The 144,179-nt window shown below is 45.3% G+C and overlaps 2 protein-coding genes across 4 annotated transcripts in view; one reads left to right on the forward strand and one right to left on the reverse strand.

The window, feature by feature from the left end:
* Window positions 1–290: 290 nt before the first annotated feature.
* On the reverse strand, window positions 291–89,500 carry LOC144495584 (ras-related protein Rab-31-like). 3 transcript variants are annotated; one of them, XM_078215719.1, is made up of 7 exons: window positions 89,337–89,500; window positions 71,127–71,206; window positions 70,945–71,026; window positions 39,701–39,772; window positions 30,061–30,167; window positions 28,677–28,786; window positions 291–3,559 (listed from the first exon to the last, which is right to left on the reverse strand). In XM_078215719.1, the coding sequence occupies exons 1-7, from the start codon at window positions 89,370–89,372 to the stop codon at window positions 3,462–3,464; spliced, it is 585 nt and encodes a 194-aa protein (XP_078071845.1). In that variant the 5' UTR covers window positions 89,373–89,500; the 3' UTR covers window positions 291–3,461. The 3 variants fall into 3 exon arrangements, with proteins under 3 accessions (XP_078071845.1, XP_078071847.1, XP_078071846.1); XM_078215721.1 differs by lacking the exon at window positions 89,337–89,500 and adding an exon at window positions 76,975–76,995; XM_078215720.1 differs by lacking the exon at window positions 89,337–89,500 and adding an exon at window positions 73,410–73,686.
* Window positions 89,501–137,678: 48,178 nt separating this feature from the next.
* LOC144496012 (serine/threonine-protein phosphatase 4 regulatory subunit 1-like) overlaps window positions 137,679–144,179 on the forward strand; it is a 53,125-nt gene continuing 46,624 nt past the window's right edge. Inside the window, exons 1-2 of the mRNA XM_078216973.1 lie at window positions 137,679–137,690; window positions 138,021–138,065. Of these exons, the coding sequence (XP_078073099.1) occupies window positions 137,684–137,690; window positions 138,021–138,065 (52 nt within the window). The 5' untranslated portion in view covers window positions 137,679–137,683. The remainder of the gene's footprint in view (window positions 137,691–138,020; window positions 138,066–144,179) is intronic.

The following is a 144,179-nucleotide window of genomic DNA, read 5'->3' on the forward strand; positions in this document are numbered from 1 at the left end:
CCAAATTCAAATGTAAAATATAAAACTTAAGGTCTAGGCTAACTTCACAAAATACTTTTGTTTCTGCCCTGGGTCCTGACAGTATAACTCTTTAGGCATCCCCTAACTCTCCTGGATTTAAAATGCTGTCAAGCTTATGCAGTGAGTAAAAACAAGTTGCAAGTAAAAACCATCACAACGAATAGAACCATTCTAGAATTTCAGAAACTGTGTGCAACCCATACTTGTCTGCCCGTGTAATAAATATCTGAGGATCTGAGACAGCACTCACTGTTCACAAGCTAATTGTTATGAAAGGTTGTTTATTGAATGTACATTGAAACGGCTTACCTTCAGCAACACTGCAATGTTAATAGTATTACTATACAGTATTAGTGATTAGAATAACACAAGACATTGTACCCATTTAATTGACATGTACTACATGGGACCAGCCCAATCTAAAAAATAACACACATTTTAATTGAAAATACACTGAGCATTAAAATGAGTTACAATTGATTGACAGAATACCCAAATTGGTGCCAACGAGTCTGGTGATGAAAAGCCCTGTGGTTATGATGGGGTAGATTTTATACAGGTATGAATCCTTTAACTTGCATATTGACGGATTTCTTCAGAATGGCAGACCCTTTCAACAGTAAATGTCATACAAAAAAAAGAGATTAATTTGGAGCTTTTCCATAATTATGCTTAAACCAAAAACAAAATCCAGTTGGGATGCTGTTGTACTGCAAGTTACACCAAAGAACCAAAAGGTATGATTATTCAGTAATCACAGTTAAGTTCTGCATGGCTGATCACAGGACTATTAACCTGGAGAAAGATAACAATGGTAGCAGATGTTCAATTATTCCAAAACAAAGCAGTTCAACAATTGTGTTAATTGTTGGTTCATATCAGTGATCTGCGGTTCACAGACCACCTCTCTCATTTCTGCAGCATCAAGATTGTGGAATGCAGAGCTATCCTTGTTTTGCCGCACCATGGAGTGAGGAGGTGCAGGAGTGAGTCCATGTCCCCCTGTAAGACCAGTTCCCCATCTGAGCCAGCTTTCACGGCAAGGTGCTGAGCAGCAGCCAGGTAATTCTCCACAGAGACATAAGGAGTGGCACTGAATGTAGCGGCACCCTGTGCTATCATTGTAAAGGCCAACAACAGAAGGCTTTTGCAGAAACCGAGAAGCAGGGCACTCCCCTGCCTCTTGTGGGGAATGATGCATAGCCCGTGGAATTGAAATAATTGGCAGCAGTAACCAAAAACATAAATGTCACATATAACATGACCAAGCCTTTCATTTGTATTGTGTGTTCATTTGAACACTGCACTGGAGTGTTTACCATTTTACCATTTTCCGCCTGGTGGCACCAAAATGGCAGCTCACCTTCGCAATGAAAATTAGGATGGGTAATAAATCCTGGCCTTGCCAGCGATACTCACATCCCCGGGGATGAATTTAGAAAAAAGCGCAATTTAGTGGTGCATTGTGACATAAAGTTTGACCGTTGCAAACGGATAACTGATCATTTAATTGCATTGATTTCTGATATACTTTTGTGCGGATCCTGGAGTTGAATCTGTTTAACATGAATCTGTTTAACATCACACAGCACTGGGACTTCAAGATTGTCGCTCAGACAATGGAACCAAATCCTTGAAAGGTGGGAAATGTCAACGAGACTGGCAACTTACAATTATTCTGCATGTTTCCTTTTGAAAAGAGTTTAAAGTAATAAAGATGGGTTGTCACCATGAATACCTAGCACCAAATGATATTGTAGACATCCCAAAGATTGGGAACACACAAAAGCTACATGAATACAGTATCCAACCCCTCCATAGCAATGTGCCAGATGCGATAAGCGCTGCCGCAGTCGGAATGAATTTTTAACAAAAAATGGAACCTGTTCTCAATTTCAATCCATAGTGGCGGAAAGTAAAAAGTCAGAGCTAGGAACGCAAGAATGTTTTCTCAATGCCACGGACGAGAGGAAAAAGAAAAACAATGGGCGGAATGTTACCATCCCGCTGAAGTCGATGGACCTTTGAGCGGCTGACCGCACTTTCACAGCGACGCCGCTCCCCTACAGCGAAGGGGCTGTAAAATTCCACCAAATGAGGGAAAATCCCGCACACAGCTCCAATCACTGCTGACTTCATTTGAGCTTTAGATATAAAGTCTTCACAAACATTGCTCCATTATGATAATTTCTCAAACACTGTCAGCCAAATATAAGGTGTTGCGACGGTCAAAGAGAATGGGCTGCGGGAAGTGGATGAAAAGTCCTTTCCAATAGAGGCTGGTAGAAATACCCCCACCCTCCCAGATGAACAACTCTACAATATGATCGGTTAAGGAGATACAGTTATTTGCCCTGTTCCCACACAGATCCCAGATTCTCCGTAGGAAATGCTGTTTCAATCTTCCTCTTGCAGGAACTTGCCATGCAAAGATGTCGCTCCTGTTCCTTCCATGGGTGAGTCACTGGCTTGTGAGCAGAAGTGAGAATCTTGACTGATCTTTCCCTGATTCAAGGTGATGGTGTCAACTGCTCCCCATGCCCCCTCCCCACTCACTTACTCCACGCCTCTCTGAGACCAGCTAAGAGTGCTGGCTAAGGGCAAGGGTTATGGAAGCATAGAGCAATACAGCACCGAAACAGGCCCTTCGGCCCAACCGGTCCATGCTGACCATGGTGCTCTCACAGCTAGTCCCAATTGCCCATGTTTGAACCAGACCCCTCTAATTCTTTCCCATCCAGGTACTTATCCAAAATCCGGGATCTTCTTGCTCTTCATAGCACACAAGGCAACTCATTTTCCCTCCAAACTCATACACTTACTAAAGGACTAATTTTCACCTTGATATGAGCCCATGTGAATTAATACTTCTAAATATGGAGCATGGAAGAAATAGTGAAGAGTTCTTAACCAGCATTTAGTTTTTACTGAGTTTCGCAGCCAGTCAGTAAGGTTTGGCTTGGTTATTATTAATCAGCTCGGAATAAATAAACAGACCATTTCGCGATGTGTAACTGGGAGTATAAATTAGGTTTACGCTGAAGAGGTTCAATTTGCTTCTGGCCGCTTGAAACCAAGAATGGGCACAAAAAAGGGGAAGGGACCTCAGCCACATTGCTCTGAAAAGAAAGAGGAAAGGGTGGGAACGAAACAAGTCAGAAGGACGGAGAACAGCAAAAAGGCTAACTGGCATTTCATTGATAGTGCAGGTATTCTCTCTGTAAATTCTTACAGTAACGTCATGAAATCAGGACAACAGTGTGTTAGGATGAAAGAGTCAGCAGCCCAAGCACTGACACACAACCTCAGGACTGCTAAATAATTCAAACAATAACACAACAACAATGGTTCTTTTCTCTTTGTTGTTCCTGTGTGGCTGCTTGGTGTGAGGAAGCTGGTTCAACGTTGCTGGGCTTTGGTCTCCCAACACAGCTGCCTGCTCAGCAGCAGCGCCTGCCCGACCGTACCTGGTGTCTTCCAACTTTGAAAGCCCCGTTGCTATGAATCTGAGAAGGATCCAAAGGCGGGATTTGCTGACCTGTAAGAGCACAGTAGGAAACATTCATCATCAGTGCAGTTATCTCCGGGGACAATCAGTTTGCCAAAGTCCCAGACTCTGGGTTCACTGCAATGGCACATAAGTGATTCGTGTGCTCCGATATATGGCACGCAGTCAAAATGTCACACTGTTTTTATCTGTCTCTTCACAAGTCTTTCAGATCCAACTAAACTGGGCCATAGTATAACGTCTCAAAGACACCAATGCATTGACATGTTTGTCAAGGTGGTCTTGAACTCATGGCTTTCTGACTCAAAGCGGGAATCAGAGAATCCTATAGTGCAAAAGGAGGCCATTCAGCCCTTCAAATCTGCACCAACTATCTGACAGAGCATCTTGTGGCACAGTGGTTAGCACTGCTGCCTCACAGTTCCAGGGACCCGGGTTCGACTCCCGGCTTGGGTCACTGTCTGTGTGGAGTCTGCACGTTCTCCCCGTGTCTGTGTGAGTTTCCTCCATGTGCTCCGATTTCCTCCCACAGTCCGAGAGACGTGTTGGTTAGGTGCATTGACCCGAACAGGCAACTAGGGAAATGTCACAGTAACTTCATTGCAGTGTCAATGTAAGCTTACTTGTGATTAATAAATAAACTTTACTTTACCCAGGCCCTATGCCCATAACCCCACATTTTTATCCCGCTAATTCTCCTAACCTGCACATCTTGGAACACCAAGGGGCAATTGAGCACGGCCAATCAACCTAATCCAGACATCTTTTTGACTGTGGGTAGAAACCCAAGCACACGAAGCTGGAATCGAACCCGGGTCCCTAAGGCTGTGAAGTAGCAGCGCTAACCACTGTGCCACCGTGCCAACCACTGTGCCACCGTGCCAACCACTGTGCCACCGTACCATCCTGTTGTACCATTGAGCCAAACGAACACTCAAGTTAGGCAAAATAAAAGCAAATTCCTGTGGATGCTGGAATAAAACATAGAACAGTACAGCACAGAACAGGCCCTTCGGCCCTCAATGTTGTGCCGAGCTTTGTCCAAAACCAAGATCAAGCCATCCCACTCCCTATCATTCTGGTGTGCTCCATGTGCCTATCCAATAACCGCTTGAAAGTTCCTAAAGTGTCTGACTCCACTATCACTGCAGGCAGTCCATTTCACACCCCAACCACTCTCTGCGTAAAGAACCTACCTCTGATATCCTTCCTATATCTCCCACCATGAACCCTATAGTTATGCCCCCTTGTAATAGCTCCATCCACCCGAGGAAATAGTCTTGGGTGAAACAATCTGAAACAAAAACAGAAAATGCTGGAAAATCTCAGTAGGTCTGACAGCATCTGTGTGGAGAAAATGGAGCTAACGTTTCAAGTCTGGATACGTTGGGTCTATACTCTCTTGCCACAGGTTTGATTTGATTTATTGTCACATGTATTAACATACAGTGAAAAGTATTGTTTCTTGCGCACTATACAAAGAAAACATACCGTTCATAGAGAAGGAAAGGAGAGAGTGCAGAATGTAGTATTACAGTCATAGTCAACGTGTAGAGAAAGATCAGCTTAATACAAGGTAGGTCCATTCAAAAGTCTGACAGCAGCAGGGAAGAAGCTGTTCTTGAGTCGGTTAGTACATGAGCTCAGACTTAATAATAATTATCTTTTTCCCGATGGAAGAAGGTGGAAGAGTGTGTGTCTGGGATGCATGGGGTCCTTCCTTATGCTGTCTAAAGTATAAATATACTTACAGTATAAAGATACCGTCAGACTGGCTGCGTTTGATCCAGCATTGTTTGTTTTTGACTCGAGTTAGCTAACCTCATCTGGCTTAGTGAGTGAGGGAGTCAGAGCTGGTATTGTGTAACCATATTGGCCTCTCTCACCTCATCACTCACCCAACAACTCTCCTGGAGAAAATGGCTCCCACACTGGTGTCGACTCAGAATCAAATCGGGCTTGTCCCTGAACTGCTTGATTAAACAGCTTGCTGTAAATTACTCCATTCCTCATATTACCGGAACCTGGAACTTGGCCAAGAGAATCCCTGATAGCACAATGCAGAACGGTGATCTTTTCAGTGTTTAATTGTCTCTTGAGAGAAATGAATGTCAGGACAGCTCTGTGTTTTTTTTCTAAGCCTTTCCATTATGTGTAAGCTTATACTCCACAGAGCGAAAATACGCATCTGGCCTGCAATGCAGAGAAGTCTGCAGCATCTTCACACTGCCAGGTGATTCCCCCTGGCCTGTATCTCTCCGCTTCACAATTCAGCAAACAGTTAGTGAATTCCACGGGTGAGTGAGCAATTTAAAACCAGGGAGTTAAAAACCGGGCTGACAAACACTTTGCTGCCATGATTGGGTACCTTCTCCTGACGTAAAACAAATCTTTCCTGTTCAAATACATCTCACAAGAGAGACACAACGCTGCTGCTTTCCTTGTTACCAAAATCATGAGATTCAAAAAAAGCCACATCGATGGCATTCCAGTGGGGGGGGATTTTGATTTTCTGCATAATGTATGATGCAGTTTAGTTTCTACACCTCTTTATTTTTGATGCATACATGAGAGCTCTGATTGATCCCCTGAGTCACAAAGCGACATCAACAATTGTCGGCCATTCTTAACAAACAATCCACATCTTGTTTTTTTTTAAAAAAAAAGACTCCAAACAAATGCTCATGATGATTTCCCAGTTAAATTCAGGAATAAACAAGCAGATACGATTGCTGGGAACGAGCCTGCCAGCCTCTGATTCAAAGCACAATTCTCTGAGTGAAGACACTGCCCCTATTACACAGACTGAGCATTATCTGAGCAGCGACTCCACAGATTACATCAAATTGAAAGAAAATCCAACTATTCCACTGACCACAAATTATGGGACTATTGAAAGATTGTGGCTGTTCCTGTTCCCAAGGCATATAAGTACCCTATGTTTTGGTCTATAAGACAAAATCTTTTTCTCCAAATCAGGCCTCGTCTTATCACCTGCTTAGACTTATCTACTGTTTAAGTGGATTTTGGACACCAACCTCATCCAAGCCGGGGCGGGGAGAGTGGTGTGGGTGGGGAGAGGGGGGGTGGGGAGAGGGGGGGTGGGGGGCATGTGACGCAAGTGCGGGAGCGGCTGCGTTTTCACAAGCTCTGATGCGACTCATCTTTTAATCCTGATGCACAACTCATCGTTTATTTGGATCTGATTGTATAATCTGTGCTGTGTTCCTGGAAGACCTTCGCTAAACTTTGTTGACAGAGTTAAGTCAAGCGCATCCTCATTTGATGGAGGCAGTCGCAGACGGCTGGGGTGGGGCTCGGTTTGCCCAGTTCACAGTGATGGTTGCGCGGGTGAGCAACCTACGCTTCAGCGGTGCCCAAGGCATCGAGCTGGTGGCTGCCATTGTGAGTGAAGTTGTGGACGATGGCCTTAGCTCCCTGGCAGACTATTGGTGCTTGCATTGATTTGATTTGATTTATTATTGTCACATGTATTAACATAAGTAAGTATTGTTTCTTGTGCACTATACAGACAGAGTATACCGTTCATAGAGAAGGAAAGGAGAGAGTACAGAATGTAGTGTTACAGTCATAGCTAGGGTGTAGAGAAAGATCAACTTAATGCTAGGCAAGTCCATTCAAAAGTCTGACAGCAGCAGGGAGGAAGCTGTTCTTGAGTCGGTTGGTACGTGACCTCAGACTTTTGTATCTTTTTCCCAATGGAAGAAGGTGGAAGAGAGAATGTCCGGGGTGGGATGCGTGGGGTCCTTAATTATGCTGGCTGCTTTTCCTAGGCAGTGGGAAATGTAGGCAGAGTCAATGGATGGGAGGTTGGTTTGCGTGATGGATTGGGCTATATATACGACCTTTTGTAGTTCCTTGCGATCTTGGGCAGAGCAGGATCCATACCAATCTGTGATAAAACCAGAAAGAATGCTTTCTATGGTGCATCTGTAAAAGTTGGTGAGAGTTGTAGCTGACATGCCAAGTTTCCTTAATCTTCTGAGAAAGTAGAGGCATTGGTGGGCTTTCTTAACAATAGTATCAGCATGGGGGGACCAGGACAGGTTGTTGATGATCTGGACACCTAAAAACTTGAAGCTCTCGACCATTTCTACTTCATCCCCATTGATGTAGACAGGGGCATGTTCTCCCCTACATAATGAACAAGATATCCTGAAGAGAATGGATGAAGCGGAGAAGAGAATCCGGTCAGTCGAGGGGACAGTTTCCTCAGTGGGGGCTCACCTTCAATCCTTGGAAATTCTGCTGCATGTCGGACACCTGGTTGATTCGGGGAGATGGGGCTGGAGAAGGAGTACCCATGCACCCAGTCTCTTGAGGGGTGCTGGGGGATCAATTCCCAGCCGAATTTGAGAATTGGCTGCCATGCTTTCACAATCTTGACTCGAAGGTTGGGCGTTTCGAGCTCGTTAGAGTTGTATCTGGTCTTGGAGGCCTGGGGAAGACTCCAATCACTGGCCTTACGTTGTCTGTCATCAATGTTCACTGAGAAGGGCTGGAGGCAGCCAGACCCGATAACTCTTCGCCACTCGCCTGGGCCTAGGTTTCCCTTTGGGACAACGGCATGGCGGAGGTGCACGGTGAAATTCTGGATGTTGCTTGATGTGGTTGGTTATATTATCCTGCAGTTCATCATTAATCCTAAATGTTGTGCCCTTGTGATTATGCTCTTGATTTTGTGACCTTGCCCAGGATTCTCATTTCTTATTCACCCGCCACCGCTGCCAGCAAGGATGGAGAATTTGGTGCTCAGCCAAAACTACATTCGCTGCAGCGGGACTGGAGAATCCCAGCCAGTGGGAAGGTCAGAGAATTCTGGCCATTGTCTTTTATCCTGCTGCTTATCCTGTTACACTGTGAAAATCAGGATTTATTAATCCTGAACTATACCCCCTGTAAATATATCCTTGTGTTGATCCTAGACTGTGCTTTATTCATACAGATGGGGGCAATCCTGTAACTGACCCTGAGGCATATAGTGCTGATTATCCTGTATAGAGTCATATACTGCAGTTCCCCATTCATCCTTGTTAATCCTGGAATATATCCCCTGTAATTTCATCTCTTAATTGATTCTGCAATCTGATTTGTTACTGACGGGACAATTCAGTAGAGTAGCAAATTTCTGATTGTTATCCTGGTGAATCCAGGGACATCCATTTATCCTCAGGGGAATGCATCCCACAATGTCCTCCTGACTTCTGAGGAGTGTTGTGTAGGTTGGATGGTACTGGAGCTGTGCAACTTTTAACCATCTTCTCATTTTTAATCCTGGCATAGAATAATCCTGCCAAGAAGTCATCCATTAGTGTCAACCGGGTCAATATATGGGGTTACAGTGGTGGACAATTTCACCTGATATTCTTTATTACAATTTTGGGGCGGCCCGGTGACACAGTAGTTTAGCACTGCTGCCTCACAGCGCCAGGGTTACAGGTTCAATTCCAGCCTCGGGTCACTGTCTGTGTACATTTGTACATTCTCTGGTTTCCTCCAGGTGCTCTGGTTTCCTCTCACAGTAAGGAGTCTAACAACACCAGGTTAAAGTCCAACAGGTTTCATTGGTAGCAAACGGCACTAGCTTTCAGAGCGCTGCTCCTTCGTCAGATGGAGTGGAAATCTGCTCTCAAACAGTGCCCAGAGACACCCACATCATTCCTCTCTCAGTCCAGAGATGTGCGGGTTAGGTTGATTGGCCATGCTAAATTGACCCTCGTGTCAGGGGGATTAGCAGGGTAAACGTATGGGTTGCAGGAATAGGACCGAGGGGGGCTCTGAAATCCCCTGATGTCCACTCCTTCCTATCTCTTCAACAACTTGGTCTATCTCCCAGTGCATTATGGCAGTGGGGCAGATTGAGGCCCTGAACTGCTGGTTAATTGAGCAGGAAAGTTCCTCCATAGGCCTAGCCTAGTGGGTACCTTATTAACTGATCATATTGTTTGGAGCAGGGCGAGGGTCAGAATTTTGGGCGAAACCGTCGTATTTCACCCCTTCCCCCCGCAAACCTCTTTTGGTCCAGAAAAAGTCACATGTTCGGATGTAGGTTAACATGTAGGCGGCACAGTGGCTAGCACTGCTGCCTCACAGCGCCAGGGATCCAGGTTTGATTCCCAGCTTGGAGTCATTGTCTGTCTAGAGTTTGCACGTTCTCCTCGTGTCTGCGCGGGTTTCCTCTGGGTGCTCCGGTTTCCTCCCACAGTCCAGAGATGTGTGGGTTAGGTTGATTGGCCATGTTAAATGGGCGGCATGGTGGCACAGTGGTTAGCACTGCTACCTCACAGCGCCAGGGACCCGGGTTCAATTCCAGCCTCAGTCACTGTCTGTGTGGAGTTTGTACATTCTCCCCGTGTCTGTGTGGGTTTCCTCCGGGTGCTCCGGTTTCCTCCCACAGTCCAGAGATGTGTGGGTTAGGTTGATTGGCTGTGCTAAATTGAACCTTAGTGTCAGGGGGATTAGCAGGATAATAATCGAAAAGAAGTCATCCATTAGTGTCAACCGGGTCAATATATGGGGTTACAGAGATAGGGACCCGGGTGGGATTGTCGTCGGTGCAGGCTTGATGGGCTCAATGGCCTCCTTCTGCACTGTAGGGATGCTACGACTCTATGATTTGACTGATTTTAAATGCTGACCAGTCAATACTGTCTGCAAATTGTGACTTACTGTCAGAGCCTCTGGCCTCAGCAGATCTGTCTGATTACTTTAATGAAAGAAAAGATATGTAGCAACACATCTTGCCAGGGATGGAATGCAGGTTCAGGAAGGTGGGGGTTGGAGGTTGTGGGACAGGTGTAGATTAAAGAACAAAGAAAATTACAGCAGGGGAACAGGCCCTTCAGCCCTCCAAGCCTGCACCGACCATGCTGCCCGACTGAACTAAACCCTCCTACCCTTCCGGAGACCGTATCCCTCTATTCCCATCCTATTCATGTATTTGTCAAGACGCCCCTTAAAACTCACTATTGTATCCGCTTCCATTACCTTCCCTGGCAGCCAGTTCCAGGCACCCACCACCCTCTGTGTAAAAAATCTGCCTCGTACATCTCCTTTAAATCTTGCCCCTCGCACCTTAAACCTGTGCCCCCTAGTAATTGACTCTTCCACCCTGGGAAAAAGCTTCTGACTATCCACTCTGTCCATGCCCCTCATAATCTTGTAGACTTCTATCAGGTCGTCCCTCAACCTCCATCGTTCCAGTGAGAACAAACCAAGTTTCTCCAACCTCTCCTAATAGCTATTGCCCTACATGCCAGGCAACATCCTGGTAAATCTTTTCTGTACCCTCTCCAAAGCCTCCACATCCTTCTGGTAGTGTGGCGACCAGAATTGAACACTATATTCCAAGTGCAGCCTAACTAAGGTTCTATAAAGCTGCAACATGACTTTGCCAGTTTTTAAACTCAATGCCCCAGCCGATGAAGGCAAGCATGCCGTATGCCTTCTTGACTATCTTCTCCACCTGCGTTGCCACTTTCAGTGACTTGTGTACCTGTACACCCAGATCCCTCTGCCTATCAATATTCTTAAGGATTCTGCCATTTAATGTATATTTCCTATGTGTATTAGACTTTCCAAAATGCATTACCTCACATTTGTCCAGATTAAACTCCATCTGCCATCTCTCCGCCCAAGTCTCCAACCTATCTATATCCTGCTGTATCCTCTGATGGTCCTCATCGCTATCCGCAAATCCACCTACCTTTGTGCAAACTTACTAATCAAACCAGGTACATTTTCCTCCAAATCATTTATATATATTACAAACAGCAAAGGTTCCAGCACTGATCCCTGAGGAACGCCACTTGTCGCCACACTACCAGAAGGAGGCTTTGGAGAGGGTACAGAAAAGATTTACCAGGATGTTGCCTGGTATGGAGGGGATTAGCTATGAGGAGAGGTTGGAGAAACTTGGTTTGTTCTCACTGGAACGACGGAGGTTGAGGGGCGACCTGATAGAAGTCTACAAGATTATGAGAGGCATGGACAGAGTGGATAGTCAGAAGCTTTTTCCCAGGGTGGAAGAGTCAATTACTAGGGGGCACAGGTTTAAAGTGGAAGGGTGCATTTCCACTGCTACCCTCTGTCTTCTATGATCGAGCCAGTTCTGTATCCACCTTGCCAGCTCACCTCTGATCCCATGTGACTTCACCTTCGCGAATGATTAGGTCTATCAGATTATGCATAGGCTGGGGACATCCAGAAAAACAGACAACCTCTGGCTCAAAATATCCTGACCTTTAAAAAAATCATTCATGAGATGCACACATCACGAGCAAAGCCAGCATTTTTATTGTCCGTCCCTAATTGTCGAGAAGGTGAGTAGCCAAGTCTGTGTGGTACAGATACTCCGACCCTCTGACCTTGAGTATAACGCAGTACTGAGTGAATGTTGCACGGTTCAAGGTGCTCTTTTTCAGAAAGCCCTGGCTATCTGCTTCTGTGGATGTAAACAATCTCATAGATTCCCTACAGTGCAGAAGGAGGCCATTCAGCCCATCGAGTCTGCACCGACTCTTACCCAGGCTTACCCCTGATATCTACCCCGCTAATCCTCTTGATCTATTTATCCTGGGACATTAAGGACAAATTTAGCATGGCTAATCCATCTAACCTGCTCATCTTTGGAATGTGGGAGGAAACCGGAGTACCCAGAGGAAACCCACGCAGACACAGGGAGAATGTACAAATTCCACACAGTCAGCCAAGGACACAATTGAACCCAGGTCTCTGGTGCTGTGAGGCGGCAGTGCGACTCTTATGGCACTACCTTACATCACAGCACCAACATCACAGTGATTTCATTGCGGTGTTAATGTAAGCCGACTTGTGACTAATAAACTTCAAACTTCATAATCATGTGATTGGAAGTACTGAGTTTATAGATTGACTCTCCGTTTCAGCAGTGATATACAGTACTCACATTAACTGTCAGCCCAATGTTTCACCCACCCTCCAAATGTTTTGTTTGTCAGTACCTTATAACTGGGCTCAATTGGAATCAAGCAGGCTGCGTTGCTAAGATTTACACACGCACTGTTAGCATTGGACAGCGATGACATTTCAGAATGGCAACCACCCATGCCAGCAGTTCACTTCTTTACTCAATGTATGAATCCATCCCTGGTTCTGGAGGGATTTTTTGAGACTTCAAAGGTCGACCTTTGTAGCAACGTCGACAGTTTTTCGAAGAACAGCAGGAGAGCTACCCCTCAAGCAATATCACAAAACCAATCTATCTGCACATTGTCACTTTGCTGCTTGTGGGAGTTTGCTCTGTGCATTTCTGTGACTGTGTTTCAAAAATCATCATCGGCACTCCCTCGAGTTGAAGATGATGCTCTCTCGTCGTCGGTTGGGCAGCAATGAGACTTCAGTGTTGGTTGTGGGATCATAGATGGCTCTTGAGTCCATTCTTAGCTTTCCAGCCTCTCCCATAGTGAGGACATCGGTCATCAATTGGTAGAGGCGGATTGTTAACTCAAGCAGCTTCCATCTCTTTCTAACCCTCTTGCTGTTCTCTCCATGGCTGTTCTTGTTGATCACTATTTTTGATGATGCATCATAATTTTGGCTACAGTTGGATATCTGCTTCCTGGAAGCTTGGAGGTTGTCATTGAAATGTTTCCCTTTGTACCCCCAGGGTCAGGTTTGCTGACAGAGCCATGAGCTGAGCAGCTGGTTGGGTAACCTTGAGTCGGACATTCTGACAACGGATCCCGGCCATCTCAGCTGATGTAAGATGAATACCATCTCTACACTTGGCATGTCTGTGTCTTGGAGGGCTTCAAAAGTACTTTAGTTTAGTTTATTTATTAGTGTCACAAGTAGGCTAACATCAACACTGCAATGAAGTTACTGTGAAAATCCCCTAGTTGCCACACCCCGGCGTTTGTTCGGGTACACTGAGGGAGAATTTAGCATGTCCAATGCACCTAACCTGCATGTCTTTCGGACTGTGGGAGGAAACCAGAGCACTCGGAGGAAAGCATTTTGGGATATCATGAGGTCACCGAAGGTGATCTCTAAGTGCAAATCTTTCTTTCTTTCACACAGCTATCAGGGAGGGAGTTTGAGAATTTTGACCCAGCGCTGATGAAGGACCTGCTTTATATTTTCAAGTCACGATGGTGCGTGACTCGGAGGGAATTTTCAGGTGGTGGTGTGCTCAGTAAAGATACTGCTAGTCCAAAGATGTGCAGGTTAGGTGGATTGGCTATTAAAATTTACCATTCGCGTCAGGGGGATTAGCAGGGTAAATGTGTGGAGTTATGGGAATAGGGCCTGGGTGGGATTGTGGTCAGTGCAGACTCAATGGGCCAAATGGCCTCCTTTTGTACTGTAGGGATTCTATGGAAATTCCAGGTTTAACATCAGGTTTATCATTCCTATCATTTTATGTCAGCTTCCTTCAAACCTTTGAAAAACAATTAGAAAAGCTCATTGCTGGCAGAGTATCCGGATTTGTATTTACATTCGGCTGATTGTAATGCACTTCAGCAGCTTGTCATTTACCACATTGTTGGCCCATCTTACTCATGGAAACAGAAGCAATGAAAGACTGGATGCTTCAGAGCTCCCTCCGTTTATATTCCAAAGGTTCCTGATAGCTGCCAGCTCAGCTAGCTTCCCAATATCAGCTTGCAGATGTGACTGGACAAAACACTTCTCCATTGCTGTACTTCATCCCAATTGTTCGCAAACTCATCCATCTTTCCAATAGGTCGCCATCTCCATTCTTTCAGCAGAAATTTTAAAAGGTGTTTTGGTCTGCTGAATCTAATGCAATCTTTCTCTCTGAGGATTGGTACTTTAGCAACAATCACCTGCTGCGTACATGCTCTTGGTCAAAGAATGGATGCTTGGTCAATTTCTCCAACAAAACCAATCAATCCCAGTCAAACCATTCCAAATGGACAGGCTGATGAATACCGCACGCACTATATCCACACCCAGATACTTATCAAGTTTGTCTCGTGTTACATAGAAACATAGAAGATAGGAGCAGGAGGAGGCTATTTGGCCCTTCGAGCCTGCTCCGCCATTCATTACGATCGTGGCTAATCATCCAACTCAATTGTCTAATCCTGCTTTTGCCCATAACCTTTGATCCCATTCGCCCCAAATGCTATATCCAGCCGTGTGGACAGTGCCCACAATCCATTATGAGGAAACTCAAATCGTGTGTTAAAGTTAATTTATTAATCACAAGTAAGGTTTACATTAACACTGCAGTGAAGTTACTGTGAAATTCCCCTAGTCGCCACACTCCGGCATCTGTTCGGGTCAATGCACCCTAACCAGCACGTCTTTCAGCATGTGGGAGGAAACCCGAGCACCCGGAGGAAACCCACGCAGACACGGGAAGAACGTGCAAACTCCACACAGACAGTGGCCCAAGCCGGGAATCGAACCCGGGTCCCTGGCACTGTGAAGCAACAGTGCTAATCACTGTGCCAGCCATACCTGACTTCATCCAAACTGTGCCACAGTACGCTGGAATTGATACAACTAAAACTTAAAAAAGAAAATTGACAATCGGCTCCAGAATGAATTTGCTGTTAAATTGACTCTGACTGAAATTCAACCGCGTCTAGTCAATGATACTCTGGCCATCCAGAGGAGATTTAGACTTATTGGAGCAGTCGTTTTTTTTTCCTGTAAATCTAGAAACCTATCGAGGAGAATATCACCTCTCCTTTATGGCACTTTTAACCACACTGGAAAGATCTTTTATATTTATGAACTGTAGGGTCCTCTGGTTTTCCAAAGGACAATCAGTAGAAACCTCAAAGAATAAGTGGCATCTAGTAATTAATGCCACTTTTCCCAATCCTCCGCCAAAGTTACAATGGGAGATCTGTGAGAAAATCTCCATGGACATTACAGGCGTGCATGATTAGAATCCCTACAGTGCAGAGGGAGGCCATTTGGCCCATTGAGTCTACACCAACCATCCGACACAGCATCCCACCCACATATTTATCCCACTAATTCCCCTAACCTACAAATCTTGAGACACTAAGGGACAATTTAGCATGGCCAATCCACCTAACCAGCACATCTTTCGGACTGAGAGAGGAAACCGGAGCACCCGGAGGGGGGAATGTGCAAACTCCACACAGACACCCAAGGCTGGAATTGAACCAGGTCCCTAGAGCTGTGAGACAGCAGCGCTAACCACTGTGCCACCCAATACCACAAGTACTATGATTAAGATGGAATATAAATGTGATAGCTAGTTATCTGTACATTATTGAAATTTTGCACAGAGCACACACTTCCTCTCCATTATCATTACTTCCCTTTCTCATGAATTTTGGTTGCATTTTTGAATCTATATTTACCGTTTATAACTAGTAACATTTCCCAGTTAATTTTGCTTTGTCACCTGATATAATCACAAACTTTGCCACTAGATGTCACCACGCAAAGAGCTTCCGAAGTCTGTAAACAATATTGCCACTTTAAATACAAAAAGATATGTATTTCCATCAACTAACCGGATTGTACCACCAGTATTAGTGAATGGTTCTGCTATTCCAGAATATTTGATGACCATTATTGTTGCTTGACACAATAGCTTCACAGTTTCAGTACTTCCAAATCAATGGCTGTTTTAAATTTTACTTTCCAAAATTATGCTAAAACCTCATGAGACTACACTTGGAATATAGCTTGCAATTCTAGTCATCTTATTATTAAAATAAGATAGAAGCACTGTAGAGGGTGCAGAGAAGATTCATAACGGCAATATTAGAAATGCATGGGTATATATATCAGGAAAGGATGAACAGAATGAGTCTCTTTTCTCTTGAGAAATGAAAAGTGGAATGCTGCATTAGACCAAAAGATCAATGAGATCTGGACGATTCTTAAACTTGCAATAAAATCGACCAAGGAACAATTTTTCTCCTTTAAGAATAGGGACAAGCTTGTTGAATCGGAGAAGCTAAGCAATTCCATGCACTGCAGCAGCGCAGAGATTGTTAGGTGGCAGGATGGTGAGAATGTGGATCTATGGCATGCTGTGCCTAACAACATTTTTTGTACAAAAGCTGTGCTATTGACGTGCACGGGCCTCAAAGTACCTACCAGTTATTTAAACACAATGATTACTTAAACATGATCCCCTGTGGGATTTAATCCCTCCTGCACAGAAGGCCATTCAGCCCTTTGAGTGTGCACCAACTCTCCAACAGAGCATCCCACCCAGGCCCCATCCCTGTCACATTTACCCTACTAATCCTCCTAACCTATACATTTTTGGACGCTAAGGGGCAATTTAGCAAGGCCAATCCACCTAACCTAACTTCGTTGCATAGTCTGCATGCACATCAGCTGGATAGGGCAGAGGTTCAGTCAAGGTGTTTCAGATAACATCCCAAGCAGACATCAGTGTACCAAATTAATTGCCAATATGCGAATAAAGGTCCTATACTTAGCCAAATAGTAGCTGGACACTGAAATACTGTACATAATATTATGATCAGTATACAGCCATGATGCCATGAGTAAATGGCAGTCCACAGTGGCAGCAATTCTATAAGAGGAAACACTGGATGGGAACAGTGGCTCTGTGGAGGTAGTTGCTAAATTTTACCCCCATTGAGAAATCTCCCAACAGCCCTTTGAGGGCTGCTATCGCACTGGATTTTTCCATTCTTCAGTCAGGTTTGTAAACAGATCAAGCTCTCTCTCTGTTCAAGCTGCATCCCTAGCCTGTTCAAATTAAGAGGGGGTGAGGTGGGGGGAAAGAATCTAAAAAAAAATCCAGTGCCATTGGTGCTAAAGGCCTCGACAAGCCAACTCAATCCCATCATCAGAAACTGGCACCCAGAACAACACAGGCAGGTTAGCTTCATGCAGAAGAGTGAACAAAATGAACATAAGAAATTTGTATTTAAAAAGGAGATTGAAGATTTTCAATGGCCTTATCCTGGATGTAAGGCAACGTTGGTGCGGACCTTTCCATTGTATTTGTTACAAAGGTGCACAGCATTTCATTTGGCTTGGAAAAGAGTGCTTGGTTTAGCAGGACACCCCAGCCACAACAAACACCTGGGCAAGTTCAAAATATAGACAGTGAGACCTCACATGACCAATAGATGGCGGTGTAGCATAGTTCCAGCTCACGTGTATGCATAAACTGCAGCAACATTTCTGGCTTTAAAGATAAATTCCAAACAAGGATATTTCTCCAATCCGAGGATATCAGACTTTGGGAAATGGTGGCATGCCTTGGAACAGCCATTTGGGATGTGTTTCATCCCCTGTCTGTCCTGTCAAGACTGCTTGTCTTGGATTTTGGTGCCAGACAGAAGCATAAAGCTCCCAATGAGGACACCAGTAGTGTATTTTACACCCTGCCTGAGTAAGAGCATGGGCACTGTGTAAAATGGACAAATGATCTGATCCCATCAGTTTCCAGCTGCGTAGGTGGATTAAAACCAAAAGGTTTTTGTTCAAAGTTTTTATTAGTGTCACAAGTAGGCTTACATTAACACTGCAATGAAGTTACTGTGAAAATCCCCTAGTTGCCACACGCGCCTGTTCGGGTACACCAAGGAAGAATTTAGCATGGCCAATGCACCTAACCAGTACGTCTTTCGGACTGTGGGAAGAAACAGTCCAAAGATGTGCGGGTTAGGTGAATTGGCCATTGGGATTAGCGGGTAAATATGTGGGGGTAGGGCCTGGGTGGGATTGTGGTCGGTGCAGACTCGATGGGCCGAATGGCCTCCTTCTGCACTGTAGGGTTTCTATGATTCTATGATTTCTATAAATTGACCTTCGTGTCAGGGGGATTAGGTAAATAGGTAGGGTTACGGAAATAGGGCCTGGGTGGGATTGTGGTCGGTGCAGACCCGATGGGCTGAATGGCCTCCTTCTGCACTGTAGGGATTCTAGATTCTATGAAACTGGAGCACCCGGAGGAAACCCGTGCAGACACGGGGAGAATGTGCAGACTCGGGGAGAATGTGCAGACTCGGGGAGAACGTGCAGACTCGGGGAGAATGTGCAGACTCGGGGAGAATGTGCAGACTCTGCACAGACAGTGACCCAAGCCAGGAATCGAACCCGGGTCCCCAGCACTGTGAGGCAGCAGTGCTAACCACTGTGCCACCGAGGTTCACACCACTCCACCAACCCAGCAATGACTTTGTTGCCTTACCCTATCTTGGATAATGAGCAAGAAAAGGTTAATTAATTCACTCAGTAAGTGCCTTTTTTGTGCAAATTCTAACGGGAGATCGGGATCCAATGATGTAAGATCGCTGGGCGAGCCAAATCTAGGCATCATTAACTCCAATAAATCTCAGTCAGCTTCTTGATGAGGAGTTAAGATCACGAGGTTAAGAGATTTCTGTTGTCCTTAATCAATATTCTTGTTACGGTATTAATCCCAGTGTTTTTTTTTATAATATAGGCACACTGTGCAAAGGTGTGCATGTCGGGCACTTCACATTTTAACACAATCATGCTCCCACAGAACCCACAGTGCTCACCATTGTTAAATTCCATTGTTAAGGAAGTAGTAACAGGACATTTGGAAAGGCAAAGCACAATCCACCAGAGTCAGTGTGTTTTTATCAAGGGTAAAGTTGTGTTTGACTGATTTGCTGGAGTTCTTCAAAGATGTAAACGTGGTCCTGTAGAGGAGGTTTGTCAGGAGTTCCAGAAGGTATTTTTTTAAGCTGCTGCACAAAATGTTAACACACAAGGTAAGATCCCACGGGGTTGGGGGTAACATGTCAGCTTGGATAGAGGATTGGCCAACCAACAGAAAGCGAAGACCAAGAATAAATGGGTCTTTTTCTGGCTGGCAAGCTAGTGGTGTGCCACAGGGTTCAGTCCTCGGGCCCCAACTATTTACAATTTATATTAATGACTTGGACACAGGGATAGAATATACTGTAGCCAAATTTACAGATGACACCAAAATAGGTGGGAAAGCAAGTTGCAATGAGGAAATAAGAAATCCACAAATGGATATGGATAGGTTAGGTGAGTGGTTTAGATGATCTGGTAGATGGAATTTAACCTGGATAAGTGTGAAGTCATCCATTTTGGCTGGAGGAATTAAAATACAACTCATTATTTAAATGGTGAGAAACTTCAAACTGCTTTGGTGCAAAGGGATCTGGGTGTCCTCGTGCATGAATCGCAATAAGTTAGTATGCAGGTGCAGCAGGTTAATAAGGAAGGCAAATGGAATTTTGACATTCATTGCGAATGGAATAGAATATAAAAGTAGGGAGGTGCTGTTGCAACTGTATAGGGCATTAGTGAGATTGCATCTGGAGTATTGCGCACAGTTTTGGTCCCCTTACTTGAGGAAGGATGTAAATGTATCGGAGGCAATTCAGGGAAGGTTCATTAGATTGATTCCAGGAATGAAGGACTTGTCTTATGAAGAGAGATGGGGCAGTTTAGGCCTATAGTTGTTGGAGTTTAAAGGAATGAGAGGAGATCTAAGTGAGATACATAAGATGCTGAAGGGCATTGACAGGGTAGACGTAGAGTGGATGTTTCCCATTGTCGGACATTCTAGAACGAGAGGCAATAGTTTTAGGTGAAGGGGTTGGCAGATTTAAAACAGAAATGAGGAGGGATTCACTCAAAAGGTCGTGAATCTGTGGAATTCACTCCCCCAGAATGCAGTGGACGCCAGAACACAAAACACATGTAAGAAGATAGATAGGTTTTTAATTAGTAGAGGGATGATAGGTTATGGGGAGTGGCCAGGAAGGTGATGAGGACGAGATGAGATCAAAAATGATCACATCGAATGGTAGGTAAGGCTCGAGGGGATGAACTGCCTACTCCTGCTTCTAGTTCTTATGTTTCATGTATCCACATCCATGGTGATCCGATCAATGCAATGGAGCCACAGAATAGGAAATCCAAGCCTCAGGAGCAGAAACTGTCACTTTAACTGAAATGTACTCCAAGCTTAATGATTTTAAGAAAACATTTCTTCAACAAAATCAAATCATTTCCATAATTTTCCTGGTCTGAATTTTTAACTTATTGAAGCCTCAGGTTACCAAGTAGCGATATTATTCGTTCCCAAATCAGGGAAAAGGTGGCTAAAGCTCCCTCAACTAACAATATATTTCTGCTCCATCCACAGCAAAGAAAGAAACCAGATCCTGACCAAACCGACTGGCTTAATGCATCGGATCGGATCTCTTTTCCCTTGTTTGACCTAAAAACCTGATTTTGTGACAAGCTTTACAATTTTTAACTGCCATCAAACACTAGGATTGTGTTTCCTCCTTCAAATCACTTCTGGTGTTCGTGCAGGTTGGCTCCTGACATCAAGAAAGAATTCATTCTGTGAAACTCTTTGAGACAGTTGGGGCATGATAAAGGAGTTTACAAATGCAGGCATTGAGTCATGATCTCCAAACCCTGGCAGCGACAGTGAGTTGGCAATCTGCTCCTTCAATTCCTCAGTCTAAGAACCATCCATAGGAGCTGCAGTAGAACTGACCTGAGCTCCCTCCGCACATGATGGCCTGAATTTTCAGGATAATGAGCGGTCGACACCTGTCATCTGGAGAGTCATCGGGGCACACACCCCTCCGACTCCCGCAGGCCCACTGCCAAATCAGACTCAAACAGAGGTTGACTGGCAACAGGCGGGACCTCCCTCTGCACTGAGACAGAAGTCCCACCTTGAAGATCTGTTGGCCAAACAGATTGGCTACAGCTCTCCAGCCCATCCAGACATAGTGCTGCAGTGGCTGGAAGAGGTACTTCAGCTTTCCTCTTGTTGAAACCCACAACCCCTAACATAGTTAGGACATTACAACACTATACATGCTGGCTTGGGTCACTGTGTGTATGGAGTTTGCACATTCTCCCCGTGTCTGCGTGGGTTTCCTCCAGGTACTCAGGTTTTCTCCCACACTCCAAAGATGTGCTGGTTCGGTGCATTGACCATGCTAAGTTCTCCCTCAGTGTACCCAAACAGGGACCAGAGTGTGACGACTAGGGGATTTTCACAGTAATTTCACTGCAGTGTGAATGTAAGCCAACTTTTACCAATGTGATGTATATTATGGTTTTACAAGAGCCACCAATAAAGTAAAGTAACTAAAGTTTATTTATTAGGCACAAGTAGGCTTACATTCACACTGCAATGAAGTTACTGTGAAAATCCCCTAGTCGCCACACTCTGCCGCCTGTTCAAGTTCACGGAGGGAGAATTTAGCATGGCCAATGCACCTAACCTGCACATCTTTGGTTTGTGGGAAGAAACCAGAGCATCCGGGGAGATGTGCAAACTCCACACAGACAATGACCCAAGGCCGGAATTGAACCCGGGTCCTTGGTGCTGTGAGGCAGCAGTGCTAACCACTGTGCCACCGTACTGCCCTAGAAAAACAGTAAAGAAAGAAGAGAACATGGAGAGACCAAAAAGGATCTCAGGATGGTCACCACGTCTTGTGGGGACTACAGTGATCTGTATCTCTTGCCTCTCATTCTTACAGCTGGAATTTAATAACTTCATGGCACATTTTAAATCCATTGTGATCTGTGTTCCTCATCTCTTAGGGAACGCTGTCCCAATTTTCAATTTTCGCAAAACACAAACTCCTCATCTAAACCCACACACTCTTCATATCTGATTACATTCATCATCTTTCTTCTAAAATTATAAACCTTAGCAGCAGCTCTGGCAGGGACTGAAGATTCCTTTTCAACTGTTATTTTCAGAGTGCACAAACAACTAACTTTTGAAATGTCCATCTCAAAATGTTAAACTGAGATTGCTTGCGAAGACTTTCGATCGTTCGTATCTTGGGACTCTCTGCAGGCAGCAGGTAGGGGCGGCACGGTGGCACAGTGGTTAGTACTGCTGCCTCACAGCGCCAGGGACCCGGGTTCAATTCCTGGCTTGGGTCACAGTGTGTATGGAGTTTGCACATTCTCCCCGTGTCTGCGTGGGTTTCCTCCAGGTACTCAGGTTTTCTCCCACACTCCAAAGATGTGCTGGTTCGGTGCATTGACCATGCTCAGTTCTCCCTCAGTGTACCCAAACAGGGACCAGAGTGTGACGACTAGGGGATTTTCACAGTAATTTCACTGCAGTGTGAATGTAAGCCAACTTGTGACTAATAAATAAACTTTACTTTATGCTGCAATATTCCAACCATTTTTCTCACCAGCAGAATTAAAGGTCATGTTTTTGCTCAGTTTACAAGCCTGCAATTCGATTGCTAACATCTTAAATCTGTGACTTTCGATTAGCGAGTCTTCTGCCATCAAAAGCAATTTCTCTGTATTTATCTCATCAATATCCATGAGTTTGAACACCTCTACTCTTACCTTCCTCTGCCCAAAGACCACCAGTCCCAGCTTCTCTCACCTGCCCACTTAACTGCAGTTCTGCTACCAATATAAATGTGGCTGTTCATAATTTAAAAATATGACACAAGTGCAATATAGTGGGCAAAGGCATTCTTCTGTGTATTACGATGCTAATACTGTGCTATTACCATGTTTGACTCGGAACTGAGGAGCAACAGGAGACTCCCAGGAGGAAATACTTTAGAGATGTTCTCAAAGCATCCCTGAAGAGGTTAAGCGTCCCTGCTGGGAGTCCCTAGCTTGTGACCGAACAAAATGGAGAAGGCTCATTTGGGAAGGCACCAAACACAATAAGAGGCTGTATTGGGAATGTGCAGAGGCACAATGCTCCAAACAACTTATCTACCCAACCCTTCTCGCACCATTTTGTCCCACACATGACAGAGTCTTCAAATTGGACTTATCAGCCAGCTCAGACACCATTGGATAGGAGCGGAAGCAAGGCATCCTAGATCCCAAGCAACTGCAGTAGCAGGGGGGTGGGGGGGGGGGGGGGGGGGGGGGAAAGAGACGCTGGCAATCAAGAGGTCATCTGACCTCTCTTTTCCCGATGCAGAAACTTCTTGTAGACAAACAACATTTACCAATTCCACTGCAGCAGATAACTCCAATAAATGACCAATATCGTCATGCAGTTTTGGTCCCAGTGTTGTCCATGTCAGAGTCTGTGAACCTGTGGGTGGTTCCATTGGATATTCAGCGCTACAGAATCCAGTTGGATTTATTGCAGCAATATTATGTTCCCCATCTCCTCGGAGGAAACTTAGTCATAGCTGGGCTATAGTTCCTATGGTATCATTTTCCATTGAGTAATTTTGTATCTCACCTACATATCTAATCTATGAGCTTTAACAGTTAATACTGGCGGTTATTTTACTGATGGTGACATCTGGTCACCTCATTATGGAAAGAAGGTCATTGCATTAGAGAGGATACATGAAGAGATTTACAAGGACGCTGCCAGGACTGAAAGATCGCAGACTGGAGGCAAGATCGATTAGGTTGGGATTGTTCTCAGTGGAACAGAGGAGGCTGAGGGAAGATTTGATTGAGGTGTGCAAAATTGTGAGGGATCTGGATAGGGTGAATTAGAAGGGCCTATTTACTTCAGCAAAGAGGTCAGTTATGAGGGAGTGCAGATTTAAAGTGATTGGTAGAATGATTAGAGGCGGGGTGATGAGGAAAAATATTTTCAGCCAGGGAGTTGAGGGGGAACTCGCTGCCTGAAAGGGTGGCAGAGGCAGAAAACCTCAACTCATTTAAAACGTGTTTGGATATGCACCTCAAGTGCTGTAACCTGCAGGGATACAGATCAAATGCTGGAACGTGGGATTAGGCTGGGTGGCTCACTTTTCAACCAGTGCAGACACGAAGGGACAAGTGGCCTCTTTCTGTGCAGAGAACTTACTGTGATTATACGTCACAGCCAGGGCTGACTTTGTCCTCAATCAAGTACGGCACAAATTTATAGCAATCTGGAATGGGGACCCTTTCCCCCTTCCTAACCCACATGGGTCAGAACCACCTTAGTGCCCCTAGTGCCATCTCAGTTGAGAACAGTTAGTTTAGTTGGGATCTATCATGGATTTTTTTTAAAAAGGAATTTTTCTCCATTCATCCATGGGACATGGGTGTCGCTGGTTGGCCAATGTTTATTGTCCATCTCTGGTGGCCCGAGGACAGTTAAGAGTCAACGACCTTGCTGTGGCTCTGGAGTCACATGTAGACCAGACCAGGTAAGGATGGCAGATTTCCTTCCCTAAAGGAAGGAAATCTGCCATTTAGTGAACCAGATGGGGTTTTCCGACAATCGACAGTGATTCCATGGTTATCCGACGAATCTTAATTTCAGACATCTTTCATTGAATTTAAATTCCACCATCTGCCGTGGCAGGATTTGAACCCGGTTCCCCAGAACATGAGCCGAGTTTCTGGATTAACAGTCTAGCGATAATACCACTAGACCATGGCCTCCCAATTGGAAAAGAAACAAGGCAACTCCTTTTCAACATGTGGCAGGAATATGCAATAAGTTCATAGCTCTTTTCTCCAAAAACATAGGAGCCTGAGGAGATCTGCCCCAGAGAGTGTCTGCGGTTTCATTGTCTGTTATACATATCTCTTTCTCTACCTTTCAGTGTGTCTCAATGGGTTTAGTTGTGTTTAGATGAGAGATTTCAGTGTTGCAAAATGACCCAATAGATTTTGATTTTCTTTGCAGTCAGTGACTGTACTCAGCACCAGCCACTCAGTCGGCAGCTTGGTACAACTATCTGTCCACAATCCAACTTCCAGAGCTCTCTCCAAATCAACATGCGTGACTTTTCAATTTCCTGCACCATCTGGATTCTTGAGCTCAGCGAAGGTGAATCACTTTCAGACCCATTGGGATTCTGCAGCAAGAAAAGTGTTGAAATACCAAATTCTACCGCATGCAACAGTTGCTAGTTAAAGGGAAACTTTGTTCCAAACAGTGATTCATAGGGCCCGATTTTACCGAAGATTCGCGCCCAAACATCGCAGTAAATTCGGGCATCGGGCCTTTAACGCGATCTGCACCCGAATCCGAGCAGATCGCAGCTTTTACCGACATCCAATTCGGGCGCGGATCCGGTCCACACCCGAATCCGGTCCGCACCCGAATCCGGTCCGCACCCGAATCCGGTCCGCACCCGAATCCGGTCCGCACCCGAATCGGGCGGCCCGATTATGTAATTTAAATCGATTTAATGAACTGCCCGCCCAAATCCCACTTTACCACCGCGCAGCCCAATTCGGATCCATGCTTTTAGCGACCTGCTAAATAAAAGTCGGAAGCCGGCGCTTCCTCAGTGAGAGTTGGCGAGGAGGTAGAGTCCAAAAGCTCTCCGGTACTTATGGGTGTCTTGTAGTCGCAGCCATTCCGCCGTCCCGGGTCGGTGGCAGCTCTGCGATTGTGTGGGGGAGAGGGCGGGGGGGGAGGGGGGGGGAGGATGGATCTCTGGTTGGGGGGAGGGGAAGGATGGATCTCTGGTTTGGGGGGGGAGGAGGGGGGGGGGGGAGAGGATAGATCTCTGGTTTGGGGGGGGGAGAGAGGATGGATCTCTGGTTGGGGGGGAGGATGGATCTCTGGTTGGGGGGAGGGGAAGGATGGATCTCTGGTTTGGGGGGGGAGGAGGGGGGGGAGAGAGGATGGATCTTTGGTTGGGGGGGGGGGAAGGATGGATCTCTGGTTTGGGGGGGGAGGAGGGGGGGGAGAGAGGATGGATCTCTGGTTGGGGGGAGGGGAAGGATGGATCTCTGGTTTGGGGGGGGAGGAGGGGGGGGAGAGAGGATGGATCTCTGGTTGGGGGGGAGGAGGATGGATCTCTGGTTGGGGGGGGGGAGGAGGGGGGGAGGATGGATCTCTGGTTGGGGGGAGGAGGATGGATCTCTGGTTTGGGGGGGGGGGAGGAGGGGGGGAGGATGGATCTCTGGTTGGGGGAGGGGTGGGGGAGGATGTAAACCATTCCAGGCACGTAAACCATTCATTATCTTTACTGTTAAAGGATAGGAATTGAAACATTTGAATGTTTTAATTCCTATCCTTTAACAGTAAAAAGCATCTCTTTTCAAAATATTGTTAGACTTTAGAAAGTTAATAAACTAATTTTTCTGCATAAACTACCATTACATTCATTTGATCTAAAATATTAAACTTCTGACACTGTTTAAGTATATCCTAGATGTTCCTGGGACTAGAAATTTCTTCTAAAGAACTGTTGCTTCAGGATATATGCTACAAGTGCTGGGTTTGTTATATATTTATTTTACAATATGTTGATGGGGAGACGTCTCTGTTACAACAGGAATGGTAAGAAGTCTCACAACACCAGGTTAAAGTCCAACAGGTTTATTTGGTAGCAAATACCATAAGCTTTCGGAGCGCTGCTCCTTCGTCAGATGGAGTGGACGAAGGGGCAGCGCTCCGAAAGCTTATGGTATTTGCTACCAAATAAACCTGTTGGACTTTAACCTGGTGTTGTGAGACTTCTTACTGTGCTTAACCCAGTCCAACGCCGGCATCTCCACATCACAACAGGAATGAACAGACACTCAAAATGACATGGATGTACTTGGTTCTGTGTGGTCGAAGATTCTCAGAAATGCACATTTTATTTTTCACTTGAGCCCTCTGGAGATTTTGCAAGCCCAGGCAAGTCGTGGGGGTTACAGATAGTGTGACAGATAGCGTTCTCCAAGGCGGCCTTCACGACACACGACAATGCAGAGTCGCTGAGCAGAGACTGAGAGCCAAGTTCCGCACACATGAGGACGGCCTCAACCGGGATCTTGGGTTCATGTCACACTATCTGTAACCCCCACGACTTGCCTGGGCTTGCAAAATCTCACTAACTGTCCTGGCTGGAGACAACACACATCTCTTTGACCTGTGCTTAACGCTCTCTCCACTCACATTGTCTGTACTTTTAAGACTTGATTACCTGTAAATCAAGTCTAATTTAAGTCAAATTAAATTACCTTGCATTCCAACCATTATTTTGTAAATTGAGATTGTGTCTTTATATGCCCTGTTTGTGAACACAACTCCCACTCACCTGATGAAGGAGCAGCGCTCTGAAAGCTTGTGGCTTGTCCTACCAAATAAACCTGTTGGACTTTAACCTGGTGTTGAGAGACTTCTTGGCAGCATGCAAGGCAGAGAATACTTCTTTTATTCATTTGTGGGATGTGGACATCGCTGGCTGGGCCAGCGTTTATTGCCCATCCCTATTTGCCCTTTAACTGAGTGGCTTGTTCGGCCATTTCAGAGGGCAGTTAAGAGACAGCCACATTGTTGTGGCTCTGGAGTCACATGGAGGCCAGACCAGGTAAGGACGGCAGACTTCCTTCCCTTAAAGGACATTAGTGAACCAGATGGGTTTTTCTGACAATCAACAATGGTTTCATGGCCATCGGTAGATTCTTAATTCCAGATACTTTTTATTGAATTCAAATTCCACCATCTTCCGTGACAGGATTCGAACTCGGGTCCCCAGAACATTAGTTGAGCTTCTGGATTAATAGTCTAGCGATAATACCACTGGGCCATCGCCTCCCCTTATTAGTAAGTTGGCACTTCTCAAATTGTCTCTTTATTACAATTCTTCTGGATTGCTAATATTAACTTTCCTAAATTCCTCTTTCGAAACTTTAAAGATGTTATTCTCCCAACAACCCTGCTGCGTTGAAATTAAAAATCAAATTCATTCCTTCCAAGGACCTCAGAATTTCTTTCTCCTACATTCTTTTTTTTGAAGTTTATTTATTAGTGTCACAAATAGGCTTACATTAACACTGCAGTGAAGTAACTGAAAATTCCCTAGTTGCCACACTCTGGGCCTGTTTGGGCACAGTGAGGGAGATTTCAGCATGGCCAATGCACCTAACCAGCACATCGTTTGGACTGTGGGAGGAAACCGGAGCACCCGGAGGAAACCCACGCAGACACAGGGAGAAAGTGCAAACTCCACAGTCACCCAAGCTGAGAATTGAACCTGGGTCCCTGGCGCTGTGAGGCGGCAGAGCCACCATGCCACCCTTCTGAAGCTTCCAGGTTGGCATCACCTGTCCACTGTCATGGTTCACCTGATATTCTTTTTAAATCATGTCCTCTTGGATTCTCAATAGTTTAATCTACAAAGCTTAGTGATCGGACCACATTCCCCATGATAACTTCATTAACCGGCGATCTAATTTTCAAAGAGTAAGCATTACTTACTGATCCTTTCAAAGAGCTCTCCAACGTTAATGGCATTTTTTGCACTTGTTTCAACAAAGATCGCATTGATGAACTTAACGTATTCCTGGGCATCCTTTACTGTAACCTCTCTGGAACAGCAAACAAAGGTCGATTAGTCAAACCCGGATCAATCAGGGATAGAGAGATTACAGAAAATATCTTCAGCTGTTTGAGGTTTGTGCATGCAGAAGTGGTTCATCCAATTAGCGGCGATGCATCATAAAATTCAAATATTTTCTAGTGAGCTATTATTCATTCACATACATTGGGCGGGATTTTCCACACCCACCTGCCTCCGGGATCATCCAGTCTCGCAGAAAGTCAATGGATTTTTTGGCTGGGCCTTGGAGTCTCTCAAAGCGGTGATCTTTCCGGCCTTTTTTTACAATGGTGAGCAACGGATGACTTTTTTATCGACATTATATTAAATGGTAAAATCTAACAGTGTAAACTGTTCATGGCATCAATAATCTGCTATCAATCTGATGAAAGGATTGACATATGAGAGACGTATGAGGCCGGGGTGGCACAGTGGTTAGCACTGCTGCTTCACAGCGCCAGGGACCCGGGTTCGATTCCCGGCTTGGGTCACTGTCTGTGTGGAGTCTGCATGTTCTCCCAGTGTCTGTGTGGATTTCCTCCGGGTGCTCCGGTTTCCTCCCACATTCTGAAAGACGTGCTGGTTAGGGTGCATTGACCCGAACAGGTGCCGGACTGTGGCGACGAGGGGAATTTCACACTAACTTCATTGTGGTGTTAATGTAAGCCTTACTTGTGACTAAATAAATAAACTTGAACTTTAAACAGTTTGGGCCTATATTCGCTGGAGTTTAGGAGGAGGAGAGGGGATCTGATTGAGGTATATAAGATACTAAAAGGAATTGGAAAGGTAAACGTAGACCAAATGTTTCCTCTTGTGCAGCAATCTAGAACAAGTAGTCACAGGTATAGGTTGAGAGGTGGTGGATTTAAAACTGAGATGAGGAGGAACTACTTCTCGCAGAGGGTGATGAATCTGTGGAACTTGCTGCCCCATAGTGCGGTGGTTAAATGGTTTCAGGAAGGAGATAGATATATTTCTGACAAAAAGAAATGGGCTAAGGAGATGCGGGGAGGTGGATTTGAGACCACGGAGAGATCAGCCATGATCTGATTGAGCCTGCTCCGCCATTCAAAGGGCTGAATTTGTCTACTCCTGCTCCCAATTCCTACGTTTCCAACGTGGATGCATTGCATTGCAACACGGTTTTGAGGGAAGTGGCAAAAGCCTTTAATATAGACGCAATCCTTGCTTCCTAAAAGGGCAGCGATGACCTGCTGCTTCTGTACAAAGCAACCTAGATAATGTTGTGCAAATACCAACCTCATATCAGCAAGGTCACATTTGTTGCCAGCAATTGCGACCACAATATTTTCAGGCCCATGTTCTTTTAATTCCTTTACCCATTTCTTCAAAGTGTAGAAGGATTCCTGAGCGGAAACACACGGTGAACACAATCACAGCTCCAATTAAAACAAGCATTATTTTTTTTCTCGCAGTACAAAAGTTTAGCCTTAGTGATAAATCTGTTAAAACAAGTGTCTATTGTTTTCTATTCAAGTATCCATTCGTGTCTTATTTCCTCTTTCAGTTTTCTTTTACCATGCGTCATCTCAAAGTGAGGCAGTGCTGTTGATATTTCCAGCAATGAATGCTTACCATGCAATCATTCATCCTTCAGATTACTGTAAGCAACATGCTTCTTTTTAAAAAAAACATCCTGGAATTTTTACAAGTGTCATCTTTCCAAAACTTGGCTAAATGGCGACATTGGCTCGTCATCAGCGGTCCTCCACGACCGCTGAACAATTGGTCTTCATGCGGGAGAATGAATCACCTCTTTTGTCCCCAGCATTTCCTCTCAGTTCAAACCTTTCACCATAGCGGCTTCACATCTGGAGCTGACACATTCCCAAACAGCGACAGACAGCCCTTTGATGGCATGGTGGTCCTGATCTGACGGTGTACCCGGCTGCCTGGAGCTGTGCTTTCGCATCAGCTCGACCTCAGGAATGTTGCATGTGAACGTTGAGGCAAAAATATTCTCTTAGCCCCGTGCAGAGTGCATCAGAAATGGAAACTGTAAAGATTGCTGTTAGACGTTTTGGGTTAGCTTGTTCCTATAAATACTTTCACGGGATGCTGAGTAATAGTTTTTCCAACAGGCCTGTCTGAGAATTATCTGGGGAGTTGTTTTTTTTTAAATCAGGCTGTACTGCTCGTCGAATTGAACCTTTAACTGTGCGCAAGAAATACATTTCAAAACACTCGTTAAAAATCCTTCTTTTCAAGAATGCCTTCCAGCCCTAACTGCCTCCACTTTCCCTTTTTATCTGGGTTCAATGCCCACCATTTCTTCCTTACTGCTACTTTTCAGCACTGAGCTACTTTATAGCCTTCTGGATCGAGTTTAGACCATGAACTTTGTCCTCCATTTTGATCCATTTATTTGCCAAGTGCCAGTCTCTGTACCTTGCTTTTGCTTCTAGAGCTGTGCTCTGCCAAAAAATACTTCTTCTGCTTACAACGCTTTACTCCCACCATTAACGCTCCCTTTGCCTTTTGTTCCATGACATCTTTGTAATTTAGTTTCCCCCACCCTCTAAACTTATGGTATGGCTCCTGCTCTGCCCAAGACTGTAAGAAATTACAAGGGGGTCATGAACGAAGCCCAGTCCATCACGCAAACCAGCCTCCCATCCATTGACTCTGTCTACACTTCCCACTGCCTCGGCAAAGCAGCCAGCATAATTAAAGACCCCACGCTCCACCCCCCCGGACATTCTCTCTTCCACCTTCTTCCGTCAGGAAAAAGATATAAAAGTCTGAGGACATGTACGAACCAACTCAAGAACAGCTTCTTCCCTACAGCCATCAGACTTTTGAATGGACCTACCCCGCACTGAGTCGATCTTTCTCTACACCCTAGCTATGATGGTAACACGACATTCGCACTCTCTCATTCCCTTCTCTATGAACGGTATGCTTTGTCTGTATAGCATGCAAGAAACAATACTTTTCACTATATCCTCATATATGCGACAATAATAAATCAAATCAAATATTCCAACCATCCCCATCACCTTTCTACTTCCCTTCAGGAAGAATCTTCGAAAATTAAGTCTTCACAGATGCTACCAGACCTGCTGAGTTTTTCCAGCACTTTCTGTTTTTGTTCACACAAATCTGCCTGTTGGAATGTCAGTAATACAGACAATGGAGTGAACACACACTAACGTACAATGCAAATGAGGCCCCAGGATGTAACCTTGTAAAATTGGCGCCACTCTGTATTTTAAGGAAACGCCATTTTTATTTCAGGTTTGGCATTTCTTTATTTTCTTCAAGGATGGTGACCGTGATCGATTACTTTCTGCTCCTTTTCTGATACCAATTTACAGGAGCGGCGCAAGATGAATTACTTCAGCTCAGATCCTGGATCGAACTGGTGTGGTCTGTGCAGCTCAAACCCTCTGCCGAATCACTGCACTTAGTAACTGAGTGTTCAGGGAGCTGTGGGATTACTCACTGCATCTTGGTCGACGCATCTGCATTTCATGGAAACCTTGTGTCTCTTACACTCCATTAGGAGGTAGCAGAGTCAGCAGAGAGCCTGAAATATTGTACAAGTAGCCAGAAAAACAATCAATGCAAATGGATGAATATTGACTGCAGTTTGTTGGAAGTTCTCCAGTGCAGGTTCGTAAGGTTACATGAGAACCATGCCCCATTCATTTGCATTTACTGATGACTTGCAGTCAGTAATGTGATCATTTCAAGAAGGTCCTTTATGATTTAAGAAAAATGTATTTGTTGTGAATTGATTCGGGATGAGTAATGGTTCTAAAGTTACCCACAGAAACATCCGACTAGCGTCTGGGACTACCACAGGCTCCAAATATTCAGTAACTGAAAGGTAACATTTTACAATGCAGAATACTGTTAAAGTTCTTCCCTGTACTGACAACAGTTAAAAATGACTTATAAAATTTGCCTCCTCAACCTGTACAGCAGCAGCTGCAGGGCTGAGACAGTGGCAGAGCAGTGGCAAATGGAATTTAACCCTGAAAGGCGTGAGGTGATGCATTTTGGAGGGACCAACAAGATGAGGGAATACACAATTCATGAAAGGATGCGAGGAAGTACAGAGGACCAGAGGGATCTTGGGGTGCATGACCATAGGTCCCTGAAAGCAACAAAAGAGATAGATAAGGTGGTTAAGGCCGCATATGGGATACTTCCCTTTATTAGCTGAGGCACAGACTATATGAACATAGAGGTTATGATGGATGAAGGCAAAATGCTGCAGATGCTGGAATCTGAAACAAAGGGGGGGGGTGGAATCTGAGGTGTACAAAATTATGAGGGACATAGATACGGTAGATAGGAAGAAAATTTTCCCCTAACTTAGACGACAGGGTCAATAACCAAGAGGATAGATTTAAGGCAAATAGCAGGAGATTTAAAGGGAATTTGAGGAAAAACATTTTCACCCAGAGGGAGGTGGGAATCTGGAACTCGCTGCCTGAAAGGGTGGTCGAGGTAAAGACCCTCACAACATTTAAGAAGCATTTGCACCCAAGCTATGGACCAAGTGCTGGAAAGTGGGATTAGAATAGATAGGTGCTTAATGGCTGGCACAGGAGAAACAAGTGATTGGGAAAAATTTAAGAAACAACAAAGAGAGACTAAGAGAGCGATAAAGAAAGGAAGGATAGACTATGAAGCTAGGCTAGCAATTAATATAAAAAATGATAGTAAAAGTTTTTATAAATATATAAAAAGGAATAGAGTGGCTAGAGTGAATGTTGGACCCTTGGAGGACGAGAGGGGGGAGTTAATAGTGGGAAATGAGGATATGGCTGAGTCTTTAAATAAGTTTTTTATGTCGGTCTTCACGGTGGAGGACACAAATAGTTTGCCAAATATTAACGATAGAGGGTTGGCAGCAGGAGAAATACTTAATACAATTAATGTTACCAGAGAGGCAGTGCTGGGTAGACTAATGGGACTGAAGGTGGACAAGTCCCCGGGTCCGGATGGAATGCATCCCAGGGTATTGAAAGAAATGTCAGCGGTAATAGTGGATGCGTTAGTGATTATTTATCAAAACTCGTTGCATTCTGGGGTAGTGCCGGTTGATTGGAAAACGGCTAATGTTACGCCGCTGTTTAAAAAAGGAAGGAGACAAAAGGCGGGTAACTATAGGCCGGTCAGCTTAACGTCTGTAGTAGGGAAAATGCTGGAATCCATTATTAAAGAGGAGATAGCAGGGCATCTGGATAGAAATGGTTCGATCAATCAGACGCAGCATGGATTCATGAGGGGAAAGTCGTGCTTGACGAACATGTTGGATTTTTATGAAGATGTGACTAGGGCGGTTGATGGAGGAGAACCGGTGGATGCGGTGTTTTTGGATTTCCAAAAGGCGTTTGATAAGGTGCCCCATAAAAGGCTGCTGAAGAAGATTAGGGCACACGGAGTTGGGGGTAGTGTGTTAAAGTGGATTGGGGACTGGCTATCCGACAGGAAGCAAAGAGTCGGAATAAATGGGTGTTTTTCCGGTTGGAGGAAGGTAACTAGTGGCGTGCCGCAGGGATCGGTACTCGGGCCGCAACTATTTACCATTTATATAGATGATCTGGAGGAGGGGACGGAGTGTAGGGTAACAAAGTTTGCAGACGACACAAAGATAAGTGGAAAAGTGAATCGTGTGGAGGACGGAGAAGATCTGCAGAGAGATTTGGACAGGCTGAGTGAGTGGGCGAGGATATGGCAAATGTAGTATAACGTTGATAAATGCGAGGTTATACACTTTGGAGGAAATAATAACAAATGGGATTACTATCTCAATGGAAACAAATTAAAACATGCTACCATGCAAAGGGACCTGGGGGTCCTTGTGCATGAGACGCAAAAGCCCAGTCTGCAGGTACAACAGGTGATCAAGAAGGCAAATGGGATGTTGGCCTATATCGCGAGGGGGATAGAATATAAAAGCAGGGATGTCTTGATGCACCTGTACAGGGCATTGGTGAGGCCGCAGCTGGAATACTGTGTGCAGTATTGGTCCCCTTATATGAGGAAGGATATGTTGGCATTGGAGGGAGTGCAGAGAAGGTTCACCAGGTTGATACTGGAGATGAGGGGTTTGGATTATGAGGAGAGGCTGAGGAGATTGGGTTTGTACTCGTTGGAGTTTAGAAGGATGAGGGGGGATCTTATGGAGACTTATAAGATAATGCGGGGGCTGGATAGGGTGGAGGCGGAGAGATTCTTTCCACTGAGTAAGGAAGTTAAAACTAGAGGACACAGCCTCAAAATAAAGGGGGGTCGGTTTAAGACAGAGTTGAGGAGGAACTTCTTCTCCCAGAGGGTGGTGAATCTCTGGAATTCTCTGCCCACTGAGGTGGTGGAGGCTACCTCGCTGAATATGTTTAAAGCGCGGATGGATGGATTCCTGATCGGTAAGGGAATTAAGGGTTATGGGGATCAGGCGGGTAAGTGGTACTGATCCACGTCAGATCAGCCATGATCTTATTGAATGGCGGGGCAGGCTCGAGGGGCTAGATGGCCTACTCCTGCTCCTATTTCTTATGTTCTTAATGGGCCAGAGGGCCTCTTTCTGTGCTGTAAAACTCTGTGACATTACTTAAGGTATATCTCAGACACACTCAGTCTTGTTATTGTTACAGGATTAATGGCTGACCTATCAGTGCGCTAGTGATTCAGGTACATGGGGTGAAGGTAGCAACGTGACAATGTCACTGAACTTGTAATGCAGAGAATCAGGTTAATGCTCTGGGGACACAGGTTCAAATCAGATAATGACATTTGAATTCAATTTTGGATTTACAAAGAAATTTAGCAATTGAAAGTGAATCTCAATAATAATGACAATGAAAACCATCTTCAATTGTTGTTAAAACCCGTCTGGTTCCCTTTAGGGAAGGAAATCTGTTGTCCTTATCCGTAGGCGTGGCCTACATGTGATTTTAGACTCAAAACTTACCAATTGCAGGAAGTGCAATAAGATTCAACTTGTCTCCTTCCAGCATGTTCCACATTGAGGAGCCTCAATACAATTATCATTTCTATTTTAAGTAAAGATAGCCTTTCTAACACCTCCTCCTACTCAATTATAAATTCTTCCAGTGTACCAGTTACCTCCCCTCTCTCCTCCGCGTGGGTACGTTATCTTCCTTTGCAAAGACAGATGAAAAGTATTTGTTTAATAGAATCAAAGAAAAGAATCCCTACAGTGCAGAAAGAGGCCATTTGGCCCATCAAGTCTGCATCAACAACAATCCTACCCAGGCCTTATCCCCGTTACCCCACATATTTACCCCACTAATCCCTCTAACCGACACATCTCGGGACATGAAGGGGCGATTTAGCTGGGCCAATGCACCTAACCCGCACATCTTTGGACTCCACTATTTCTCCTGCCTCCATGTATGAGTCCACTTTTTTATCCCCAATTGGCAACACTCTTTCTTTTACCACCCTGTTAGGATTTATGCGCTTGTAGAAAACCTTGGGATTTCTTTTGTTAGCTGCCAGTCTCTTCTCCTGCTCCCATTTTGCTTTTATTCGTTTTTTCACTTCCCCTCTGGTCCATTCAGCCTGATTCTCCACTAAATTTTCTACCTGACATCTGTCATACGCGCACTTCTTTCTTTTCACCTTCATTTCTCTCATCATCTAAGGTGCCCTGGATTTATTTATCCTACCTTTTCCCTTCAAGGGAGTACATCTTGACATTTCCTGCAATACATTTTCTTTGAAGGTGACTCATTGTTTAGCCACTGCCTTTTCCGCCAGCATTTGATTCCAACTCATTCACTCAGATACAGTCTCATCCCTTCAAAGTTGGCTTTCCCCCAATTAATTGTCCCTGCTCTATATTCTTTGTCCTTTTCCATGGCCAGCCTAAACTTTATGATATAATGGTTACTGTCCCCTTAAAGCTGCCTCATTGACATTTGATCCACTTGGGCCGACTCATTCCCCAGAACCAGGTCCAGCATCGCCTGCCTTTTCATTGGACCAGAAACATACTGCTGTAGAAAATAACCTGCAACACACTCCAGGAGCTCTCGCTCCTCTTGTCCCTTTACTCTATTCCTATTCCACTCTGTTTGGATAATTGAAGTCTCCCATTACACTTACTCTATAATTCTGGTACCTCTCTGTAATTTCTTTGCAAATTTGTTTCTCTACATTCTTTCCACTAGTTGGTGGTCTATATATTACTACACCGATCAATGTTATTGCACCTTTTTCCTTCCTTATCTCTAGCCAGAGAGATTCTGTTCTTGGCCACTCTGGCACATTCTCTCTCTCTCTCGCCAGTACTGCAATGCTATCTCTAATCAACACTGCCACTACCCTCCACCTTTTCCTCATTGTTACCAGTAATAAGCCTTGCCAAACAGAGAGAAGACAAGCATTGTAAAAATGTCTGCAACTTGCATAAGAGTTAAAAGGTTTCCTTTATACAACTGATTGAATGCAAGGCCTTCTGTGCCGTTCGATTTGCACACTTTCAGCTTAAACTATCAGGAAGAAAAGTACTACAGGTATGTGAAGTGTCTGGGAGCCAGGTTCCACCACTTCTAACTCTGGGCCAGTGAAAACCTCCAGGTGTCTTCTCCAGTTGAGCACCAGTTGTACTCAAACTATTGTGTCATTGCCCACTCTATACTAGATTTACAACGCCCTCCCAATCGCTCCAATTCTGCACACAGAAAAAACCCAGGGAATGTTGCCAAAAGCAGAACTGATATCAGCTCACACCTGGGCAAGGTGCTCTTTCAGAGAGTTGTTGCAGACTCGATGGGCTGAATTGCCTCTTTCTGCACTGTAGGGATTCCCTGGATCATAGAGTCATAGAGGTTTACAGCATGGAAACAGGCCCTTCGGCCCAACTTGTCCATGCCGCCCTTTTTTTTTAAAATCCCTAAGCTAGTCCCAATTGCCCGCATTTGGCCCATATCCCTCTATACTCTTCTTACTCAAGTAACTGTCGAAATGCTTTTTAAATGACAAAATTGTACCCACCTCTACTACTACCTCTGGCAGCTTGTTCCAGACACTCACCACCCTCTGTGTGAAACAATTTCCCCTCTGGATACTTTTGTATCTCTCCCCTCTCACCTTAAACCTATGCCCTCTAGTTTTAGACTCCCCTACCTTTGGGAAAAGATATTGACTTTCGAGCTGATCTATGCCCCTCATTATTTTATAGACCTCTATAAGATCACCCCTCAGCCTTGTACGCTCCAGAGAAAAAAGTCCCAGTCTGTCAAGCCTCTCCTTATAACTCAAACTATCAAGTCCGGGTAGCATCCTAGTAAAGATTTTCTGCACTCTTTCTAGTTTAATAATATCCTTTCTATAATATGGTGACCAGAACTATACACAGAATTCCAAGTGCGGCCTTACCAATGTCTTGTACAACTTTAACAAGACGTCCCAACTCCTGTATTCAATATTCTGACCAATGAAACTAAGCATGCCGAATGCCTTTTTCACCACTCTGTCCACCTGTGACTCCACTTTCAAGGAGCTATGAACATGTACCCCTAGATCTCTTTGTTCTGGAACTCTCCCCAACGCCCTACCATTAACTGAGTAAGTCCTGCCCTGGTTCAATCTACCAAAGTGCATCACCTTGCATTTATCTAAATTAAACTCCATTTGCCATTCGTCAACCCACTGGCCCAATTGATCAAGGTCCCACTGCAATCAGAGATAACCTTCTTCACTGTCCACTATGCCACCAATCTTGGTGTCATCTGCAAACTTACTAACCATGCCTCCTATATTTTCATCCAAATCGTTAATATAAATGACAAATAACAGTGCACCCAGCACCGATCCCTCAGGCACACCGCTGGTCACAGGCCTCCAGTTTGAAAAATAACCCTCTACAACCACTTCTGTCAAGAAGCCAATTTTGTATCCATTTAGATACCTCACCCTGGATCCCGTGAGATTTAACTTTATGCAATAATCCTACCATGCGGTACCTTGTCAAAGGCCTTGCTAAAGTCCATGTAGACAACATCAACTGCACTGCCCTCATCTACCTTCTTTGTTACCCCTTCAAAAAATTCAATCAAATTTGTAAGACATGATTTTTCACTCACAAAGCCATGCTGACTGTCCCTAATCAGTCCTTGCGTCTCTAAATGCCCGTAAATCCTGTCTCTCAAAATACCTTCCAACAACTTACCCTCCACAGATGTGGGGCTCACTGGCCTGTAGTTCCCAGGCATTTCCCTGCAGCCCTTTTTAAACAAAGGCACAACCTCCAATCTTCGGGCACCTCACCTATGACTATCAATGATTCAAATATCATTCACTCCAGGTGAAGACAAAGGAAACATTTCGAAGACGTTCTGAAGAGCTCCTTGAAGTGCAGCAGCATTGACATTAATGACAGGGAGGGACTTGCTCGTAATCGTTTAGTCTGGGGCCACCATGTCCATCGGGCTGCGTCGCACTGTTATTCCCAAAATCTTAATGATGAGGCAGAGCAGCAGCAGAGAAGAGTAAGCAAGTCCTGCACTCTGGACCCCACAGGCTCATGGGGCATCCTGCCCACAGGCTCAAAGATTTTCAAAGAGAATCGGCCTATTCAGTCACACAACGACCCATGGGGAAACTCTCAACCCTGAATGGACATCCAATCAGGGGGAGAACTCAGGATGGCTATGTGCTATCCTATATCTATTCTCGCAGGAAGCACACATGGTAAAACGATGCTTCTCCATACATCTGCTATGAATTGAGAGAAAATTGTAACTCAATTGCACACGCTCTTCAATAATAACTCAGAAGATTAAAGTTTGTAGCTGTCATGTATAAACGACCTTATGCTACGGATGGAATTCCTGCCACTTCTCATACAAACATCAATGTGTAACAGAGGAACGAGACTGTACAGCAACTTTACCTCATTTGTAATGTCGTAAACTATAACAGCTGCGGCAGATCCACGGTAATACATCGGAGCCAGCGAGTGGAACTAATAGGAACAAAAGACAAAACAAATTAAATAAAATGACGCATCCATTTTCAAAACAAATTCTTAGTTATTTTAGAACAGAAGCCCTTCAGCCCATTAGCTTGTATGCAGACAATTTATATTATTAAAAATCACACTGAACTTTTCACAGCTCTTTAACTTGTTTATTTCTTCAGTTCAATTTTAAGTTTATTTATTAGTGTCACAAGTAGGCTTACATTAACACTGCAACGAAGTTACTGTGAAAATCCCCGAGTCGCCACACTCTAGCACCTGATCGGGTACACTGAGGGGGAATTTAGCATGACCAATGCACCTAACCAGCCCGTCTTTCCAGGAAACCGGAACACCCGGAGGAAACCCACGCAGCCACGGGAAGAACGTGCGCACTCCGCACAGACAGTGACCCAAGCCGGGAATCAAACCCGGGTCCCTGGCGCTGTAAGGCAGCAGTGCTAACCACTGTGCTGCATTGAGTTAAAGCAAGATTGCATTTATATAGTGCCTTTTATGACCATAGGACCCCAGAAGTGCTTTACAGCCAACTTTTTAAGATGCAGTTTCTGTTGTAATGTAAGAAACGCAGCAGCTAATCTGTCCACCATTCACAAACAGCTGTTCAGATATGAACATTAGCTGGAACAATGGGGATAACTCCCCTGCTCTTCTTCCAATAGGGCCATGGGATCTTTTACATTCACCTGAGAGGATGAGCCAGGGCAGGGTAGGGGAGTTAGAGGTGGGGCGGGGGAGTGGGAGAAGCGGGCTTTCCGTTTAATTTCTCCCAAGTGTCAACCTTTATTTGTGTGCTCAAACCCCTTAGTGGGATCTAAACACTGAACCTTGTTCCTCAAGGAGTGCGACCAGCAGCATCCAAAGTAGATCACTTCTGTCAGTCTTGGCTGGTATTGTCACTTTTAAGGATGGTTCATTTTTAAGAGAAATGGGTGTGCTGAGACTTCATCATGCGATGGCGTAGTGGCATTATTGCTAGACCAGTAACCCAGAAACTCAGCTTATGTTCTGGGGATCCGAGTTCAAATCCCGCTGCGGCAGATAGTGGAATTTGAATTCAATAAAAAATATCTGGAATTAAGATGACCATGAAACCATTGGTGATTGTCGGAAAAACCCATCTGGTTCACTAATGTCCTTCAGGGAAGGAAATCTGCCACCCTTATCTGGTCTGGCCTACATGTGACTCCAGAGCCACAGCAATGTGGTTGACTCTCAACTGCCCGCTAAACAAGTGCAACTAAGGATGGGCAATAAATGCTGGCCAGCCAGTGGCGCCCATGTCCTATGAATGAATTAAAAATAAATGCTCTACCATTTAGATGTATTGGAAGTCATTAACGACAGAATTATCAGGGCAATGATCAGGGTCAGGTCAGATCATAGATTGAAAAGCCAGAGCCAGAAGAAAGGTGTTCCATCTTAGATTCCAGCTGGGAAAATGGCAGTGCCATTGAACTGGCCCTCAGAATCACAAGTAAAAACAACTATTCTTGGAGCCCTTCACTTTGCCTGGAGACCATCGTGGATTGAGAGAAATCCCAGTTTCCTCCCCTAGGAATCTGCTGAATTGACAGCAAGGCTGCAGCGTGTTGTGTTTAGCACAGCGCTCAGCAAGTTATTCCACAACAGAAAAACTCTTCCAAGTGGATGAAATCATAAAACAGCAACTCCAGCCAAACAAAATCCCAGATAGACAGCGAGAGGACAAAAAAAAATCAAACTATCCGTTTCCATAGTTCACTGCTGAGACAGATTTCCCCATTTCTCTCCTAAACAGTCCAACACATTTTTTAAAAAACTGATTAAACCCATGTGGCCACCCATTTAAAAATCAGGTCAAAATTCCAATTGTTTTTAAGAGGTTCTTTTTGGCAGAGAATCAAATGCCTCTGATATTTGAAAATCCATGTCGTGAAAGACATAAAATCTGACATTACTGAGATATGTCTTTCCATTAGTTATGACTTTTTTTAAAAAAACAGAACCCAGAGAAAACATAATCACCACAAGATGACTGGGAATGCTCCGCTATTGCACATATTTGACTTAAAAGGTAAAAGGATAACAAAAATATTCATAATTGATAGCAGTTGATTTGAAGTTGACAGTGCTCTGGTTTCCATTAAGTGAATGAATGAACGTCACCAAAGTCCCCGAGGACCATCGGCTGCTGTTCTGAGAGAGGGCAGACCAGCTAGTGAGTGTCACCACGCCTCAGGCGAGGGGGCAAGGGTGAGAAGGCGGGGTCTTCATGGATGACCTCAGCCGATACGGGAATTGAACCCACGCTGCTGGCGTCGCTCTACATCACGAACCAGCCGTCCAGCCAACTGAGCTGTTTACAGTTCAGAGTCTGACACTATTCTAAGACTGTACATATGTCTTGAATCCAACCTCATATGAATCCAATTACAAACATCAGCTTGCAGTTTTAAATACTAACATAGTAAAATGTTGACAGAGGCAACAGAACTCAGGATAATGATGAAGATGGTGTGGTGCATTAACCCCTGTGAATTTGGTTGGCATTTTGTTTATGTATTATGTTGACTCATCATTATTCTTTATCTGTGCTTGAATGAGCCTGAAAATTAATTCAACCACTTAATTTAACCCTATACACTTGGGCCTGTTTCCCTGTTGGCCATAAGTTTGAAAGATACGAGAATAGAGGGTGGGCTTCGTGTTAGCCAGTGAATAATGTCTGATTAGGTACCAGTCATTAAAGTTGGGTAATCAAGTCCATACAGAAAGGATTTGGGTACAAGTCTATGGGGGACAATAATTTTGGAACCCATCTTTTGCCATGAATACCGTACAAAAGTGTTAATAAAGAATCTGGAGTTTATCTTTCTTTTCTACTGATCCCTTCAGTTTTCATTCCAAGCCCATTGATGCCCATTAGTTGACTGGAAAGATGAATAAAGTACAATTAAACTTCTCGGGCAGACTCTTGTGGTAGTGACAGAGGTCTAGGCCGCTGACGGGCTTCCCACTGGATCAAGGACCCCGGAGGCGGAAGTCCTGCCCGCTGAGAGTGATTGCCCATCAGAGGTCAGCAACTCTTCTGTACTCATGATGTGGAGATGCCGGCGTTGGACTGGAGGTAGGCACAGTAAGAAGTCAGGGGTAGCACTCCGAAAGCTGGTGTGACCAAATAAACCTGTTGGACTTTAACCTAGTGTTGTGAGACTTCTTGCTGTGCCTTCTGCATTCAGCAGCACCACCAGGGAGGCAGTGGTTGCTACTGGTACTATACCCACACAAGGCCTCAGATCAAAGAGGGTTCCAGGCATAGGAGAGTGAGGTCAGAATGTGAGGAGGCATCAAGAAGATTTAGGCAGGCGAAGTGAATGGGCAAGAACATGACAGAATATAATGTGAACAAACATGAAGTTATCCACTTTGGTAGAAAACAGAAAGGCAGAATGTTTCTTGTAGTATGTTGGCCTCCATTGTGAGATGATTTGAGTACAGGAGTAAAGATGTTTGCTGCCGTTGTATGGACAATTGTGAGACCGCACCCAGAGTACTGCGCACAGTTTTGACCTCCTTATCAAAGGAAGGGTGTATTTGCCAGAAAGCGAGGGCAACGGAGCTTCACCAACTAAACTCTGGGATGGCAGGATTGTCCGAAGAGGAGGGATTGAAGAAAGTGGGCCTGCATACGCTGGCATTTTGAAGAATAAGAGGTGATCTCATTGAAATTTACAGAATCCATAAATTGGGCATGAGAGGATAGCTGTGGATAGGAAGTTTCCCCAGCTGCGAAGTCTAAAACTAGGGAACACAGTCTCAGACTGTGGGCAGTACATGGGCAACACGGTGGCACAGTTGTTAGCACTGCTGCCTCACAGCATCAGGGACCCGGGTTCGATTCCTGGCTTGGGTCACTATCTGTGTAGAGTTTGCACGTTCTCCCCGTGTCTGCGTGGGTTTCCTCCGGGTGCTCCAGTTTCCTTCCACAGTCTGAAAGACGTGGTGGTTAGGTGCATTGACCCGAACAGGCGCCGGAGTGTGGCAACTGGGGGGATTTTACAGTAACTTCATTGCAGTGTTAATGGAAGCCTTTCTTGTGATGAACAAATAAACTTCATAACTTTTAGAACTTTATAGAATAAGGGTTAGGCCATTTAAGACCAAGGCGAGGAGGAAATTCTTCACTCAAATGGTGGTAAATATTTGGAATTCTCTACTCCAAAGGGCTGTGGAAGCTGGATCACTGGGCATGTTGAAGATAGAAATTGATAGATTACTGGATGACACCAAGGAATATGAGGATAATGGGAAAATATGATGTTAGGAGGTAGATGATCAGCCATGATCTGTTTGAATGGCTAAGCAGGCTCGATGGGCTGAGTAGCCTTCTCTTGCTCCTATTCCATGTCCCTATTGTCATGACTGTGCCTAGTAACAGGCATGACTGTAGCAAAGTCACCAGCATTTCCAAAGACATTTCACAGGAATTGCAGGGGCCCTGGCAGATATATTTAAAATGTCGGTATCCACGGGTGAGGTGCCGGATGATTGGAGGATTGCTCATGTTGTTCCGTTGTTTAAAAAAGGCTCAAAAAGTAATGCGGGAAATTATAGGCCGGTAAGTTTGATGTCAGTAGTAGGTAAATTATTGGAAGGAGTATTAAGAGATAGGATCTACAAATATTTGGATAGACAGGGGCTTATTAGGGAGAGTCAACATGGCTTTGTGCGTGGTAGGTCATGTTTGACCAATCTATTAGAGTTTTTCGAGGAGGTTACCAGGAAAGTGGATGAAGGGAAGGCGGTGGATGTTGTCTACATGGACTTCAGTAAGGCCTTTGACAAGGTCCCGCATGGGAGGTTAGTCAGGAAGGTTCAGTCGCTAGGTATACATGGAGAGGTAGTAAATTGGATTAGACATTGGCTGAATGGAAGAAGCCAGAGAGTGGTTGTGGAGGATTGCTTCTCTGAGTGGAGGCCTGTGACTAGTGGTGTGCCACAGGGATCAGTGCTGGGTCCATTATTGTTTGTCATCTATATCAATGGTCTGGATGATAATGTGGTAAATTGGATCAGCAAGTTTGCTGATGATGCAAAGATTGGAGGTGTAGTGGACAGTGAGGAAGGTTTTCAAAGCTTGCAGAGGGATTTGGACCAGCTAGAAAAATGGGCTGAAAAATGGCAGATGGAGTTTAATGCAGACAAGTGTGAGGTATTGCACTTTGGAAGGACAAACCAAGGTAGAACATACAAGGTAAATGGTAGGACACTGAAGAGTGCAGTAGAACAGAGGGATCTGGGAATACAGATACATAATTCCCTAAAAGTGGCATCACAGGTAGATAGGGTCGTAAAGAGTACTTTTGGTACATTGGCCTTTATAAATCAAAGTATTGAGTATAAGAGTTGGAGTGTTATGGTGAGGTTGTATAAGACAGTGGTGAGGCCGAATTTAGAGTATTGTGTACAGTTTTGGTCACCTAATTACAGGAAGGATATTAATAAGGCTGAAAGGGTGCAGAGAAGGTTTACAAGGATGTTGCCGGGACTTGAACAACTGAGTTACAGAGAAAGGTTGAATAGGTTAGGACTTTATTCCCTGGAGCGTAGAAGAATGAGGGGAGATTTGATAGAGGTGTAGAAAATTATGATGGGTATAGATAGAGTGAATGCAAGCAGGCTTTTTCCACTGAGGCGAGGGGAGAAAATAACTAGAGGACATGGGTTAAGGGTGAGGGGGGAAAAGTTTAAAGGGAATATTAGCGGGGGGCTTCTTCACACAGAGAGTGGTGGGAGTGTGGAATGAGCTGCCAGATGAGGTGGTGAATGCGGGCTCACTTTTAACATTTAAGCAAAACTTGGACAGGTACATGGATGAGAGGGGTGTGGAGGGATATGGTCCAGGTGCAGGTCAGTGGGACTAGGCACAAAAATGGTTCGGCACAGGCAAGAAGAGCCAAAAGGCCTGTTTCTGTGCTGTAATGTTCTATGGTTCTATGATATGAATCTCCCAGTAATGAGATTAGGAGTTTGAGATACACCAGAAGAATACATTGTCCTGCTAACAGGAAAACCTTAGTTAGATGATTGAACCATCAAGAGGAGGTATACCTACGTTAATCTTTTAGAACTGCAGAAGCGGAGGGGACAGACAGCAAATATAGAGAGGGAACCATCAAAAGGAAAGACAGTATAATCGCCAACCTTCCATGGAAACAGGGAGGCAGATTCCACCTAGCAGCCTGGAAGCCAGTTCTAGCAAGCAGACCAGAAGCAAGAGTGCAGAAACCTTCGGGGAGGCAGTTAAAACCATCTTCGCTGAACCAATAAGATACATTTCCCTGAATAACACCCAATCATGTGCAGTGTGGTAACTATAAGCTGGACTTTACTTACAGATCTATTGAAGTGGATGCAGTTTTGGAAGAGGGAAGGCTGAGAAGTTCAGAGCTTATAAATTATTGTCCCTTCAATCAATGGGAACAGTTTCTCTATTTTCTCGATACAAACTCATGATTTTGAGCACCTCGAGCAAATCTCCTTTCAGCCTTCTCTGCACTGAAGTGAACTCAGCTTCTCCAGTCCATCCACATAACTAGAATCCCACATTTCCAAAACGATTGCAGCAAATTTCTTCTGCACTCTCTGCAAGGCCTTGATACTCTTCCTAAAATTCCCAGAATTGGACATAATCATCTACCTAGTGTTTTATAGTGGCTTCGAGGTATAACCTCCTGGCTTCTGTACTCTTATGACCCAGATTTTCATCTTTTCCCATCTCCCAAGTGCCCACCCATGATATTTCCATGGCGGGGTCTGTTGAAGTTAGGGCTGCCACCTCCTGAAGCAGGGTGAGGCAAGCGGATGCGAAGGCAGGTCCACCTCCATCACTGGAACAAACATTCTCTATGTACACAAGATCTCCACCCACCAAGCCCCCAGTGCCTACTTATAACCCCATGTGCCTTCTATGATACCATTATCTCTCAAACATTATCCACCATGGACAGAATCGATGAGCATTATAGCAACATGAGAAAGTCTTTGGAGATTCTCATGAAACTGTCAAAATAAACAAGAAGCCATTCAAAAACCTCAATCCTTTTAAATGTTCATACAACTGTCAAAATAAATGAATACACATTCAAAAACCTATTCAAAGAACCTTGATTCTTCTCACTGCTCATAAAACCGCCAATTAAGTAAAACTCTCAGTCGTCTTGACAGCTGCCTCAGCAACCCTGCCGAGCTGAATCCATTACTGTGCTTTGGAAGTCAGCCAACCATTCATAATGGGATTCCATTCTACAGCTATGTCACAAAGCTTCCAGAGGTGGAAACATTAAAACATTTAAAGAAATGAAACATGTAGCCATCTGCTGAACTGTTCAAAAACTTAACAGATGGCTCTGCTAAATGTTGAAACATTAGAGTAGCCTGAAGAAATGGCCACCTGTTCCACTGCTTCAAAGGTTTAACAGATGTCAATCAAAGAAAATATTAGATCTCTGGGACCAAAGAACACATTAAATTCTGAATTTCAATGCCTTTGAATGCAGAGGAACTCTTTATCCTTTGGATAAAGTACTCTGGTGCATCCATACACTTTCAGAATGCTGGCCAATTTAATGGCCACTTGCTTTGTTAAAACAAAGCCCTATCACTAATAACGGTTAAAAACACATTTAACTTATCACACACATGGTGACATGTGAAGTCATGTCAACACCTTTTGACGTGACCTATCATAAGGTTCCTGATTTTAGGCTTCCCCCATGTATCAAGACTTCTTAGAGTAGCTATGGACCATACTTCCTGACCAAATTCCACCAGCTCCATAGAAATAGAGGTGGGCCTAAAATGCCCAACCCCACAATGGAATAGGAAAGGGCAGGATTGTGACATGCGAGTTCACTCCCGGCACCCTTATCCCAATGCATAAAAATTCTACACAATGGGGACTGGAATCTGTTGTGGCAGAGAATGAAGCATAAAAATCTGGCCCCGTATTCCTATTTATAAAGCACAGGATCCTATGTGCAATCCGAGCTGCTTCATTAACCGGCCCAGTCATTCAAAGATTTGTGTACAGAACACCCCCAGATTGCTCGCGACTTGCGAGTTGTTATTACTGGCAGCAGAAGTTCAAGCTGATGAACGAGGAGCCACAGTACTCAAAAGGGTCGGGAGAAGTCACTCTTCAGCCTCTGAACGACCACAAGCACCATGACCTCACAGGCAAGGCAGCCAAAAGTTAACAGTTTACTGAAACTGGATTCCACGCTGTTATGTCAGGGACTGATGTCTCTTCATAACTTAGGAAATTAAATGTACAGCCTGTTCTTGGTTTGAGCACAGATGGTGGAAATTTCTGAATGCTAAATATTTTCATTCCTTTCATCCCATATCCGGGGTCTGAACATCCGCACGCTTGCACAGACTGCAAAACATCAGGGATCAGATCGAAGGATGTGAGCTGTCCATGAGCAGTCTGCACTCTTTCCATTCCTCCTTTGTGCCACCGTGCCGCCTAAACGGGCGGCACAGTGGCACAGTGGTTAGCACTGCTGCCTCACAGCGCCAGGGACCCGGGTTCGATTCCTGGCTTGGGTCACTGTCTGTGTGGAGTTTGCACGTTCTCCCCGTGTCTGCATGGGTTTCCTCCGGGCGCTCCGGTTTCCTCCCACAGTCTGAAAGACGTGCTGGTTAGGCTGCACTGACCCGAACAGGCGCCAGACTGTGGCGACACGGGGAATTTCACAGTAACTTCACTGCAGTGTTAATGTAAGCCTTACTTGTGACTAATAAATAAACTTTAGCTTTTCTCTATGAACGGTATGCTTTGACTGTATAGCGTGCAAGAAACAATACTTTTCACTGTATACATGTGTCAACAATAAATCAAATCATAATCAAATCGAATGTTTGAGACTCTTGTCAACCCTTTCCCTGGGCCTCTTTGCAGTCCCACATCCAGCATCATTACTGGGAAGTCAGGTTATGAGATGGGAAAGGGAAAAGTTCTTCCCGAGTTGCTTGAAGCACCACAGGCAGCAGTGTTGAGCAATGACTCACTTTCCTGTTGAAAAACCCACATTTATTTTTGTGACGGGTTGGGGAATCGAGCGACCAGCGTGTTTTATCAATGTTTGATGACTGGACCTTTTCCTGATGCGTTGCCAAATTTGGAAGAATCTCCAGCACAAAAACAAAATGCTGGGAATCAGGAAGACAGAACAATAGCAGAAAGTACTCAGCAGGCCTGGCAGCACCCACGGAGAGAGAACAAACGGAATTCATTTCATGCATGGCCTTGCCCTGCCGCCGGGGATGGAAGTGGGAGGTGCCCCTGCTCTCATGAGCTGTACGACCGTGAGGCATCATTTTGCCAACCGGGGCCAATCAACAGACCAATTGAGGGCGACATCGTGGCCGTTCAAGCTGCCAACCCATTCAGAATGGCAGTGATTCAGCAGCCTCGCTCGCAGCATTGCTTATGGTGGCCATTGCTGAGGCTGCAGCTTGAGGGAGAGGGGACTTCACCGGCCAAGGTGCCCTCAGAGAGTGGGTAGGTTAGTTTTGAACAACTCAGGCCAGGTCAGCCATGGCAATTGGGAAGGGGAATGAGGGCCGTGGTACACCAGTGATGGGTTAGGCCTGGGGACAGCCATTCAAATTGGGGAGACCTCTCCGCCAGCCTTGGAGTGCACATCAAGGAGGGGCCACAGTCACAGTCCAAGAATTCCAGGTAAACATTCAGGACTGAGATTAGGAGAAATTTCTTCACCCAGAGAGTGGTGAGCCTGTGGAAGAAAGCAGTTGAGGCCAAAAATCATAGAAATCATAGAATCCCTACAGTGCAGAAGGAGGTCAGTCAGCCCATCAAACCCACTCTCTCAACAATCCTACCTGGGCCTCATCCCCGCAACACCATGTATTTATTCTCCAAACCTCCCTGATATTAAGGGTCAATTTAACATGGCCAATCAAACTAATCCACACATCTTTGGAGTGTGGGAGGAAACCGGGGCACCCAGAGAAAACCCACATAGACACAGGGAGAACGTGCAAACTCCTCACAGTCACCCAAGGCCGGAATTGAACCCGGGTCCCTGGCACTGTGAGGCAACAATGCTAAGCACTGTGCCACCGTGCCGCCCTGTACATTGTTTGTTTTCAAGAAGCAGTTAGATATAGCTCTTGCAGAGGATGTTTCCACTAGTGGGAGAGACTAGAACTCGAGGGCACAGCCTCAGAGTGAAGGGACGGTCCTTTAAAACTGAGATGAGGAGGAATTTCTTCAGCCAGAGGGTGGTGAATCTGTGGAACTCATTGCCACAGAGGACTATGGAGCTCAGGTCATTAAGCATCTTTAAGACAGAGATAGGCAGATTCTTGATCAATAAGGGGGTCAAGGGTTAAGGAGAGAAGGCAGGAGAATGGGGATGAGAACCATATCAGCCATGATTGAACGGCGGAGCAGACTCAATGGGCCGAATGGCCAAATTCTGCTCCTACGTCTTATGGCCTTTTGGTCCTGCAGCTAAAGGGATTAAAGAGGATATGGGGGGAAAGTGTGTGGGGATCAGGTCACTGAGTTGGATGATCAACAATGATCGTAACGAATGGCGGAGCAGGCTTGAAGGGCCAAATGGCCTACTCCTGCTCCTACTTTTCTACGTATCCGCGTATCTTCAAAAGGACTGGGAAAATACAGCCTAATATTTAAGGTTGATGACCTGCAAGTTCTCATGAAGGGAGTCTAAAACTAGAGGGCATAGGTTTAAGGTGAGAGGGGAGAGATACAGAAGGGTCCAGAGGGGCAATTTTTTCACACAGAGGACGGTGAATGTCTGGAACAAACTGTCAGAGCAGTTGTAGAGGCGGGTACAATTTTGTCTTTTAAAAAGCATTTAGACAGTGTCATGAGTAAGATGGCTATCGAGGGATATGGGCATTTGGGACTAGCCTAGTCATTAAGAAAAAAGGCATGGACAAGTTGGGCCGAAGGGCCTGTTTCCATGCTGTAAACCTCTATGACTATGACTCTAAATACACGTGCACCTGCACACACAGTGGAGTGAGTTTGAAAGCTTTTCTGACCTGTTCAGTAAAATCACACATTTGCCCACCCACATGGCAATCTTTTAACAAAATCTTTTCAATTTTAGTTTCAAAATTAAACTCATCAGAACACATCAAGACCTGGCCAGCTACAACAGGGGTTATTCAAAACATTCTCCCGACTGGCTTCCCAACTTTGTAAACTTCAGACCCTCCAGAACACTGCTGCTCTAATGTGACTGGCACAAGTCCCATTTACCTTTCGCCCGTGTTCACTGACTCGATGGTTCCCACTTCAGCAGCGCCCCAAATTTAAAATTCCTATCCTTGTGTTCAAATCACTCCATCCAATCTTGTAACCGCCTCCATCCCTCCAAAATGTCTGCTCCTTCACACCCCAGATTTTCTTTGCCTCTCCTTTAACATTCATGATTTCATTTGACTCAGCCTTCAGCTGTGGAATTTCCTCCCTAAACAGCTCTCCCTCTCCCTCCTTTAAGATGCTCTTTAAAATCTTGCTTCTTTGACCAAGCATTTGGTCACCTGTCCATTGGTGTGAAGTGTTATTTGCAAATGCTCCTGTGAAGCACCTTGGGATATTTTGCTATGTTGATACTGAACAGAACTTGTGACATTAATGTACCTTGGAGAAGTGTTTTTTTAAATTATGTACTCTGCAGTTGGAAGCAAATTTTTCAGTTCGTTTTTCCCACTGTTGCTGGGCTATCCATCTGAGTCCTTTTTATTGCTGCTGAAACAAGGGTTTGTCTATCTTCACTGGGATGTTTATGACTCTGCATTGTTCGAGAAAAACTGGTTGGCAGGTCAGGTGACAGGAGTTTTTTCATTTTCGGTTTGGAACAGCAGTTTGAGTTTTAATTTTTAGAAGGGGCATCAAGCTGAAAAGAAGTCTCTCTCTCCCTGGTTTTGGAAATTCTGCTGGTCATCTGAAAGCAAGATCTTGCCTTTCTGAAGGGGGGAATCAACTGTTGGTATTTTGGGAAGTTGTTCTGACTTTAAATTCTTCTGAATCTATCCAGAGAACCGCAAACTTCATCCAAAGGTCTCAACTCCAGTATCACGTGAGCATTAGTCTTTGCTGTGTTAAACCTATGGGAAGGGCTCTTTGTCTACGGGATTGGTTTGATTGGAACACATTAAATACATTTGTTAAGGGTTATACATTATAATGGTTGTTCTATTTCTTGTTTGTCATTGATGAAAGTTCTTGCTAATTTTCTTACTATACAGATTAATTAGATTTTTAAATAAACTTTGTTTGATAAAAGCTCCCTAGTGGTCATTTGAATCATACCTGAAGTGAAACATATCATGCTCATCCTCGCCAAATTCAAGAGGCAAAACTTATGATTCAGACGGGCTCCACAAAACACTTGGGAGTTTCTGACTTGAGCCGAAACAAACCTTTGTTCAGTTTCAATCCTGCCCCTCAACTGATTCATGCTTAAGGTGTTTTTTTAATTCTGCAAAAATGCAAGGGACCATTTCAAAAATGTAGCATACAGAAAGTTGTGCGCCACAGTGGTTAGCACTGCTGTCTCACAGCACCAGGGACCTGGGTTCAATTCCCGGCTTGGGTCACTGTCTGCGGAGTTTGCACGTTCTCCCCACGTCTGCGTGGGTTTCCTCCGGGTGCTCCGGTTTCCTCCCACAGTCCAAAGATGTGCAGGTTAGGTGGATTGGCCATGCTAAATTCTTCCTCAGTGTGCCCGAACAGGCGCCAGAGTGTGGCGACTAGGGGATTTTTACAGTAACTTCACAACAGTGTTAATGTAAGCCTACTTATGACACTAATAAATAAACTTTAAAACTTTAAGTTGGTGTTGTAGATGCTGTTCAACAGTTTGCCACTTATTTACCCAGAGTACTGCATTGCTGCGTCATCGTGGATTACAGAGGAATTAATAAACACGATGGGTTAGCACAGAGATATTTAATCCGACGGCTGAATAGAAGTCTCCTTTCTCCAGGTGGAAGGGTCCAAATATGAAACAAGTCTCAACAGATTCCCGGGAGTATAAACTGCAACATTAAACAGCCGTACTTTGGCAAAGATTGTCAATTTTCCCTGCTCGGTATGACGTACAGGCACGATCTTACCAGGCATTCAGACCTCATTGCCACTGCAAGCGAGGATTTGGCACTCAGCAAAATCTCCGTTCACTGCAGCGAGACCAGAAAATCCCACCGGCATGAATGACCCAAAGATTCCGCCCTTAGTCTGGTGCAGTTGGAGGCTGTGGTTGAGCTACACTGCCGTGCCAAAATAGATGAAGGTTAATTCCTGACATGGCCCATGCATTACCAGAGGGGTGTTCAATTTATGAGACATTGAGCTTTGCACCCGATGTAAATAATTGAAATCAATGCTCCGGTGAATTTCAGTTTTTCTAGAGTAGGATGGGCAGACTTCCCAATTTAGGAATGATAACCATGGAGGCAACAGCCCTTTCTAAACCTCCAGGCTGTTTAACAAAGGATCAATACAAGCAAGCTTCATGGAAGAAATACAGTCATGGACTGTATTATTAAGATTGTAGGCTTAATTTGACACAAAGTTGATAGATCTGATATCTCTGTTATTCCTGAGCTCAATAACAATAATGAGATGCAAAACTGGAAAACTGGTTTGGTTTCTATGGGTGTGGAGGGATATGGTCCAAATGCAGGTCAGTGGGACTAGGCATAAAATGGTTCGGCACAGACAAGAAGGGCCAAAAGGCCTGTTTCTGAGCTGTAATTTTCTATGGTTTCTATGGAAGGTCTATCAGTTAGTTCATGAACAACATAGAGAGTGCAGATTTGTGCAGCATGAACTGAGTGTTTGCATGGCCCCCCCACTGCTTTCATCGTCCTTTCTGCAATGCTTTTCAAAGTCAGAAGATTTCAAAAGAGTTACTGTTGGTAAATTGGGTCATAGAGTAGTGGAATGTGCGTTGGTATTTGCAGCCATGCCATGTTGCAATCAGTTCCCCAATCTGAAGCAGGCCATCTGAAGGAAAGCACAATAAAGGTGGTCTGGATTCTCCCCTTCTGACTGCCCTCACTGCCACCTACCACCACCACCACCACCCCACTCTGAAGCCCTGCTGCATTCCCGTTCTCAGGATCAATCAAGCTGGCGGTGACCCCAGGAAACAGGTGCATCAGCTAACGAGTGGCTTCTGTGCAATATCAGCAGAGGCTGAAATGCTGGGTCAACACCCTCGTCCTTTCAATTCGGAAATGGTGTATGGAAACCTCTTAAAAGGGAAGCGAGAAGAAAGCAAAAATAAATCATCTTTCAAATCCTCTTCACAGAAAGCAATGCCTCAGTCACTGCGAAACAAGCAACTGGTTGAGTGCACAATGCCATGAAAAGAATTTACAGTTTAACTGTAAATTAGAAAAGTATTGTGAGAATGCACCAAGATGACAGAGCAAAGGCTTCAACAAAAACAATTCACATTTTCAGAAAATAAAAGCACGAAAATTACTTTCCAAAAATAACTATAATTTAAATTCTATAATCTGCAAAATGTCAAGCATTTGCCACCCCACATTCTTCCTCCATTATCATTAATTTGCACTTGCTGGTTTGTTCTGTTTGAATTCTCTTCGCCTGCAGGGTTGGAAAGCTCTGTTCTGAGCTTTGCATCGTCATAAATCCTAAATTAGAATACCAACAAAGGTAGAGTTTCCATTCGGTTGCTGCATTTCCTTTGGCGTAACTCTCCTGAAAATTGACACAACCCCCCATGGAAAGGATTGCAAAATTTTAAGCGCAAGTTACAGTCAGCGTAAATGAAGTTTCCGTTTGTTGTACCACTTTATAAAAAGGATCGCTGCAGAAACAGGCCCTGCCCAGCATTATTTCATCACCACTGGTAGTTGCTGCTCATTTCTGCCTATTTGCAGGTCTTTGTGGAGACTCGAAAAACTTAAGCTGCTTCCTTTGGGCTTAGGAACATGAATAAGCATGTTTTCAAACCTCCTTGAACATTTTTTAAAAAAAATCAGAAACTGATTCCTGCACCCAACTATAACCAGAAAATGGTTCTGAAATTTAAGCACTGCTGCCTCACAGCGCCAGGGACCCGGGTTTGATTCCTGGCTTGGGTCACTGTCTGTGCGGAGACTGTACCTTCTCCCTGTGTCTGCATGGGTTTCCTCCGGGTGCTCCGGTTTCCTCACACAGTCCGAAAGACATGCTGGTTAGGTGGATTGGCCATGCTAAATTCTCCCTCAGTTTACCCGAACAGGTGCCGGAGTGTGGCGACTAGGGGATTTTCACAGTAACTTCATTGCAGTGTTAATGTATGCCTACTTGTGACACTAATACTAATTCCATGACCTGTGGTGAGTCCATCTTCGAGAGAATCCTGCAATGACTCTGATGCATGATTTCGGCGACTGAATTCACCTAATTCAAGTGTGGCCTATTAAGCCGACACCATGTGTTTTCCAAAATCAGCCAATCATGTGAATGATGAACAATTCTTTTGTTTATAACTTGCAAAAATGTACTCTTCTCTTTAATTGTAATCTTTCTCAAGGTGTGTGTGTGCGTGCGTGCATGTGTGAGTGCACGAGAGAGAGATGAATAACTAATCCCCTTTATTTAAACCTACATAAATATTACCATTGGTTATTGAATTTGTCCACACACTTAGGGTTAAGGAACGCACAGCTCTTCCTTTTCAAAAAGCACACTGATTATAGACAGTAATGGAAGGGAACAGGGATTTCAGTTCTCATCTCTCTCCGTAAAAACAAGTCCATCAATACAGCAAACTTCCCTCCTGGTAACAAGACAACAAGTAACTAATTCCGTGACCTGCGGTAAGTCCATCTTCTCAAGAGAATTCTGCAAAGACTCTGGTGTATGATTTCGGCTATTGAATTCACCCAATTCAAGTGGGAATTATTTTTCCTCATTAGGCCTGTACCACGTGTTTGATTCTCTCCTACTCTCTCCATAGAATTGGCAAGTGTTTTTTTTATTAAATTTTAAATTGCAGTTGGATTGCGATGGTTCATGGCACATTTCGTATTCAGCTCAAGTCTGTAGAGTGGGGCTTAAACCCATAGAGTTCTAACTCAAACAGAGTCAAGCCCCACTGGGACATTGACTTAAAGATGAATGGCAGAGCAGGCTCGAAGGGCTGAATGGCCTATTCCTGCTTCTCGTTTCTACGTTTCCAAACTTTATGCATTCCATAAAGATCCATAGTTTGCATTAAATGGACCACAAAGTCAAAAGCTTGTACACGCTGGTGGATAAATAGGCCAGCATTAAAACTAAGATTTAAAAAGGTTCGCAACTATGAAGCATGTTTTGTTATTGATTTAGGATCACAAGTTCATCTGGCAAGTTTTTTGGTTTGGAGTGGGAGCCATTTGCCACCTTCACTGTGGAGACATCACATTGGCCAATAAATCAAAACAAGCATGGTCAAAGCCAACCTCAGAGCCCTGTTAAAAAGCATCAAAACACTGCAAAACTGACTAGGGGAAGATCATAATTTATGCCAGTTATTAAAGAGCAGTTCCTTCAACATTTTGTTTAGCAGCTAACCATGAAGCCATGAGAACAACATAAAACCACAATAAAACAGACAACCTTCCTTTCATTCTGACTCCGATGACCAATACATTTGAATAAAATTGTAATGTTGACCAATTCTAGTTTTAAGTTTATTTATTGGTCACAAGTAAACTTACATTAACACTGCAATGAAGTTACTGTGAAAATCCTCTCGTCACCACACTCCAGAACCTGTTCGGATACACTGAGGGAGAATTTAGGATGGCCAATGCACCTAACCAACACGTCTTCTGGACTGTGGGAGGAAACCGGAGCACCCGGAGGAAACCCACGCAGACACGGGGAGAACGTGCAGACTCCACACAGACAGTGACCAAAGCTGGGAATTGAATCCTGGTACTGTGAGGTAGCAGGGCTAACCACTGTGCCACCATGCAGCCCTCGTCTTATTATATCACCATGCACAGTTGGATCTGAAGCTTGGTATATGATAAAAAAATAAGGCTGACACATTCCTGCCACCGATGTGAAGCAAACTAGTTGTAATTCCCTGGACTTGCCCTATTTTCCGTTTTAGAGGAACCACGTTAGCAAGTGCTCGGGCACCATTCCCTAAACTTCAATGTTTATACATCACAGAATCATCATAAAATCCCTACAGTGCAGAAGGAGGCCATTCAGCCCATCGAGTCTGCACTGACCACAATCCCACCCAGGCTCTATCCCCATAACCCCTATCCACATAACCCCATGCATTTTACTCTAGCTAGTCCCCCTGACACTAAGGGGCAATTTAGCATGGCCAATCAACCTAACCCACACATCTTTGGACTGTGGGAGGAAACCGGAGCGCCCGGAGGAAACCCACGCAGACACGGGGAGAACGTGCAAACTCCACACAGACAGTGACCCAAGCCGGGAATTGAACCCAGGTCCCTGGCACTGTGAGGCAGCAGTGCTAACCACTGTGCCACCCCGAAGGGGTGTAATAGTGCCTCTGATACCTCTTGCTGAACTTTTATTTAAAATGTGTGTGGAAGCAATCCGTTTGGAACAAGGATCTAAGTCACTCTAAATTTGACTGGTTTACCAATTATCTCGCTGCTCTCCAGCTTAAATGTCTTTCCAAGAATGGTGTTCTCTTGTCTCGTGTCAAGATCACCATGATAGTCTGGCAGATAACTACCGAGGCAAAGTACAATCAATCTTTCTGTTGTTTTTCCACTGACGTGAGTTCCTCGGAGTTCTTCTCGGGCATTCTTTAGTGGCCCTATCCACATCCTGATTCATCTTTCCTTACATATGTGTCCATAGAATTCCATGGGGAGAGTTTTCCAGCCGGTGGGATTCTCTGGTCCTGTGGCAGTGATCAGAGATTTGGCTGAGCGCCAAGTTCTCCATCCTCACTGGCAGTGGCGACAGGGCGTGATTGGCCAGAAGATTCATCTGCTTTGACAAACTAATTTCATGCTTCCTCTGTGCTTTCTCAATTGTTTTATTTTACTTCTTTCCTCACTCCTCATATCGGTCATCTTCTGCTTTATTGTCCGTGTACTTTAGCCTTTTCCTTCAGTCTCCATTCAACCCTATGTCTTCTTTCATCTATGATGTTATATTATTGGCTATCATTTGTTATTTTTAAAATATCTTTGTGCTGAATCACTTGACCACCATTTGAAGTATTTCCCATTGCAGTTTGATCTCATATCTTATCAACATAATATCTCAATATATCAATATGGGGCAGCACAGTGGTTAGCACTGCTGCCTCAAAGCTCCAGGTACCTGGATTCGATTCCCGGCTTGGGTCACTGTCTGTGTGGAGTTTGCACATTCTCCCCGTATCCGTGTGGGTTTCCTCCAGCTGCTCCGGTTTCCTCCCACAGTCCAAAGATGTACGGGTTAGGTGCATTGGCTATGCTAAATTGCACCTTAGTGTCCCGGGATGCGTAGGTTAGCGGGATTAGCAGGGTAAATATGTGGGAGGGGGGGTGGTTTACAGGGATAGGGTCTAGGTAGGATTGTTGTCAGTGCAGATGTGATGGGTTGAATGGCCTCTTCTACACTGTAGGGATTCTACGATTCTATGAATATTTTTCCCCAGTCTGCCTTGCGAGTTCTATTCTCAAACCCTCAGGATTGCTGATTTTCCAGCCTACTATTTATATCTTCCACAATCATTATTTTAAATTACGGTAGACAAAAATTACATCACAGCACTTTGAACAAGGGAGTTTGTTTCGCGTCCTGGCCGTCATGAATCCCTCAACCAACATCGCTAAAATATAGTCGATCTGGTGTTAAATTTCAATGCTATTTCTGGCTGTATGCAAACTGTATGTATGTTTTCCCCATAACAGTGAGTGCATTTCAAGATGGATTTTTTTGTCTACCATGATGTAAAATAATGATTGAGGAATGCAAATGTTTCAGTTTCTGTGAAGGTCTTTTGGGACATTCTGAGGTTAGGAAGGGAACTATATAAAGCAGAAGCTCTTGATTTCTTTCTGAATTAAGAATTGAATTTGCATTCTGTGCTTTTAAGTGTAACAAAGGGGCAGCCCATTGATGTGATTGCTCTTTTATATCCGGTTTTATTCGAAAAAATACTGAACAAAATTCTCTTGTGGTCATCTGCGTCAGAAGCATTTATTGCCCATCCCTAGTTGCCCCTTGAGAAGGTGGTGGTGAGCTGCCTTCTTGAATCGCTGCAGTCCATGTTCTGTGGGTTGATCCACAATGCCGTTAGGGAGGAAATTCCAGGATTTTGACCCAAGGACTGTGAAGGAATGGCGATATATTTCTAAATGACGAAGGGGCAGCGCTCCGAAAGCTTATGGTATTTGCTACCAAATAAACCTGTTGGACTTTAACCTGGTGTTGTGAGACTTCTTACTGTGATATATTTCCAAGTCAGGATGGCGAGTGGCTTGGAGGGGAACTTGCAGATGGTGGTCTTCCCATGAATCTGCTGCCCTTGTCCTTCTATATGTAAGCGGTCATGGGTTGGAAGGTGCTGTTTAAGTATCTTTGGTGAATTGCTATAGTACATCTTGTAGATAATATATGCTGCTGCTACTGAGCGCGGTGGTGGAAGGAGTGAATGTTTGTCGATGTGGTGTCAATCAAGCGGGCTGCTTTGTCCTGGATGGTGTCAAGCTTTGAGCGTGATTGGAGCTGTACCCATCCAGGCAAATGGGGAGTATTCCATCACACTCCTGACTTGTGCTTTGTAAATGGTGGCAAGGCTTTGGGGAGTCAGGAGTTACTTGCCACAGTATTCCTACCTCTGTCCTGCTCTTGTAGTCACTGTGTTAATGTGGTGAGTCCAGTTAAGTTTCTGGTCAATGGTAACCCCAAAGATGTTGACAGTGGGGGATTTGGTGATGGTTACACCATTGAATGTCAACTTACTTCACTCAACAGTTTTCCTCTTCTAAAGAGAGTAACATCTTGCAAGAGTTTGATCCTATGGGTTCAGGCACTCTTTGGGATATTGCCAAAGTGTAAAATGAAAATTTGGACTGACAAATGCAAAATATAATTAATTTAATTAACTTTTTCTTCTTCTGTGATATATGGGTTGGTCCAGAATTTGTTGCCCATCTCGAATTGCCTTTGAGACGTTGGTTGTACGTTCTTGAACTATGACTCTGTGACACTACAGTTCATCTGGAGCAGATACCCTCAGAGGCCTCCTGGGAAGGGAGATCAAGGACTCTGATCTCTCAGGAGATGACTGCATCGTGGTATTGTCACTGGACTAGTAATCTAGAGACCCAGGGTAAATGATCTGGGGACTGGCTTTGAATGCTGATGGCGAAAGTTGACTTTAATTTTAAAAATCTGGAATTAAAAATTGTCGATTGTTGTAAAAACCAATCTGGTTCATGAATGTCCGTTAGGTAAGGAAATCGATTGTCCACACCTGGTCTGGCCTACATGTAACTCTAGCAAATTGTTCAATTCAAGGGCAATTTGGGATGGGCCAACATACGGTGGCCTTGCCAGTGGCTGCCCCATCCCAAGAACGAATTTTAAAACACGAAGGAACGGCACAATATAGTTCCAAATCAGGACGCTCTGCTGTCCATGTTCTTTGAGGTGGTAGAGGTCACAGATTTGCAAGTTGAGGTTGAAGGAGCCTTGGTGAGCTACTGCATGTTGTAGATGGTACACACTGCTGCCACTGTGCATCGCTGGCGGAGGGAGTGAATGTTTAGGGTGCCCATCAAGTGACTGCTTTGTGCTGGATACTCGAGTGTTAACTGAGCCACATTCATCCAGGCAAGTGGAGAGTATTCCATCACATTTGAAAGTGGGAAATTCACCATTCTAATGCCATTGAATGTCATGGGCAGATGCTCAGATTCTCTCAAGGTGGAAACGGTCATCGCCTGGCACTTGCGTGGCTCAAATGTTACTTGCTACCTGTTAACCGAAGCTGAACTGCACTCCATCAGTATGAAATGAAGAAACAGGTTTAGATTTAGAATGGTGATTTAGAAAGAGACCTGGGAGTAGCCATGGAACACGTCAAGAACAATGAAGTACTTGCAGCAAAGACAAGTTGTTATAATGCACTGGCAAGAACACATTGTAGGACAATAAATGCTGAGGACACAAAGGGTGTTGGGGGCCAGGAATGTGGAGCAATACCAATGTCTTCCAGATTTTTGGCCCAAGAAGAAACTTCCAAATTTAAACTTTATTTATTAGTGTCACAAGTAGGCTTACATTAACACTGCAATGAAGTTATTGTGAAAATCCCCTGGTCGCCACACTCCAGCACCTGTTCGGGTACACTGAGGGAGAATTTAGCTTGGCCAACGCACCTAACCAGCACGTCTTTTGGACTGTGGGAGGAAACCCACGCAAACACAGGGAGAACGTGCAGACTCTGCACAGATAGTGACCCGAGCTGAGAATCGGACCCGGGTCCCTGGTGCTCTGAGGCAGCAGTGCTAACCACTGTGCCAATGTGCCGCCCATTTGGCTGGAGTCTGCCAACTGAGAAAAGATAAGGAATAAGAGCAGGATTAGCTCACACCGCTGCTAAAACCTGCTTTGTAATTCAGCAAGACTCCTCTCAACTCAAACCAACTTTCCCACCCACTTTCCCAATCTCTTGATTCCTTGAAGTCCACAAACCTTGGCCTTGGACATAGGCGTTGACTGAACATCCACACCTCTGAGATAATTCCAAAAATTCACAACATTGGGCGGGATTCTCCGATCTCCTCCGTGCCCGTCCAGTGAGAATGGAGAATTTGGCATGCCAGCCAAAACTTTCAGCGGCACCGGAGAATCCCAGCCACAAACGAGGATGGATTTTCGGCAACTGGATGAAAAACTTTCTCCTCAACTCAATCCTAATAGCTGACCCCTCATCACAAGAAAAGGCCCCTGGTTCTAGATTCCCCAGCCTTGGGAGATGGCCTCTCTGTCTCATCTTGTCAAACTCCCTGAGGATCACATGTTTCAATGACATCACCTCTCAGTCTTCTGGAAAATCATTCACCTGACAGCCCTCCTCTCGTGCCAGGAGTTAATTAGCTGCCACACAGCCAGCTATGGGGAACACCACTCAGGAAACCGCTAGCTTTGGCATTTATTTTTCATCACTCCATTTTTCAATAGAAGCAATCGAGTTGAAAGAAATTTTAAAGCCTCATGGATTTGCAAATTCTTGAATAAATATTTCAGACACTAATGAGCCAGTTTTATTATGTTGCTGGAAATAAGAATCAATATATTAGATTGTCCCAGTGATGAATAATCATGGGCAGAAGTTTTCCAAAAAATGACTAAGTGTCACAACGGCGAGAGAACCGGAGCGATCCAGGCCGGTTTGTCAGGCGTGGTCCGAAACCCCCTCCCTCAGGCCCCAACGCCCCCACAAATCCCCACTTAGGCACCAGCCCCCTGGCACTGCCCCTGGCACACGACTGCCAGATGGGTACTGCCCAGCCATGTCCCCGACCACCCGGGGCTTCAATGGCCTCCAAGCCCCCCTGGCATGGTCATCGTGCCTGGTCTTCCCTAGTGGAGGCCAGCAGTGATTCTTGCCAGTCTTGTGTCATGCCCGAGGATCGGAATATCCAGGGAGCTGGGAGAATGCCGTGTTGGACAGGCCAAGCATATTTAAATGCTACTTTAGATTTGCTAATCGGCTTTGCACCTTTTCTGGGCAAGATCCAGTTTGTGCCAGTAGCGAGGGGCCGGGATGGTTGCAAACCATTTGGCGCCGGGCGCGAGACCAGTTTTTAGGCCCGCACGCTATTTTCCAGGATTGGCACGATCCGTACCAGGCGAGGCGAGGCCGGTAACCGCAGGCAACGTCACACTCAGTGTGCTGGGAAGTTCGTTTCTAAATGACCAGAAAGTAGGAATCATGGAGGAAATTTAGCAGACCACTTTCGGAAATCACTATAAGCAAGTGAACAGGAAAAGGTAATTAAAATAGCCAATAAAAGATTGGCCTTTATCTGAATGGAGCTGTATTACTACGGGATGGAAATTATGTTTCAACTGTACAGAGCTCGAGTTAGGATGTGATTGCACTGGAGGGGGTGCAGAGGAGATTCACCAGGATGCTGCCTGGGGTGGAACATTTAAGTTATGAACAGAGGCTGGATCGGCTTGGGTTGTTTTCATTGGAGCAGAGAAGACTGAGGGGCCGACCTGATCGAGGTGTACAAGATTATGAGGGGCATGGACGGAGTGGATAAGGAACAGCTGTTCCCTTAGTTGAAGGGTCAGTCATGAGGGGACATAGCTTCAAGGTGAGGGGCAGGAGATTTAGGGGGGATTTGAGGAAAAATTTTACCCAGAGGGTGGTGATGGCCTGGAATGCCCTGCCTGGGAGGGTGGTAGAGGCGGGTTGCCTCACATCCCTGAAAAACTATCTGGATGAGCACTTGGCGCAGCTTAACATTCAGGGCCATGGGCCTGGCAGATGGGATTCGGTGGGAGTTCAGGTGTTTCTAATGCGTCAGCGCAGACCCGATGGGCCAAAGAGTCTTTGGTGTGCTGTACGATTCTCTGATTCTAGCTACACCTCATCAGGAGTACCGGATCAAGATGCGGACACAACACCAGCAGGGAAAACATCATAACCTGCAGTGAGGTTGCAATGCAGATTCATCAGAATGATACTGACGTTAAAGGGTTAAATTATAACAACAGGCTGTATAGACTATGTTTGTATTCCGTTGAAAATAGGGGATGAAGGGGTGATTTAATTGAAATGTTTAAGATGATTAAAGGGGTCGGTAGGATAGATAGAGAGAAGTGATTTCCTCTGGTGTGGGAGTTCAGAACAAGGGACATAGCCTTAAAATTTGAGCTAGGCTGTTCAGGGTGGTGTCATGAAGCATTTCTTTACACAAGGGGTATTGAAAATCTGGAAAACTCTCCCTTCAGAAGCTAGCCTGTGGTTAGGCAAGCATATTCAGGCTTATGGAACCAAGCTGGGATATACAGTGTTAATACACAAATCAGCCATTATTTAATTGAACGATTGAACAGGCTCAATAGGCAGAAAGGCCATCTGAGTCCTTATAAGATACTGATCTAAGGTACTTGGCAGCAGCTCGAAGCGACTTTCCCTGCCTGTTGTAAACAGCAAGCGTTCAACACAGCAGAGGTAAAATTTACGAGTGGAAAATGGATGTTAACAAATCGATTGTCACTCTCCCAATTTTCATTTCCAGTAACCTCAGTGCAAATAAAAACAATCGGGACAGCCACTAAACTGTCAGCTGATGCTCTATCCCCCATTTCACACAATTGCACAGGGGCAAAGTTACCGCCAGAGATATAGGTAACAGCACACGCTTTGTGAAACAGAATGCTTTGTGACAGTCAGGCCACAAAAGACAGCATCAAAGCTCGGGAGAAGTCAGAGAGCATCTTAGTGAAGTCAAGTAAGATGACCCACTGGGATAGAATAACACAATTATTTCTTCATTTGATATTAATGCTCAAAGACACACAATAGATCGAATTAAGTACGTCAGATCAGAACTGTTTGTCTTGCACAACATCCAGGAACAGTGAAAATCCAGTGATAACTATAAAAAGCAACAATGGGATACTAATTAGTCCAAAAAAAAGAAATAGCTTTAATATTTTTTGCAAATTTTAAATGGTAACAGTAAAATGTGTGCGTTGGTGATGGGGTTTTAGGAAGGTTCAGGTCAGGACTTTGTATGCTCGAATCTGGATTCTCAGCAGGTTCCCATTCCAGTGGACCTGTTCTCCCAGCCAACAACTGCTCTGCACGTCTCCTCCAGATAATGTCATCTCTGGTATATAAGAGACAGGTCCAGTCTGTGCAAGGATTGGGGCTGGAACCTATTTCTCTCCTGTGGAGAGATTCCTCGCTAACCTCCTTGCCCTTGATGGAAAACTCGATGCTTTGCTTTGCCACCATTCCATTTGTCCTTGCTGTTGCACTATTTCTTCTGTTTTTGGAGATTTCAACAGGCCGATTGGCAAACACAGTTGTCTCTTCATCATTATTAACGCAGGAGAGGTCTTGGTCATTCAGTGTGTGATATTCCTAGTAGGAATTTGTTAAAACGTTTGATTAGCAAACCTTGTTCCATGTTTGTTACATGGTTTGGATGAAACATTCTGCGAATCCATTAGTAGCAGGGTGATGCAGTTTGGACTTAATATGTTGAATGTCATTCACTTGTAAGAAACTTTTGAGACAAATTGAGACCTGTTATCACTTATTGTTCTACTCAGTCGTTCAGGGAATCAAAACCAAATAAATATTTCTCTTGGCTCCTTAACAGTTTTCTCCGATGAAGTAGATTTCACCACAGTGACCTCTGACCTCTTTGAATGCGCATCCACTATTACTAAGAATATATGTCCTTCAAAAAGATCCTGCAAAATCCACGTGCACGCACTGCCAAGTCTCTGCAGGCCATTCCCACGGATGCAGCAGTGCTAAGGGTGGCAGGTTTCTTACCTCCCCACAAGAACATGTTCCAGTTTTCTCTTCAATTTCTACATCCAGTCCAGGTCACCAGAAATAACTCCTGGCTACTTTCTTCATGTGTACGACTCTGCAACGGCCCTCATGTAGCTTCTCTAACACCCGCTTCTCAATGACGGAGGAATGATCACCGTGAGCCCCCAAAGAAGACGTCCTGACTGCACTGACCCAACATCCTGAAGCAGTACGGTTTCAAGTTAGATGTTAGTTCTGAAGTTTTCCCTCGTAGTACCAGATTCATCACTTCTTAGAGCATCAGGTCACTCTGACTGTGCTTTCTCACTTGCCCAGAAGTGACAAGTGTGTTGTCTATTTGTTTGAGTAAAAGATTGAGCAGTTTCACAAACTACTTGGCAGCAGTAATCTAGAAAGTCCATCTGCATTACCATGTAGATTTGATTGTTGATACATAATGGTCCAAGTATGTGCAGACAAAAGCAATGCCTATTTTGCATTCTACTTGTTGCTGGTGATGGAACTCCTGTGTGTGGTCCAAAAATGATAGTGAATGGATGATGGTCCATCAACACTATAAACTCTCTCCCATACAGAAACTGACGGAATTCCTTTTCAATCTGGGCATAGTTACTTTCAGCCTTGATCAAGGTTCAAGATGCAAAAGCAATGGGTCTTTCTTCACTCAATGGCATGATGTGGGAGACCACCACTCCTACACCATGAGGGGATGCATCAGAAGTTAACTGTAGGGGTAGAGTAGGATTAAACTTCATAAGAACTTCAGATTTAAGTAACGCTTATTAGGCTTATACAAAGGCATTATTGCACTGATCCGATGACCACTTCCACTTCTTCCTCTGACAGAAGAGGTTATGTAATGTTTTCAGAATAGTTTTCAAGTTTGGGACAAATCTTCTGTAATAGGTCAACAATCCTAGGGAGGAATATAACTGATTATTATGGAGGTCCAGGTGCCTCTGTAATCGCCTTGACTTTAACGGAGATCTCTGAAGGCCCAAGGCATCAATCACATGACCCAGATACTCCGAGGATTGGAAAAACGCACTTGTCCTTGTGGACTCTCAGACCAAACTCTTCCAATCCCTAGTGAGTGGCATCCAAATTCCAAAGACGTTCCTCTTTGTCTCTTCCAGTGACTATGATGGCACCCAGATAACACTGGACTCCGCTCAATCCACTCAGAAACACATCTATTGCTCTTTGAAACAATGCAGGAGCTGAGAGAATACCAAGCGGCAATCTTCGGTATCGAAACAAGCGTTTATCGGTCACGATTGTCAAAAGTTCCTGTGACTTCTTGTCCATATTCATCTGTAAGTAAGCCTGGCTCAGGTCAATTTTGCTAAAATGATGGCTTGCTGCCAATGCCACAAATAAGTCGTTGATGTGGGGTAATGGCTACTGTTCCACACGTAATACTGGATTAATGGTGACCTTGAAGTCTCCACAAATCCTTGCAGATCCATCCATCTTGATGACTATTGGCGTGGCCCATTCACTGATGCTGACAGATGCCAAGATACCCATCTCCACAAGCCATTTCAAGTCAGCTTCCACCTATTAGCATATGGTACAGAATTTGCATCCAAACATTTTGCTCGACTTCCTGCTTTTATTTTCAGTTTATCTTTCATGCTCGCTAATTCTCCATCAAACACAACATTGTGTATCCAGTACACAAACTCAATTGCTGAGCATCCTTTGCAGCCAATTCCATCGAACCAGCAATTTCCATGGCCATTTTCAGTGTAAGGTCACTCTCAGTTAGTAAACTTTTCTGTATTGCCTCACTGCGCAGACCGCAGACAAATCTGTCCCAAATTGAATCATTCAGCACATCTCCAATCTCTCAATATTCTGCAAGTCTTTTCAGCTCAGCCACAAATTGCACAATTGACTCCCCCTCTTGGTTTCTTTTGTGGAATCTAAAGTGCTCTGCAATCACTAAAGGCTTCAGCAAAATGTGGGCACCCTAATATCTTCAGCTATTTTGTTTGGCTGCACAAAATAGCCAAAATATTCAGGATAGAAGCTCCATCACTCCACATTTCCCACGATACCGAAAACTCCCACCTTTTTCTAACTAATGGAGGTTTCCTGTACACTCACTTCACAACGTGTTTCCAGCAGTTACCTTGATTTTTCTTTCACACAAGGCAACAACCTAAGCATCATCTGCACATTCAACACACCCAGCTCTATAAGTGCCCTGCAGTAGGTTATCATTACTCATATCCACTTAGCCCGTTAGGTCATAGAAATTTAGAAACTAAAAGCAGGAGTAGGCCATTCAGCCCTTCGAGTCTTCTCCGCCATTTAATATTGATCAAATTTCAATATCCAGATATCCCCTTCCACCCCTTTCCCTTGATCCCTTTAGCCCCAAGAGGGGCATGGCCTCAAAATAAGAGGGAGCAGATTCGGGACTGAGTTGAGGAGGAATTTCTCCACCCAAAGGGTCATGAATCTGTGGAATTCCCTGCCCAGTGAAGCAGTTGAGGCTCCCTCATTGAATTTTTGTAAGGCAAGGATAGATAAATTTTTGAACAGTAAAGGAATTAAGGGTTATGGTGAGCGGGCGGGTAAGTGGAGCTGAGTCCACAAAAAGATCAGCCATGATCTTATTGAATGGCGGAGCAGGCTCGAGGGGCCAGATGACCTACTCCTGCTCCTAGTTCTGAAGAGCTATATCTAATGTCTTCTTGAAATCACAATGTTTTGGCCTCAACTACTTTCTGTAGCGGTGCATTCCACACATTCACCACTCTCTCAGTGAAGAAATTTCTCCTCACCTCAGTTCTAAAAGGTGTACCCCTTATCCTTAAACTGTGACCCCTTGTGGTGTCACGGTGGCACAGAGGTTAGCACTGCTGCCTCACAGTGCCAGGGACCCAAGTTCGATTCCCGGCTCGGGCCACTGTCTGTACGGAGTTTGCACGTTCTCCCCATGTCTGCATGGATTTCCTCTGGATGCTCCAGTTTCCTCCCACAATACAAAAGATGCGCTGGTTGGGTGCATTGGCCATGCTAAATTCTCCCTCAATGTATCCGAACAGGTGCCGGAGTGTGGTGATTAGGGGATTTTCACAGTAAATATAAATCTACTTGTGACTAAGAAATAAACTTAACTAGTTCTTGACTCTCCGACCATTGGGAACATTCTTTCTGATTCTACCCTGTCTAACTCTGTTAGAATTTTATAAGTTATGAGATCCCCTCCCACTCTTCTAAACTCCAGTGAATATAATTCTAACCGACTTAGTCTCTCCTCATATGACAGCCCTGCCATCCCAGGAATCAGGACTGGAGAACATGCAAAAAAGTTCTTTGTCCTTTCTATATTTTCTTTTTCTCAACTTTCCTCCGCAAATTTCTTCCTGCCAGGTGGCTAGCAGCACCGTTCATCGTCCTTGTCTCCAATTTTTATGTTGTACATTGGAGAACAATGCTGGGTAGCATGGAGGATTAAAAAGCATTGGAGCTTTATCATAGAAATCATAGAAATCATAGAAACCCTACAGTGCAGGAGGCGGCCATTCGGCCCATCGAGTCTGCACCGACCACAATCCCACCCAGGCCCTATCCCCACATATTTTACCCGCTAATCCCTCTAACCTACGCATCCCAGGACTCTAAGGGGCAATTTTTTTTTTAACCTGGCCAATCCACCTAACCCGCACATCTTTGGACTGTGGGAGGAAACCGGAGCACCCGGAGGAAACCCACGCAGACACGAGGAGAATGTGCAAACTCCACACAGACAGTGACCCGAGCCGGGAATCGAACCCGGAACCCTGGAGCTGTGAAGCAGCAGTGCTAACCACTGCGCTACCGTGCCGCCCACAGGTGTATGTTCTCTGACATGGCTGCTTCTTCTCCTGCCCATTTCCTGTGCTGGGGACTCGAGATGGTACTTGCGGTGAATGTATGAATACATGAACACAACAGAGCTTCCATTTGTGGAGACCAGTTGTGATTCCCGTTGGTTTTCTGTTGTGCCAGTGGGTCGGAGAATCCCAGGCGCTGGGTGAATACGGCTAAAGCCTGAAACTGCATATTTTAATAGCAATTTAAATATGCTAATCTGGTTCATGCCCTCACTGGGAGTGTATAGCGCTTGTTTAATATGATCAAGCAGCATAAACAACAAACTAGGCCTCTCCGACGAAGGAGTCATCCAGACTCGAAACGTTGGCTCTATTTCTCCCTCCACAGGTGCTGTCAGACCTGCTGAAATTTTCCAGCATTTTCTGCTTTTGTTTAGGCCTCTCCTGAATTGTGCGACCACTTAAAATGTGACCGCAAGCCCACAAAAGAAAATGTACGTTTATTTTTGGTTGCTCAATCCGAACCACAATGAATTAGCAACATGAAATTCTCAGCTTGATTGCGAGATCCATGTGTCCTCTGTTGTGAATTCATACACCAGGAGCAAAGTCACACAGTATCATCCCTTTACCAGAGAGGGCTATGGAGGTCAGGTCATTTAAGACAGAGATAGCTAGGTTCTTGACTGGTAGGGGATCAACAGTTACAGGGAAAAGGTGGGAGAATTGGGTTGAGAAACTTATCAGCCATGATTGAATGGCGGAGCCGACTCGATGGGCTGAATGGCCTAATTCTGCTCCTATATCTTATGGTCTTACTATCCATGCAAAAGATAGGCAGAGCTGTTCAATTATAAAGTTTCCCATGCCCCTGGGAGGAAAGAATCACCAGATCACCAACAACCTGTCCTGGTCCTCCCGTGCCGACACTATAGTTAAGAAAGCCCACCAACGCCTCTACTTTCTCAGAAGACTAAGGAAATTTGGCATGTCAGCTACGACTCTCACCAACTTTTACAGATGCACATAGAAAGCATTCTTTCTGGTTGTAACACAGCTTGGTGTGGCTCCTGCTCTGCCCAAGACCACAAAACACTACAAAAGGTCGTGAATGTAGCCCAATCCATCACGCAAACCAGCCTCCCATCCATTGACTCTGTCGACACTTCCCACTGCCTCGGAAAAGCAGCCAACATAATTAAGGACTCCATGCACCCCGGACATTCTCTCTTCCACCTTCTTCTGTCCGGAAAAAAATACAAAAGTCTAAGCTCACGTACCAACCGACTCAGGAACAGCTTCTTCCCTGCGGCCATCAGACTTTTGAATGGACCTTGCATTAAGTTGATCTTTCTCTACACCCTAACTATGACTGTAATACTACATTCTGTACTCTCTCATTTCCTTCTCTATGAATGGTATACTTTGTCGGTATAGTGTGCAAGAAACAATACTTTTCACTGTATGCTAACACGTGACAATAATAAATCAAATCAAAGAAACAAACTAAAACTTGCAGTGAAATTAACTCTCTGGCTTCAACTCCACAGGATATCCAAACGTGGAAATTAAGTCCTAATCTGAATCAGAATTATGTTTCTGCCTCAGTCACTCTTTCCTCTGATCCCAAGATCTAACCCTACTAATCCACAGGCAGATTTCCCTGGATCACTGGGGAAAATAACACAATATAGAGATTTTTTTTCTTTCCAACCACAAACTGAAAGTATGCAATGTTACGTACCCGTTCTTGGCCAGCTGTATCCCAAATCAGAAACTTATGGAGCTCGTTTCCACAGCTCACAGTCTTGGTCATGAAGGAGGCACTGAAAATCAGTCCAGATCAGACAAGAAGTTAGTTTCACAATAATGGAGGGCCCAGTCTCCAGCAACAAGGTCAACTGCATAAATCGTGTCAGTACTCACCCAATGGTGGGCAGAGCATTGAGATCGAAGGTGTCTTGAACAAATCGGCATACTATACTCGACTTCCCAACCCCTGTATCCTAAAATCATTAAAACACAGAAACACAGCGTCAGAATCATAGAGCTATTTCGAAAATCTGAAGGATTTATTTTTCAACTTCTCTGGTAAAAAGTGTACTTGCGGTTGAGTCAATTAAGTCAAGCAGAGCAAGTTGGCACAGTGGCAAGCACTGCTGCCTCACAGCACCAGAGGATCCAGGTTCAATTCCAGCTTTGGGTGGAGTTTGCACATTCGCCCTATGTCTGTGTGGGTTTCTACCGAGTGCTCCGGTTTCCTCCCACAGTCCAAAGATGTGCTGGTTAGGTTGATTGGCCATAGTGTCAGGGGGATTAGCAGAGTAAAAACGTGGGGTGATGAGTATAGGGTGGGATTGTTGTCGGTGCAGACGCGATGGGCAGAATGGTCTCCTTCTGCACTGTGGGGATTCTATGATTCTAAATTGCCCCTTGGTGTCCAAAGATGTGTAGGTTAGGGGGATTAGTGGGGTAAATGTGTGGGGTTATGGGAACAGGGCCTGGGTGAGTTGCTCTGTCAGAGAGTCGACGCAGACCCAATGGGCCGAATGGCTTCCTTATGCACTTGGGGGGATTCTATACTAAAAAAGTTCTAATCCCCACTAAGTGAAGAGATTTCATCCAGGTGAAAGTGATTATGAAACACTGGATAATTTGATGATTGATGAGTGGACCAGAGTGTTGAGGAGGGAATTTTCCCCTTGGAACGTTGAAAGGGGAGAGAACGGGGAGGTGTGTTTGGTGATGGCATCATTCTGAAGGTGGCGGAAGAGGAGGATCTTTTGACTATGGGGGCCGTTGGGATGGAAGGTAAAGACAAGGGAAACCCTCTTGCGATTCTGAGAGGATGGATGGGGGTGTGAGAACTGACTTTAGAAAATGTGGCGAATATTGTTGAGGGCTCGGTCAACCACACTGGGGGAAGAGCGGGCTGTGGACCCCGCAGCTGAGGAAACAGACATCTCAGAAAGACTAGTGTGGAATGTTGCATCATCGGAGAAGGTACGATGAAGATAAAGGAACTACAAGAATGGAATGGAGTCCTGACAGGGTGTAGGGTGTGAGAAAGTGTATTGGAGGTAGCTGTGGGACCCCGAACATTCTCTCTTCCACCTCCTTTTGTCGGGAAGATACAAAAGTCTGAGGACACGTACCAACCGACTCAAGAACAGTGCCTTCCCTGCTGCTGTCAGACTTTTGAATGGACTTACCTTGCATTAAGTTGATCTTTCTCTACACCCTAGCTATGACTGTAGCACTATAGTCTGCACCCTCTCCTTTCCTTCTCTATGAACAGTATGCTTTGTCTGTATAACGCACAAGAAACAATGCTTTTCACTGTAAGCTAATACATGTGACAATAATAAATCAAATCAACTGGGAGTAAGTAGGTTTACAATGAATATTTGTTGCCTATCGTGAAAAATGGAGACAGAGAAATCAAAGGAGGAGATGGACCATGTGAAACTGTGGAAAGGGTGGGAAGTGGAAGCAAGGTTTTCTAATTCATGTGCCGTATGTGGGATGGCACAGTGGTTAGCACTGCTGCCTCATAGCGCCAGCGAGCCGGGTTCAATTCCAGCCTCGGGTGACTGTCTGTGTGGAGTTTGCACGTTCTCCCCGTGTCTGCGTGGGTTTCCTCCGGGTGCTCCGGTTTCCTCCCACAATCCAAAGATCTGTGGGTTAGGTTGATTGGCCTTGCTAAATTGATCCTTACTGTCAGGGGGATTAGTCGGGAAAATTTGTGGGGTTACGTGGATAGGGCCTGGGTGGGATTGTTGTCAGCGCAGTCTCAATGGGCTGAATGGCCTCCTTCTGCATTGTAGGGATTCTATTATTCTAATTCAGGGTGAAAATGGGAAACTCAATCCTCAGTAGACTGAAAACGGAGGGGTGCTGAGTAGGACATCGAGCCAGGTTTCTCCATGTCTCCTTGAGGTTGAGCCCATGAATAAAAAAAATGCCAGCAGGAATTTTACAATTTTGTTCAATATTCAAGTTGAATACTCTTCTCAGTCAGAATGTAAATGACATGGACAACCTTCAAGAGTACTAAAAAAGGAGGTTTTTAAACTTGGCCTTTTCAGAAGGCAGTTAAGAATCAACCATGTTACAGTGGATCCAGAGGTTAGTTAACCTCCTTCGCTCATGGACATGAGTAAACCAGATGGGATTTGACGACAATTGATGATAAGGTGCCACGCTCACCGTTACTGAGGCTAGCTTCATGTTCCAGATCTATTGACTGAATTTAAATTCCACCAGGGGCTTGAGACCCCGGATCACTGGTCCCGTGACATCACCACTTTGCCACCATCTTCCCCACGATTAACCAGCGCTGGAGCAACAAGGACACATTTCAACAGAGGCCAACCCGCAGTGTTCAGGGAAATGCTTCCATTTGAATCTTTCCCACTCTATGGGCAAGTGCTACAACAAGGAAGCAGTCACCCTATTGTTGTCTCCACTAAGATCTACAAGAACAGACTAGGAATCAAACCCAAGATTTCCCAAGATACTCAATTGCCCTGTCACTAGGATGTGTCCAAATCAGGTCACCTGTCATGTGGTGTCACTGCCTCTGAAACATGTTGGGACGACCTAAGGTTCTGAAAGGTGCTGCAGAAATACAAGTTCTTCCCTCCGCTCTTAAAAACAATATTCTTTTGCGGAGAAATTTGTTACATGTGAAATTTCAACACACAGGTTGTGAAACATAATCCGCTTACGACATCTTAAAAACTCAGGCAGACACAAAGATTTCTTTGTGAAGTCAAAATTTCATTAACTATTACCGTAATATGAACATAATATCAATGACTATAACATATGACACACACTTTCAGTGTGACCCAATTACAGGTTGGATAAGCAGGCAACCGCCAGGCCTTCAGGAAAATGTCAGAAGACAAGACACATGGGAGGATGCCAAGGGGGTGATTTTAACATTGGATGAAAATAAATGATATCATTTCTGCCATCTGTTTGTTACACATTCCTCCTGATTTTCATTTCTATTCATTTCACTGTCTTACATCGGGGTCTCATTTTAGGCAGTCTCGTGGGGTCGAGGATGACTTGCTGCCACTCCACTTTGATGGGTTCCAAGATGGCTGGTAAGTCTAATGCATGGTCTGCAAACTCCGCCACGTGAGGCAGGTGGCTTTTGAAGGGTTGGTGGAAGGGTTAATAATCACAAAAGTTTAACAAACACATGAGCTGTTCTCAGAAAGAAAATGTCTTTGTAAAAGTCTTCACAGATAAGCACCAAGGCCATTAGTCTGAGAGAATTCATTAAATCAGATATTTGGAACTGGAGAAAAGGAATGGTTGCACAGACACAAGCTGGGACAATGATAACCTGGAACAATGATGGGTTAGGTCAGTTAACATGATTATGTCTTCACACTGATTGGATATTATAATTAAGCCAGTGTGAGGTGATTGTGATTGGTTTTAATATCTATACTTTATGAATGATGTAACCTTAATCAATAACTCTGAGTGGCGAGAGATAACTCCTATACCTTGATTGGTATATGTTAATTACATGTAATCAAATTTGAAACTATAACTGCTCGTTAATTCCCGAATTCTGGGCTCCAGCTAGTTACCGGCACGGACCTGTGGCTTTTCCAGGGACTGAGCTATAGCTTGATTAAAAAGCTGTTTAAGAGAACTCCATGACTTGGTCTGGTTAGTTGAAGAGTAAAGTTGTGATCAACTAAAAGGCTGACATCAAAGCCTGCAACAATTGGGTAGATGGGTTGTTTGGAGCATTGTGCCATGTCTTCGCCTCTGCATGTTCCCGGTGCCTCCTTGAACGAGCCTTCTCCATTTTGGTCGCTCACAAGGCGGGGTCACCCATGAGTTGGCGGGGATGTTTGACCTCTTCTGGGATGTTTTGAGGACATTCTAAAGCATTTCCACTGACTTCCTTGGGAGTCTCCTGCTGTAACAGAGTTCCAAGTTAAGTTGCTTCAGGAGTTTGGTGTTGGACACATCAATGACATGAGCTGGTTTTAAGTGATTAAGCACCTTGGTGTTGGCTTAGGGGAGGATGTCGCAGTTAGACCATCTTTCTTGTCACTGGATTTGAAGGATCTTGTGGAATTGCTGCTGTCGGTGCTTCTCCAGTGCTTGAAGATGCTGCTGCAGGTCATCCAAGTCTCTGAAGCTTATAGAATCTCTGCTGCCCAGTAAACACGACGTTAGTCTCAGGTTTGAGATCCTGCTCCTGAAATACTCTTTCCCCCAGTCAGCCAAAGGCTCAGCTGGCACATTGGAGGCCATGATGAATTTTGTTGCCTCTGTCAGTCTTCATCGAGAGGCGGCTCCCAGTATACAGAAAATAATCCACGTTTACCAGGATCTCAAATGTTGCTCTTCATCCTTACCCTTAACTAACCTAGCTCCACCTGGGAATCTTCGGAACTCCCTGCAGGCATTGCCCGTCTTTTACCAGGACTTACTCAAAGTCTGGGACACGGCCGCCTCGCGCCGCAACTCTCCCCGTCTGGAGTAGCGGCTATCATTCGGGAGCCGCTATTCAGAAAGCCGCTCTTCCACCAGTACAATTTCAGATGGGCTGTGGCTGCCGGGGTGACCAGAGTTGGGGATGTGCTGGGTGGCAGAGGAGTGGGCTGGATGACAACCCATGAGCCAGCCATGACCGGCGGTGGACATTCAGCTCGCGGCCAATGTCATCCATGACCTCAGAACGGTCGAGCTCGGACCCGATGTCACACATGGTCTCAAGCAGGCGCAACTGTGTGGTGGAATCCTGTCAGAGTGTCCACCTGCTCAGATGGAATTTCACATTGGCCTCAAGCCCAGACCTCCCTTCCCGAGTCTGGCTGAGGAGCCAATGGTGCAAAGCTACCACCCGTGGGATTATGACTGAACGCCTCTAAGTCAGAATCCTGCCTAAACTTTTGAGCCGCCTCGATGAAATTCCCTCCATGCCCTTTGCCACTGCATGGAGGCGCTTCCTGTACGGGCTGCTGCTGCACACCTTCACTACCGTGTCCTCGCCTATCGCCCGGATACACCTTGGCGGGCCTTGTTGCCGTCCGGCGGCGGAGATCCCCATTGGAGGTCCCTCTACCGAGGGATCCTCCCCCACTACCTCAGGGACCTAGGGTGGAGGGTGGTGCATGCAGCAGTTCCGTAAAACCGTAGGTTGCACTGGTTCACGGGCTCCCAAGGAAGCTGCCCTTCTTGCGATCTTGCGGAGTCCCTGGGCCATGTCTATGTTGAATGTTATAGACTGCACTCCCTTTTCAGTTACCTCAAAAACCTGTTACTGATGCTTTGTTTGCACTTCAGCCCCGCGCTCCTGATCTATGGACCCAGTGCGGAGGGGGGCAGGGAAGGCAGAGAACCTCCACGTGAACCTGCTCCTGGCCAAACTTGCCATAAACAGGTCCACACAGCGGGTGACTAAGGGGGTCGTCTGACCCGACTATCTATCCCTCTACCACGGCTACATTCGCGGCTGGGTGCCCCTGGAGAGGGAGCATGCGGTGTCAGAGGGCAGCATCGAGGCCTTCCATGCTTGTTGGGCACCGCAGGGACTGGGGTTCATTATCAACCCCTTTAATCATATTTGAGTTGATGTTTTAAGTTTCCTTTGTCTTTTGTTATGGGTGATTCCCCTTTTGGGGGCTGCGCCTTTTAATTTGCCCCTCAGTTTATTTGATTTGGTTGGTCAAAAAGATTGACTAATCTAACTCCATATCTACAATTGGACCAAAGGGACTTACAAAAATACCTTCATTTGATTTTCAGTTTCTTATGAGCAAACACTCTGCTTCCTTTCAGCATCAATCCACAGGGGTATAGCTGAAATTGGAATCAATGGCATTGAAAAATGATATCCTGTGAATATAAATCATACGTCATGTTTCCTCAGCATAGCTGCTTTATTTAGGCAAAATTAGCATTGTTTGCAACATACATAAACTATTTTTATTGCAATCTTTTAAGAAAAGGAGAATGGCGGGCAACACCTCCACAAAATGAAGCCCAGGAACAGCACTCCATTCCTGCGATAGTCACAGACTAACTGTCGTAGACAGAGGTTACAAGATGAGAATGCAGCTGAGAAAATAATGAACGCAAGTTACAGGAAATCTCCTGAATTTGGCTCACAACCAATTCTGCTGTTTCATCGCCATTTTGAAACTTGTGACTGGTTTCAATAACGTTTAGTTTCTAAATGAAAGTTGTGTCTGTTCCTGCGATTTCCAATCAGTGGCTCAAATCTGTGGCTTTTCGTTCCCCTTCATTTTCCACCAATACGCGTGCAAACCTCAAATGAAACGGGTGAATTCAGCAAACCGGTGCCCTCCCCAACCAGACAGGAAAACCAGGCTCAAAAAGGGAGGCAGGGCAGCGACGAGGCCTTGGGATTGGCCTCCAATCCCAATCAGAGAATCTTAGAATGTTTACAGCATGTCATAGGCTAACCCCACCCCTCCCCTACCCCACGTCTGTCCCACTACCTTTTCCCCATAGCCTTGCAATTTTTCTCTCTTCAGATAATTGTCCAATTCTTATTCTGAATCTGCCCCCAGACTTGCAGGAAGGGTATTCTAGGTCCTCATCGCTCAAGGTAAAAATGTTTTTCCTCGTGTTGCTGTTGCTTCCTTTACCAATCACCTTAGAATCGGTATCATCTGATGCGCAATCCTTCAGCCAACTGGAACTGGTTTTTCCTATCTGCTCTGGCCAGAACCCTCATGATTCTGATACCTCGACCAAATTTCTTCCTTTTTTATTAATTCATGGGTCATGAGCGTCACTGGCTAGCCTGCATTTATTGTTCATCCCTAGTTGCCCTTGGAGGGCAGTTGAGAGTCAACCACATTGCTCTGGCTCTGGAGTTACATGTAGGCCAGACCAGGTAAGAATGGAAAATTTCCTTCCCTAAAGCGCGTTAGTGAATCAGATGGGTTTTTAAAAGTTAAACTTTATTTATTAGTCACAAGTAAGGCTTATATTAACACTGCAAGAAGTTACTGTGAAATTCCCCTAGTTGCCATAGTCCGGCACCTGTTCTGGTCAATGCACCTAACCAGCACGTCTTTCAGAATGTGGGAGGAAACCGGAGCACCCGGAGGAAACCCACGCAGACACGGGGAGAATGTGCAGACTCCGCACAGACAGTGACCCAAGCTGGCAATCGAACCCGGGTCCCTGGCGCTATGAAGCAGCAGTGCTAACCACTGTGCCACCGTGCCGCCCCTACCATTGCCGACTGCCGGTTTTTCTGACAACCGACAATGGTTTCACAGTCATCAGTCGATTCTTAATTCCAAATATTTTTTATTGAATTCAAATTCCACCAGCTGCCGTGGCGGGACTTGAACTCGGTCCCCAGAACATCAGCTGAGTCTTTGGATTAATAGACTAGCGATAATACCACTAGGCCACCGCCTTAAATCTTCTCTTTTGCAGGAAGGACAATCCCACCTTCTTCGATCTATCCGGATAAGTGAAGTTCCGCCCATGAACCACGAATTAATTTTTTTTTTTAATTACAAACTGGACACGAGGTGATCACTCATATAGAAATAAGGAAAGACTAAGGCAAGAAGGAGTTCTGTAGTCCTAAGATCCTGATTAAGAATGTGTCTTCATACAACACTGAGGATGCGGTGAAGGCAAAGATGTAAGCAAAAGCAGCAACTTGACAAAACATTTATCCTGACATACAACCAGCATGCCTTGGGAAGCAAGAAACGTTGCTGATGGAAGAAATGTTTGCTTTTAAAATCTTTTAAAATTAAAATTGTTGAGCTCTGGCAAGACAGTGAAACTAAACTATCAGAAATAAACAGAGAAACTGCAGGCAAAGAGAGACACTGATATTTGGATAGACCTTGGAGACTGCCCAAATTAGATTAGTTGGGACCAAGTGTTCCAGAAAGTTCTACAAACATCATTAGCTGGAGGACTGACTGTGAGGGGCTTCACGCAGTGGAAATTTACTGAAAGAAAGACGGAGCACTTTCAGCGCAGGGTCAAACCCCATGGTCCGGACACACAGTTCAGACGGTAATTTTAAGAGTGGTTTCAGAGGATGGGATGGCCAGTCAACCCCACGTCCGTCCCCGGAGTCAGGGCACAAATGGTTAAACACACCGGAGACCTTCTACCGCAGTCAACAGGTGGGATCTTGACCAAACGGCGAAAGGAGCATCTACAAATGCCGAGAGTGGTCCCTTCAGGTCATGGTAAAAATCAAAGCCTGATGAATGTATTTGAGCATTCTGATGTCAAATAGCGTCAAAGTTTTTATTGGCTGGACATCAAATAACATAGAACATAGAACATAGAACATTACAGCGCAGAACAGGCCCTTCGGCCCACGATGTTGCACCGACCAGTTAAAAAAAAAACTGTGACCCTCCAACCTAAACCAATTTCTTTTCGTCCATGAACCTATCTACGGATCTCTTAAACGCCCCCAAACTAGGCGCATTTACAACTGATGCTGGCAGGGCATTCCAATCCCTCACCACCCTCTGGGTAAAGAACCTACCCCTGACATCGGTTCTATAACTACCCCCCCTCAATTTAAAGCCATGCCCCCTCGTGCTGGATTTCTCCATCAGAGGAAAAAGGCTATCACTATCCACCCTATCTAAACCTCGAATCATCTTATATGTTTCAATAAGATCCCCTCAGGCCCAAACAAAGCTGTTTGTTTTTGTTATTATTTCCTTCCTTTGCAACGCATTCAATCCATAATCGTTTTAGATCTGTGTACATTTTAAATCTTCGCTGTGAATATAAATAAACCATAATCCCATTACGTAAAACAACCTTCTGAGTCAGTCATTTTTCTCTTTTCATTTGTGGGCCAAAGTGAACAAGAAGCCTGAGTGAGTGTTTTAAAACGCTAAGGCTTCAGCTCTAAGTTCCATCAAACACTCTTGCCTGTATCCACACAATGTAGCTTCAGCAATATTCTTTTGGATAACTTGTTTAAATTCACCTTGATGCCACATTTGATCCCGAGATGAGCTTCTAGCCTTGTATTCATGCCATGACAAAGACTGCCTTTTCCCAACTCAGCAACATCACTCCACAGTCGGCCCTGTCTCAGTTCATCTGACGCTGAACCCCTCATCCACACCTTAGTTCCCTCCACATTTGTTTCCACACACTCATGGCTGGTCTCTCACATTGGGGCGGCACGGTGGCACAGTGGTTAGCACTACTGTCTCACAGCGCCAGGGACCCAGATTCAATCCCAGCCTAGGGTGACTGTCTGTGTGGAGTTCGCACATTTTCTCCGTGTCTGCGTGGGTTTCCTCCGGGTGCTCCAATTTCCTCCCACAGTCCAAAGATGTGCAGGTTAGATGGATTGGCCATGCTAAATTGCCCCTTTGTGTCCCAAGGTGTGTAAATTAGGGGGATCAGCGAGGTAAATCCATGGGGTTATGACAATAGGGTGGTAGAGAGTTGGACTTGGGTAAGATGCTCAGTTGAAGAGTAGGTGTGGGTTCAATGGGCCGAATGGCTTCTTTGGCATTGTAGGGATTCTATGATTCTACCCTCTGTCTTGTCTTAAAGCACCGCAAGTCCCATTCCCCTCACGTTCCTGTGCTCACTGACCTTTATCAGCTCTCAGTCAAGCAATGTCTTGATTTTTAAAATTCTCATCCTTGTTTTCTGTAATCTCCTCCAACCTTCCACGATATCTGCACTTATTGAATTCTGACCTTTTCCCAATTAGAATCACTGCACCACTGGTGGTCATGCTTCCAGTTGCCTCAGGCCCAAGCTCTGGAATCCCCTCCCTGCAACTCTGCCTGGTTTTCTTCCACTGAGACTTATTAAAACCTACCTTTGGACTGAGCTTGTGGCCATTTGGCCTGATTTCTGACCTTATAATGATGTGGCTTGGTTTGTTTACTTTGTTTTATCACGCTCCTGTGAAGCGCTTTAAGAACTTCTATTACATTGAAGGGAAGCTGTTGTTTAGACACATCCAATACTGATCGGCTATGTTGCCAACACCTTCAAATTGACTGCTACCATCAGTGAATAATTATGGATCAATCATTCTTGTAATCAGCCTCAATAATGAGGCGAGATATTAAAAGGCTTCAAATAAAAATGAGTTATACATTCCTTCAGGATCGTTACTTCACTGCTTTTAAACCGTCAGATAAACAGACACGGCTTGCTCCAAGATCTTCTGAAATTCACAGCAATGTAATTAGCATTGAGACAGTACATCACACTGCAGCCCAAAGGAATCAAAACAGCACGCTGACAGACATGAGGTCACTATCACATGATCGTGCTGCTTCCTGCAGGCAATATTGCTGTTTTGGAATGGAGCAGCCCTTGAACAATGTACAGAATTTTCACTGTTGCATTTCTAATGCACAAGGCTCGTGGCACCCTGTTCGAAGGTAGTATACTTCGGTATCACGGTAGCACAGTGGTTAGCACTGCTGCTTCACAGCTCCAGGGACCTGGGTTCGATTTCCGGCTTGGGTCACTGTCTGTGTGGAGTTTGCACATTCTCCTCGTGTCTGCGTGGGTTTCCTCCGGGTGCTCCGGTTTCCTCCCACAGTCCAAAGATGTGCGGGTTAGGTTGATTGGCCATGCTAAAATTGCCCCTTAGTGTCCTGGGATGCGTAGATTAGAGGGATTAGCGGGTAAATATGTAGGGATATGGGGGTAGGGCCTGGGTGGGATTGTGGTCGGTGCAGACTCGATGGGCCGAATGGCCTCTTTCTGTACTGTAGGGATTCTATGATTTCTATGATTTCTCTTTAAAATCACAGTTCCTCAGATGATTACTCAATCTGTGCCAATATGCAGCAAGACCGAGACAACATTCAAGCTTGGGCTGCTAAGTGGCAAGTAAAATTCACACCACACAAGTGCCAGACAATGATCATCTCCAACAAGTCAAAATTCTCCTTGATATTCTGTGGCATTATCATCACTACATCCCCCATTATCAACATTCTGGGAGGGGTTAGCATTGACCAGAAACTGAACTGGACCAGCCTGTTCGGGTCAATGTATAAATACTGTGGCTACAAGAGCAGGTCAGAGGCTGGAACTTGAATTTTTTTATTCATTCACAGGATGTAAGTGTAACTAACTAGGCCAATATTTATTGCCCATCCCTAATTGCCCTTGAGCTGCCTCCTTGAACCGCTGCATGTGCCATAGGAACACCTACAGTGCTGTTAGGGAGAGTGTTCCAGGATTTTGACCCAGTGACAGTGAAGAAACTGTGATATTGTTTCATGTCAGGATGGTGAGTTACTTGGGGGGAAGCTTGCTGATGGTGGTGTTCCCATGCATCTGCTGCCCTTGTTCTTCCAGTTTGGAAGGCGTTGTTGAAGAAGCTTTAGTCAATTGCTGCAGTGCATCTTGTAGATGGTACACACTGTAGCCACTGTGCATCAGTGGTGGGGGGAATGGATGTTGAAAGTGGTGAATGAGATACTAAATCAGGTGAGCTTCTTTGTTCTTGAGTGTTATTGGAGCTGCACTCAACCAGGCAAGGGGAGAGTATTCCATCACACTCCTGACTTGTGCCTCATAGACAGTGGACAAGCTTTAGGGAGTCAAGAGGTGAGTTATTCACCGCAGGATTCCTAGCCTCTGACTTGCTCTGGTAGCCACAGTATTTATATGGCTAGTCCAGTTGAATTTTTGGTCAATGGAAAATTCCAGGGTGTTGACAGTGGGGAATTCAGCAATGGTAACGCCATTACATGTCAAGGGGAGATGTTTAGATTCTCACTTGTTGGGTGGCATGGTGGCAGCAGTGGTTAGCACTGCTGCCTCATAGCGCCAGGGACCCGGGTTCAATTCCTGCCTCGGGTGTCTGTCTGTGCAGAGTCTGCACGTTCTTCCATGTCTGTGTGGGTTTCCTCCCACAGTCCAAAGATGTGTGGATTAAGTTGATTGGCCAGGCTAAATTGCCCCTCAGTGTCAGGGGACTAGCTCGGGTAAATAGGTGGGGTTATGGGGATAGGGCCTGGGTGGGATTGTGATCAGTGCGGATTCGATGGGCTGAATGGCCTCCTTCTGCACTGTAGGGATTCTATGAAGATGGTCATTGCCTTGCATTTTGTGGCACGAATGTTACTTGGCACTTGTCAGCCCAAGATATTGTCCAGATCTTGTTGCATTTAAACATGGACTACTTCAGTATCTGAGAAGTCACAAATGGTGCTGAACATTGTGCAATGATTGGTGTACATCCCCACTTCTAAATTTATGACAGAGGGAAGATCATTGATGAAACAGTTGAAGATAATTGGAGTTAGGACACTATGCTGAGGAACTCCTGCAGTGATGTCCTGGGACTAAGATGATTGACCTCCAACAACCATCTTCCTTTGCGCTCGGTATAACTCCAACTAGTGGAGAGTTTTCTTCATGATTCCCATTGAGTCCAGTTTTGCTAGGGTTGCTTAATGCTACCTTCTGTCAAATACAACCCGAATGTCAACGGCTGTCACTCTCACTTCACCTCTGCAATTCAGTCCTTTTGTCCATGTTTGAACTAAAGTTCCAATGAGGTCAGGAGCTGAGTGGCCCTGGCAGAACCCAAACTGAGCGTCAGTGATCAGGTTATTGCTGAGGCAGGACCACCTGATAGCACTGTTGATGACACTTTCCATCATTTTGCTGATGGGGATAACTCACCTTCTGACTCCCCAAAGCCTGACGGCAATCTACAAGGCAGAAGTTAGGAATGTGATGGAATTCTCTCCACTTGCATAGATAAATAGGCCTCCAATAACATTCAAGGAGCTTAGCAACATCCAGGACCAGCACCCCACTTGATTGGCATCCCATCCACAACATTCACTTTCTCCACCATTGTTGCAGCAATTTGCACTATCCAGAAGATGCAGTGCAGTAACTCACCAAGGCTCCTCGACGACACCCTCCAAATCTGCAACCTCTACCACTGACAAGGACAAAGCCAGCAGGTACATGGCACAACACCTCCTGCATTTCCCCTCCAATGTCACTCACCATCCTAACTTGAAAATATATCGTCCTTCCTTCAATGTTGCTGGGTTAAAATCTGAGACTCCCTCCATAACAGCACTGTGGGTGTACCTACAAGGGCTGCAGCGGTTCAAGGAGGTGGCTCAATGATACCTTCTCAAGGGCAATTAGGGATGGGCAATAAATACTGGTCTAGTCCGTGATGTCCAAATCCAATGAACAAATTAAAAAGCAATGGCTCTCTCCACACAGCACAGAAACAGGTACCTTCTCAAAAGAAGTGATGATAACAAAATTGTAAGAACAACCATCGCAAGCCCTCTTAATAATGACTTCAGAATGAGACTCATGAAATCTTGGAGAATGCCACCTCTCAGCCAAGGCAGTTGATAAACAAAAGAGACACAAGGAAGCGGATGTGAAGCAAGGAAAGACATTTAGAAAGGTAGATTCTACTGTATCATTAATTGTGGATGATTTCAATGCCATAGTTAGAAAAGAAAATAGGCTCGCTCCCCTATTATACAGCTGAATTTTGCTGTGGCTCTCATGTCATAGGAGTATAGGATCACGAATAGGCCATTCAGCCCTTCAGACATGTTCCAACATTCGATTAGAGAGACCATAGTTAATCTGCTCACAGATCATCTGAAGAAATAAAAGATCAGAAAGCAATAGAAAACATTTCTCAGGATACTAGATATTGCTTGACATTTAGATGGTTTGATTTGGCTGGGGTCGGAACTTGCCACTGGAGTAGTAACTGTCCTTAAGCCCTTGGAGTTGGATGTTAAATTCTCAAGGCTATTTCCTCCGCCCATCTCCAAATTAGTCTTGACCTTCAACCTTGCATTTAGATGGATTCCATTAGTTCACAGATTGAGTTTGTTTGACCATGGAGTCAGTTGAATCATAGAATCCCTACAGTGCAGAAGGAGGCCATTCAGCCCATTGAGTCTGCACTGACCACAATCCCACCCAGGTTCTATCCCCATAATCCCATGCATTTACCCTAGCTGGTCCCCCTGACACTAGGGTCAATTTAGCATGGCCAATCCACCTAACCCGCACATCTTTGGACTGTGGAAGGAAACCGGAGCACCCGGAGGAAACCCATGCAGACACGGGGAGAACGTGCAACCTCTACCAGACAGTGACCCAAGCCGGGAATCGAACATGGATCCCTGGTGCTGCGAGGCAGCAGTGCTAACCACTGTGCCACCGTGTCGCCCCATACACACAAATTTCATCCCTTTGGCAAAATATTTGAATTTCCATAGAATTACATCTTCTCCACTTAGCTAGATAAAGTGACGGTAAGCAGAGGGCAAAAGGTGAATGGAAAATTGAATTTTTCACACACAAAACGACTTTGTAACCCCTTCATAATCACCTCCAGAGTGGTAATGATCTGAAACTCACTGCCTACCAGGATGATGGAAGCAGAGATGATCCATGGTTTCAAAATGGAATTTGATGGAAATAAATTTGTGGGGATAATGGGAGAAAGGGGCGGGAAGGCAGAATGGGACAGATTGGATTGCTCTACAGAGAGCTGACATAGACTCGATGGAAATTAGAAATAGTAAGGAGAAAAAGTCACTGATAGGCGTAGTTTATAGGCCACCAAATAATAACGTCATGTTGGGGCAGGCAATAAATGAAGAAATAACTGATGCATGTAAAAATGGTACGGTAATTATCATGGGGGGCTTTAATCTTCATGTCAATTGGTCAAACCAGGTCGGTCAAGGCAGCCTTGAGGAGGAGTTCATAGAATGTATCCGCGATAGTTTCCTTGAACAATATGTAGTGGAAGCTATGAGGGAGCAAGCTATCCTAGATCTGGTCATGAGTAATGAAACAGGAATAATTAATGGTCTCACAATTAGGGGTCCTCTTGGAAGATGCGATCACAGTGTGGTTGAATTTAAAATACAGATCAACAGTGAGAAGGTAAAATCCAATATCAGTGTCTTGTGCTTAAACAAAGGAGACTACACTGGGATGAGGGAGGAATTGGCTAAGGTAGACTGGGAGCAAAAACTTTTTGGTGGGACAATTGAAGAGCAGTGGAGGACTTTCAAAGTGATCTTTCACAGTGCTCAGCAAAGTATATACCAGTGATGAGGAAAGACTGTAGAACAAGAGATAATCAGCCATGGATATCTAAGGAAATAAAGGAGGGTATCAAACTGAAAGAAAATGCAAAGTGGCAAAGATTAGTGGGAAACTACAGGATTGGGAAATCTTCAAAGGTCAACAGAAAGCCACAAAAAAAACCTGTAAAGAAAAGTAAGATAGATTAGGAGAGTAAACCAGCTCAGAATATAAAAACAGAAAGCAAAAGTTTCTACAAATATAGAAAAAGAGTGGCTAAGGTAAACATTGGTCCTTTAGAGGACGAGAAAGGGGATTTAATAATGGGAAATGAGGAAATGGCCGAGACATTGAACAGGTATTTTGTGTCGGTCTTCACAGTGGAAGACACAAATAACATGTCAAAAATTGATGCCAAGAAGGTTATGGTCGGTGAGGACCTAGAAACGATCATTATCACTAAAGAAGTAGTGTTTGGCAAGCTAATGGGGCTAAAGATAGACAAGTCTCCTGGGCCCAATGGAATGCATTCCAGGGTACTAAAAGAGATGGTGGAGGAAACAGCAAATGCACTAGTGGTAATTTACCAAAATACGCTGGACACTGGGGTGGTTCCCGCAGATTGGAAAACAGAAAGTGTGACGCCACTGTTCAAAAAAGGAGGTAGACAAAAAGTGGGTAACTATAGGCCGGTTAGCTTAACTTCCATAATGGGGAAAATGCTTGAATCTATCATCAAGGAAGAAATAGCAAGACACCTGGATAGAAATTGTCCCATTGGGAAAACATAGCATGGGTTCATAAAAGGCAGGTCATGTTTAACTAATTTAGTGGAATTCTTTGAGGACATTATGCGCGCGGTGGGCAATGGGGAACCTGTGGATGTGGTGTATCTGGATTTGCAGAAGGCATTTGACAAGGTGCTGCACAAAAGACTGCTGCATAAGATGAAGGTGCACGACATTATGGATAATGTATTCGCATGGGTAGAGAATTAGTTAACTAACAGAAAGGAAAGAGTGGGCATAAATGGGTGTTTTTCTGTTTGGTGGTCAGTGACTAGTGGTGTGCCTCAGGAATCAATGTTAGGACCGCAATTGTTTACGATTTACATAGATGATTTGGAGTTGAGGACAAAGTGTAGTGTGTCAAAGTTCACAGATGACACTAAGATGAGTGATAGAGCAAAGTGTGCAGAGGACACTGAACATCTGTAAAGGGATATAGATAGTTTAAGTGAGTGGGCAAGGGTCTGGCAAATAGAGTACAATGTTGGCAAATGTGAGGTCATCCATTTTGGTAGGAATAACAGCAAAATGGATTATTATTTAAATGGGGAAAAATTGCAGCATGCTGCTGTGCAGAGGGACCTGGATGTCCTTGTGCAGGAATCACAAATAGTGGTTTGCAGGTACAGCAGGTAATTAAGAAGGCAAATGGAACTTTGTCCTTCATTGCTAGAGGGATGGAGTTTAAAAACAGGGAGGTTGTGTTGCAGCTGTATAAGGTGCTGGTGAGGCCACACCTGGAGCACGGTGTACAGTTTTGGTCTCCTTATTTGAGAAAGGATATACTGGCACTGGAAGAGGTGCAGAGGAGATTTACTAGGTTAGATTCCAGAGTTGAGAGGGTTGGCTTATGAGGAGAGACTGAGTAGACTGGGACTATACTCATTGGAATTCAGAAGAATGAGGGGGGATCTTATAGAAACATATAAGATTATGAAGGGAATAGATAAGATAGAAGCAGGGAGATTGTTTCCACTGGCAGGTGAAACCAGAACTAGGGGGCATGGCCTCAAAATAAGGGGAAGCAGATTTAGGCTGAGTTGAGGAGGAACTTCTTCACCCAAAGGGTTATGAATCTGTGGAATTTGTGCCCAGTGAAGCAGTTGAGGCTACCACGTTGAACGTTGATAAGGCAAAGATAGATTTTTGAGCAGTAAAGGAATTAAGGGTTATGGTGAGCAGGTAGGTAAGTGGAGCTGAGTCCACAAAAAGGTCAGCCATGATCCTATTGAATGGCGGAGCAGGCTCAAGGGGCCAAATGGCCTACTCCTGCTCCTAGTTCTTATGATGGGCCAAATGGCCTCCTTCTTTGCCATAATGAGCTTTGACTCTAATTGACCTCTCCATAAACTTGTAACAACAACACAGTTGCCTGGATAACGAATGTAATGACAACAATTGCCAACACAACACAACGCCAATGGAATAATTACTCATATAAAATTAAACCAGCCTGTCCTTGTCCTTAAAAAAAAAAGCAAGGGCAAATAACAGGAATTAGACCGCGATTTCAGGGTGTAATCTAACCTGGAAGCTCAGGGGCCGTTAGAAAAGTCCTCATGGTGAACTACCCCCTCGGAGAGAGAGGATGGTTGTCCTGCAATGATTCCAAAGGGTGTTGAAAACAGTTTCGATCCCCGAGTGTTGCCCGGCCAAGATTTGCAGAGTTCGGAACTGCATCACAGCAGAAGTGACACCCAAAACCCAGTGAGATTGAGTGACAAGCCAGGCTTGTCAAGACCACATTTCTGGGCTGGTAGCTTGGCAAAAGAGGGAAGTGGCTTGTTTTTTTTTGTTGAAAAAGCAAAAAAATAGTTTCCCACCCCAGAATGCTACCAACTTATATAAAAGTTTAAAGAAAAGACAAAGGGGAATAATTTGGGGGAAGAGGAGAAACTGACTGGAGAAACTGACTCTGTGGAATGTCTCCTTGGAGACTCTCTCTCGACATTCCGGGAAGTTGACCTGAAACAGACACTCACTGCAATTGCAGGGGAACGGGGCCAGCTAACTAACTGAAACTTCAGCCTGACAAACTTTCTGTGGACGCCGGGGTGGATTCACAGCACTTTGAGGAATGGCAGAGAGAGACAGACCATGGCGACACCGCGAAAAGCAGCAACATTAAAGGACAAAAAGAGAAACCCGCCGCCAGAAACCACCGTGAGGAACAAAAGTCTAAAAGAACAGAAAACAGTACTCAGAAATAAAACGATTCCGTTCCCGTTTTACTCACCCCAAGGAGGCAGACTTTTAATTCTCGAATAGCCATAATCAATTTATGAGGCTTGTGTCATGCTAACTGCCGCCTGGGCTTTACCCAGCTTCATCTATTAAAGAGCGCTGTTTACGCCTTTAACCTTGTCTCACCCCCTCCAAGCAGTCAGTTCCCTCTCAGAGAACGGAAACTATTCTGCAACAACTCTCAACTCCCAACCATCACGTGGTACTCAGGGCTCTCTCTCTCTCAGCCCCTGCTCCCAATCTCAAGTCAAAGTTAAAGAACATCTTTTTCCTTCTGGTTCCCAAGTGGAGCCAATCGAGAGAGAGTTGTCCATCTGCCTTCATTCAAGGTCAGCGTTCAGTGCCCTTGTCAGAAGAAAATTCTGCACACCGACCTCAACCGAATAATCCTTTTAAGTCTAAATTAGGAATGGGGAAAGTTGCCGAAGGGACCAGAGACGTGTAAAGATGAGATGCAAGTCTGTAATTTAACCTTAAAGGAGTTCCCCGTCTTTTGCCAGCGCCCCACAACCACTTTGAAACTCTTTCTGTCAGGTATCGCTGTTCATAAATACCACAGTTGTTCCCAGTTAGGAATCTCTGCTGAATTTTTATATAGTGTTCCCCTTCATCTTATAGTGTTCCCATTCACCTTACCTACTGCCCTTATTATATAAGGTGAATGGGAACACTATCAGTGATGGTGAATAGGAGCAGATGTAGTGATTTGATTTATTATTGTCACATGTATTAGTATACAGTGAAAAGTATAGTTTCTTGCGTGCTATACAGACAAAGCATACTGTTCATAGAGAAGGAAATGAGAGAGTGCAGAATGTAGCGTTACAGTCACAGCTAGGGTGTAGAGAAAGATCAACTTAGTGCGACGTCGGTCCATTCAAAAGTCTGATGGCAGCAGGGAAGAAGCTGTTCTTGAGACGGTTGGTATGTGATCTCAGTCATTTGTTCTGACACAGTCTACCTCCATTAGACATAGGCTTCGCTGTCTAGGCCAGCATTCATTGCCCTTGAGAAAGTGGTGGTGAGCTGCTTTCCTGAACCCCTGCAGTTCATATAGTGTAGGTACACCCACAACGCTGTTCGGGAGGGAGTTCCAGGAATTTGACCCAGTGACAGTGAAGGAACGACAATATATTTCTAAGTAAGGTGGTGTGTGGCTTGGAGGGAAACTTGCAGGTGGTGGTGGTCCCATTTATCTCCTGCCCTTGTCCTTCTGGATCGTAGCGTTTGTGGCTTGGAAGATGCTGTCGAAGAAGCCATGGTGAGTTCCTGCTGTGCATTCTGTAGATAGTACACACTGCTGTCACTGTGAGTCAGTGGTAGAAGGAGTGGATGTGGTGCATTATCCTGGATGGTGTGGAGCTTCTTGAGTGTTGTTGGAGCTTCTTGAGTGTTGTTGGAGCTGCACTCATCCAGGCAAATGGAGAGAATTCCATCACACTTCTGACTTGTGTCTTGTAGATGATGGACAGGTTTTGAGGAGTCAGGAGGTGAGTTACTCACTGCAGGATTGTGGCTCTTGTAGCCACAGTACTTATATGATTAGTCCAGTTCAGTTTCCAACTAATGGTCACCCATAGGATGTTGATAGTGGGGATTCAGTGATGGTAATGCCATTGAACGTTAAGGGTCGATGGTTAGATTCTGTCTTGTTGGAGTTGGTCATTGTCTGGCATTTGTGTGACATGTATGTTACTTGTCACCCCAAGCCTGGATATTGTCCAGGTCTTGCTGCATTTGGACATGGACTGCTTCAGTTTCTGTGTTATAATGTTGCAGATGAAAGATCATTGACCCGAAACATTAACTTTCTTTCTCTCTCCACAGATTCCACCAAACCTGCTGAGTATTTCCAGCATTTTGTTTTCACTTCCAATTTTGAGTATCTCCAGTATTTTGCTTTTGTATTAGTGTTTAATTCGCTGTCACTTCTTTTTCAGCAATAGCCACCTTCGCTCCAATTGGATTTACCTTGTTCATCTTTGTTGCTTTCCATTTCCTTCTTATGTTTGGTCAAGTACCCATCAAAACTCACCTTCACAGCCACATCTCCCCAAAATTATCCAACCCCCCCCAAATAAAATCTTCAAACCCACCTCCACCTTTCCCCAACACTGCATGTGGGGCTGGAATGATGGTGAATACTGTTCAGAGAGAGAGGGGCTGAACACTTTTCAAGGGGGCAAGTGGGATGAACATTGACAGGATGAGGAAGGGGTGAACATTGGCTGAAGGATGGGATCAACATTGGCGGGGGAGGGTGTGGGAGTTTGGCTGAGTGAACGTTGCTGGGGGAGGGGGGTGAACACTGGCAGGGGGTTGGGATGGGTGAATGTTGATCGCGGTGTGAGAGGGCTAAACATTACCTGGGGGATTGGTCAGCATTTTTAGCGATGGGGGGAAAATTGGCAAGAGGTTCAGGGAGCGAACTCTGCCAGGGGAAGGTGGGGGTGAACATTGCCGGGGAAGGGGGTGAACATTGCCGGGGCTGCAGGTGGACATTGCCGGGAGAGGGGGATGAACATTGCCGGGAGAGGGGAGTCAACATTGCCGGGAGAGGGGGGTGGACATTGCCAGGAGAGGGGGATGAACATTGCTGGGAGAGGGGGGTGGACATTGCCAGGAGAGGGGGGTGAACATTGCGAGGAGAGAGGGAGTGAACATTGCCTGGGGTGTGGGTGGACATTGCCGGGAGAGGGGTGGACATTGCCGGGAGAGGGGGGTGAACATTGCCGAGAATGGGGGGTGAACATTGCCGGTGGTGTGGGTGGATATTGCCGGGAGAGGGGGGTGGACATTGCCGGGAGGTGGGGTGGACATTGCCGGGAGAGGGGGGTGAACATTGCCGGAGGAGCAGGTGTGTTGTGGGAAAATCACCACTCGGAGTCAGATTTAAAGATTCAACACGCAGTTTATCGGACAAAGCTTTGGGAGCAGCGCTGGGCTCTCCACAGTGCTCGCAGTCACCTTCTCAATTTTAAAATGGCAGCAGAGCTTCTTTTATACTTTTCAAAGAATCGACAAGTACAAACATTCGCAGTTATCACATCGTTATACATTTCGAAGAGTCGACAAGTACAGACATTAGCAGTTATCACATCGTTTGCCGATTATGCCCCCCTATCAATGACTGATCTCATTAACAAAACTCATTGTTTCGGTTCTGCTTTATCTTAAGCTAAGGTGATCATCTGGACCTCAAGGTCTGGTTTATTTCCTGTAGTATTTAGACAATAACAGGATTTAGCTCGTTGTGCAATGTCTATGCCTAAGTCAGCACATCTTAATGTCTTTCCACAGAGTCCATTTTGTACCAGGTAACCATCTTGTATCTTTTAATTTTGGGATTCCCTCTGGCAGCGTCTCACTTTTACTCCAACAATTCCCCCTTTTGGTCAGGATTATGCTCTAATAATCCGATGGACCAACAAGAGCAGCATCGTGGGTCCGGCAATTGATATACCTGACCCGTAACTAACAGGTCACGCGTTCACAGGTAAACTTCCACCTTCTCGCCCTTTCCTTCATTGTTGTCGTCTTCCTTGGTGTCTTCGGGTGTTCCCATTAGATGTTCTTCTTCGGTGACGACACTGGCCCCTGGCACGATCCGAACCATCATGACTTTACAGCAGACATTAAAACATCCGATAATCAGGCAACAGACAATTATTATTACAATGAGAATAATTAGTCCATGCATTAAATAAGACCCCCAGGATCCCCCCAATAACCATTCGAGCCAACTTGGGACCCCTTCTTGGGACCTTGTCTAAAGTCATCGAGCTGCTTTCTTATGTCATTAATGGCTTGGGTGATGTTGTAAGATTCATCTGTAACATGCGTTATACATTTGTCTCCTATTATTGTGCATCCTCCCCCCTGTTGGGCTAACTGATAATCTACGGCATAGCGGGTCTGCTGCGTGTATAATCTTAGTTCAGCCAGTTCTTGGTTGACAGCCTCCAGTGCCTTTGATGTGCTGTTTCCCAGAATGGTTAATCCACAGATAAGATGGTTTCTATTTTTGGCAGTAATTCCTCCTGCTGCTCCCCCCAGAGACAGGGTCCCAATGAACCCGTAGCCAAGTGACGATCCCAGTGTGACCGGGACTTCCCAATCGGCACAGAATTCCTTGCTGATGGCCCGGGTCACTATCTTTCTCCGGGTATGCCCTTTTTGAGGGCATGGAACAGTGAGTGGTCCTATTGTTCCTACTGCAAAAAGGATCGGGAGGGTTGGTGTTGCCATTGTGAAGGTGCCGTTGAGAAGGAACACAAATCCCTTCTTGGCTCAGTAACATTTAATATCCTGGTTATTGGTCTGTATATGCCACCAATTGCTCGGTTCACTTGACTTTCCACTCGATCCTACCAATTGGTAAGTATCAAACGGGTATGTCCATGTGGCTGAGCTGACATGAGTCCCATTACACTGACCACAAATGAGTTGCCTCCCCGTGGTCATGTTCAGGCATCTTTGCTCATTACAGGTACAAGTAAACTGGCCTCTGTTTACCCAACAGCGCCGACGAGCTCACTGTGTCTGTACACAGGAAACATTCTTGGGGACCAAGGCATATCCACACCCCCATCCTTGCCCCGAGAAGCAAAGCGGGTAGCTTGTATCGTCTGAGCATACTCTCCCTCCCACTCCCTGGAGTCCCCTACACACAGGATCTGTGGAGTTTATTAGTTCCACACATCTTCCCTGTATACCCCGAGGTATCCGCCGTATATAAGTCATGGGGGGTCCACCCAGGGGTGGCCACAAATAGAGCCTCTACAGATCGGGCTAGCGGGTAACACACGGTTCGATTACCGTGTAAATGTACATGAGCCTTGTAGAATAAGTTATCTTCAAGTCCTGTCAATCTTACAACCGTGACAACATAGAGTGATGCAATTATATACGCTATCTTAGACATGCTCGCAACAGGCAAGTATTAATCTTATTACTCTATATTAACAACTTTCCAAAGGCTGTATTGCCAACCTGAACGCTTCAGTTAATCTTGCTTGTAGCTGTCACCTGTTTTGGGGAAAGCACTCTGATCATTTTATGGCTTACTTGTTAATATCACTCATTCATTTCTTTGTATAATTTCAGCTGGGTCCAATGTTTCCATACACCTTTCCCCCTTATGTCCAGACAGGCACAGGTATCTCCACTAATTATGACCTCATATGGCCCATTCCACTTTGGTGCAAACCCTGGTTTTTCAGGTAATGTTTTTACCATGACGCGACTTCCCGCTGTTGGGACAGGGAGCATTTCAAGCTCTCTCTGTGCATCTCTTTCTTCCTGATTATCCTTTACTAATTTACGCATCCCTTTTAGTTGGGCGCTTAGTTCCAAAACATATTGTTTAATTTTGTCTTTTAGTGGGCCTACATCGGCCCCACCTGTTATGATGCTTTCTGGTAATTGCATCGCCCTTCCTGTCATTAGTTCATAAGGGGTTAATCCGGTTGTCCGGTTTGTCGTGGCTCTTAACCTCATTAATATAGTAGGTAATACTTCTGTCCACATTTTTCCTGACGTTTGCATGGCCTTGGCCAGGACATCCTTAAGGGTTCTGTTCATGCGTTCCACCATTCCAGAACTCTGCGGGTGGTAAAGGATGTGGAATTTTTGTATTACTCCCATCAGTTGGCACACTGTTTTTACCACCTTTCCGGTGAAGTGCGTCCCTTGATCCGAATCAATTTGTATGGGTATTCCCCATCTTGGGATTACCTCCTCCGCCAATATTCTAGCCACCGTGGTAGCAGTACAATTTCTGGTAGGGAACGCTTGTACCCACCTGGTAAACTGGTCTATGACAACCAAACAATAGGTTTTGCCGTGGGTTTGCGGTAGTGGCCCTGTGAAATCTATTTGCAGATGTTCCCAGGGCCCCTTTGGTCGGGGCTGGTGTCCCATCTTAATTTTTATGGGTCGACCGGGGTTGTATTGCGCGCATGTCACACATCGGTGACAATGTCGGGCTATGTCCCTTCCCATCCCTTTCCACCGCCATTCTTTTCCTATACTAGTTGCCATGGCCTCTCTTCCCGCATGTGAGAGTCCATGATGTAGTTCCAAGAGGGTGTTTTGTATGCACTCCGGCGCCATTACCTTGTCATTGCATCTCCAAATGTTATCAGTCCCTCTGCTCGCTCCTTGTGCTTCCCATTACCCTTTTCCTCTTCCGAGGTATCTTCGTGTAAGTCCCGAATATCTATTTCGTCTCCTGTCTGGCCCGTTACTGCTATTGGCAGCTCGCCAACTACCACCTGTTCTAACGCTAATTGCGCTGCTCTATCTGCGGCTTGGTTCCCTTTGTATTTTAACCAATTGGGGTTTTCCTTTTCTGGTTCCTTCTAATGTGCTTTGATTTTTATTACTGCCGCTTCTCGGGGTTTTTCACTGGCCTTTAGTAATGCCTCGATCCTGGTGTTTAATAGGAGTTCCTCCCGTGGTTACAAACCCCCTCCTACCCCATGCAGTCATATAATCGTGTATTACCCCGAATGCGTACCTACTATCGGAATATATATTTACCGTCTTTCCTTCAGACAATTCTAGTGCCTTTGTGAGTGCCACTAGTTCCGCCACCTGCGCGGATAGACCTCCGTCAATTCTTTCTGACCTCCGTCAATTCCGTCAATTCCAATCTGTCATTTATTACTGCCCACTCTGTCCGGGGTGATCCTTCCACGTATTTACGTGAGCCATCTACAAAAAGGGTCTCTTCAGCTGTTGCTGAAGGTACATCCTTTACCCTACCTTCCTCTACATCCATATCTACGTCTCCACAGTTATGTGGTTCTCCTGTATCCAAAATTCTTTCTGCTGGGTTATCTCCTGTATCCCTTACTATTATAATTGATTTGCTGGGAGGTAGGAAGACGGCTTCCCATTTGGCCCTTCTCATGTTCGAGAAGGACCTTAACTTTCCTGTATTTAGCATTTCCACCAAGGTGTGTTTGGTGTGGAGGATTATGTTTCCTGTCATTACTATCGGTTTGCTAACCTTTACGGACCAGGCGGCGCAATCTAAGGCGGCTCTGCACCTCGGCAGTCCGGTTACTACCGGCCCTTCTGCTGTTGAATAGTAACCTATGGGTCTCCGTTTATTGCCATGATCTTGCGTTACTGCTGCAGAGTAGAACCCTCCTTCGTTATTACAGTGTATGTGGAAATCTTTATTGGAATCTGGTAGTTCCAGTCCGTGGGCTGATATCAGTTCTGCCTTTAACTTATTATAGGCCTCTTCTTGCTCAGGTCCCCATTCTATGGAGTTTAAAGCTGGCTTTCCCCCTTTAACTAGTCTCTGTATAGGCTCTGCCAATTTTGCGAATTCCGGGATAAAACTTCAGCTATAATTAAACAGCCCTAGCACCTTCCTGACTCCTCTTACGGTGACTGGCCACGGCATTTGTTGTACTGCCTTCTTTCGGTCTGTTGGCATCTCTTTAAGCCTTTGTGATATTAAGTGTCCTAGGTACAGGACTTGTGCTTTCCCGGTTTGTGCCTTTTTGGGGCTCACCTTTAACCCTGCGGTTTTCAGTTCATTCAACACTAGGTATAGTGCTCCCTGATGTCCTGACTTAGATTCTGAGGCTATTAATATATCATCCACGTATTTTAGAATCGTGCTACCCTTTGGTAGTTCTACCCTGTTCAGGATGTCACTCATTACTCGATGGGAGGTGGCGGGGCTATTGTGGAATCCCTGTGGGAGGCGAGTCCAAGTGTACTGTTTGTCTCCCACTGTAAATGCGAATTTTTCTTGGGATTCGGGATCCAAGGGTAGGGACCAGAATCCATTGGCTATATCTAATACGGTAAAGATTTTATACTCCGGTGACAATCCATTCAGGATTGTCGAGGGGCTTGCGACAATGGGGTGCAATTTGGGCGTGACTTTATTGAGGGCAGTGTAGAACATAGAACATAGAACATTACAGCGCAGAACAGGCCCTTCGGCCCACGATGTTGCACCGACCAGTTAAAAAAAAAACTGTGACCCTCCAACCTAAACCAATTTCTTTTCGTCCATGAACCTATCTACGGATCTCTTAAACGCCCCCAAACTAGGCGCATTTACTACTGATGCTGGCAGGGCATTCCAATCCCTCACCACCCTCTGGGTAAAGAACCTACCCCTGACATCGGTTCTATAACTACCCCCCCTCAATTTAAAGCCATGCCCCCTCGTGCTGGATTTTTCCATCAGAGGAAAAAGGCTATCACTATCCACCCTATCTAAACCTCTAATCATCTTATATGTTTCAATAAGATCCCCTCTTAGCCGCCGCCTTTCCAGCGAAAACAATCCCAAATCCCTCAGCCTCTCCTCATAGGATCTCCCCTCCATACCAGGCAACATCCTGGTAAACCTCCTCTGCACCCTCTCCAAAGCCTCCACATCCTTCCTGTAATGTGGGGACCAGAACTGCACACAGTACTCCAAGTGCGGCCGCACCAGAGTTGTGTACAGTTGCAACATAACGCTACGACTCCTAAATTCAATCCCCCTACCAATAAACGCCAAGACACCATATGCCTTCTTAACAACCTTATCTACTTGATTCCCAACTTTCAGGGATCTATGCACACATACACCTAGATCCCTCTGCTCCTCCACACTATTCAAAGTCCTCCCGTTAGCCCTATACTCAACACATCTGTTATTCCTACCAAAGTGAATTACCTCACACTTCTCCGCATTAAACTCCATCCGCCACCTCCCGGCCCAACTTTGCAACCTGTCTAAGTCTTCCTGCAGACTACGACACCCTTCCTCACTGTCTACCACACCACCGACTTTGGTGTCATCAGCAAATTTGCTAATCCACCCAACTATACCCTCATCCAGATCATTAATAAATATTACAAACAGCAGTGGCCCCAAAACAGATCCCTGAGGTACACCACTTGTAACCGCACTCCATGATGAATATTTACTATCAACCACCACCCTCTGTTTCCTATCCGCTAGCCAATTCCTGATCCAATTTCCTAGATCACCCCCAATCCCATACATCTGCATTTTCTGCAGAAGCCTACCATGGTGAACCTTATCAAACGCCTTACTAAAATCCATATATACCACGTCCACTGTAGTCTATTGTGAGTCTGTAACTTCCGTCGGGTTTGCTCACTGGCCAAAGAGGGGAGTTAGTGGTACTCGTAGATTCCCTCAGGATTCCTTTCTCCACTAACCCTTTAACTATTTCTACTACAGCTGCCTTTGCTTCCGGTTTTATCGGGTACTGTCGATGGGGCTTATGCTCCGGTCTGGGCACCTTTATCGGGTCAGTTTTGGTTAGGCCAGTGTCTAATTTCGTTTCGGCCCATACTCCGGGGACAGAGGCACAGATGGCTCCAAACCCCTTTGTTTCTAGTCGCCAATCTCTGGTGGTGGCTGTGGCCACCTTGATAGTCTCGAGGTGACTCGTGAGTTTTCCCATTCCCGTTTTCCGACCGTCCCGTTTCAGCCAGATTAGCGCTCCCTCCCCACAGTCAATCAAAATTTCATTAAATCATTTCCCATTATTGTACCCTCGTTATTTTTACATACATAGAATCTCATAGGTATATACAAATTATTTATTTCTACTGACGTGGTCTCGCTCAGGTAGGCGGGTGTTTTGTTCCCTCCTATCCCTGTTAGATAAATCATCCTACTTGTAGTGGGTAAGGAAAGGTCAGTGACAGATATGGATGCTCCTGTGTCCTGTTCACATTGCCTGCCCCCTACCAGTGCAGACACATAGATCCTTCCCTCCTTCTTACCCTTATGAATGGGGGCTGCAGGCCGTCAGCCTTGCTGACCTCGGAGGTTCCTTAGTTCCTCCAATTCTGCTGTGGACATGGATCGGGGTGGGGGTCTTCCATGTTTGTCCCAACATATTGCTTCCGTGTGTCCATTTTTATTACAATAATTACAATGTCTCCCACTGTTTCCAAATTTATTTCCTTTCCTTGGGACCTGGCACTCCTTTGCAAAGTGCCCTTGTCGGCCACAATTGTGACAGGTCAGTTTGGGCTTAGTCCCGCTACCGTAGGCGGCTACTCTTTTCTGTTTTATCTTCGTCTGAGATTTCTCCTCCCCCCATTCGTGTACGCCGCTAGCCCATTCCACCAGTTCATCATAATCCTGGGACATGATCACTCCCATTTTTAAGATGGTTTGGTGGGCGCTGGAAAGCCCATCCTTGAAAACTTGAATAAAGGCTCGATCCCCGCGGCCTGGGTTTCCTTGCCCTGAGCATTCCTGGTCTACTTGGAACAACCGTTCCCCATATTCAGAAGCTCCTTCCCCCTTTTGTTGCTTGGTCGTTGTGATTTTACTCCATTTAGTAGGGGCATTTCCTAAAACTCTCTGGACTTCCGTTTTAAACAGGGCGTAGGGTGCCTGTTGGGCATCTATTTCTGCTGTTAGGGCTACCGCATGCATCCAATGCCTCCCACTGTAGTCTTGTGCTGGGGGAATGGCGGGCCCTCCGGCTACCTGCCTCCATTTATCCGCTGGAAATGCGGCCCTAACCAATTGGTGTATATCCCTTAAGTGCAGTTGGTGTCCGACCCAAACCGTATCTAATTCTGCCCAAAATTTCGTATTTGCGCTTCTAGGTTGTAGTTTACTCAGGGAGGCCATCATCTGTTGTCTTTCGCCCGGGGTAAATGGTTTGTAATGTGCTGTTGGCTGCACGTCCGTTCCCCCCCAGGTTACTGGCGCCAAGTTGTGTTCTAGCGCTTCCCCTTCCTCTGGAGGGGCGGTTGGTCACTGTTGTGTGGACTCATAAGGGGGCAGAGGAACAGTTTCCCCTCCCCATTGATTCTCCTCTCATACTCGATTCCTTTTCTCCAATTCCCTTACTCTAGATTCTAATTTTATCCTTATCTTCGTTCCACTTTTTAGTGGAAGCGACTACTTGTCCAATTAGTCCAGCTAATTGATGTACTAATAATACCCCTGCCTTTTTTGTTTTGTCTTTCTTTTCCCCATCTACCCACTTTCTCTGTTGTTCTAAGGTCTGAGAAACATCCCAGCCATCCCTTTGCATCTTCTTAATCAACGAGTGTCTGTCTGTCATATTGATGCACTGTCAATCGAGCCGAGACTAGCTGTGAGCAAGACAAATAGGCTTTTATTAGCAAGAACTTGGAGCCATCCCTGTTGGTGATCTGGTCTGAACTGAGAGCAAGGGGGAGGAGCCACCGCCTTTATACCCAGACCAGGGGGAAGAGACTTGGGCGGAACCGACAGGGATGTACCACATATACAGGTACTGAGAAATACTAACTACGGTGGTTAACCACTACAGATAACATATAACAGTGGTTTACCACACATATATTTATCAATAAGGGAGCCCGCAGGTCCCCACTTAGTTTCCTTACCTGCCATAAGAACATAAGAACATAAGAAATAGGAGCAGGAGTAGGTCATCTAGCCCCTCGAGCCTGCCCCGCCATTCAATAAGCTGATCTGAAGTGGATCAGTTCCACTTACCCGCCTGATCCCTACAACCCCTAATTCCCCTACCGATCAGGAATCCATCTATCCGTGATTTAAACATATTCAACGAGGTAGCCTCCACCACTTCAGTGGGCAGAGAATTCCAGAGATTCACCACCCTCTGAGAGAAGAAGTTCCTCCTCAACTCTGTCCTTGCAGACTTCTACACCCCGGCCACGATTACCTCCTCAGCAACGTGTTTTCTCCACCGGAGTTCCCCTTGTTGGGGTTTCTATTTATACTCACAGCCACGATTACGTCCTCGGCAACGTGTTTCCTCCACCAGAGTCCAGCTCTAGGTCAGGGTGATCAGTTCCTTACCGCACCGCTTTACAACGTGACAGACAAGTACACAAACTTTTATGCAAACAGACGGCAAGCTCTGCGTTTGTTCGCCAGTACAGAGTTTGATGCTAAATGACCTTTATCACTTGTGCTTCATGATCCTAAGTGCCTTGGTGCCTCTACGCCCAATTCAGGGTCCTGACCTTCACGAGGGGGATTTCCCCTCTTAACAATCGGTCTAAGGCTGCGCGTTTGAGACAGGCACTTCCTTGTCCTTAGTCGATCAGCACAAGCAATCAATTCCTGTTTCTATCCAATAGTCCCATAAATTCCCCTAATTTTCACCCATTTTTAACTGCATCGTTGGCTCAGTCTGACTCCCACAGTTCAATAATCTCTACTCCAGTTCGCCGATCGAGGCCAACCGATCAACTCACCAGCAGTGAGATCCTTGCCGACTACACCAATTTGTTGTGGGCAAATCACCACTCGGAGTCAGATTTAAAGATTCAACACGCAGTTTATCGGACAAAGCTTTGGGAGAAGCACAGGGCTCTCCGCAGTGCACGCAGTCACCTTCTCAATTTTAAAATGGCAGCTGAGCTTCTTTTATACTTTTCAAAGAATCGACAAGTACAGACATTCGCAGTTATCACATCGTTATACATTTTGAAGAGTCGACAAGTACAGACATTAGCAGTTATCACATCGTTAGCCGATTATGCCCCCCTATCAACGACTGATCTCATTAACAAAACTCATTGTTTCGGTTCTGCTTTATCTTAAGCTAAGGTGATCATCTGGACCTCAAGGTCTGGTTTATTTCCTGTAGTAATTAGACAATAACAGGATTTAGCTCGTTGTGCAATGTCTATGCCTAAGTCAGCACATCTTAATGTCTTTCCACAGAGTCCATTTTGTACCAGGTAACCATCTTGTATCTTTTAATTTTGGGATTCCCTCTGGCAGCGTCTCACTTTTACTCCAACAGGGTGGACATTGCCGGGAGAGGGGGTGAGCATCGCCAGGGGAGGGGGGTGGATATTGCTGGGAGAGGAGCGTGAACATTGCCGGGGGTGCGGGTGGACATTGCCGGGAGAGGGGGGTGGACATTGCTGGGAGAGGGGGGTGAACATTGCCGGGAGAGGGGGGTGGACATTGCCAGGAGAGGGGGGTGAACATTGTCAGGGGTGCGGGTGGACATTGCCGAGAGAGGGGGGGTGAACATTGCCAGGAGAGGGGGGTGAACATTGCCGGGAGAGGGGGGAGGACATTGCCGGGAGAGAGGGGTGAACATTGCCGGGAGAGGGGGGTGAACATTGCCGGGAGAGGGGGGTGAACATTGCCGGGAGAGAGGGGTGAACATTGCCGGGGATGCGGGTGGACATTGCCGGGAGAGAGGGGTGAGCACTGTTGGAGAATGGGAAGACATTGCCCAGGGAAGGCATGAACATTGTTAGGGGTGTGGGTGGACATTGCCGGGAGAGGGGGGTGGACATTGCCGGGAGAGGGGGGAGGACATTGCCGGGAGAGGGGGGTGGACATTGCCGGGAGAGGGGGGTGAACATTGCCGGGAGAGGGGGGAGGACATTGCCGGGAGAGGGGGGTGGACATTGCCGGGAGAGGGGGGTGAACATTGCCGGGAGAGGGGGGAGGACATTGCCGGGAGAGGGGGGTGAACATTGCCGGGAGAGAGGGGTGAACATTGCTGGGAGAGAGGGGTGAACATTGCCGGGAGAGAGGGGTGAACATTGCCGGGAGAGGGGGGTGAACATTGCCGGGAGAGAGGGGTGAACATTGCCGGGAGAGAGGGGTGAACATTGCCGGGAGGGAGGGGTGAACATTGCCGAGAGAGGAGGGTGAATATTGCCGGGGATGTGGGTGGGCATTGCCGGGAGAGAGGGTGAACACTGTTAGAGAATGGGAGGACATTGCCCAGGGAGGGCATGAACATTGTTAGAGGTGCGGGTGGACATTGCCGGGAGAGGGGGTGAACATTGCTGGGGGAGGGCGGTGTTACACCTTTCTGGGGGTCGGGGTGAATGATTTGAACATTGCTGGGGGTACGGTCGTGCGTTCAAATTCCATCTGATTTACTTGAGAGTTTCACTGGTTTGAAAGCTGCTATGAAATACTCTAAGTTAATCCATGTAAAAATTAGGGTAAAAAAGGAGAAAACATCCGAATTCTTTCTACTTCTGGCCATTTGACCCCACTGTCATTGGAATCACTGAGCAATGTGAGCAGGATAAACCTGACAATTGGAAGTTTATACTTCCCAGGTAAGAACCACAGACGTTCGCACATTTGGACTTCCTCAGGATCTAGACACATCAGCAAGGTAATTTGAATCAGAGGCTCCCGATATCAGGAGATTTGGGACAATATCACTAATACACAACAGATCTGTCAATATCTGAAAACAAAACAGGTTTGTAATCAAAGTATAGATGAGCAGAACTGGATATGGACCTCGCTAGTAAACCATGTAGTTCAGACAAATGATGCAAAGAGAAGCTCTAAGTAGATGAGAGAGAAAATATAAACATATGTTGATGGGGTGAGATGAAGTCACTTGGGACAATGTTTGTCTGGAGCATAAACACTGGCATAAAATGGTCTGTTTCTGAACTGTAGACTCAATACATTTCTATGTAACTGGATACTGGAAAATAAATAAGCTGTTTTATTCAAAACCAAGGAGAGAGAGCAGACAGAAATAAATAGTCAGGCATGCGAATTAAGATTATCTGTTAGATGCTAAAGTCTTCACATGATCATTGTTACATATTAGTCCATTTGCTGTATATCTTATTGATCTCTAAGTAATGCAGAGATGACTTTAGTTCTAAATCCAAACAATTTATTTACAGAACTTTAAAACATCTCAGAACTTACAAGATTTCTAACACTCACGTGTTCACAGCTCAGAGCGTAAAACTTTTCTGGAACTTTCTACAGGTTTCCTTAGCTCTCTAGCTCCACCCACAGGCTTAAGCTCTCAAGCAGTGTCCAAGGATCAGTTACCAAACTCGCATAATGAAATACAGATGTAACAAACTATCTAAATCAGCACTATCAATACCATACACACTCCATCTCCTCCGAAATAAAATTTGCTACAGTTACCTTTTCTGCAACATGTCTATTTCCAGCTCCTATTTATGTCCCCTATGTCGTGGCTCTGCACCAAATCAACCTCCAAATAGAATTCTGTTTCATTATCATTTTTCCTGCTCAGAATCTTTCTTGGTGCCACCTACATTCATTTTAACTTTACACAGACCCTTCTTTGTTGACCTCACCTCACAAATAAACCGTGCCTATTAATAAATACCATCCTTCAGATTGACATAGCCAAAGGTGTTGTGTGAAGCTGGCGATCTGAGATTGATGAGGTGTTGCAGTAGCAGCTTCTACATCAATAAACACAGAACTGTTCTGAAGCAGAGGGTCAGTCTGTGAGTTTCTCCAGTATGTGGCTTCTGGCATGGACTGGATCTTCATCAATTCTTTAGTCTTTCAGATTAAATGTGTTCCCGAATCATAGAATCCCTACAGTGCAGGAAGAGGCCATTTGGCGCATCAAGGCTGCACCGACCACAATCCCACCCAGGCCCTACCCCCATAACCCCATGTATTTACCTCGCTAATCCCCCTGACACTAAGCGACAATCTAGCATGGCCAATCCACCTAACCTTTACACCTTTGGACTTTGGGAAGAAACTGGAGCACCCGGAGGAAACCCACGCAGCCATTGGGGGGGGGGGGGGGGGGCGGGGGGTGGAATGTGCAGACTTCACACAGACAGTCACCTGAGGCCAGTATTGAACCCGGGTGAGCAGTGCTGACTACTGTGCCACTGTGCCACCCCTCAGAACTATAAGATCCCAGAGTACCATTTCAGAGAAGAGCAATGGAGTTATCCCAGTATCCAGGCCAAAACCTGGCCCTAATCAACACCACTATCAAATCATGATCACAATGTTGTTTATGGGAGCTTGCTGGATGCAAATTGATCCCATGTTTCCCATATTACAAAAATGACTACACTTCAAAACTACTTCACTGGCTGTAAAACACTTTTAGAAAGATCCTGAGTTCATGAAAGGCATCATTTGATTTGATTTGATTTATTGTCACGTGTTAGTATACAGTGAAAAATATTGTTTCTTGCACGCTATACAGACAAAGCATACCGTTCATAGAGAAGGAAACGAGAGAGTGCAGAATGTAGTGATACAGCCATAGCTAGGGTGTAGAGAAAGATCAACTTAATGCAAGGTAAGTCCATTCAAAAGTCTGATGTCAGCGGGGAAGAAGCTGTCCTTGAGTCGGTTGGTATATGATTTCAGACTTTTGTATCTTTTTCCTGATGGAAGAAGATGGAAGAGAGAATGTCCGGGGTGGGTGGGGTCCTTGATTATGCTGGCTGCTTTTCCGAGGCAGCGGGAAGTGTAGACAGAGTCAATGGATGGGAGGCTGGTTTGAGCGATGGACTGACCCATTCATGACCCTTTGTAGTTTCTTGCAGTCTTGGACAAAGCAGGAGCCGTACCAAGCTGTGATACAACCAGAAAGAATGCTTCCTATGGTTCAAGTCTTGTTTTCAGCTTGGAATGATCAAGTCTGCAATTTGCAATCCGAAATAGGCCCTGGCGTCATTAAGGATTGCATGAGAAACGTTTGCTTGAAGATTTCCACTCTCGAAGCCACTTGTACTAAATTTCTGTCCGTATATAAATCAAAGAAATTATAACAGAAAGAGTCCTTAAAATTAAATGTGGGTGGATAAAATCAGTTCCATTTTGACTTACCTTGTGAGTGCTTGTATTTTCTTTTGATGAAGTTGAAATTGGAAGATAATCATTTTGTTAATTTTATAAGTGGGAAGAAGGATGTCATTAGTTGAAGGTAAGAAACAAGCACATTTCTCTAATATAACTCTTCATATGCAGTGTGATAAGAAGGAAGACTGACGGTGGGTGGAATTTTCCAGCTGTGCTCGCCCCAAAACCGAAAAATCCTGCCTGAGGTCAACGGGCCTTTCCATGGTCTGCACCCACTTATAACCCTCCATCCTATTCAGTCCCATGTACTCATCCAGGAGTCTCTTAAAAGTCCCTATTGAGTTTGCCTCCACCACCACTGATGGCAGCCGATTCCACTCGCCCACCACCCTCTATATGAAAAACTTCCCCCGAACATTTCCCCTGTACCTACCCCCCAGCACCTTAAACCTGTGTCCTCTCGTAGCAGCCATTTCCACCCTGGGAAAAAGCTTCTGAGAGTCCACCCGATCTGTGCTTCACAACATCTTATACACCTCTATTAGGTCTCCTCTCATCCGACGTCTCTCCAAGGAGAAAAGACCGAGCTCCCTCAGCCTATCCTCATAAGGCATGCCACTCAATCCAGGCAACATCCTTGTAAATCTCCTCTGCACCCTTTCAATCTTTTCCACATCCTTCCTGTAATGAGGCGACCAGAACAGAGCACAGTACTCCAAGTGGGGTCTGACGAGGGTCTTATATAGCTGCATCATTATCCCCGGACTCCTAAACTCAATCCCTCGATTGATAAAGGCCAGCACACCATACGCCTTCTTAACCAACTCCCCCACCTGTGGGGCCGATTTTAGAGTCCTATGGACCTGGACCCCAAGGTCCTTCTGATCCTCTACAGTACTAAAAGTCTTTCCCTTTATATTGTACTCCTTCATCCCATTTGACCTGCCAAAATGGACCACTACGCATTTATCTGGGTTGAAGTCCATCTGCCACTTCTCCGCCCAATCTTGCACCCTATCTATGTCCCTCTGCAACTTCTGACATCCCTCCAGACTATCCACAACCCCACCAACCTTCGCGTCGTCGGCAAACTTACCAACCCATCCCTCCACTTCCTCATCCAGGTCATTTATGAAAATGACAAACAGCAAGGGTCCCAGAACAGATCCCTGGGGCATACCACTGGTGACCGATCTCCATTTAGAAAAATACCCATCTATACACACTCTCTGCCTCCTTTCGGCAAGCCAGTTCTGGATCCACAGGGCAGCAGCCCCTTGGATCCCATGCCCTCTCACTTTTTCTAGAAGCCTTGCATGGGGGACCTTATCGAACGCCTTGCTAAAATCCATATAAACCATATCTACCACTTTCCCTTCGTCAATGTGTTTAGTCACATTTTCGAAGAACTCCACCAGGCTCGTAAGGCACGATCTGCCTTTGACAAAGCCGTGCTGAGTATTCTTGAGCATACTAAACCTCTCTAAATGCTCATAAATCCTGTCCCTCAGGATCTTCTCCATCAGCTTACCAACCACTGAGGTTAGACTCACCGGTCGGTAATTTCCTGGGCTATCCCTATTCCCCTTCTTGAAAATAGGAACCACATCCGCAATCCTCCGGCACCTCTCCCGTCTCCATCAACGACGCAAAGATCATCGCCAGAGGCTCTGCAATCTCTTCCCTCACCTCCCACAGTAACCTGGGGTACATCCCATCCGGACCCGGCGACTTATCTATCTTGATGCCATTCAAAGGTTCCAGCACAACCTCTTTCTTAAAGTCCACATACTCAATCCTTTCAGTCCACTGCACGCCTGCAGTACATCCACCCAGGTCCTTCTCCTCTGTGAAAACCGAGGCAAAATACTCATTAAGCACCTCTGCCATTTCTACTGGTTCCGTACAGACTTTCCCGCCTTCACCTTTTATAGGCCCTATTCCTTCACATCTCATCCTTTTACTCTTCACATATTTATAGAACGCCTTATATTGTCCACTTGTGATCTGAAATGGATATTCATATCTGTGGTGAACCATCGTTGGTTCCCACCAGATAGTACTGAGCCAGGGTCTGGCCAGTACTATGAGTCTGTATATATGTTACTGTTGGGGTTAGGGTTGGGTTGTTCTACATGTTACTGTTGGGGTTAGGGTTGGGCTGTTCTACCTGTATTATAGTTATTATGGTACATCCCAGTCGGGCTCTGCCTCCTGGGAGAGGTATAAAGGTCACTGCTCTGTCTGGGACCCTTTAGTCTGGGATCGTGTATTAAATATGGTAGCTCTATTGTAGTAGTCAATAAAAGCCTTTATTTCTTCGAGCATCTCTAGCCTCGTGAGTTATATCGCGCATCAATTTTATTGACTACTAATTGAACTCTCGTCGTTAAAAAAAAAAGAAAACGACACAGAGAGCATGGAGCAAATGCTTAAACCCGAACGGCTTACGCTGGACCCACGTGCGGCGGGCGCCTCAAACACCTTCGACCACTGGTTGAAATGTTTTCAGGATTACCTCGAAGCCTCCGCAGCGGTCACCACTGACGACGACAGACTCCGGGTCCTCCACGCGAGGGTAAGCGATGCTGTATATTTAGCGATCCGTGTGGCCACCGACTACAAAGGGGCCCTCGAGCTTCTTAAGAAGCGTTACATTAAACCGCCAAACGAGATGCATGCTCGATATCTCTTAGCCACTCGACGACAGCAGCCCGGCGAAACGACAGAACAGTACGCGTGCGAGTTCCTACAGCTAGCCAGGGGCTGTAACTGCAAAGCAGTGTCGGCAGACCAGAACATGAACGACCTCTCTCGAGATGCGTTTGTGGCGGGAATCGGATCGTCTTATATCCGACTTCGGCTGTTGGAGCAAGGTAATCTCGATCTCACTAAGTCTACAGAGCTAGCGGATGCACTAGAAATGGCCTCCAAAAGCCTGGCGATGTATCCCAACGACCACGTGGAGACAGCGTGGCAGGGGCAGTCACAGACCCCACTTCATCCAGCAGGACCAAAAAGCAGCATGATGGCGTGCCCACCCTCGGTCCTGACGACGGCAGCAGCTCCAGGCGGCCCGCGGTGTTACTTCTGTGGGGGAGTGAAGCACACTCGGCAGCGATGTCCCGCTAAAGCGGTGTTGTGCTCTGCCTGCGGCATGAAGGGGCATTATTCGAAGGTATGTCGATCCAAACTTACATCCAGGAACAGCAGTGCGGCGTGTGACTCCCCGGAGATACGTCGTCGGCATCGTCAAGGGTTTCTTCCACGTGCGAGGCCAGGACGTCGCCATTCCAGACGACGGAGTCGCAAGAGACGCACGACCACCAGGGGTCGCTGATTTTGGCGCCATCGCCCACGTGCGACCTATGGGAGCAGCCATTTTGGTCAGCACCGACCGCGAATGACCAGCAGGGGCCGCCATCATCCATCTCAGCTGCCTGCAGTGGCGCTCACGAACCAACGGTGGCGTCGATCATCCTGGACCAGGCAAAGCCTCACAGACTTGACAAGTCCATGATGGACATACAGGTAAACAAACGCACAATTTATTGTCTGTTTGACAGCGGGAGCACGGAGAGCTTTATTCACCCAGACGCCGTGAAGCGGTGTGGCCTCCAGATCCAGCCTGTCAAGCAGACAATTTCGATGGCATCAAGGTCCTGGTCTGTCACCGTGCTAGGGAGTTGCGTGGTAAATCTAACGGTGCAGGGCACGGTTTACGAGAGCTTCAAGCTCCTGGTGTTACCGCACCTTTGCGCGCCAATACTCCTCGGACTAAATTTCATGGTCCACTTGAAGAGTGTAACCCTACAGTACGGTGGGCCACTCCCTCTGCTTTCAGTGGGAGAACAGCAGCCTCCAAATTGCCCAATGCGCTCCACCTGTAGCCTCTCGCGCTTAAGATTACCACACCCTCCCTATTCCAGAATCTTGTGCCAGGCTGCAAGCCCATCGCGACTAAGAGTAGGCGTTACAGCGCTGAGGATCGGATCTTCATTCGATCTGAGGTTCAGCGGCTCCTCAAGGAAGGGATCATACAACCTAGCGCTAGTCCTTGGAGAGCGCAGGTCGTGGTGGTCAAGAGTGGGAACAAACCCCGGATGGTCATAGACTATAGTCAGACCATTAACAGATACACACAGCTGGATGCGTATCCCCTCCCGCGCATATCTGACATGGTCAACCAGATTGCGCAGTACCGGGTGTTCTCCACCATCGACCTAAAGTCTGCCTACCACCAGCTCCCCATTCGCCCAGAGGACCGACAATACACGGCTTTTGAGGCGGATGGTCGCTTGTACCATTTTCTAAGGGTTCCTTTTGGTGTCACGAATGGGGTCTCGGTCTTCCAGCGTGCTATGGACCGAATGGTGGACCATAACGGACTGCGAGCTACCTTCCCGTACCTGGATAACGTCATCATCTGTGGCCATGACCAGCAGGACCACGATACCAACCTTCTTAGATTCCTACGCACTGCACCTCGCCTGAATCTGACCTACAACAGGGAGAAGTGTGTATTTCGCACGCGCCGCCTAGCTATCCTCGGATACGTGGTGGAAAACGGGGTCATTGGCCCTGATCCAGACCGTATGCGTCCCCTCCTCGAACTTCCCCTGCCCACTAGCGTAAAAGCACTGAGAAGATGCTTAGGCTTCTTCTCTTACTACGCACAGTGGGTTCCCAATTACGCGGACAAAGCCCGTCCGCTCATCAAGTCTACCTCTTTTCCCCCAGCACCAGAGGCTCGTTTGGCCTTTGAAAAACTAAAAGGTGACATCGCGAAAGCCACGATGCACGCTATCGATGAGTCCATCCCCTTCCAGGTGGAGAGTGATGCATCTGATTTCGCCCTGGCCGCCACACTTAACCAGGTGGGCAGGCCCGTCGCCTTTTTCTCTCGCACCCTCCAAGGCCCTGAAATTCGACATTCAGCGGTGGAAAAGGAGGCCCAGGCCATTGTGGAGGCCGTCCGGCATTGGCGCCATTACTTGGCGGGAAAACGGTTCTCCCTTCTCACGGACCAGCGGTCCGTGGCGTTCATGTTCAATAACACGTTACGGGGCAAGATCAAGAACGATAAGATCTTGAGGTGGAGAATCGAACTCTCCACCTATAATTACGACATCATGTATCGTCCAGGGAAACTCAACGAGCCCTCGGATGCCCTGTCGCGTGGAACATGCGCCAGTATGCAGGAGAATCGATTGCAGGCTCTCCACAATGACCTCTGCCATCCAGGGGTCACTTGGCTCTACCACTTCATAAAAGCCCAGAATCTACCCTACTCGGTGGAGGATGTCAGGTCCATAACCAGAAGCTGCCGGGTATGCGCGGAATGCAAACCGCACTTATACCGACCTGACAGGGCACAACTCGTTAAGGCCACTCGTCCCTTCGAAAGACTGAGTGTGGATTTTAAGGGCCCCCTTCCCTCGACAGATCGGAATGTGTACTTCCTCAATGTGGTTGATGAGTACTCACGATTCCCTTTTGTCATTCCCTGTTCTGATATGACCGCTGCCACGGTTATCAAGGCATTTCGTGATCTTTTCACCCTGTTCGGTTACCCCTGTTACATCCACAGCGATAGGGGCTCGTCGTTCATGAGCGATGACTTGAGGCAATACCTGCTCTCATACGGGATTGCCTCTAGTAGAACCACGAGCTACAACCCTAGGGGTAACGGACAGGTGGAACGTGCGAATGCTACAGTCTGGAAGGCTGTCTTACTGGCGTTGAAGTCAAAAGGCCTTCCAGTCTCCCGTTGGCAAGAGGTGCTCCCTGATGCGCTCCACTCCATACGCTCACTCCTGTGTACGGCAACCAACGCTACTCCCCATGAGAGTCTGTTTTCATTCCCTCGGAAGTCTTTCTCTGGGACCTCATTACCGTCTTGGTTGACGTACTCAGGACCTGTCCTCCTGCGGCGACATGTTAGGACCCGCAAGTCCGACCCTTTGGTTGAACAGGTCCGTCTCCTCCACGCCAACCCTCAGTATGCCTATGTGGCATACCCTGATGGGCGAGAGGACACGGTCTCGATTCGAGACCTGGCGCCAGCAGGGGGCTTGGAAACCCCTGTCACTCCCATACCTCCTGTTAGAGACCCCCCAACTATTGTTTCCCCTCCTGACACGGCGTGGGCAGCATCGGGACCATCACTTAACCCTTTTACTCCCGTGTACAGCTTGCCTGAGTCCAGGAGATGGTCGCCATTTCAAGGCGTGTCCGAGTTCAGCGGATTGTCACCACCTCGGGGTCAACCGGCCCGTGAGACATTGGAGGAGCCGTTGGACACCGCCTTGGGGAGAACGCCACCGCGAGTGCCTACACCGGTGCCATCGCCGGTGTTGAGGAGGTCACAACGACGGTGCGGTCCCCCAGACCGTCTGAACTTATAGACTGATGACCAATTGTTCTGTGTTTTTTTTGTACCCCGCCGGCCTTTGTCTTCAAAGGAGGGGTGAATGTGGTGAACCATCGTTGGTTCCCACCAGATAGTACTGAGCCAGGGTCTGGCCAGTACTATGAGTCTGTATATATGTTACTGTTGGGGTTAGGGTTGGGTTGTTCTACATGTTACTGTTGGGGTTAGGGTTGGGCTGTTCTACCTGTATTATAGTTATTATGGTACATCCCAGTCGGGCTCCACCTCCTGGGAGAGGTATAAAGGTCACTGCTCTGTCTGGGACCCTTTAGTCTGGGATCGTGTATTATATATGGTAGCTCTATTCTAGTAGTCAATAAAAGCCTTTATTTCCTCGAGCATCTCTAGCCTCGTGAGTTATATCGCTCATCAATATCTTATACACATCTGCTTCTTCAGTCTCCTAAAGTAGATTGTGAAAACGTGAGAAGGGATGGCTGGTAATCTGTCTGCTTTATTTTATTCTGAGCAAATGTACAAATATGATTGGGTTCACTTATTTTAATCACTGCAAATTTTTACACCAAACAATACAAAGTAATGGAAGCACTGGACATGACGGTAAAAGGTGGGGACATAAAATTAAAGTTTATTTATTAGTCACAAGTAAGGCTTACATTAACACTGCAATGAAGTTACTGTGAAATTCCTCTAGTCACCACACAACGGCGCCTGTTCGGGTCAATGCACCGTAACCAACACGTCTTTCAGAGTGTGGGAGGAAACCGGAGCACCCGGAGGAAACCCACGCAGCTACAGGGGGAACGTGCAAACTCCACACAGACAGTGACCCAAGCCGGGAATCGAACCTGGGTCCCTGGCGCTGTGAGGCAGCAGCGCTAACCACTGTGCCGCCGTTATCTTGGAATGATAAGCTTTTACATATGTTGGTACAGTCACTGGACTAGTAATCCAAGGACCCGGGTAAGGTTCTGGGGCCTGGGCTTTAATCTCAGCATGGCAGATCTTGGCATTTGAATTCAGTAAAAATCAAGAATTAAAAATCTAGATGACCATTGTTGATTGTTGTAAAAACCCATTCATGTCATCTTTACCTGGTCTGGCCTACAGGTGGCTCCAGATTCACAGCTCTCTTAAATCTGTTCCAGGGCAATTGAAAAAAAAGACTTAGACGCATCATTTTAAACAGAAATACTTTGATCAGAGTGATTTGAGAGGTTTACAGAATTGCAGAAGGTGATATGATAGGGACAGTTGGGACGTCTTGTTGAAGTTGTACAAGACATTGGCAAGGCCACACTTGGAGTACAGTGTACAGTTCTGGTCACCCTATTATAGAAAGGATATTATTAAACTAGAAAGAGCGCAGAAAAGATTTACTAGGATGGTACCAGGACTTGATGGTTTGAGTTATAAGGAGAGGTTGGATAGACTGGGACTTTTTTCTCTGGAGCGTAGAAGGCTGAAGGGTGATTTTATAGAGGTCTATAAAATAATGAGACGCATAGATCAGCTGGATAGTCAATATCTTTTCCCAAAGGTAGGGGAGTCTAAAACTAGAGGGCATAAGTTTAAGGTGAGAGAGAAGAGAATCAAAAGTGTCCAGAGGGGCAATTTTTTCACACACAGGGTGGTGAGTGTCTGGAACAAGCTAACAGAGGTAGTAGTTGAGGCGGGTACAATTTTATCTTTTAAAAAGCATTTGCACAGTTACATGGGTAAGATGGCTGTAGAGGGATATGGGCCAAATGCGGGCAATTGGGATTAGCTTAGGGGTTTAAAAAAAAGGGCGGCATGGACAAGTTGGGCCGAAGGGCCTGTTTCCATGCTGTAAACCTCTATGACTCTATGACAGAATATCATAAAGGGATGCAAAAAAGAAGAAAGTTTGAAATTTGATATGTTTGGCAACCGCGAGACGATCATGCCAGTGAAGATAATGATGAGGGCTACGTGGGGACAGTGCAGGGTCGGACATGAGCAGCAGAAGTTTGGTTGAACTGAAATTTGTGGAAGATGGGAGGCTAGCCAAAACAATGGAAAAAAAAACAATTTGGGAGGTGACAAAGGCATTGTTCTAAGTGGAGAAGGGCTTAGTTAAGGGGCAGGAAGCATGCAATGCTATGGAGGGAGAAGTAAATAGTCATTTTGATAGAGAAGGTATGAAGGAGAAATCTCAGGTCAGAGATGGATAGGGTGCCAATGTTATAAAAGGGATATTTACAACTGCAAAGATCATCAATAAATAAAGCAACATTATTCAGCTTATTTTACTCAAATGTGGTGGCCCAAAGGAAAACATGAAAGATTTTTATATTCTGTGAAAGGTAAATTCTAAAGCAGGATAACAACAATGGTTTAAAGATGAAAGAGGAAAAAACATTTGACTTGATTTGATTTGATTTATTATTGTCACATGTATTAACATACAGTGTTTCTTGCGTGCTATACAGACAAAACATACCGTTCATAGAGAAGGAAATGAGAGAGTGCAGAATGTAGTGTTTAAGGAGAGTTTGGAAACTGCGTAAGGAAGGAATGGCCACATAACATCCTGTAGTGTGCTGTGCTGAGGGACAGCGGTGAAAGATGCAAAGTGAGCCATGTCCAGAAACCCCAGAGAAGTGTCTGTTTGTTCAAGATAGCAGGAAGAAACTTGGATTTTCACTGGCAAGTGAGAGGGAGAAAGAAACCCTGTGAAGCCCTCTTGCAATACTGGGCGCCTTGGCATAATATTATTGAAATGTTATAGAATTGAGTATCTATAGGGACTGTTGCCTAAAAATGGGTATTTATTTATGAGTCTAAGTAGAAATCTTTTGGGGAAATGTTTGTAAGATCAATTTGTAAATGTATAAATATAATCTTGTGTATTTAAGTTTTCTTTTGTTAATAAATTTTTAAGTTAACATTTAAAATCTCCAATTGTGATATTGGAATTTTTTTACTCCAACTCCTTCTCGTAACAAAATATAAATTGCAAATTGTTGTGATAGCTTGCCCAACTTTCCCTTTAGGATTTGGTCAGCTGGCCAAATCATAAGAGAGTTCAGTTCTCATACCGACTACGGTAGATCAGTGGAGGCCAGTCTCCTGATCTTGCCCCATGGTTGAAGCAGATTGATAGCCCTCCAATCGACTCCCTCAGATTGAGAGAAATGCTTATTTAATGGACTATGGTCATACCTACCTAGTAACATTCTCAAAAAATTCTAGTAAAATTGCCAAATAAGATTTCCTTTTTGTTAAAAGCATGTAGACTTTGTCTGCTCATACTGTTTCTCTCAGTGCATTGTTGAGACTTCCGTAAGAATAGACACCTGAGCTTTGCTGATAGTAGTATTGGTGCCTGCCAAGATTATTTTGAATCGATAATATTCCCCCAAACTCTAGATATTACAACAGAGTGTGCATCAAGATTCCCTACAGGGAGACATTGGCTCTGACATCTGTAGATTTTCACAGTAATCAGGTGGGCTTGGGTTGACCAGCAGAATGGGCAGACAGCTGGCAGAGAGAATTCATAACTTCAAAAGATATAGGAGCAGAATTAGGCCATTCAGCCCATTGAGCCTGCTCTGCCATTGGATCATGGCTGATTTGCTCCTCATCCCCATTTTCCTGCCTTCTCCCCCATTACCAATTAAAAATCTGTCTAACTCCTCCTTAAATTTACTCACTGACCCAGCATCCACCGTACTTTGGGGTAGCGAATTCCATAGATTCACAACCCTTTGGAAGAAGTAGTTTCTTCTCAACTCTGTTTTAAATTTGCTGCCCCTTATTCTACGACTATGACCTCTCGTCCTAGAATGCCCCAGCAGCGGAAGTATCCATTCCCCGTCTACTTTATCCACACCCTTTATCATCTTGAATACCTTAATTTGATCTCCTCTCGTTCTTCTAAATTTCAGAGAGTATAGGCTTAAACTGAGTTCTAACCCACCTTTCACAAACTAAAGATGTCTTAAAGTGCTTCACAGCTAATTAAGTACATTTGAATTGGAGTTGCCATGTGTAGAAAACATGGCAGCCAATATTCATATAGCAAGGTCCTACAAACAGCAATGTGATAATGACCGGATAAACCATATTAATGAGGATGGTTGAGGGATTAACATTGGCCCGGACATAGGGAAGATAATGGATGTGGATGAATAGAAAGCCTTTCGTGAAAATAAGTAATGCCAGAAAGTGCAATTGCAGATAGGTAAAGTCATCACAAAGGCTTTGGGTTTTATAACAGGTTTGTGCAACCTTATCACGTGGGGAGCTATGGTTCAATTTTCTTCTCCTCAAGGGGCTGATAAACAAATTTTGGAAAGATAAGCTTTTACACAACATTAAACATAATTTTGTATTTTTCAATCTGATGTATGAACTTGGTCAGCAAAATGTAATGTTAAAGCAATAAATTGATCATTTAAAAAATGAGTTGTAAATAAAAATGATTTGAGAGTGAGAAGGTGAGTGCTTGCATGCCTAGCTCAACACTCCTCCCGTTTAACCTGGCAGACGCAGCAGAGGCATTGCTGATAAAATTCCTCATGTGCTCGAATGCATTGCTGATACCCAGTCTGAGTCTCACTGTAGTTTTGAACTGTGGTCACTGCCCTGTACTCGAGGATTTGTGTTGACTTGTGGATTATTGTTAAACACTCGCTGCTGTCGTTTATTAAAAGCTGAACTGGTGCAGCTAATCCAGTGGTGAATCTGCTTGTCAGTGATGGCATTTTGAGACAAGTGACTGCGAAATCATAGAATCCTACAGTGCAGAAGGTGGCCATTCGGCCCATCGAATCTGTACCGACCACAATTCCCTCAATTACAAAAGGTCGTGAATGTAGCCCAATTCATCATGCAAACCAGCCTCCCATCCATTGACTCTGTCTACACTTCCCACTGCCTCGGCAAAGCAGCCAGTATAATTAAGGACCCCACGCACCCTGGACATTCTCCCTTCCGCCTTCTTCCGTTGGGAAAAAGATACAAAACTCTGAGGTCATGTACCAACCGACTCAATAATAACTCTCATTGTCAGTAGGATGCACTTCTTAACACAGAGGCCTGAATTTTGTGTTCGTTGAGTACGTGTGACCCGGGAGGTCAAAAGCAGCCTCTGGAGGTCATTGCCAGTGTGAGAGATGGATGAGGCACCCAGTCTCTCTGCTGGATGCCCATCCAACGCTGGTGAGCCGGTAGGTTCCAGACAGGGGCGGCACGGTAGCACAGTGGTTAGCACTGCTGCTTCACAGTTCCAGGGACCTGGGTTCGATTCCCGGCTTGGGTCACTGTCTGTGTGGAGTTTGCACATTCTCCTCGTGTCTGCGTGGGTTTCCTCCGGGTGCTCCGGTTTCCTCCCACAGTCCAAAGATATGCGGGTTAGGTTGATTGGCCATACTAATATTGCCCCTTAGTATCCTGGGATGAGTAGGTGAGAAGGATTAGTGGGTAAATGTGTCGGGATATGGGGGTAGGGCCTGGGTGGGATTGTGGTCGGTGCAGACTCAATGGGCCGAATGGCCTGTTTCTGTACTGTAGGGATTCTATGATTCTATGACATGCCTCACACGAGGTGCCTTTCTTTTCTGTGGGCTCCTCTCACGGCTCTCCAGAGAAGAGTGGCAGCTCCTCTGCCCCTCTACCAGCCGTGGCATCTTCAGAGGCTGCGGCGACTGAGTGGTGCCCAGGCATGTTGCTGGTCGCAAGCTCCCAGGGTAGAACCTGCTCACGCCCTGCTGGTTAGACAACCACCAAGGTCATCAGAGCCAACAGAACAGTAGGCTCAGCAATCTGTCTCCAATGCTGCCACCGAGAGGAATAGGGTGAACTGAGTGTCGCACTCGCAAGCGTAGGTTTAAGGCACCTTGAGCACAGGGTGGGTTTTGTTCGTTTCATCAAAACAATGTTTTGTTTCTGTGGATGTTCCATTCTTTGGTTGCAAGTCTGCCAAACTTATAAAGAAGTATTGCAACGCAATGACCTGAGTGGATTCATGTTTTTCATAGGTGCAGGTTTTATCAGTGCTTTATGTTGAACAGTCGGGGCAGCAAAGTTTATTACAGAGGATATAAGGCAACTTTGAGGTCATGGCATTGCCTTTTCAGAAATGTCTGTGGTGGAGGTAGTGCCCTCTGACTGAGATGGAAGCCAAACCTTGGTACCCCAGCTAAAGGAACAGTGAATGCCCTTTGTCACACAGCAGCCAACCATCAGCCAAGCTGGAGCCACCAACAGCCTTGGCACCTGGGAGTGCCACAGGATATGTGCATCATGGGAGCTGCCAGGGTACCTTGCACAGACATGCTGGGTCCTGTGGTAACATACTATCTGCACGGAAGGTGTAACCCTTCCGATACATAATGGTGCCCGGCTGACCTAATGGTCACATGGGTGTATTCAATGGCATCCTGGATGTGGGGCAACTTTCAATAGCTACGAAGCATCTGGCTCCAGGAGCAGGAGTAGGCAATTCAGCCTCTCGAGCCTGCTCTGCTATTTAATATGATTATGGCTGATCTTGTTTCAATCTCAACTCCACTTTCCTGATCATTCTCCATAACCCTTCAACCCATTGCTAATTTAAAAGCTGTCTATCTCCTCTAAATTTACTCAACTGCTTTCAGCAAGGATCCACTTCCAGGATTTCCAACTCTCCTTCCAATCATCCTCTGTCTTGAATTGACAGGTGCATTCAAGCTTTCACACAATCACTCAGCCACCAATAGAACACAACCGCTTCACAGGCTGTACTAAGGTCACCAACCTTAGGATTGTTTCAGATATCTGGCTCCTTTCTAGCCAACTTCAACGGGCCTGCATTTTAGCTCTTCCTTTAATTTCAGCGAACGTTGCCTTGTTCAAATTCCAGTTCCCTTTTGCACCTTTGCCTTCAAGCTTCCTGGGACTTTTTTTATTCCTCGGTTTTGAGAACGAGCTGTTCTTTAGTTCCTGGGACTTGTTTTCTTGCCCATTACTCCAAAGCTCTGCTTCTGACAGAGCCTAGAGACCTATCTTCTCTCTCACTATCTAGCTCCAATGGCCTCCAGTTAAACCTAAACTCAAAAGATCTTCCTAACTTAAAGGTGGTCCCCGGTTGCTAAACAATAGCTCAGTCTTTCTTTAAGCTCTTGTTTGCTTTTCACATTGTAAACCCTCTAAACACCATGCAGACACAGTATGAATTGAAACCAAAATCCCCCTACGTGCAAACACTTTTCTTTAACATGAATCTAATTAAGGTTTTACAACTTTCTTACACTGGAACACTAAATTAAACTCATTTAAATCTATATCTTATTTCTAATATCCAACAATGCAAACATAGATCACTTAAAACCACCTCTGTTTCCTGACACTACAGGGTGTATTTGATGCAGAAATATTGCATAAGGGAAATGTGGATTATCATTTAAAGTCGAGATTGAAGCTGATCGGAAGAGAGCAAGGCAAGTGGGATCAGTTGTGAATCACTCTTGCAAACTACCATGACAGCGATGATAATTATGTTATGGCCTTCTAAGTTTTTTTAAATTCATTTACAGGATGTGGGCATTGCTGGTTAGTCATGACAGGCGTTTGCTGCCAAATAAACCTGTTGGACTTTAACCTGGTGTTGTTAGACTCCTTACTGTGTTATTGCTGGTTAGGCCAGCATTTATCACCCATCCTTATTGCCCTTCAGAAAGTGGTGGAGAGCTGCCTCCTTGAACAGCTGCAGTCCTGATGTGTAGGTACATCCACAGCGCTGTTAGGAAGAGAAGTCCAGGATTTTGACCCAGCCATAGTGAAGGAATGCCAATTATATTTCCAAGTCAGGATGGTGAGTGACTTGGAAGGGAACCTTCAGGTGGTGATGTTCCCATGGATCTGCTGCTCTTGTCCTTCGAGATGGGAGGGGCTGTTGGTTTGGACCTTGGTGAGTTCCTGCAGTGCATCTTGTAGATGGTAGACATGGCTGCCACAGTTCATCAGTAATGGAAAGATTGAATGTTTGTGAAAGTGATAGCAATAAAGCAGGAAACTTTGTCCTGGATGGTGTCGAGCTTTTTGAGTGTTATTGGAGTTGCACTCATCCAGACAAATGGAGAGTATTCCATCACACTCCTGACTTGTACCTTGTTTACAGTGGACAGGCTTTGGGGCGGCGGGGGGGGGGGGGGGGGGGGCGCGGGGGTCAGGAGATGAGTTACATGTTGCAAGATGCTGTAATTATTTTATCTATTGTCATATCATATCCTCAGGAGGCCTGAAAAAGCATCGTAAACAATCATAGAATCATAGAAACCCTACACTACAGAAGGAGGCCATTTGGCCCATTGAGTCTGCACCGACCACAATCCCACCCAGGCTCTATTGCCGTATCGCTACACATTTACTCTGCTAATTCCCCTGACACTAGGGTCAACTTAACCTGGCCAATCAACCTAACCCGCACACCTTTGGACTGTGGGAGGAAACTGAAGCACCCGGAGGAAACCTACACAGACACAGGGAGAACGTGCAAACTCCACACAGACAGTGACCTGAGGCTGGAATTGAACCTGGGTCCCTGGCTCTGTGAGGCAGCAGTGCTAACCACTGTGCCACCCTTCAATGAAGTGCGCTTGTAAGTTGTGTTGTTTTGAGGATACTGGACTGGCTTATTGTTATGAAAGAAGATAAAAACAAATCTGATAACAGCACTTACTTTGTTAGTGGGGCTCTTGTGGTACAGTGTGTAGTGTCCCTACTCCTGGGCCAGAAGCTCTGGGTTTGTCCCACTCCAGGACCTGGTGGCCAAGGAAGGTGTGTTGATAGCATGGCCAAACAGATTGAATAGCAACCTGCCATTGGCAAACGGTAGAAGTGAGGGAGACTCCTGTTCAACAATGCTTGATGTGGAATGGTGACCCTCCAGCTATAAACCATCAGCGCCCTGTTCCAGGAAAAATATTTGCCATGGGAATTGATGAAAGTCCACTTGCGTAGCACTAAGTGCAGGAAATGAAACAACAACAAGCATTTTTTTGTAAAAATATGACATACAAGCATTCCAATGTCAAAGCGAAGGCTGACATGTTTTAATTACCTGTAATGTAAAAAAGAGTCATACTCTTTTCATGGCCGCAAAAGCAGTTTACAGCTGGTGAAACACTGTATAACACTTCAGTCTAGTCACTGTTGTAAATTAGGGGTCATAATAACATAGAAAATAGAAGCAGCAATAGGCCATTCATTTTGATTATGGCTGATCATTAAATTCAATATCCTGTTCTCTCCTTCCCCCACATATCCCTTGATCCCTTTAGCCCCAAGAGCTATAGCTCATTTCTTCTTGAAATCACACAATGTTTTGGCCTCAACTACATTCTGTGGTAGTGAATTCCACACACTCACCATTCTCAGGGTGAAGAAATTTCTCCTCACCTCAGTCCCCCAGGGTCTTGTAGAATACGAGCTGTCTTATCAGATGAGTGGTGGCTCGCCCTATAGGGAAGTAGCAGCTGGGTCCACTCAGGGCGACAGTCGGGGCTGACCTGTACACTGAAGCCGCTGAGCATCACTTTGAGCATGTTGTAAATAAAGGGTGATGGCGACGGAAGACGGGAAGATTATTACAGTAAGAAGTCTCACAACACCAGGTTAAAGTCCAACAGGTTTATTTGGTAGCAAATACCATAAGCTTTCGGAGCGATGCCCCTTCGTCAGATGGAGTAGTTATCTGTTCTCCAACAGTACACAGACACAGAAATCAAGTTACAGAATACTAATTAGAATGCAAATCTCTACAGCCAGCCAGGTCTTAAAAGGTACAGATAATGTGGGTGGAGGGAACATTAAACACAGGTTAAAGAGATGTGTATTGTCTCCAGACAGAACAGCTAGTGATATTATGCAAGATCAGGGGGAAAGCTGTGGCGAGCTGTGGGGGTTACTGATAATGTGACATAAATCCAACATCCCGGTTAAGGCCATCCTCATGTGTGCGGAACTTGGCTATCAGTTTCTGCTCAGCGACTCTGCGCTGTCGTGTGTTGTGAAGGCCGCCTTGGAGAACGCTTACCTGAAGATCCAAGGCTGAATGCCCGTGACTGCTGAAGTGCTCCCCCACAGGAAAAGAACAGTCTTGCCTGGTGATTGTCGAGCGGTGTTCATTCATCCGTTGTCGTAGCACCTGCATGGTTTCCCCAATGTACCATGCCTCGGGACATCCTTTCCTGCAGCGTATCAGGTAGACAACGTTGGCCGAGTTGCAAGAGTATGTACCGTGTACCTGGTAGATGGTGTTCTCACGTGAGATGATGGCATCCGTGTCGATGATCCGGCACGTCTTGCAGAGGTTGCTGTGGCAGGGTTGTGTGGTGTCGTGGTCACTGTTCTCCTGAAGGCTGGGTAGTTTGCTGCGGACAATGGTCTTTTTGAGGTTGTGTGGTTGTTTGAAGGCAAGAAGTGTGGGTGTGGGGATGGCCTTGGCGAGATGTTCGTCTTCATCAATGACATGTTGAAGGCTCCGGAGGAGATGCCGTAGCTTCTCCGCTCCGGGGAAGTACTGGACGACGAAGGGTACTCTGTCCACCGTGTCCCGTGTTTGTCTTCTGAGGAGGTCGGTGCGGTTTTTCGCTGTGGCGCGTCGGAACTGTTGATCGATGAGTCGAGCGCCATATCCTGTTCTTATGAGGGCATCTTTCAGCGTCTGGAGGTGTCTGTTGCGATCCTCCTCATCCGAGCAGATCCTGTGTATTCGGAGGGCTTGTCCATAGGGGATGGATTCTTTTACGTGTTTAGGGTGGAAGCTGGAGAACTGGAGCATCATGAGGTTATCCGTGGGCTTGCGGTACAGTGAGGTGCTGAGGCGACCGTCCTTAATGGAGATGCATGTGTCCAAGAATGCAACCAATTCCGGAGAGTAGTCCATGGTGAGTCTGATGGTGGGATGGAACTTGTTGATGTCATCATATAGTTGTTTCAGTGATTGCTCACCATGACTCCAAAGGAAGAAAATGTCATCGATGTATCTAGTGTATAGCATCGGTTGAAGGTCCTGTGCGGTGAAGAAGTCTTGTTCGAACCTGTGCATGAAGATGTTGGCATATTGAGGTGCGAATTTTGTCCCCATGGCTGTTCCGTGTGTTTGGATGAAGAACTGGTTGTTGAAGGTGAAGATATTGTGGTCCAGGATGAAGCGGATGAGTTGTAAGATTGCATCTGGAAACTGGCAGTTGTTGGCGCTGAGCACTGAGGCCGTTGCAGCAATGCCATCATCGTGGGGGATGCTGGTGTAGAGTGCCGAGACATCCATTGTGACGAGGAGTGCTCCTGGTTCAACTGCTCCATGTGTGTTGAGTTTCTGTAGGAAGTCCGTAGTGTCGCGACAAAAGCTGGGGGTTCTTTGTACAATGGGTTTCAAGATGCCCTCGACATAGCCGGAGAGGTTCTCGCACAGGGTTCTCCACATCAAGATTATTACAGTCAGAAACACAGCAGTCAGGTTGCACACAATAAACTCCCAAAAACAATAACGCGATAATGATAACAGATAACCTGTTTATTGATGTTGATTGAGGGGTAATTACTGGCCAGGACACCCCGCTCCTCTTTGAAATGGTGTTATCAGATCTATGTGAGAGAGCAGACTCCAACTTAACATCTCACCTGAAAGACAGCTCCTCAGAGAATGTAGCACTCTCTCAGTACTGCACTGAAGAGTCAGCCTCTGGAGGGCTCAGGTCTCTGAATTAGGCCTTAAAACCACAACTTTGTCACTCAGTATCAATTAAGCAACAGTGACTATTAATAAAATCACGTTTGATACATTGAAAAAAGAAGGTCTGTGTAATCATAGAATCATACAGCACAGAACAGGCTCTTTGACTCACCGAGTCTGCTCTGACACATTAAAAACACCTGAACTCCCACCTAATCCAATCTGCCAGCACTTGGCCCATAGCCCTGAATGTTATGATGTGCCAATGTATTGAAAAACAATGCATCTCTGTGTGATTAGTCACATATCACAGCATTCAAGGCTATGGGCCAAGTGCTAATAAATGGGATTAGGTGGGAGGTCAGGTATTTCTCGTGTGTCGGTGCAGATTCGATGGGCCAAAGGGTCTTTACTGCGCTCTATGATTCTCTGACATGCTGTGATGTTACCAGAAGCATTGACAGGTTTTTATCTCTCTTCCATGTTGGACTTCAATCAGGCAACACCCTGTGAAAAAAAGTTGCATTGGTTTATTCAAGTAACCCACTGTGTGGCACCTCAGAAATAATTTCTTCTCATTGTCAAATCAGTCACAAACAACTACACATACAGAGCAGTGTTGGGTCTTGCCACAGAGTTTTAAACCCTTATACGGTGGACAAAGAACTGAGAATCGACTTCTTATTAACACAATAATGTTTGTTCATTCATTCACACAATTAATAAATGTTGTTACTTTTACAGAACAATCAGAAGTTTCAAACTTAATGCTGGATTTTGACTTAACTTTGATTGACTGACAAGTACCCAAGCAGATATTGGCCTGTATCCACGTGTTGGTCTCTGCAGTCTCCTCGGTATAGTCTGGTCTTTGGTCTGGTCTCATCCTCTTCTTTTGGGTCTGATCTGTTCTTCCTCCTTCTCCTCGGGATGGTCCAGGGTGGTCCTTCATGGTGGTTGGTCTCTAGAGTCGCCGCCCCTGGTAGTGTACTGCGCAGTACCTTTATCCTTGGATTATTTTGCACCCTTTAGGGCGGGCCTTCAATCATCACCAATCAATCGATCAGGGTTCGTTCACCCTGATCAATGGAGTCCAATCAATCGAGTGCTGCCACACTGATTTCAGGGTGTCTACCAAGCAGCCATGCTTGTGGGTGCTGGAGGCACATAGGTCACACACCTCCCTCCCAAATAAGGGGTCAAGGTGCCCCTTTGTCTGGTAAACAAGTATGTTTGACCAGAGAGAGTCCATTGTCTTCAGGATGGTCTATTTCCTGTGTATTCCTGATGTCTAAGGCCTGCTTGTCTCAGTCCTACATTCATTTGGGGCTGCAGCCTGTTTGTCTTAGTCTTTACACACACTTGGCCATCTTATCCCATCATGCTTTGCAACCGCCATCTTTAGTGGCCCGTTTAGCCACAACTGTAACCGAGTTAGAAAAAGAACTGAGTGAGGTTGTGAATTTGTTAAACAGTCTAAATGTTTTTGCATTGCTGCCTTTTATATAAATAACAACACCCAGTGATCTCATATATTCCTGTAAAGCATTTTCTTTGAGTAAATAATGTGGAAAATGCACATTAAACAATTGCAAATGAGTTCTGAGATACTCCTCAAATGACGTATTTGGATCATCTGAGGACTCTGGATTTGTACTCGATGGGGTTTAGAAGGATGGGCGGCGGGGGGGGAATCTCATTGAAACTTACAGAACACTGAAAGGCCAGGATAGAGTGGATGTGGGGAAGATGTTTCCGTTAGTAGGAGAGACTGGGATCTGAGGGAACAGCATCAGAGTAATTGAACAACCCTTTAGTACTGAAATAAGGAGGAATTTCTTCAGCCAGAGAGTGGTGAATCTATGGAATTCATTGCCACAGAAGGCTGTGGAGGCCAGGTCATTGAGTGTATTTAAGGCAGAGATAGATAGGTTCTTGATTGGTATGGGGATCAAAGGTTACAAGGAAAAGGCAGGAGAATTGGGTTGAGAAACTTATCAGCCACGATTGAATGGCGGAGCAGACTCGATGGACCGAATGGCCTAATACTGCTCCTATATCTTATGGTCTAAAATGAACTTGCTCAACATCTGCTTGCACCATAATTATAGAACTTTGTGAATTTTGCTTCGTATTGTCGTGTATGAGAAGTCATAGAGGTTTACAGCACAGAAACAGGCCCTTTGGCCAAACTTGTCCATGCCGCTTTTTCTTTAAACCCCTAAGCTAATCCCCGCATTTGGCCCATATCCCACTGTACCCATCTTACAAATGTAACTGTCTAAATGCTTTTTAAAAGACAAAATTGTACCCGCCTCTACTAATACCTCTGGCAGCTTGTTCCAGACACTCACCACCCTCTGTGTGAAACAGTTTCCCCTCTGGACACTTTTGTATCTCTCCCCTCTCACCTTAAACCAAACCCTTTAGTTTTAGACTTCCCTACCTTTTGGAAAAGATATTGACTATCTAGCTGATCTATGCCCCTCATTATTTTATAGACCTCTATAAGATCACCCCTCAGCCTTCTACGCTCCAGAGAAAAAAGTCCCAGTCTATCCAACCTCTCCTTATAACTCAAACCATCAAGTCCCGGTAGCATCCTAGTAAATCTTTTCTGCACTCTCTCCAGTTTAATAATATCCTTTCTATAATAGGGTGACCAGAACTGGACATAGTACTCCAAGTGAGGCCTTACCAATGTCTTGTACAACTTCAACAAGACGCCCCAACTCCTATATTCGATGTTCTGACCAATGAAACCAAGCATGCTGAATGCCTTCTTCACCACTCTGTCCACCTGTGACTCCACTTTCAAAGAGCTATGAACATGTACCCCTAGATCTCTGTTCTGGAACACTCCCCAATGCCCTACCATTAACTGAGTAAGTCCTGCCCTGGTTCAATCTATCAAAATGCATCATCTCGCATTTATCTAAATTAAACTCCATCTGCCATTCGTCAGCCCACTGGCCCAATTGATAAAGATCCCGTTGCAATCGGAGACAACTTTCTTCACTGTCCAATCTTGGTGTCATCTGCAAACTTACTAACCAAGCCTCCTATATTCTCATCCAAATCATTAATATAAATGACAAATAACAGTGGGCCCAGCACTGATCCCTGAGGCACACCGCTGGTCACTGGCCTCCAGTTTGAAAAACAATCATCTACAACCACCCAATTTTGTGTTCATTTAGATACCTCACCCTGGATCCCGTGAGATTTAACCTTATGCAACAACCTACCATGCGGTACCTTGTCAAAGGCCTTGCTAAAGTCTATGTAGACAACATTAACTGCACTGCCCTCATCTACCTTCTTGGTGACCCCTTCACAAAACTCGATCAAATTTGTGAGACATGATTTTCCACTCACAAAGTCATGCTGACTGTCCCGAATCAGTCCTTGCCTCTCTAAATGTCTGTCGATCCTGTCTCTCAAAATACCTTCCAACAACTTACCCACCACAGATGTGAGGCTCACTGGCCTGTAGTTCCCAGGCTTTTTCCTGCAGCCCTTTTTAAACAAAGGCACAACATTTGCCACCCTCCAATCTTCAGGCACCTCACCCGTAACTATCGATGATTCAAATTATTTTTATTGAGTTATTTTGTAAATGATAAATTTCAAGTGGCTTTAAACAAGTGTGGATTTCTTTCAGTACGCTCAGATGCATGTTTTTTCCCAGTGGCATATCACTGATCATATGTTTCCTCAACAGTGTGGCTCCTTTTTTTATCAACTGTTCCCTGACTGCAACCTAAAATTTTTGGTTAGATAGAAAGTGTTCAACTTTGCAATGCAACTGAAATTGTAGCATTTTCTATGCATCTATAATTAGTCAAAAGTGCAAATTAAGAAGTCATTTCTTGTGAAGTCAACCATGTCATTACCAGACTAAACCAAACATGAGTGTCCCACCATAAATTATAAGTCTCACTTAAAACTAAACCCGGAAATACTTTGGCATAATGGTTATGTTCTGAACAGAAACAGAGCAGCAAAGAGAAATGGATCAGACAAGAAATTAAATTGCTCATGTAACTGTTAACATAAGCCATTGTTCAAACTGTAATTTGACTCCCAAAGCTGTGTCCTCACTTAACATTCACACCAGTGTGCTTTTCAATGAAGCTCATTCAACACAATGTTACGAACAAACCACCTTGTCTTTTTATCCTTAACACCATTGGAAGCTGCGTATAGTAAGATCTAAAACTGCACCCAATAGAGGTCATCAGTGGCAATATCATCCCCTCCTGTAAAAAAAGGGAGTTTCAATGGGGCAGCACGGTGGCACAGTGGTTAGCACTGCTGCCTCATAGCGCTAGGGACCCGGGTTCGATTCCCGGCTTGGGTCCCTGTCTGCGTGGAGTTTCCACATTCTCCCCGTGTCTGCGTGGGTTTCCTCCGGGTGCTCCGGTTTCCAGTCCGAAAGACGTGCTGGCTAGGTGCATTAGCCATGCTAAATTCTCCCTCAGTGTACCCGAACAGGCGCCAGAGTGTGGCAACTAGGGGATTTTCACAGCAACTTCATTGCAGTGTTAATGTAAGCCTACTTGTGACTGATAAATAAATAAACTTAAACAGTTCAGTATTTTTTAATTCAGGGAAACAGCATTCTCCGACTTCACCCGCGGCTGGGATTCTCCAGTCCCACTGCTGTGAATGGAGATTTGGCTGAGTGCCAGATTCTCCATTCTGGTTGGCAGTGAGACTGGAGGATTCCAGCCAGAAAATTGTGGGTGTTTTCAGGAACTAGAGTGAATGATGCTTCCATTCCCAATGCATGGGCATAAAAATCGTTACTAATAAGACATAAAATTCTGCCCGAAAACACGCTGGGGCTGTCAACGGGAATCACTCAGCTTTTTGCGCCAGCATCAACATTCCGCCAATTTTTGGTAAGATTTTATCCACACAGAATGACAAAATATTACACCAGCAGCTCGTGATTTTTCATTCATTGCATTCAAGGGGAAATTACAGAATGAGGTTGAACAATGCATTGTGGGTTCGTGCTGAGAGCATCAGCACTGAAAAGTATGGTTGGCAGAATGTCTTTTTGGACTGATGGCATTTAGAGCAGGCAATGGTCTAGTGGTATTGTCACTCAACTATTAATCCAGAAACTCAGCTAATGTTCTGGGGACCCAGGTTCGAATCCCGCCACGGCAGGTGTTGGAATTTGAATTCAATTAAAAAATCTAGAATTAAGAATTGACTGATGACCATTGTCGATTGTTGGAAAAACCCATCTGGTTCGCTAATGTCCTTTAGGGGAGGAAATCTGCCGTCCTTACCTGGTCTGGTCTACTTGTGACTCCAGAGCCACAGAAATGTAGTTGACTCTCAACTGCCCTCTGAAATGGCCTGGCAATTCACTCAGTTGTACATTGCAGTGATTGAAGAAGGCAGCTCGCCACCGAGTTCTGATGAAGGGTCATCTAGACTCGAAACATTGGCTCTATTCTCTATTCTCAAGATGAAAAGCTTCAACAACATGTTTCTCTTTTAAACAGAAAGGAAATGGTTTTCTTAACGATCATGACGGAGGTAAGAATGGTTCAAATATTAAATGAGGGAAGACAAGTGTGGAAAACTGAGAGTGAGGAGTTAATGCATATTGCTTATGTTTAACATGTCTCCTTTAAAAAATAGATAAATTATTTTCCCTCTTCTAAAGTTCTGGTCATGAGTGTTAGATTGAGATGTCTGAGTCTCACACAATTGGAACATTTTGGATTGAGTTGGATTATTAATAGTTGGGATCAATTCAGGGAACGTTTTCAGCGGCACTCTGGTCCAGCCTAGGGCGGGGCCTATTCCTGCCTGGGAGTGTGCTTCTGCGCATGCGCAGTGGCCCCAAACTGTCAGCCTCCCGCTTGCTGGCCAGCCCCGGACCCCAGCAGTGCTGCCCCCCAACCTCCCATAAGGCCTGATCATGGCCCCCTGACCATTCCCGGCACCCCACTACCCCAGACCAATCTGATCTCCAGCTCCCCCCTCCTGCCCCCCTAGCACGCTGGCACAGTGGTTAGCACTGCTGCATTACAGCACCAGGGATCTGGGTTCGATTCCCGGCTTGGGTCACTGTCTGTGTGGAGTTTGCACATTCTCCCCGTGTCTGCATGGATTTCCTCCGGGTGCTCCGGTTTCCTCCTACAGTCTGAAAGATGTGCTGGTAGGATGCAGTGACCCGAACAGAGGTCGGAGTGTGGCGACTAGGGGAATTTCACAGTAACTTCATTGCAGTGTTAATGTAAGCCTTACTTGCGATTAATAAATAAACTTTACTTTACTTTACCCCACAGTGCCAATCCACCCCCCCTCCGTAGTGCAGACACCCCCTCCCTAGCAGACCCCCCCTTGGCAGACCCCCCCCCCCCCCCCCCCCCAGCCCACACCGATTGCTGGCCTCCCTCCTGTCCCCATCAATCCCTAGGCAGAGTAGCAGTGGGACCCCCCACCCCCCATTGCTCCCTAGGCCCCGTCCCATCAGGCCATACTCCCTAGGCACCACCCCCTTGGCACTGCCCATTGCTCGACGGGCAGTGCCAAGGTGCCCCCTGGACATTAGCACTTTTCCCCTTGTGTAGTGCCAGGGCGTACAGGCTGGCACTGCCAGGGTCCTTCCTCCCTCCAATAAGGCTCTTTATGATATACCTCTTTTTGTCTTAATATCTTCACATATAGCCCCATTTCAAATATCATTCGGTTACACAAGCTCCTTTGTGTGTTTTACTGTATTGAAGTGGAGAAGGTGGTGAAGAAGGCATATGGTATGCTTGCCTTTATAGGATGGGGTATAGAGTATAAAAGCTGGAGTCTGATGATGCAGCTGTATAGAACGTTGGTTAGGCGACATTTGGAGTACTGCGTCCAGTTCTGGTCGCCGCACTACCAGAAGGACGTGGAGGCATTAGAGAGAGTGCAGAGAAGGTTTACCAGGATGTTGCCTGGTATGGAGGGTCTTAGCTATGAGGAGAGATTGGGTAGACTGGGGTTGTTCTCCTTGGAAAGACGGAGAATGAGGGGAGATCTAATAGAGGTGTACAAGATTATGAAGGGTGTAGATAGGGTGAACAGTGGGAAGCTTTTTCCCAGGTCGGAGGTGACGATCACGAGGGGTCACAGGCTCAAGCTGAGAGGGGCGAAGTATAACTCAGACATCAGAGGGACGTTTTTTACACAGAGGGTGGTGGGGGCCTGGAATGCGCTGCCAAGTAGGGTGGTGGAGGCAGGCACGCTGACATCGTTTAAGACTTACCTGGATAGTCACATGAGCAGCCTGGGAATGGAGGGATACAAACGATTGGTCTAGTTGGACCAAGGAGCGGCACAGGCTTGGAGGGCCGAAGGGCCTGTTTCCTGTGCTGTACTGTTCTTTGTTCTTTGTTCTTTGAAGATGCCCTCACCAGTAAATGCACATTGTTAATGTTATCTATGTCTCTTAGTCCTCTGTGTACCCTGTGTTTCCTTGCTAACATTGAATACTTGTGCCCATCACCCACCCTCTTTATAGTAGAGACAATCTGATGGCATTTATAATGATGTCATAAAAATATTCATCAAGGGGGGAATTTTCCCATCCCACCACCAGGGGAATCAGAGCGGGCAGGGGGCGGACCATGCAAAGGTCCGTTGACCTTGGGTGGGATTTTCCAGTTTTAGAGTGAGTGCGGCCGGAAAATCCTGCCCAAAGACTCCAAACAATTCTTCATTTGGTATCAGTCCATGAAATGAGAATCCATTGTTACATTTTCCAACATTGAATCCTGACACAGATGGTTCCAAAATTACAATAAGTCCTGCTCCCCCTTAAGAAGCAAAAGCTACAGCGATAGCTCAATGATAGTTGGCAGATGTGTGAGTGTTACCCCATGAAACCTAGTTGAAGAGTGTCAAAATGTGGCAGAGCACATCATTAATCTCCTATATTGTGCAGTAATGTTCCAACTGACAAGTTGCTAATCTTGGCAGTGGGTCAAGGGAGGAGTTAAACCAAGAACATGAACTTCCTTCAATGGTTGGAAAATTGGCTAATTCAAGGTTTGTTTTTTGGCAGAAAAGCTTTCCGCTTAGAAATGGAGTGGAGTTCATCGAGCTCCAAACAGAAAGAGGAAAAGTTGATCTTTTATTAAATTGATCTTTCTCTACGCCCTAGCTATGACTGTAATGCTACATTGTGCACTCCCTCATTTTCTTCTCTATGAACGGTATGCTTTGTCTGTATAATGCGCAAGAAACAATACTTTTCACTGCACACTAATACATGTGACAATAATAAATCAAATCAAAATCAAAAAATGACAAAATAAAAGTATCTGCAGATACAATCTATTTGATAGTGAATGACATGAGGATTTGGTTCAATGGGTACCCCCAAGATCTACAAACATGAACAAGGTGTAGGAGTAGGCCATTCAGCCCCTCAAGCCTATTCCTCCAATTAATAAGATCATGGTTGATTTGATAGTAACCTCAAATCTGCATTCCGCCTACTCCCAATAATCTTCCATTCCCTTACTTACCAAGAATCTACCCATCTCTGCCTTAAAAATATTCCAAGTTCCTGTTTCCAAATGAGTTCCAAAGGCTCATTTGGAAAATGACTCATTCATGACTCTCTGAATGAAATAGTTCATCTCATCTTCATGTTAAATGGGCGACCCCTTATTATTAAACATTGACACCTAGATTCTCCCCCAAGAGGAAACATCCTCTCTCAATCCATTATGTCAAGACCCCTCAGGATCTTATATTTCAATCAAGTCACCTCTTATTCTTCTAAACTCCAGTGGATGCAAGCCTAGCCTTTCTAACCTTTCCTCATAGGACATCCTGCCCATTCCAGGTGTTAGTCTGTTAAATCTTTGCTGAGCTGCTTCCAACACATTGACATCTTTCTTCAAAGATGAGCAATTCTGTAAACAATATACCAAATGTCGTCTCACTCGTGTCCTGTACAACTGAAGCATAACCTTCCCACTTTTGTATTCAATTCCCCTCACAATGGCACAGTGGTATTGTCACTGGATTAGCCATCCAGAGACCCAGCGTAAAGCTCTGGGGACCTACTTGTTGATGGTGAAATTTCAATTTGATAGAAAATCTGGAACTAAAGGTCGAATGAAACCATTGCCAATTGTTGTAAAAACCATCTGCTTCTTTAAGGAAGGAAATCTGCCATCCTCACTTGACCTGGCCTACATGTGACTCCAGACCCACACCAATGTAGTTGATTGCAAAATGGCTACCCAGTAAGCCAATCAATTCAAGGGTAATTAAGGATAGGTAATAAATGTTGGCCCTGCCAATGAAATCCACATACATAGAAACATAGGAAGTAAGAATAGGCCATTCAATCCTTCAAGCCTGCTGTGCCATTCATCCAACTCAGTAACCTGTTCCTGATTTCCCCCCTATATCCTTTGATTCCTTTAGCACCAGGAGCTAGACAATATATAGACAAAGCTCATGTGACTATCCAGGAGCAGATCCGAATGCACCTGGGCCATCGGGGTTTGCGGCCCCCACTGCAGCGTCCGCCTATGCTGAGACAGACAGCTCCAAAGTTTCCTTGGAGGAAGAGGGAAATTAGAAGAGCAAGAAGGGGTCATGAGAAGGCCTTGGCAGAGAGGATAAAGGAAAACTCCAAGGCATTCTACAAGAATGTTAAGAGCAAGAGGATAAGATGTGAAGGAGTAGGACCTATCAAATGTGACGGTGGCAAAGTCTGTATAGAACCGGTAGAAATGGCAGAGGTACTCAATGAATACTTTGCTTCAGTATTCACAGTGGAAAAAGATCTTGGTAGTTGCAGTGCAGACTTGCAGTGGACTGAGAAGATTGAGCATGTGGACATTAGGAAAGAGGATGTGTTGGAGCTTTTGAAAAGCATCAAGTTAGATAAATCGCCGGGACCGGATGTGATGTACCCCAGGTTACTGTGGGAGGCAAGGGAAGAGATTGCTGAGCCTCTGGTGATGATCTTTGCGTCATCAATGGAGACGGGAGAGGTTCCGGAGGATTGGAGGATTGCGGGTGTGGTTCCGTTATTCAAGAAAGGGAGAAGAGATAGCCCAGGAAATTATAGACCAGTGAGTCTAACCTCAGTGGTTGGTAAGTTGATGGAGAAGATCCTGAGAGGCAGGATTTATGAACATCTGGAGAGGAATAGTATGATCAGAAATAGCCAGCACGGCTTTGTCCAAGGCAGATCATGCCTTACGAGCCTAATTTAATTTTTTGAAGATGTAACTAGACACATAGACTAGGGAAGAGCGGTAGATGTAGTTTATATGGATTTCAGCAAGGCGTTTGATAAGGTGCCCCATGCAAGGCTTATGGAGAAAGTGAAGGGGCATGGGATACAAGGGGACATTGCTTTGTGGATTCAGAACTGGCTTGCCCACAGAAGGCAAAGAGTGGTTGTAGATGGGTCTTTTTCAGCATGGAGGTCGGTCACCAGTGGAGTGCCCCAGGGATCTGTTCTGGGACCCTTGCTCTTTGTGATTTTTATAAATGACCTGGATGAGGAGGTGGAAGGATGGGTTGGCAAGTTTGCTGATGATTGGCCAATAAAATTGCAGTAAAGCATCTCTATTCCTGTACTCATATCCTCTCGCTATGAAGGCCAACATACCATTTGCCTTCTTTACTGCCTGCTGTACCTGCGCGCTTACTTGCAGCAACTGATGCACAAGGATCTCGCTGAGTATTTACCTCTCTCCATTTACACCCAGTCCAGTAATAATCTGCCTTCCTACCATTGCTACCAAAGTGGATGACCTCACATTGATCCACATTATACTGCATCTGCCATGTACATGTCCACACACTCAGCCTGTCCAAATCACGCGGATATATACATTTCTGAGTATCACACACCACACGCGGCAACTCCGTGCGCGCTGGCTTCATTGCTTCATTGCGCTTTAAGATTTCCAGCACCTCCTCCTCTGTCATATGCTTTTCCCACCTGAGTTGACACATGGTCAAAAGAAGAGAAAATTCCACCCACTGATGTTCAGAGAGATCTGGGTCCTCGGATCTGCATCACAGGAGGTTGACATGCAGTTACAACAAACAATTCAGAAAGCAAATGGCATGGTAGTCTTATTACAAAAAAATTAGAGTATAAAATTGCAAAATCTTATTGCAGTTGCAAAGGTCTTGGTGCAACCAGTTCTGGTGTACAGTCTTCTTACCTAAAAAAGGATATACTTGTCTGAGGAAGAGTGCAATGAATTTTCAGTAGACTGATTTCTTGGATGAGGGAATTGTCATCTGAGAGATTGAATCAACTTGTAGACTCATACCTACACCACATGGACTGCAGCGATTCAAGAAAAAGTAATGGGAGGCCAGATAAGTGCTCACCTTCTTGAGCTCTGAAGCATAATTGGAATGGCATGATCACTACGTATGCATGAGGATGATGGTGATGATATGCCATAAGATATCTTGAAGGTCAGGAATGCTGATGAGCTATGACAAGCAGGACAATTATAGGTTCTATTTCCATTCTATATTGAGTTTGCTGATTTTAACATGAGCATCTGCTGAACGGAAAGTTTCTGTCCTCCTTGAGCTTGGCTTAGGGCAGTAGAATTAGGCCTGGTTTAGATAAGTGAGCACGTATCCATGCCTTCCAATACTTTCTGTGATTTATTCATAAAATGTGAGCATGTTCAGCATCTATTCCCTGATTGCCGTTAAGGAAGTGATTCTGATCCACCGACTGTGAAGAAATGTTGATATCGTTCCAAGTCAGAATGGGGTGTGTGTTGGAGGGGAACTTGCAGGTGGTGAGATCCCATACTTCTGTAAGCCTTGTTCTTCCTAATCTAGGTGGTAGAGGTTGTGGATTTGAAAAGTTTAAAGTTTATTTATTTTGTCACAACATGCTTACATTAACACTGCAATGAAGTTACTGTGAAAATCGCCACACTCCGGCACCTGTTCGGGGTACACCGTGGGAGAATTTAGCATGGCCAATGCACTTAACTAGTATGTCTTTCGGACTGTAGGAGGAAACTGGAGCACCCGGAGGAAACCTCCGCAGACACAGGGAGAACATGCAGATTCTGCACAGTGACCCAAGCCGGGAATCAAACCCAGGTCCCGAACGCTGTGAGGCAGCAGTGCTAACCACTGTGCCACCCTGCAACCTGCCTTTAGGAGTTACTGAAGTGCATTTGTACACACTATGCTGCCACTGAGCACTGGTAGTACAGGCAGTGCATGGTTAAGGTGGTGATTGGATGTCAATCAAATAGGTTGCTTATTGAGTGTTGTTGGAGCTGCTCCCATCCAGGCAAGGGGAAAGTATTCCATTATACTTTTGATTTGTGCCTTGAAGGTGGTGGACAGGCTATGGGGAGTCAGGGATGAGTTAATCACCACAGAAGACTCATACCTTTGGCCTGGTCTTGTAGCTACAGTATGTTTGTGGCTGGTCCAAGTTTTTGATCAATGCAAGTGATACCCAGTATGTTGACGGTGGGAGATTTGACCAGTGCTCATGTCACTGAATGTAAGAGAGGGAGTTAGACTCACTTCTTGCTGGAGATAGTTGTAGATAAAGTGGTCACGTGAGAACATATAGCTTCAAAAGAGCTCACGTGGCAGGAGCATGGGAGTTAATCCCAGGGCACAGGCAGAGCACAAGTGCTGTGCACAGCTGTTGAACTCAGGAATAAACCACCTTTGTTGCAAGTCCTTGTTGTCAGTGATTTAGGGAACCCACAGCTTTCTACAATAGTCACTGTCAGGCACTCATGTGGCACAATGTTGCATGCCATTTATCAGCCAAAGCCTGAAGGTTGTCTCGTCTTGTTTCGCATGCAGGCACGGACCCCTTCAACATCCAAGGAGCTGCAACGACACTGAACATCCTGCAATCATCTGCAAACGTCCCCACTTCTGAGTTGATGACGGAGGGAAAAGTCATTAATGGAGCAGCTGAAGATAGTCTGGCCTTGGACGCACAGAGGAACTCCTGCAGTGATGCACCAACCACAACCTTCCTCCTTTGTGCTCGGTATGATTCCAGTTTGTGTAGAGTTTTCCCATGGACCCCTATTGGCTTCAATGCCCTACGGTCTTGTTGCTGGATTGCTTGCAGTATATAATGCAGCTATTTTCAGTTCTCAGGCGTAAAAACCTGAAGTGCTTCCCAAACTAAATGAACTCAACCACCCAATTTAACAGCAATTAGCAGCGAGCTTGGCTTATTTGAAAATAAAAATGTGAGCTGGGCTGGGTGTGATATCATTTTAATGCAGGCACAGCTCCATATGTGTTGAAGTGAGCTTAAAGTGACCCTTTTATCTCTTTTCACTAACTTCTTATCCAAATATAGGTGGAGGGCATTTCCACTCTTCCTTTTGAGATGGACAACAGAATCAAAGTAATTCTTTAAAAAAGAAAACGTAGGGGGCATCAATACCAAAATGATTAGAAAGGAAACACAATTAAATTAAATCATCAACATTGTGTGTGTGTGTATGTTGATGGTGGACTCCACAGGGGAAAGGTCGGCCTTTTCCTTCAGTGCAAGCGGTGCCGCCCGGCCAGTTCCGGCGGGGACGCAGGCAGGGGGTTGGAGGGGGGGAGGGGATGGTTTTAAATGTAGGACCGGGGGGGGGGAGGGGGAACAAGATGGCGGGTAGGAGAGAGTTGGCTCTTGCTTTATTTATTTATTTAACTGCGGGAATTATTTGCCCCCGACTCGCGCTTCTAACCTTTGCGATTTATTTTTTAGAAGCGATGTCGATATATTTTAGCAAGTTTGTGCGCCGGAATCTTTTCGTGAAAATCCGTTTATTGTTTCGCGAAGGAGAAAGTTTGTGTCGCTGTCGGGAGTCTTGTTGGTTTGGCGCGGGGTGGGGGGGGGGAGGGTTATTGTTGTAATTGCCGATTTTGGCAAGTAATTAAATTATTTTTAAGTAATTTGATGATTTTTAAAAAAATATTTTATCTCCGCTCTTTGCTGCAGATTTGTCGCTGGTGCAGGAGGAGCTGCAGGAGGATCTGGACGGATGTGAGTGATGAGCGGTGACTGTTCCCTCTCCTCCTCCCCTCACTCGGGCTTCACTCTCTTCCCCCCCCCCCTCTCCCTCTCTCTCGCTGTCCCTTCAGGAGTTTGTAGTGGAGGTTGGAGTAGAAATTACACCCTTTTATCTTTTCCCCCAAAGCGTGGCTCCGAAAGGGATGGGAAACATGCTGTCCTTTTTAACAAAAAAAAATATATCATGTATATTATATCAAAATACACTTTCCAATCTTTGATTGTTTCGCCTTGAGGAGTTGACAGAAGGGAAGGGAGGGGGTGTCCCGTCCGCCCGTCTCTCTGTGGTCGGAGCGGAAATGATGAAGCCGCCAATTTGGAAGGAAAATAGACGTGTGGTTTTGTTTCTCAGTGGAAATGTAAGGGGTTTGTTTTAGGTGGGGTGGAGATGCCTTTAGACACTTGATTCGCCGGGGGAGAGGGTTTATCAGCGGCATTTCTCTGCTCCTCGATCGGGAACATGTCTCCTGGATGCTGTCAGTTTGTCAAAGCGCCAGTTGAATGCTTGCTTGGTATTATCATCCCGCAAGCTTTATTCAGCAGTAAATTGGAGTTGAGTGATGTACAATGAAAAGCAATCAAATTGGTTGCCAAACGAGTGCAGTCCAGTTGATTTTCCCCCCTCCGTTTTTTTTTGTTCCTTGCTGGTTTATGTTTGTGTGCTTAAGGTTGTCCTCTCAGTACCGGGTTCAAGTGGCCATTTTTTCATCTGTAACTTGGGGGTGGGTGAGTGGCAGCAGGCTGATTAACTGCATCTCGGTTACCCTCATCTGATGTCCAAAACTTAATTCCAAAATCAGTCAGGTACTGACATTCTGTCAGAATTGCTCTAACCCAGGAAAGACCAATTGTAGCAGCTCTACTGCTGCTGACATGTTAACAGAATAAAGACCCTGGGAGTGCCAAGGTCTGCATGATTGGGATTTTAACAGCCATTGCAGAAACAGTGTGGGGAAAGGGCAATTCTGAGAGCACCACCATTTTGTTTTGACTTGGAGCTTTTTGGCAGTTGTGGCAGTCCAGTTTGTGACCCTCTTAAAATGCAAATCATGTTTTGAATGGAAATGTTGGAATATTTTAAAATGAATTGAATATTTAAATATTTTAGTGTTTGAGTTAAATGACAAATTGGCATAATCTGAAATTTAAGGAGCACTATGTGCACGCATAAGTCACTTACTTCTGTATTGCTTTACAGTTGTACATTTTTGAGCTGTTCTGTAGACTTTTGTATAGACACAATGAGTTAATGCAGTTGTAGATACTTGGGTAGACTTTGCTAAAATGTGCATTTTGAATTAATTTGCATTGGTGTTGCGAACTCTCTGCCTGTAGTGGCTGATGCAATGTGTACACAAGATTTGCATGCATGCTTGCACAGTGACAAAGTAGCTTTTTATTGTGCTGTCTCATGAGTAGTGGATGACAGATTTGCATTGAATTCCTGGTCTCATCGAAACTGTTGAGCGAGGTGCCAAGTGTAAATTGAGGTGCTTCCTCGTAGGATGGAAAGCTAGAGGGCTTATAACTTAAGTTTTGTTTGCACACCACACCTAGAAGTTGTATTCAGGAAGTCTAAAGTAGTTTACCTGTTGATATTTGCTTAAAAAATTACAAAGGGTGGGTTGGGGTGGTGAAGCAGACAGATAACAATGTCTAAGGAAAATTAGTTTTCCGATCTTTTAAATTTAAAATATTTCAAAAATAATTAAGATTATTTCCCAGTTAATAACTTGGGAAGTTGGCAATGTCTTGGTATTCAATGGTGTAATTGTTATGGAAGTCATGACCTTCAGTTGTTTGAGGGAAAGAAAGAAATTAGTACTTGTGTATGCCTTGCAGAACCACTCCAGGAAATGGTTCAGTAGTCCTACCTATAGTTCCTGATATTGAAACAACTGAACCCCTGTGTGTTACTAGAGTAGTTTCTATATCATCAGCACCAGATGAAAGCAAGCTGTCACACGAGCACTCGAAAGTTACTATTTGCAGCTTGGAAGGGCAACATACCAGTCAGCAAAAGTAAAAGCACATAGATGTATGGCTATTTCTAACAGCAGATGTTTTACCTTGTCAGATGTGTAGATTAATGCCATCTCTCTCAGTTTACACCTTCTCCATCGATGCTGGCCGCAAAGTAGCAAAATAAATGAATTGAGTAGAGTGACATGAGCATATGGAGGTCTTTCATCACAAGGACCAATACTTTGGTTTCTTATTACTAATTCAACCATCCTTGCAGTGGGAGCTATTTGTGTCCATTCAAGTTGAGATATGTCAATAATAATAGATACATCTCGCTGCAGACTTTTTAAAAAATACTTATGAAAGGAGAAGAAATAATTCTCCCTGTTCAGAAATGTTCTATTCACCTGTAATAACGTTGGAAATCACCATTCCAAACTGCATTCCGCCCTAATAAAGTAACAAGATATTTTGGGTTTAATTCATAATTCTGTAGTAATTGGTATGTTAGTAAACATACCAATTACTTTGAAATTTGCAAGAAAGCTTAAGCTTTAGATTATTATAGGCTTCCTATATTCAATTTTGGCTGGGTTTTATTTGCAGATAGGGCTGTTGGTAATGGGGCTAGGTTTCAAGTAATGAAAGATAATTCAAGAAATTGTAGTGCCCTTTATGTGGATTTCTGTAGTCTGGCTCACTTGGATGCATCAGCCCTAATCATCTATGTTAACGTCTGTTATCAGGTGCAAAGTCCCAATCTAATACAACTGGATTGTGAAAACAGCCAGGAGAGTCGATATAAAACTAGTAAAGTTGAACAGGAAAACCTGTAAATGTGTAGAAGGCAGGCACCCAAAATGGGAGTCGCAATCTAACAAAAGGATGGACATCTCATTTTGTATCGAAATAAGGGGGGTAAAGTCAGTGCTTGAGGAAAAATATAGCAGTCTTATAAGAAGGTCCACTGAAGTCTTATGTAAGAGTGAAAGGACAGGAAGGGTGGGGCTGTTTCAGGACAGAAAAGGCAGTCATCTTGTGGAGGCAGAGGTCATGGCTGAGATACAACCTATATGTGTTGTGTAAGTCTTCATGAAAAATGACAGTGCTGCCAAAGTTGTATTAAAGGCAGAGGGGTAGACAAATCGGATAGGATCAAAATAGAGGAGGTATTTTAAAATGTTTGTGCATTTGAAGTAGAAAAGGCACCCTGTCGGAACGTAATGTATATTGGGTTTCTGAGGGAAGTTGAGGTGGAAATAGCAGAGGCTGTCACAACAGTTTTTCAGTCTTCCTACGCTATCATAGAAACATTGATACTAGAAACAGGAGTAGGCCATTCGGCCCTTCGAGCCTGCTACGCCATGCATTATGATCATGGCCAATCATCAAATTCAATATCCTGATTTTTGCCCCCCCCCCCCCACCCACTTCTCCCCATATTCCTTGATCCTTTTAGCCCCAAGAGCTATAATAGAAATATCGAAACTGAATTAGAGTAATATTATAAGACAAGCAGGGTGCAAATGTTGTATTCTTGTTCGAAAAAAGGAACGTCGGCTAAATCCAGTAACCATCGCCCATGACTGTGATGGGGGTAACCAAGTTCTAGAGACAAAATTAATTTTCACTTGGGGGAAAAACATGGATTAGTAAATGATAGCAGTTGAAGACAAATTGTGTCTGACAAAGGTGATTGAGTTCTTGGTTAAAATAATGGAGAAAGTTGAAAGTCGTGCAGTTGATGTTGCGTAAATGGATTCTCAAAAGATATTTGATAAATGACTATAAAATAGGCTTTTACAAGACTAAGCAGCTTAGAGAAAATGGAATCATGGACACAAAACAGTGTATATTGATGTGCCCAGAAAGGTGCTAATAGAACTATACTATTCAGTGTTTTTAATAATGATCTGAATTTGGGTATGGTGGCATAATTTTGAAAGTTGCAGATGATAGTGGCAGGCATCAAAATGCTAGACTGGTGAACTGGGTAGATGCATTGGCAGGTCAGGTTAATGCAGAAAAGTGTGAAAACAATGGGCAGAATTCTCTGTTTTTAAAACTCAAGTGTGATGGCAGGTGGCTCCGGCAATGTCTTTCCCACTAGCTAGGAGGGTTAGTTTCTGCACTTGGAATCTCGTTAATTATGTACAAGCGAGTTCCCCTCCCAATCTCCTGGTGGGCCGGCAGCTGATTTCTCCACCCACCATCAGCTGGCAGGTTAGGAGGTCCTGGTGCCACATTTAAATATCAATTTAGCACACTCCTATCACTCTCTTCAGCCCACGTGTCTTCACCAGACTGTACAGGACGTTAGCAAGCCAGAGAGAAAATACTAGCAGTCTCAAAAAGAAATCTGTTCCATGATTCAACCAGCCTCCCCCTGAGTCCATGACCTGCGAGTCACCCATGCTGCACATTGACCTCCTCCCAAAGTTACAGCACATAAGAATGCCATTTGATTCATCTTGTCCATGCCAGCCCGAGGACACCCAGTGCTCTATCTAATCCCATCTTCCTACACCTGGCCCACAACAGTATGGCTTACAACACTTAAGATGCAGATCCTGATATTTTTTATGAGTTTAGGCTCTCTGCCTTCACCACCAATTTGGGCAGTGAGATCCAGACACCCACATTACCCTCTGCCTCATGTCCCCTCTACACTTTCTGGCACTTATCTTGAATCTCCGTCTCCTGGTTCTAGAATTCTCCACCCAGGGAAACAATTATATCCTGTCCACTCTATCGCTTCCCCTCATAATTTTGTACACTTCAGCCGCCTTTGTTTCAAGGAAAATAACCCCAACCTTTCCAATCTCTTCTCATAGCTAGACTTTTACAGCCCTGGCAATATTCTTGTAAATCTCCTCTACACTCATTCAGAGCAATTATGTCCTTCCTGTAATGTGACCAGAACGGCACGCAATACTCCAGCTATTGGAGTGTTTTATCCAATTCCAACATACGTCGACCCCCTTGTCTTTGTCAATATAACTGACTTGAGAGACCTGCATATCAATGCTGTTCTCGGTGGCATAGTGGATAGTGTGGTTAGGAACAGGGAGGTGGCATTGATGGTCTGTAAATGAGCAAATCTGGCAGATGGAATTTCATTTGGGAAGGTGAAGTCATCTGGATCCAAGAAAGCCAGTTTAGTTTCTAAATGATGAGAAGCTAAGAATTGTGGAGGACAGCTACAGAAAACTCAAGGCCAGTGGAATTGTGGCCTTTATCTAAACTGACCAGAATGAAACATGTGTAAATTATATTTCAGTTGCATAAAGTTTTAGTTGGACCCAATTTGAAGTACTGTATTCAGTTCTGGACGCAGTACTCCAGGCCAGATATATTGACTTTAGGATGCAGTGGAGATTTAGAATCATAGTGCCCCTACAGTGCAGAAGGAGGTGATTTGACCCATTGAGTCTGCTCTGATTCTCTGACACCGCAGGGAAAGACAATTGAATGTACACTTCGACCTAAAGCATTCCTCGTTCTACTGCCAGAACATACCAGTGGATGAGTTCCATTAAACATAAATGGATATCTGAGTTTCCAAGAATAACAGGCGGCATACGTCTCAGTGCTCATATATCAAACGCCCTTGTCAGGATAAAAGGCAGCATCACAAAATCAGGATTATAATCACGAGAAGGAGTAGTTGAGCATAAGTGATGAACTGCAGGATAAGATAGTCACCCACAGAGCTTGAAAAGGCCAAAGCCTTTACTGGATTGTTGAGCAACATCAAGAATCCATCCATAGTTTCACCCAGGTGAATTATTTGGATTTCCAGAAAGCCTTTGACAAAGTGCCTTACAGGAGGCTGCTAAATAAGCCTTGAGCCAATGGTGTTGGAGACAAGGTACTGGCATGGATAGAAGATTGGCTGACAGAAGGCGGAGAGTGGGGATAAGGGGGTCCTTTTCAGGATGGCAGCCGGTGACTCATGTTCCACAGGGTCAGTGTTGGGACCACAACTTATCACTATATACATTAATGATCTGGAAGGTGGAACTGTGGGCATGGTTGCTAAATTTGTGGATGATACAAAGATATGTAGAGGGACAGGAAGTGGGGAGGCTGCAGAATGACTTGGACAGGCTAGGAGAGTGG

Source organism: Mustelus asterias, chromosome 7 (genome assembly GCF_964213995.1).
Source record: "Mustelus asterias chromosome 7, sMusAst1.hap1.1, whole genome shotgun sequence".
NCBI classification, from domain to species: Eukaryota; Metazoa; Chordata; class Chondrichthyes; order Carcharhiniformes; family Triakidae; genus Mustelus; species Mustelus asterias.

Excerpts from the sequence above, each read along its gene's own strand:
- LOC144495584 (XM_078215719.1), bottom strand. The coding sequence starts at position 89,372 with ATGGCTATTCGAGAATTAAAAGTCTGCCTCCTTGGG. Across the intron at positions 30,168-39,700 it reads TTTACGACATTACAAATGAG|GAATCCTTCTACACTTTGAA; the intron begins GTAAAGTTGCTG and ends GTTTCCGCTCAG. Across the intron at positions 3,560-28,676 it reads AGAGCTCTTTGAAAGGATCA|GTCAGCAAATCCCGCCTTTG; the intron begins GTAAGTAATGCT and ends GTGCTCTTACAG.